Source organism: Peromyscus leucopus, chromosome 2 (genome assembly GCF_004664715.2).
Source record: "Peromyscus leucopus breed LL Stock chromosome 2, UCI_PerLeu_2.1, whole genome shotgun sequence".
In the NCBI taxonomy this organism is placed as follows: Eukaryota; Metazoa; Chordata; class Mammalia; order Rodentia; family Cricetidae; genus Peromyscus; species Peromyscus leucopus.
Window position 1 is genome coordinate 102,945,815 of NC_051064.1, and position 144,179 is coordinate 103,089,993.

At 46.3% G+C, this 144,179-nt stretch overlaps 1 protein-coding gene across 2 annotated transcripts; it reads left to right on the plus strand.

Annotated features, from left to right (window-relative positions):
* The first annotated feature begins 6,330 nt into the window (after positions 1-6,330).
* Pgm1 (phosphoglucomutase 1) lies at positions 6,331-69,041 on the plus strand. 2 transcript variants are annotated; one of them, XM_028870247.2, is made up of 11 exons: positions 6,331-6,689; positions 40,734-40,896; positions 41,353-41,499; positions 42,909-43,034; positions 44,088-44,278; positions 45,548-45,702; positions 47,833-47,948; positions 57,227-57,362; positions 61,153-61,336; positions 63,976-64,110; positions 68,360-69,041. In XM_028870247.2, exons 1-11 carry the CDS (start codon positions 6,444-6,446, stop codon positions 68,447-68,449), a joined length of 1,689 nt encoding a protein of 562 aa, XP_028726080.1. In that variant the 5' UTR covers positions 6,331-6,443; the 3' UTR covers positions 68,450-69,041. The 2 variants fall into 2 exon arrangements, with proteins under 2 accessions (XP_028726080.1, XP_028726081.1); XM_028870248.2 differs by lacking the exon at positions 6,331-6,689 and adding an exon at positions 34,178-34,820.
* The last annotated feature ends 75,138 nt before the right edge of the window (positions 69,042-144,179 follow it).

Consider the following 144,179-nt stretch of genomic DNA (forward strand, 5'->3'; position numbering starts at 1 on the left):
TCTAACTGCACTAACTGCTGGGCCCAGCTGCCCCCGCCCCCTACAGAGCAAAAAGCCCAATCTCTGGCTATGAAATCCCACCAATCTCCACCCTGGAAACTTTACACTGGAAAGTCCCACCCCCTCCCCCAAGAAACTATATAAGCTCTGCCTCCGGTTCTCTGCTGTTTCTTATCTGAGCACAGGCAGCCAGCCTCCTGGTTTTTTCCCCTCCCAATAAATACATTGTGTGAGGTTCATTGTGCTGTGTGACTTTGTGGTATTCTTTGGCTCCTGGCTCCCAGGATACCTTTCTATCAACTGTAATGCTTACAAGTTCCCCAGTTGGTTTTCCAATTACATGTGGTTAGCCCTGAAATCATACACATACAAGCAGCACTAAATGGCTCAGCATGTATACATATATGTAACAATAACAGAGGCCATAAATTTCAGAGAGATTTGGAGAGAGTACATGGATGGGTTTGGAGGGAAGGGGGGGGGTAATGTAATTATATTTAAAACTTTTAAAAGTATATATAAATTTTAAAAAGTCCTCAGATCTTATCTTAAAAAATACTCAAGTAAACTAATTTATATACAATTTTATTTTTAAACTTATTGTATTTAGGGCCATACTATAAGTAATTCTGAGTTAAAAGTTTTTTTTGTCACTTGTAGCTGAAGTTTTCTCCAGTCCTGCTGGGCCCACAGTCAGGACAAATCACTCTCACCCGCCAGTCCCACAGGCTCAGACCCAACCGAGTAAACACACAGAGACTTATATTACTTACAAACTGTATGGCCGTGGCAGGCTTCTTGCTAACTGTTCTTAAATCAACCCATTTCTATTAAAGTATAAGTTGCCAGGTGGCTTGTGGCTTACCGGTATCTTAACATCTTCTCATGGCAGCGGCTGGCAGCAGCTGTCCGACTCAGCCTTCCTGTTCCCAGAATTCTCTTCTCTCCTTGTCCTGCCTATACTTCCTGCCTGGCTACTGGCCAATCAGCATTTTATTTATACAGAGCAATATCCACAGCAGTCACTTACATCTTAGATTTTATTGGAATAAAAAATATCAAATGACAAAATATGAATCAGAAAATGGATGAGAAAGTAGTATACTGCTAACCACAATAGATACAGAAAGATGTCTTTCTCTATAATTTAATGTTTACAAACTCCATTATGTTTGAGAAGCAGAGATTCAGGTTTCTATGAGTGATACAAATCTCTCAGAAAATGGAATTTTTTCCATGTTTTAAATATTTTGGTAGGGTCTCTATGTAGCCTAGGCTGGCCTCAGACTCACTCTATAACTCATACAAGCCCCACACATGTTATCCTTCTGCCTCAATCTCTTAAGTGCATTGCTTACAGGCCTGCACCACCATGCTTATCTTCAGAGTTTACCTTTATACCTATTTTTGTTCACTTAGTCTGTGTTTCCGTGAACTATGATTCAATACTATTAGCTTGGATGTCAAAGCATGGAGTAATATCTAGGTGCTGATGGCCAATGTCTGTGTAAGCACATAATCAGCCCACTTGCTTCTTGGTCCACACTGCCAAGGATCGTCTCCTTTCTGTCTGCACGGCCCTTCCCATGCCAGGGCTTCTTTCCTTCCTCCAGGCCAGTTAGTTACATGTACATGTGTGCTGGGCTGGCCACTTGGGTGTGGGCAACCTATCAGAGCTATCCTAGAAGAAAACTGACCCTCCTGTCAGCAGCTGTCTACAGTGCCTCAACTAAGGGGTGCGATTTCATGCTCAGGGATTGGTGGGTTTGGGTCAGTTTTCAAACCCAGAAGTGGGCTTGAACCTTTTACCCAACAATCAAGCATATGCCCCTCTCCATAGTGTGTTCTACATTAACATTCCTTCTACATCAAGCAGAGCTCTGTAAGCTGCCTGGAGTTGGTAGGTTTTGTTGAGTCATGATGACAAGGATATTCCGGGCTGTTTATGACTGGAGCTAGTAGTAGAGGGTAATCAGAGTGAGTGCCGTTTGGGCTAATTGGCTGCGGGTCATTGGACTTTGAGTAGCTAAATTGTGGCGTCTACTTTTATTTACCTTCAACACTCTGCCTCCAGATAAGAGCTGGCCTGGCCATGATTTTAATCTTTGTTCATATGCTGAATGTGGAACACAGCCAAATCTGTCAGACTTCTGACCTATAGAATTTTGAGAAAATAAATGGGTGTTTTCAATCGCTGTGTATGTGGTACTTTGTTATACAGCATTAGAAAATAATACAGAGGGATTACATAAATAACTACCAGTTAATCCACAACATGACTGAGAATGGAGGTTCTGTGAAGCCATTAAGTTTTAGACCAATTTGTTATGCAGTTGAAGCTAACTGTTGCATTTTCTTGTAAGAGAAGTACTGAGCCATCCTTTTTTAAAAAAATTATTTATTTTATATCCCAGTTGCAGTTTCCCCTCCTCCTCCTCCTCCTAGTCCCTTCCCAACTCCCAATCTGGTGCCCCACCCCACCCCAATCCACTCCTCCTCTGTAGACGAATTTCTAAAATGGTCTTATTAAATAAAAAACACAGAGCCAAATATTGGGGTGAAAGCCTTAGACCAGGAAATAGGGAAAGCCACCGGCCAACCTTACCTCACCAACTCTGCAGCTTCCAAATGTGAGTTCCTTCTGTCTACCCATGCCTTTATTGTCTTGCTGTTCTGCCCTCTCATTGGCTATCTTAGCCTAGCTACCTCACTTCCTCTTCCTACACAGCTCTGCCACTGTCTGTCTGTCTGTCTGCACAGACCTCCAGTTCTCTATGGTTGGTATTGGGATTAAATGCGTGTGTCACCATGCTTGGCTCTGTTCCCTATGTAGCCTTGAACACACACACAGACCCTACCAGCTAAGGGATTAAGGGAGTGTGCTGCCTGACTTCTTGTTTACTTAAAATGGCTGGCCTTTTCCCCCTGATCTCCAGGCAAGCTTTATTTATTAACATACAAATAAAATATCACCACACGCCTCTGTTTTTATTTAGGAAAGGGCAGATCTCCCATGAGTATCAGCAAAACATGGCATATCAAGTTGCAGTAAGACTAAGACCTCCCAATGTATTAAGGCTGAGCAAGGTGACCGACCCAGTATAAAGAGAAGGGTCCCAAAGGCCAGTAAGAGTCAGAGACAGCCCCTAGTCCCACTGTTAGGAGTCCCACAAGAGGACTGCTGTGGGACGGTCTGTATGTCAAATTGCTCTGATTGGTCAATAAATAAAACACTGGTTGGCCAGTGGCCAGGCAGGAAGTAGGTGGGACAAGGAGAGAGGAGAATTCTGGGAAGCGGAAGGCTGAGGCGGAGAGACACTGCAGCCGCCGCCATGACCAGCAGCATGTGAAGTGGCACATTAAGCCACCAGCCACGTGTTCCCTCTTGTGCCGAGTCAAGGCTTGGGTCTGGCTTCCTTAAGCTCCGACCACGTGCGTTGGCTTTACAGGCAGGGCCCTGTTCGGCAGGGCAACTCTGAGTTGTTTGTAGCACCGGCTTTAAGCAAGCAGGATTTAAGCAAGCAGCTCACCGATAGTCCAGCCTGAGGTCAAGCAGAACTAAAGCCGCTGCTCGGACTAAGAAGCCGATCGCCGCCGGCCGCCGCGTGCCGCCGCCGCCGCCGCCGCCGCCGCAGGCCGCCTGCCGCCCTTGCGGGAAAGCGGACCTGCAGCCAAGCCAAGCAGTTTTTAATGGATTCTTGTCACGTTGGGTCTGTATGTCAAATTGCTCTGATTGGTCAATAAATAAAACACTGGTTGGCCAGTGGCCAGGCAGGAAGTAGGTGGGACAAGGAGAGAGGAGAATTCTGGGAAGCGGAAGGCTGAGGCGGAGAGACACTGCAGCCGCCGCCATGACCAGCAGCATGTGAAGATGCCGGTAAGCCACCAGCCACGTGGCAAGGTATAGATTTATGGAAATGGACTAATTTAAGCTATAAGCACAGTTAGCAAGAAGCCTGCCACGGCCATACAGTTTGTAAGCAATATAAGTCTCTGTGTTTACTTGGTTGGGTCTGAGCGGCTGTGGGACTGGCGGGTGACAAAGATTTGTCCTGACTGTGGGCAAGGTGGAAAACTCTAGCTACAGAGGACCAAGCTACACATCTGTAACATATATGTAGAGGGCCTAGGTGAGTCCCATGCAGCCTCCCTGGTTGTTAGTTCAAGCTCTGTGAGCCCCTATGAGCCCAGATTAGTTGGTTCTGTGGGTTTTCTGGTGGTGTCCTTGACCCTGTGGCTCCTACAATCCTTCCACCTCTTCTGCAGGGTTCCCCAAGCTCTGCCTAATGCTTGGCTGTGACTCTGCATCTGTTTCCATCAGTTGGTGGATGAAGCCTCTCTGATGACAGCAGACTAGGCTGAAGGTTCTGTGGCTGGGTTGCTTCCCCACTCGGTCCACTTGAGGTCTTGTCTGGTCACAAGAGATGGCCTGTTCATGCTCTATGTATCCGCTATTGCTATATTGCTAGGGATCTTAGCTGCGGCGGTCATCCTTGTGGATTCTTCGAAGGTTCCCTTGCATGCCAGGTGTCCAGGTTTCTACCTGACCCTGACCTCCCCCCCATACAATCCCACCTCCCACCTTCCAGTAGTCTCTTTCAGTACACACTCTCTCTCCCCACCCAACCTGATTGGGTACAGAGTCATTCTAAGTGAAAGGCTTCATCATTACTTCCACAGAAAGTGAAGAACACATGAAGGGCATGGGGTCTGAGTTTGAACCCACCACTCTACACTACTACACCACTTGTTGAGTACTTTGTGTTAGTACCATGGCAAAAGCGCTAATGCAAACTATGTGATTCTAAAGCAGATATTCCTAAGACTTGGTGGATTTTATGCTCTATTTTCATCTTTGGGTCAGGTAATCTCAATCATATTCACTATTCCACCCTCAATTTTTTTCATCTATTTAATGAGTTTGTTCACACAATTTACAAAAAACATGTGACTATAAACTGTGAACTCTTAGGAAAGTATTAGAAATTATGATCAGCAGTCTAGGATTTAGTTTCCACATTTTTGCCAAAGAAACTTATTGACAGTGATTATATCAAGCTATGCTATATGTACATTTACTTTATATCCATACATATATGTATATATATATGTATATCATATATCAACATTTGTCTGGGGCAGAACTCACATGGGTCAGCCAACCTCCCTGCTCGATCAAGACACACCTATTATCCACTATGAAAGTATGAATATAACTTATGGGTTAACAGTATGCTCTAGTCCTGGAACTGAGGAAGGAGAGCTGGTAATTTTAGGTCTAATATGTTTTAGGTACAGTCCGATGACGCTTAGCAACGGATTATAAGGGAATGGACGGTAATGAGCTGGGGCTGGGATCATTTCAAAGGTCTGAATAGGTCTGTGCATCCATGGTGTGCACATGTGCATAAGAAAGTAGCCACACTCATTACCACAGCCTCACTAATTCTTGCAGAAATCCTTTATGAAAAGTTTCATGCTTGTGTAAGATGGACACTCACAGATGTTAACTTTCTGAAGTTTTTTTTTTTTTCCCTCCGTACACCAAAATGACACATTTGTCAAGCAGAGACTCTCTACAAACCTAACGAGCTGCTGAAGCCACAAGGAAAGATTCCTACTGAAGAACCAAATCCTTCTTGGCTGCTTCAGTCCTTGCTGTTCTCACCAGCACTGGGTTGTTGTCACAGTAATCACAGGACACCTTATGTCTATACCAGTGATTATCTAGGCTGCCCGGAAGTTTCCGTTTCCTAGTTATCAAACCCGAGGGATGACTGGCAGGTAAATCTTGGTCAGAGCCTGGTTTTTTAAGACCCAATCTGAGTTGAACTTCCTCGTTGTGAAGAAGGATTTCATTATTAGAATTTCAGTTTTGGAAGCATAAGCAGGGAAAGATAAAACTCCTACTTTTGAAAGATTTAGCCACTATACACAACAAACCAGTTCTTTGGATACCCACTATCACTAATAAAGTAGTGATAAACTAGTCCATAGCAAACACGTACAAAGCAGAAAGTCTAATTTAACTTTGGCATTGATTCTGCCCTTGCAGGAAAAAAAAAAAAAAAAGTCGGATGGCATTTCTGTCCTGCAGACTGGCTTCTAGAGTTTCCATACGTGGTACTCTAGCCCAATCACGGGGAATAGCATTGAACTCCCCGTCCTTGCTCTATGACCTGTCCTTACACTAAGCTCTGCCCCTCAATTAAAGAGCTAGTTTCTTTATATAGACTATTGGCTCAGGTGTCCGTCAGGGAGACTCCGCCCCTCTCGACCCCGTGACCTGTCCCCCTTCCCAGGCTGCCGGACTTTGGCGACGTGGGCGGGCCCTGGGCGGTCGCTTCCAGGAGGAGGGCCCAGCGGACCCTGCGCCCTCGCCTGCAGCAGCCCCAACTGCAGACGCCGCCGTAGTCACGGTCGCTCGGCAGCTCACCGCCACCATGGTGAAGATCGCGACGGTGAAGACGCAGGCGTACCCGGACCAGAAGCCTGGTACGAGCGGGTTGCGGAAGCGGGTGAAAGTGTTCCAGAGCAACGCCAACTACGCGGAGAATTTCATCCAGAGCATCATCTCCACCGTGGAGCCGGCGCTGAGGCAGGAGGCCACGCTGGTGGTGGGCGGGGACGGCCGCTTCTACATGACCGAGGCCATCCAGCTTATCGTCCGCATCGCCGCCGCCAACGGGGTAAGGGACGAGCGGGCCGGGCCGGGCGTGCGCGACGTGCGGGCTCCTCCGGCCCACGCTTCCGTGCGCGCCTCTGTCCCGTCCCCGCCCCGCGCACGCTCCCTTGACCTTGGCATTACCCCGCCTCCCCGGCCCCCAAGTTTCTCAGTGGCTCTGCGGGGAAAGGTGAGCCCGTCGCGGTGCAGACCCTCCTCGGCGCCCTGCTATTCTGGTCTGGGACTGGGGCGCCTCCCGCTGGCTCCGGCCTGGCGCTGGAAGGGCGGGCGATCCGAGGGCTTACCCCCTGGAGTGTCTGGCCAGCGCTCTGGGTGGGCAGGTGCCAAGCCTCCCCCCTATCCCCTACCTCCCCACCCCCTCTTGTTGGCTTGGGGAAGGCGCTTCTGCCCCTGCTCGGCCTGCTGCCTGGGTGCAGGCTTTTGAAAAGTGCAGTCTCTGCTGGGTAGTTCACTGGACCGGTTCCACTAAGGGGGCTGGAGCTGAATTTTCATTAAAACAGAAACAATATACCCAAGGGCTCTCTTATGCAAGCTGTCCTGACAGGCCAGGAAATTAATGCAATGCAACGCCCCCGGTTCCGCCCACCCCCACCCTCGGTTAAGGGAGGTTAACTGTCTTAATTGGGAAAGTCCACTAGAGAGGTGAAGCTTAAAATTTTTTTTTTTCTGTAAATCTGATGAACAAAAATGTGGATTTGCAAAGGTGGAATTGGTTGTTTCCATAAGATATTTTCTAAGGCGCTTTGGGAACATGTTTTCTTTGTATGTTTGACTTATACTCAGCTCCTCTGGTGTTCATTCCCATCAGCAGTTACATTTATTCATTTTAGCAGTACTTTTTTTTTTTTTTTGGTTTTTCGAGACAGGGTTTCTCTGTGTAGCTTTGCGCCTTTTCCTGGAACTCACTTGGTAGTCCAGGCTGGCCTCGAACTCACAGAGATCCGCCTGGCTCTGCCTCCCGAGTGCTGGGATTAAAGGCGTGCGCCACCACCGCCCAGCCGTACTTTGTTTTTTTAATTAACATATTTTAAGCTGTCTTGCCAAGCACCATGACAAACACTTCACTGGTGTGTCTCAAGGATCCTCTTGGAGCCCTATAAGGAAGATGCTATTATGGGTACTTTCAAGTCACCAATGAGAGTACTGAAGCCTGGGCAGGTTAAAGAATTTACCAGAACTTAGCGGGAGCATTGAATCTGGCACAGACCTACCAGTCCCAAGAACTTGAGTGGCTTCTGAGAATCAATTAAATTTTAGGACCTCCTTTTCCCTGTTGTCAAGATCTAAACTGAGCTCTGTCGACTTTCCTGGAGGGGTCAGACATTTAGAAGCACAGTGAAAGAAGTCAGGGTTTCCTTTTCTCTGTCCCCGAGTTTTCAGACCACCACAACTTTCCATGAGGGGAGAGAGAACCCTCAGTAGCTATGTGCGGAATGCGGAAGCCCTCTTCTTCCCACCTGTGCTCATAAGTTCTTCCTTCAGTAGTTCCCTGGCCTGTGCCCTGCACAGAGAATGAGCTGGGGAGAGGGAGGTGCGCAGACATGAGCCCTGTGCTTAGCTTTCTGTATAGTGGGGGTTTTAGGGTTCAAGTGGATATCTGTCCCTTTGGGAGCACTGTGGGGTGGGAAGGAAAGAATCAGCGAAGACAAAACCAGTTCTTAAACGTCGTCACCTTGTACCCGCTGGCCTGTTGCTCTTCTCTCTTCAGCCAAACTTTCTGTGTCCACTGGTTCTCACCCCCTGTCCACTCAGCCGCTTGCTTCCGTCTCTCCGCTGAAATGCTCCCTCTCAGCTGCTCGAGCCTCCGGCTGCTCCTTCTGGGCAGCACCGCTGTAGGCAGGCCTTCACCTTTCCCCTGCATTTGGCATTGGCTATTTTTGCATTCAACAGTCCCATTCCTCGCCCTGAGCACTTTGCTGACTCTGCTCCAAAAGTTTGTCACCGACTGTCTGCCATACTTAGACCCTAGCGGTTCCCTAGGTTTTTGCTCTCAGCTTGCAGCTCTGACTTCATTAAGTACCTCTACTCACCAGGGGTGTACATGTGTAACTCTTCTGGTGTGATGCAGTGCAGATCGCATCTTCAAAAAGCAATGGCCCCTTTCCCGTAGATACCGCTAGAATAGATTAATCCAATTCCAGTGAAATTATGTCTGCCGTTCATATGTCCCCACTGGAGAGAAAGCTTGAGATAGGACTGTATTTTACCTATAAGTCTTCCCTAGGCATGCTCAGGAGTATTGGTCCAGGACCCCTTCACTTACCAAATCCTATAAAAGATTATGTCTTTAAGAAGTAAATTGTTATGATCCATTTTCAGTATGAGGAGCCGTTAGAGCTCATCATAGACTCACAGAGAAGCAGGGGGCACTAGGCCTCTCTCTGCTAGCTGGCAGCTGGCCCCTGCTTGTCTGAAGACTCTGGAGAGCTGGGGTGTTGCAGGCAGTCTGCCACTTGACTGAGTCCATGATCAGAAAAGGTAGTAGTCTCAAGCCCCGAATATTCACTAGATGAGGCTTTGCATTCTGAACCGGTAGGATGGGGAATTTGGGAAGGCAGCCATGCTAGAAGACTATGGAGATGGTACCTCTCTGGAGTACCAGCCTGTGGGAAAAAGAGGGCAGGAATTCCTCATGATCAGGGACTTTAGAAACCGCTGACTTGCACCAAATCAGCACACCAGCCCTTTTGGCCTCTTCTCGATGTTGGCATCTCTGTGTGCAGAATGGTGTAATAAAAACCACTTCACTATCACTAGTCTCTCGAATTTATTATTGTATAGTGAGGTTCTTGTTTGTCACAAAGTCCCTTTATAAGATGAGATGGTACTTGCTTGTAATTCATGCATTTACCTTAAATCATCTCTACATCATAAAACCAAATACAGCATAGATACTGTGCTGAGTGAGATACAATGTAGGTGTTTTTATATGTCTTACATTCATTTTTAATGTGTGTGTGTGCGTGTGTGTGTGTGTGTCACAGCAAGCATGTGGAAGTGAGGACAACTCTGTGTGTGTGTGTGTGTGTGTGTGTGTGTGTGTGTTTGTGTGTGTCACAGCAAGCATGTGGAGGTGGGAACAACTGGGACTTGAACTTAGGTACTCAAGCTTAACAGCAAATGCTCTTACCTACTAAGCTATTTCACTGGCCTCTGTATTATATTTTATTACTCCTTTGCATTACTTTTGTTCTTTCTGAATATTGTCAGTCCTTGATTGATAGGACCCATGGGTGTGGAACTTGGTGATTAGAAAATTCAGACTGCGCCTACAGTACCTGGGCCAAAGGTAGTATTTGGTGACTCCTTGTCTGGTTGCCTTGAATTGTGAATCACCAATGTAGACAACGTTGCAAGCACAGTATCACATACAAAGCAAAAACAAGAAAATGAATGTATTGTCCACAATGTGCTTTCTCAGGAAGGAGCTGTTGAAACAGGCTGGGTTAAGAACCTTTACACTGAGCAGTGGTCCCTTTCAGTGACAGGAGCAGCCTGTACCAATGGGCCTGAAATCCACTGACCAGAGTGCAGGCTCTTCCAGTCACAGGTCAGGCCACCCAGGCTTTGAGACCCTCCTGCCCCCCATTTGGGACAAATGCCTGTTTTGGCCTGTGTGTATGTGGGTGGGTGCACATGTGTGGACAGGTGCACCTGTGTGTATATGCACATGTGTATGGAGACCAGAACGCCGCTCTTCATTCACTGTATTTTCCCCGCTTGAGATAGGGGTCCCTCACCGGCCTGGAATTCTCCAAGTAAGCTAGGCTGGCTGGCCAGCAAGCCCCAGAAGTGGTGCTGTATCTTTGGGGCAGGACTGACTTAGCAGGGAGCCCTTTTGAGTCACTTTTTGATACACCACCTGTTTAAAAAGTTTAATAACGTCCTGCTTCAAAAATTCTTAATTATCAGCAACTTTTGAATAATTCCTCTCTTCAGACTTTCTGTTTTTGAGTCAGCATTAAATGCCAGGCTGAAGAAGATAATATCGTTTTCCACTTAGGATACCTTGGCTTTTGGGAGAGGTAGAACATTAGTGATGCATACACATAGAAAAAAAAAAAAAAGCAGAATTAAAAAAAGAGAACATTCTGGATTTGAAATAAGTGAGCCTGAACTGTATCTGTGCATGGGTGCATGTGTGAGTGAGTGTGTTCCTTTGTCTGGGCACATGTGTATACATGCATGTGGAGATCAGAGGGCAACCTCGGGTGTTCTTCAGGTACATCAACCATCCACCCTGTTTTCTGACATAGGTTCTCTGTTTGCCCTGGAGCTTGCCAGGCCAGCCAGGTTGGCTGGCCAGGGAGCCCCAGGGTTCTACCTGTGTCTGCCACCACTTCCCAGCACTAGGATTACAAGATACCCACCTGGCATCTTTATAGGGAGCGGCTGCAGATTGAACCCGGGTCCTGATGCTTGCAGAGTGGCGTTTTTACCAGCCAAGCCATTTCCTTAGTGTTGAACCGAGGCTGCAGCCTGCGAGCAGAGGATGTGCACCCGCCTCTCAGGAGAAGAGGGTAGCAGGAAGGGTAGGGAGGAGTCGCTGTTAGAGATTGATGCTTAGTCACAACTCATCTTTGTGGTTTTTATCCTTCAGTGCTGGGCATAGGTCTCAGGGCCTCAGCCCTGTTAGTCCAGCACTGTACCACTGAGCCGTATCTTACCCCTGCTCACATAAGACTCTGAATTAAGTTGTTTGAGAATTTCTCAGTTTCACAAATGTTCTTCCTAAAAAAAAAAAAAATGGATAGTCTTTGCTTCCTTAATCAGATCTATTGCTGGAGTATGGAAGATTAAAAAGGAGGCTGGAGAGACGGCTCGGCGGTTAAGAACGCTGTTGCTCTTGAAGAGGACCCGGATTTGTAGCACCCACACAACGGCAGTTCTAAAGGATGTGATGCCCTCTTCTGGCCTCTGTGGACACCAGGAACTCAAATGGTGCCAGTATACGTACATGCAGACAAACACTATAAACTAAAAAGGCAAAAGAGGAAAGCATTCTCCCTGCTTAAGAGTAAATTTTTTGTGTTTTTTTAAAATATGGAATCAAAATTAGATAGGGAAGAGTGACATTGTGTTAGGATGAGTGACTAATTTGATAAGTATTTATTGGCTCCTGCTATGTGCTGTTTTTCATTCTAGGGCCACAGCAGTGACTAGAAGTGTGTCTGATCTCACAGAGCCCCAGGGCTCTACTTCAGGGAAATATAAGTGTCACGTGAAGATAGATCCTTTGAAAAAAAAATACAAGTTGGTAAAGGAGAGAACATTTTAGAGACTGCAGCTCTTGGTGTGGAAGTTGGGGAAGCCTCCCTGGTCAGCCTCAATGGAGCAGAGCTCTGCATAAGCTTAACAGTGAGCCAGGCAGGTGTTTGTCAAGAGACCCCCAGGGAAAGGGGGATTATATGTAAAGGCTAGACACATTTAATCATTTAACATTAAATTTCACTCCCAACTAAGTGGTAGACTATAATTCCTCGTATGAGAGGGCAGGGTGTCGTGAATTTCACAGTCATGAGCATCTCTGTATTGCAAATTTGCCCTGGGACGGTAATGGTGTGATCAGCAGATGAAATACCCAACAGGTTTGTTCTCCAGTGGACTCACAGTAGGAAACCTTTTGTCTGCTCAACCGTTTGGGGGTCCTACAAACTGATAACAACAAAACACATTGGTGGAAAGTTCTAGAAAAATATGATGAGACTGTGACAATGTCTGGCTCATATGCCATCATAGGGGAAGAAGGACGGCACAAGGAGTCCCTGTTAGAAAACATGACTTTAGAAAAAATAAATGAGCCCTTAAGAGAACAGGATGGAGACACTGCAGTTCCGTGTAGTGCGTTTTTCGGTAGGGTGCTAAAGAGTCGGTCGTCCCTGGTTGTGAAGCTTGTGGGGAGGGGAATTTGAGCTTCACTTTTTTTCCTTTCTAGTAGAGGGACCGAGTTTCAGCTCTCATACACACAGACAGGGCGCTCTGCAGGGCAGGCCCGGCCACATGGGCAAGAAAGCGAAGCAGGCAAATTGGAACTACCCCATCCATTCTCCCCCAATTCCCTGGAATACTTGGTCATATGCCCAGCCATAGCTAGCCACTCAGGTGACTTCAGAGCTGAGTTCATAGTTGGGGAGCTCAGGGCTGGAACCTGCAGGCAGGGGCTCAGGCAGAGGCCATGGAGGAGAGCTGCTTACTGGCTTGCTGCTCCCCATGGCTTGCTCAACTGCTTTCTTATAGTTCCCAGGACCACTAGCCCAGGGGTGTACCCACCTACAATGGGCTGGGCCCTCCTCCATCAATCTCTAATTAAGAAATGCCCTGTAGGTTTGTCTATAGCCCAGTCTCATGGAGGCAATTTCTCACTCAAGGTTTGCTCCCTCAGATGACTCTAGCTTGTGTTAGTTTTACGTAAAACTATGTAGCACAACTGACCCCTTGTCAGCTTGACACACAAACACATCATTGTTAAGCCACAACCTTTCCTTTCTTGTTTATCCCCAGGATTACACATTAATATCAACATCACAACATAAAACATTTTACAAACTTGAAAAACCCAACAGTCTTTACAAATCCAAACACTTTAAAATTCAGGCCTTATAAAAATTCAAAGTCTTTTTAAAATCCAAAGTCTCTTTTTAATTCCAAGTCTCTATAAAATTCCAATATCTCTCTAAAAGTTCTAAGTCTCCCAGCTGTTGGCTTCTGTAAAATCAAAGTAAGTTTAACTTTCGTATCCCAAGAGAGAAGGACTGGGGTACAGTCCTAGTCTGAACAAAGCAAAACCAAACTCCAGCTGTAAATGGACTCAATGTCCATTGTCTGGGGTCCACTTCAGATCTTGTGGACCCTTCCAAAGAGCTAGCATCACTGCTCTGTCCCCTGATGCCGCACACACAGCTTGTCTTCTAGGTTGAGGTGGGCTCTACTTCATTCCTGCAGCTCTCCTTGGTGGTCACCCCATGAGGTGGACTCTGTTTCATGCCTGCAGCTCTCCTTGGTGGTCACCCCATGACGTCAGTGTCTCCTACTACAACTGGCCTGCACTTTATCTAATGGCCTCTCCTGGACTCTCTTTACGGTGCCAAGCCTTGACTTCTCTGCATGACACCTTTAGTCCTGGGACTTCACCTGCTACTGAGGCTGCATCTTTATCATCCCGGTCTCTCCCAGGGCCAAGCCTCAGGTGCTCTCGATGACCCCTTCATGCCTTCAAAACTAGTACCACCTGGGTGACTCTTACACATGACCAAGTTTGGCTGCCAGCACGAAGTACAACTTAGGCCATCTCTCGAACACTGCTTTTGTGTGTTGACCCTGAGGAACCACTTCTAGAAGATTTCTCCTCAGTGATTCTGGTCTCTTCTTAATCACCATCAATTCCTCAGTTGCGGCTGGCCAACATTAATTGTCCAACCAAAGCAAAGGTTCTGGTATCTTGTCACTCAGAGCCACATCTGAGTCTTCAGCACTAGCTGACCAGAACCACAGATTCTTAATTCAAAATATGCAACAGCCCCGATAGAGTTTGTAAGTGACTTTCAGACTTCCCCCTGGAATGTCACAAGCAGACCTCCATGGCCTGCATTTCTCAACACTTTTATCTTCCAAGCTCCAACAGAAAAACTCACCAAACATTCAGTGGCTTTTTAAGTTCAAAGTTCCAAAGTCCTTCCACAGTCCTAAAATCACACGGTCATGCCTGTCATGACATACCCATGATCCTGGTACCAGTTTCTGTGTTAGAGTTATTTATTTTTGCTGTGATGAAACACCCTGACTAAAGCAATTTAGAGAGAAAAGCATTTATTTGTCTTACACTTCCACAGCACTGTTCATGGAAGGAAATCAAGGAAGGAATTCAACAGGGCAGGAACCTGGAGGCAAGAGCTCACACAGAGGCCATGGCGGAGTGCTGCTTACTGGCCTCTTCCCCATGGCTTGCTTGATGTGATGGTTTGAAAGAAAATGGCCCTCAAAGGGAGTAGCACTATTAGGAGGTGTGGCCTAGTTGGGGTAGGTGTGGCCTTGTTGGAGGAAGTGTGTCACTGTTGAGGTGGGCTTTGAGGTCTCATAGCATATGCTCAAGCCACGCCCACTGAGACAGGCCACTTCCTGTTGACTGCAAGTCAAGATGTAAGAACTCTCAGCTACTTCTCTAGCACCATGTCTGCCTGCTCGCTGCCTTGCTTCCTGCCTTGATGATAATGGACTAAACCTCCGAACTGTAAGTGAGCCACCACAATTAAATGTTGCCGTGGTCATGTTATCTCTTCACAGCAATGGAAACCCTAACTAAGACACTCAGTCTGCTTTCTTATAGAACCCAGGACCACCACCCCACAGGTGATACTACCCACAGTGGGCTAGCTCCTCCTCCACCGATCACTAATTAAGAAAATGCCCTACAGGCCATAAGACTATAGCTTAGTCTCATGGAAGGAAGCATTTTATTAATTTAGGTTCTCTCCTCTCAGATGCCTTTAGCTTGTATTAAGAGACAGAAAACTAGGCAGTGCAGAAGGGCAGCCCTGTGAACTGGTCTGAATGGTGGTGAGAACTTGCTCTGACTGTCGAACTTCAAACCTGCATGCTCACTCAGTCTCTTCTCTTTGTATTATAATTAGTTTAGGCATTTCATGATAGTAACAGAAGATGGATTAGCATAATCGGTGCTCCAGTGTCTTCCTTTCTTTTATTTTTTTGAGATTACAATGTAATTACATCATCTCTCCCTTCCCTTTCCTCCCTCCAAGCCCTTCCACACCACTCTTCTTTCTCTCAAATCCATGGCCACTTTCTTCATGAGTTGCTGTTACACGCATGCATATAGATTCCTAAATACATAGATGCAACCAGCTCAGCCTGAACAACGTTACTTGTATGTTTGTGTTCAGGACTGACCATTGTTGTCGGATAACCAGTTGGTGTGCTCTCCCCTGGGGAGGACTGTTTCTCCCCGTGAACATTCCTTAGTTCTTTGTGTAGGGTTGAGTCCTGGTGAGCTTCCCCCATCCACTTTAGCATGCCCAGTGTTGTCCTTGTTCAGCTCACATTTAGGCAGCCATATTGGTGAGACTTTTGGGTGTAGCTTCAGACATTTCTAGGGGGACACAATCTCACAGCAAACTCCCTGAACCTCTGGCTCTAACAATATCTCCTTCCCCCTTCTGCCATGATCTCTGAGCCTTAGGTATCGGAGTTAAGTTGAAGATATATCCATTGGGAATGAGCTAAGCAGCTCTGCATTTGGTTTGGTTGTGTTTTTCTGTAATGGTCTCCATCTGTTGCAAAGAGAAGTTTTCTTGATGAGCAAGAACTACACTCACCAGTCTAGATCTGGAGAAGGCCGTCCCCAGTGCATTTCTTAAAAGATGAACTATGATGATGAAACGTGGTTCACTTGTCCAGCCTCTTTGGTGGGGTTCCAAAGCCCATTGGAACTGGGACTTTGGTCTTCTGATATTTCATACAGTTGATCTTTTCTATAAATAAGTGTATCTCCTGGGGCATGGCAGCACACGCCTGTAATCTCAGCAGTCAGGAGACTAAGGCAGGAGGCCTGTAAGTTCAAGGGCAGCATGGGCTGTAAAGTGGGATGCTGTCTCTTAACAATAGAAAAGTCAGATAACCAACAAAAGTGAGTGTATTTCAGAGAAAGGAGTTCCAGGGGTTGTGATAATATCCTATTAAATCTTGAGGACACTGAATTAGGCAGCATTAATGGGCTTCCAGAGTTTTGATGTACAGATGATGTGTGTGCGTCTACAAGAGGACCCCGAATAGAACAATTTTGGGGAATACCAACACCCATGACATCAGGTGTATAAGGCCATCTACAACATAGAGAACCATCTTTCCAAATTTAGATGCTTTCTTCTGTTCCACTATCTAATGTCACATGAGAAGTGAGATCTGTTTCCCTGTAAGATACTCGACACAGCTTCCTCTGGCAGGGAATGCTTGGGTTTGTGTTTGGCTGCTTTGAACAAAGTTGACTCAGCACAAGATGTATTTTCCTCCCAGGTCACCAATGGGTGGGGTCACGGAGGGAGCAACAGGAGCCCAGGACAGTGTTCTACATGCCAGGTTCCCCCTGGGGGTGGTTGAGATGCAAAGCCAGCCTAAGTGACTTTAAACAGGGAAGACGTGGGCACCCCGAGGGAGAGAAGTTCTGAGCCTTTGGGTCAAAGCCATTTTTCCCACTCCTGGGTTGAATCAAAACCAGTTTGGGAATCATAGTGTGGAAGAAAGATTAAACCACAAATAGCTTCTCCACTCAATGGTCCCTGTAAAAAAATGGAAACTCAGCGTCCCCGGTCGGTGGTGACAGTAATCGCATCCAGTGTGTATGGGAGGTTATGTGTACACCAGGGTATGTTCCAAGTTAGAGTGGAAGGTGGCACTTCAGTATATCCAAGTCACCCTTCAGTCCTTTGCACAGGTATGTAGGAAACCATGCATCCAGTCTATTCAGCTGGAGAGGAAAACAAGACCAGGGAAACACTCAGAGCTGTGTAGGGACCAGGACCGAGCGAGGGCTTATGGTCTGTGAGTGAAATGGTGGCAGAATTGCCCATGCTGTTTAAATCTTCCTCATCCTCTCTGTCTCTGTGTTAGTGTAGCTAGCTAACTTCCTGCAAGGGAAACACTTGTGCAGTGTGACTGCACTGCACACTCTTGCTGCTGCCCTGCTTGCACATGTGGGAAGCCTCTGGACTGTAATTCAGCACAGGCAAGTTGGAGCATGATGGCTTTGGGGCTTTTTGCCTGCCTTCTGTTAGAAATCTGTTAGATCATCCCAACAATGCTCCCCGCACCTCCAGTAGCTCAGTTTGGCTGCTCTGGAGGCTGACACTTTGAGGTGGCCTCCCAAGTGAACATGGTGTATACTATGCAGTCTATATGGTAATCCAGATCATTTGTATGACTATAGAGGTTGAACTATGGTAACAGAGACTTAATAGTAGCGAATTAAACAAGATAGAAGTTTTTCTTTCTTGGGATGGCTAGTGCAAGCAGGTTGGGCCCGGCCTCCTGTGGTCTTCTGACTTTGCCATCCTGCGTGTGGGGTTGTGCTTGCCCGCCTGATTGCAGATGGTTCCCTGTGCACCCCTTCTGCTCTTACCATGTTTGAGTCAGCTTTCCATTATAGCAACAAAAGCCCGAGTGCAGTCAGCTTCAAAGGGGAAGGAAGGTTCATTTGACTAGTCTTGGAGAATTTTCAGTAGATGGACCGTTGGCCCCACCACTTTGGGCCTGCAGTAGAGCAGTATGTCATAGTAGGTTCTCTGGTATGATAGAGGAAGTCCATACTGTTTATGGCCTAGTGCAAAGGAAGAGACTGGATCCCTGCCCTGGGGAGGGGAAGTAGATGAGATCTCCATGAGTAAACTGGGGATGAGGGGAGCCAATGGAGGGCAGGGGGTAGGGGATGAGAACATAAGGGAATGGGATGATTGAGCTGGAACAGGGGTGGAGTGGGAGAGCAATGAAAGAGATACCATGATAGAGGGAGACATCATTGGGATAGGGAGAAACTGGGTGCTAGGGAAGTTCCCAGGAATCCACAAGGATGACCCCAGCTTAGACTACTAGTAATAGTGGAGAGGGTGCCTGAGCTAGCTTATCCCAGTAATCAGATCAGTGAACACCCTAACTGTCATCATAGAGCCTTCATCCAGTAACTGATGGAAGCAGATGCAGAGATCCACAGCCAAGCACCAGGCTGAGCTCCAGGAGTCCTGTCAAAGAGAGAGTAGAGGGAATCTATGAGCAAAGGGCATCAGGATCATGATGGGGAAACCTACGGAGTCAACCAAACCAAACTAATGGGAGCTCATGAACTTTAGACCAACACCTGTGGAGCCTCCATGGGACTGGACTAAGCCCTCTGCATAAGCGTGACAGTTGTGTAGCTTGATCTGCTTAAGGGGCCCCCTGGCAGTGGGATCAGGATCCATCCCTGGTGCATGAGCTGGCTTTTTGGAGCCCACTGCCTATGGTGGGACACCTTGCACAGCCTTGAGGCACAGGGTTCTTCTAACTATCTGCCTGCAGTGGCAGTCCTCACTGGCCAGCGGTCTGTTCCATGCTGGCAGAAGTAACAGTCTTGCCATGACCTAAAAAATATGCAGATGCCACATATTTTAGATTCTGCTTGGGTCAGAAGTCTTAACTTCATATCAGTCAGAATATAGGTTTGGCTGTTATAACGGAGTTCCAGACCACAGCATTTAGACGTTTATAGTCATGGAGCACATCTGGGCAGTTCAGGGCTGTGTGTGGCTCTTTGTTGTAAAGGGATTCATGTGTCTTCTCTTGTTGCCCATCCTTCTCTGGTTATTTTTCTGTCTCGTCCTAGATGGCTGGCCCCCACCCCACCTTTGTTCAAGCCAATAGGGTAGAGTAAAGATTACATGGAACAAATTTGCTCATATCTGCTAACCAAAACAGTTGGGCAACCCAACGGAAGCTGGAAAATACCCATTTTATTTTGGGTCTTACATGACAGATGAAATATTGGGATTCATTGAACTAAATGAAAGGTAAAATTAATTTTGAAGATCAACCAGCAGCTCACACCACCCCTATGCATTTCTTCCAAATCTGGTGGTGAATGTCACTTAGTCGTTTTCATTGATTATCAGTCATTCACCCGTTACCTTAGGGAGGGGCCAAGGCACAAGCCTTCCTGTCATGAGACGCTTTTAAAAATTAATTGCTTTATTGGAAGATAACTCACACCCCGGACAGCTTACCCGTTTTAAGTATATCCCATTTAATATTTTGGGGTATTTTCCAGTTTGGCCTCCCAACCGCGGGGCTCAGGAGCAATCCTCATGCCTCAGCGTCTCCAGTTGTGGGGCTACAGGGACACAGCACAGTGCCTGGTAATCGTTTTTAGTTTATTCACAGAATTGTGTAACCACCATCCCAATCTAGTCTTTGACACTAAAAGAAACCCTTCCTGCCTTCTTCAGTCTGCGGCAATCACTTATATACTTTAGGCTGCTGCATGTCTGTATGTGGACCTAGTGGCTGGTTTTGGTTACCAGGCAGGGGAAGCTACATTCACCAGGTAAAGCTTCAGGAGCTTCATGAGAGGCAGAGGCAAACCGTTTGTGTCAAGAGCAGTGAACTTAGTGTCTCTATTAGTCAGCTTCTCGTTGCTGTAGCAAAATGCCAGAGACAGTAACTTACAGAGCAAAGCTGTTTGTTTTGGTTAATGGTTGTAGAGGTTCCTGTCTGCGGCCAGGCGGACTCACTGCTTACGGGTCTGTGGGAAGGCAGATAGGGCAGGCACACTTGGTACATGTGGTAGAACAAATGTCCCTTACATCACAAGCCAGGAGATGCAGAAGGAGGGTGGAGTCCCCAGGCTCCTGAGAGCATGCCCCCACTGAGAGAAAGACCTCTCCCCAGGCTCTTCCTCTTGAAGGTTCTGCTTCCTCTCCCCAGTACCACGTTGGGGACCAAGCTTTTAGCCCTTGGGCCTTTGGGACACTCAAGACCCGAACAGCAGCAGTAACCAACCACATGGTGATGTGCACTGTCCTGCACACTGGAACTGTGGAGATGTCTTCATACTCAAGGACCTTCTGATGAATGGGATAGCACGATATGCCAAAGCCATCACCAGCAGGTGTGATAAGAGGTTATGGTAAGGGAAAGAGGTGTCTGAGGGCGTGCAGGGCCAGCCTGGGCATGGTACTATCTGTGTCTGTCTGTAAGGGGAGGAAGGCTTGCTGCAGGTGAGTGAGGCATTATTCTCTGCCACTTCCTGTCCAGGGGAGACGAGGCTGTCGAGGACAGGAGGGCCAGTTTCAGTGTTGCCAGGAGACAACCTCCCCGCCCCTCCTCCCCCATTCTCATGAGCATAAGCAATCGAATTTCTTTTTTAACAAACATACTTGAGCTTCCACATCCCAGTCCGTATTGTTCCCTGGCACGTGGCCACTCTGGGACCGCGTACTCACTCCAGTCACGCGCCCAGTGCTCAGAGCGTTTTGAAATGCCTCTGTGGGAATTATTTTTCAGGCCACTGGTTTATGGGCCACCTAGGAAAAGCAGTCACATTATTTTATAGTCAGGCTTCATTTTTCACTTAAAATGATGTAATGAGATTTGAACACCTACTTTATTCATTAGACATGGCTCCAGCCAATTTTTTTTGTCTCTTTCCAAAGTTCAAATCTATTCTCAAAGGATGAAATTTGTTATGACTGAGGACTTTCAAAGAAAGTGCCACAGATAGGAAAGACAGCTTCCCCTAAGAGAGTGAGTGTCATATGAGCATCATTTGGAGACCTTGCTGCTCCCTGAGGTCACTGAAAGAGCTGGCGTTGAGATGAAGTATGTTCTGGCAGAGCCGTGGGAAGTGAGGTACCGTGTGCACCTTGCACACGCTGCCTATGAAGAGGCTTTTAGAAGACAGCTCGTGCTGAGGGGGGCCCAGCTTTCCTGTGTGTTCTGCCACAGAGACCACGCTGTTCGCTTACCACCTCGTGTGGTCTGTCCCAGAGATCTCTTCCCCTCTGGTGAGTACACAAGCATGCTTTCAGTGGGCACCTTGTAGCTGTGCACAGGTTTGCTTATAAAACACCAAACAAATGACTAAATACCAAGACCGTAATGAAGAAGAGATTCCCATGAGGTCTATGTCACAGGAACCGGAACTCCAAGCCTTAAGCCAGTGCCCACCTGGTCCACGGTAGCAAAGAGTTTGGGATATAGAACGAGGCTAGCATTCCTGGGTGAGGACAGGGAAAGGAGGCCTTTTGATTTGGTAGTAATAAAATTATTATATTCCAAGTCTCTATGAGCCCTTTCATGGCCCCATGAAATTCATTCTGTGGCTCAAGATGAAAAACAATTTAAGGAAGATTTTAAATGAAGCAAATAGGAAGTAAGTAGAGAGGACACTCAGATGGTATTGGGAGTTGTATTGGTGCCTGTCATGAAGATTGAGCTTCCTCTGTAGGTGGGGGTCACACTCTATGCTCCAGCTCTTTGTGATCAAACCCATGAGAAAACTGCTTGGCACATATATTACCCTTGCCAGCTTCCCGACGGAACATCCGAGAGAGGTGGTACATGGCTTGGGCATTAGTGTGAGGCTGCACTGGCCTTTGTGAAGCACCATAGTGATTCAAATAGCACTATACTATTTATTTAGTAAACAGAACATTCTGATAACGCCAAGGATTTTACAATGATTTCAGATACCGAGACCACTGGAGGACAGAGGAGGAGGTGACGAAGATAGGGTTTTCTATGTCTGCTGCCAGCTACTGCATAGCTGTCTCATCCTACTCCAGCCATACAGTGTGTCTTAGATTTGCCTGGCCAGGCAATGGTCCCTAGTCCCTGTGAGGCTCAGCCGTGGACCCCCACTGGATTTGAGGGCTGAGCCCATGTGAGTGATACTTGAGCTGGATCTGTGGCATGACGTGGTTCCCTGGCCCAGGTCAATGTAATACCATAGATAGGAAGCTTCCAGAATTGCATCTAACATTGCTATCAGCCTCCTGAGACACATGGATTTATTCATTTAACAAACCTGTGTGCCAGTGATTGTGTGTCTGGCAGAACACAGATGGGTAAGGCCAGGTGCTCTCGGGAGAGATGGACATATCCATGGATAGTTAAAAATATACTGTAGGTTGGTTTCCTGTGACTGCGGAGACAAATGGCAACAAGCTGAGGGCTTAAAAAAAAAAGAAATTTATTATCTCCTATGTCTGGAAACCAGAAGTCTTAAAAAAAAAAAAAAAAAAAAAAGCAGCAGAAATAGTATCGGGAGGACCTTTCTGTGATGCTTTCCACTTTGGGTGGTCCAGGTGTTCCTGGCATGTGTCTAGTCACTGCTTCTGACTTCCCGAGGCCACCTCTGTTAGCCTGTCTTCTCTCCCACCCTGCTTTCTAGGCTGGAGATTCAACTCTAGGCTCCAAGTCTGCAGTCTACCATTGTGCCACACCCTTAATCCTCTTCTTTTGTATCATAAGGACACTCGTCATTGGTTTGAGGGCCCTAGGTAATCCAAGATGCTCTCAAGATCCATCACAGGTTCTGAGGGAAGAGTAGGGGGTAGGAGAGACCACCATTTAATCAACAACTAGAATGGGATGGGAACCCCGAGAAGCTCCTCACCCCCATCACCCCTCTCCCCCCACTGCTGCTGCTCTGATGGGACCAGATCAGGATATCTTTTCACACGAGGCAAGCGCTGCCCTATTTAAGTATACCCAAGGTTTCAGGGCTCCATCCTGCACAATGCCTCTGTGGACTGCCTCCGACATAATGCCAAATAGAAGACAGACCACTGGGTGGCACTCTGCATTGAACAAAGAAGTAGTTCATGGGATGAGTTGGAATGGACTTTGGTTCGCACCTTAGTTTTCACTTAATGTGAAATGTTATGAGCTCTGCTTAGCATCTCTAAAGCTCAGAATCCCCACCTGTGAACAGGGGCCAAGTCTGATATCTGACAGAGAGTATTATGGAAACTGAACGAGTTAATAAGCACATAAATGATGGAGGAACTCTGGGTGCAACCTGAGTGCAAGTTACAACAGTTGTCATTGAAATTGCACTTTTGATTCAGGCAAGTTACCCCATGGGCGATACGGTCCTGCCCCAAACAGACCTCTCAGAGCCCACGTGATAACACCTCAGATGAGCTGAAGGGCAACTGAAACAGCACAGACTTTGGGCATCCTGAGGACCGCGGTGGGATATTTATCACAGTTACTTCTTCCAGACTGAGGAGGAGGAGGCTCACGGGCAAAGGCCTCGCCCACAAGCTGTGCGACCTGAGTTTGATTCCTGGGACTCACGGGGTGGAAGGAGAGAGCTGATTCCTGCAAGTTGTCCTCTGAGCTCCACTTGAAAGCGACATTTGCACACAAATGTATATGCAAGCACTCACACACACTAATAAAAATTTTAAAATGTAGATTTTTTTTAACTTAGTATTTTGTTGTAGCATGACTTCAGAGTCAGAAAAACCTGAGTTTGATTCCTAGAATACTATTTATTATCTGATATTACTTGAAAAATCTTTTTTTCCCCCAAAGGATTTTTTTTTCCCAAAGATTTATTTATTATACAGTGTTCTGTCTGCATGTATGCCTGCACGCCAGAAGAGGGCACCAGATATTATTATAGATGGCTGTGAGCCACTATGTGGTTGCTGGGAATTGAACTCAGGACCTTTGGAAAAGCAGCCAGTGCTCTTAACCTCTGAGCTGGAGAGATGTCTCCAGCCCCCCCAAAATCCTTTTTTTGTGTGTGAGGAAGGATGGTGCTGAGGATTGAACCCAGCGCTTTTGCATCCTAGACAAGCACACTACAACTCAACTATAGCCCTAGCCCTTTGAATTTCTTTTTACTTATTTTTGAAATTAATCTATCATAGCATGAGTTTAGGGGATAAGATGATATGTAGGCAGATTGCTTGCACAGGTTACACAGAGTCCTAAGTGGGCAGGCTCACCGGGGGTGGGGTCAGCATTCAGTAGGAAATGCAGGCGCGTTATACCCGCCAAGAGTCCCGCCGCAGTTACTGCCTTCCTGGCTTTGCACATCTTACCAGATTTGCCGGTGACCTAGCACCATGCTGCACGCTGTTAACCTTTATATTTCAGAGCACAGGTGTTTTCTCAGACAGTGCTTCGTGCACAGGCTCTCAGGGTGGGAGGGGAACCTATTCTGACTAACTAGGTTTTCAAATGTCCTTGGTCTGACACTCAGCTGTCTGGTCTCAGAAGTTCACCACAGGCGGCCCCAAAGTAAGCAGAATTGTCCCTGAGGGGCAGTGTTTGGCCTTGCATAGCAGCTCTGCACACTAGGATTTGAGGGCAGTTGTAGGACGTGCCAGATGTGTCCTCTTGTTCCTGGGCCCTTTCTTGAGCAGTGTCGGAGGGGCGTTTTCTGTCTCTTGGTTCTGCAGCACAGCCCAGTGCTTGATAACACGCTGTGCTTTAGGGACACTCAGTGCTATCCATGTTGCCATGAACAACAGAAATTTTTTCTTTTCTTTTCAATTGGCTAGTGGTCCAGTGTGTGTGTGTGTGTGTGTGTGTGTGTGTGTGTGTGTGTGTGTGTGTGTGTGTGTGTGTGAGAGAGAGAGAGAGAGAGAGAGAGAGAGACAGTCTCCCTGTAGTTCATTCACTGTGGACTCAGTTGACTCTGTGTCTTGGCTTTTGAATGGTGGCTGCAATCAACATGAGACTGGTCTCTTTTCCCTTGCATTTGTACAGCAGTGGGGTGATTGGGTCCTGCTGTTCTCCTGGCAGTGTTTGGAGGAGGAACCTCCATAGTTATTCATGATGGCTAGAGTAGTGTGCACGCCCACCTACGGAAGGTGGCACACTTTCCCCTGCTCTGCAGCCTCACCGCCTTAATTCATACCCAGGCCAACCTACAACCTAGCCCAGGAATTTCTTCATGCCTCCGAGGGGAAAGGAAGAGTTTTAAGAGTTCTGGAGACTTAGGTCAGCAAACCAAAAAGGCCGTTTCTAAGTGGTCACGGTATTTGTCCAGGGACACCGAGGCGCCAGTGGTTCCCTGTAGCTTTGTTTAACTAACAGGTTCCGTGACATGGAACAGGTCTGCATGTCAGCTGATGTCTTCAGCGGAGCAGGCCTCGGAACTTGGGTTCATGGTCCAGACTGGTATATGTAGAAGCTTGAGTACTTAGTTAAATTACATGTTGTACAGATGCGAAAGTAAACTGCAAATAGATATACATACTTACTTAAATCACATATTTTACAGATGCAAAACCACACTGCAAATAGATATACAATGTAGCTATTTTTCCTACAGCTCTCTCTGAGACATGTATATATGCATGTATATATAAATATATATGCATTTACTGTTTTTGAGACAGTCTTACTATAAGCCTTGGCTGGCCTGGAACTTGGTATGTAGTCCTTGCACTCATGACAGTCCTCCTGCCTCTAACTACCAAGTGCTGGTATTTCAGATATATACCACTATACCAGGATTTCTCTGACATTGTTGACACACCTAGTGGGACACCATGTCTGCCAGGACCCTCTTTTTCTCTAGTTTGGTTTAGGGTCCTCTGTCCAGTTCACTGTTTTTCTGCCTTACCCATGAAAGGAACCATGACGGCCCCTTGCCATTTCTGCCTGTGATCCCTGGAGCTCTGCTCAGGAGCAGGGCAGGCAGGCTTCCTGTCTGAACCACACAGACCAACCAGTTACTCTCTCCTCCCCACTACAGTTTCTCGTCGTTTCTCAGTTGTTACTATGCAAGTCCGGTTTGCTCTAGAAACCTCTTGTGTGCCACTTCTCAGGCAGGATGCCCTCTGCAGATGCCTGAGCGCTCTGTGGTAGCGGAGAAGCAGTTGCATAGTTATGGCTCTGCTGAGAAGGGGAGACTGACTCTCTAGCAAGAGGCACCCCATCATCAGCACCTCAGTCTCAGAGGGCATTTGATGCTTTCATGTCAGTAGTTCAATCACCCAGGAATTTGACTGTTCTGAGTACAGAGGTAAGACACAGTGAAGTGCCTTTCCTCTCCTTATCACTCAGTAAAAGAGGAAGCTTACTTTTATATCCTGAGCCATCATCCAGGCTGATACTTGGTGATGAGGAGCAAGCCCCTGGGGCAAAGAAAAGGTACACGGGATGGGGCTGGGGGAACCCCAGAGTGTCTTCACTCAGACTGCTCACCCTACTGCAGAGAGCTCACCTGCTCCAGAATAGGACACGTCATTTTAAATTACTGCTAACTTGTCATGTCAGTTTCCCAGGGTTTCCAGAACAAGGTGCCACACTTAGTTGCTTAAGAAAATGGACACACACTCTGGTAGTTTCAAAGGTTTGAAATTCCGAAATCAAAGTAGCGGCCCTAAGGGTCTGCTCTTTCTTCCTCCCCCACTTTTCCTCCTCCTCCTCCAAACCTAGGCCCTCACATGTGCTAGGCAGGCACTCTTCTCCTCTGGTGGCATCCCAAGCCCATGCTCTTGAGGACCTAGAGAAGACTCTGCCCTTGCTCCATCCCAGCTCCCATCACTTGGTGCTGTGGCACGACTCCCATTCTCTGTCTCTGTCCTGTGGTGTCTGTCTCTGTCTTCAAATCATCCTCTCCTTATAAATATGCCAGCCACTGATTAGATTTAGTGCCTGACCTAATGCAATAAGACTTCAATTTCCTCATCTGTAATGTGGGAGTAGTGAGAACACCCACACCATGGGATTGTTATTAAGTCTGCAAGAAAGCCTGCATGTACTATTAGTCACAGCACTAAGCACTTCACATGAGTTCTTTTGATCCCAACAGCTTGAAAGAAATAGCTGTTGGGCTGCTGTGCGATAGGTGAGGAACCAGATTGATTCCCTCAATACTCCTGAAGCTCTGAAGCCTGTGAAGAGTTAGAATTGGAGCCCTTTCCACTGCACTGAAATCCTCAAAGCAGATGGTCCTCAAAGAGGGTAGCCCCTAAGCAAGCCTTATGCTCGCTAATTATGTCCAAGAGAAGTCGTTCAAGTAAGAGTGCTGTCTTCTTCATTATTATTGTTGTTGTTGTTATTTCTATTGCTGTGATAAGACACCATGACCAAGGCAACTTCTAGAAGAAAGAGTTTATTGGGTACTTAACAGTTTCAGAGGGTAAGTCCCTGACTATCATGGTGGGGAGCTTGGCAGCAAGTAGGTAGGCATGGCACCGGAGCAGTAGTTGAAACTTACATCCTGGTCCACAAGTACTAGGCATAGACTTTTGAAACCTTAAAGCCCATCCCCAGTGACACACCTCCTCCAGTAAGGCCACACCTCCTAATCCTTCCCAAACAGTTCTGTCACCTGGGGACAACGTATTCAAACATATGAGCCCATGGGGGCCATTCTCATTCAAACCACCACAGATGCTGCCCCCTCCAGAAATTTGTTTGCTTTATTTTGAGACAATATCTCACATAGCCCATGCTGGCCTCAAACTCAGTTTGTCCAGGCTGGTCAAATTAAAGGTGATTCCTCAGTGTTAACCTGTTGAGTGCTGGTATTACAGGCATGCATCATTGTCCCTGTTTTACAAATAACATCAGAGAGATTGTACACAGCCAGAAGAAGGCAAAACCAGGGCTGGACCCAGCCTGATCCGATGCAAAGCCCTCTGGGTAGAGCAAAGGCTGGGCTTGGTTCTCTCTTCCTCTATGTTCCTTTCCCATTTGCATTTTCCTTCCTCCGTGTTTGTTCCCCCCACTCTGTGGGCTCCTCCCCCAGTGCCTGGGCACACAAAGAAGTTGAATCAGTGTTTATCCCATAAACAATTGCTTCTCTTCTACCTGGCTCATACCAGGAGATGCATTAGAAGGGTGAGGTCAGACTTTCTCCATCTCTCTTGATTTTTGTTGGTGTATGGCCAGGCAGGTGTGATAAGCACTCGTAGACTTTCCTTATTTTTGTAAACTTCCTCAGGGGAGTTTCGCTCCCTTACTTAGTAAACATCCCCACTGAAAGGCATCCTCCTTTCTTTGGAGCCACCTTGTTTCAAAGCTGGCTGTGTGTAAGCACGAGACTGTCCTCGAGTGACACTTTCTCTCTTCAGGTTACGATCCCAGGAGTTCTGCCACATCTTAATGATTTGTGGGGCCCCGTGAAAGGGACAAGGCAGCAGTACTGGAAAGGAGAAAATCCCCAGGCCCCAGGCTACTGTGAATTCTGCCTGATTTTTCTGTTTCCCACCACAAGAGGGAAACACAAAACCATGAATGATTTGAAAATAAACCATTCTGTAGCCAGACTTTTCTTTTGGTGGTGGTGGGTCTCTTCTGTTTTCAGTGGATTCATAATAATTGCATATCCTTATTGTCACAGTGTGATTTAATGCATGCACATAGTGCTCCTTAACATTTATTATTTCATGATGGGAAGCTTTGGAACTTGACCCCTTTTCATCAAGGGATTTTAATACTTAACTCCAGGTAATACCCAGAATGTGGAAAGTTCTGTTAGCTCCCATGAATACTCTTAATGTACTTAAGTGAGAATTTCCTTGAGAATAATCCAAAAAGAAAAGAAAAGATCTGTATGAAAACTTTCTGTGAGCCCTATTAGTTGCTCCATGGTTGAATATTAATTGTTTCTGATAAAAACAGACATTTTCCTCACATGTATGTTATTTAAAAAGTAAAGACCTGCCGGGCAGTGGTGGTGCACACCTTTAATCCCAATACTGGGGAGGCAGGGGCAGGTGGATCTCTGTGAGTTCAAGGCCAGCCTGGTCTATACAGAGCAAGTTACAGGACAGCCAGTAGTACACAGAGAAACCCTGTCTTGAAAAACAAAACAAACAAACAAAAAAAAAAAAAAGGAAAAAAGAAAGAAAGCAAAGACCTGGTACATCTTTTTGATGGAGAGTTTGAGTTCAGCTCCACCAACTAAGAGTGGCGTCCCTGCAGGGTGGCACTGCTGGCCATGTTCTCCCTCCTGAGCACACAGTTCTGGTGCAGGTTCCTAGTGAGCAACGTTTCCTTCAGCTTTTGACAGATGTTCTCACCTCTACCAAAGAGTTCTCAAAGGAGGAGGGGACAGAGTTGCCTCTCCTCTCTTCCTGTCTTCTTGGATTCAGAATCAGACTAGCCAACAGGTCCAGCATCACAGAGCCCCATCCACACTGGGGAGATATAGGTCGTTGTTAGTGATCAGCTAGAAATTCCACTGAGCAACCGTGATGACCACACCAGGCTGCTGCAGGCTGCTGGGAGCTGGGGCTGCTGGGCCTCGCAGTGGATGGAGGGGGATCCCGGCAACAGTTCTGTTTCCTCTCTCTCTGTATCTCAGGCCCTCTGCTTCATGATCGTCTCCCTCTGTGGATTCATTTGTCAAAAAGTCTTTGTCTGACAAACAGCACTGAAAACATTCAAGTTCTTCTACGATCTAATAAAGGCGGCAGCAGACACTGGTGGCTGCGGCACTAACCAGCTGCTTTAGAGCTCAATGCACAAGGTTAGCCTTCGACTCCGCAGGTTCTGCACTGGCCATGCAGTGTTTGGATCCTGTTTGCTAAGTAGGTTCTCTGTGGCCAAGCATTGTGATGAACATTTTATATACTTTCCTTTATTGACTTTTAGAACTTTTCTTTTTTATGAAACAGGTTCTCATGTAGTTCATCCTGGTCTATATAGTTAAGGATGGCATTAGGTTTCTGATCCTTCTGCCTCCATCTCCAACTGCAGGAATTCCAGCCTTGTGCTACCAGATCCTGCTTGTGTAGTACATGGTGCTGGAGAGGTAGCTGAGAGTTCTACATCTGGATCCATAGGCAGCAGGAGGACAGGGTGAGCCACTGGGCCTGGCTTGAGCTTCTGAGACCTCAAAGCCCACCCAGGGACACACTTCCTCCAACAAGGCCACACCCACTCCAACAAAGCCACACCTCCCAAGAGTACCACTCCCTTTGAGCCTATGGGGGCCATTCATTCATTCATTCATTCAAACCACCACAGCATCTCTGGTTAAAGAACTAACTGGCTCTGATTAGGAGACTTTAAAGTCCCAGTTCTGGAGTCCATTGCCTGAAGACATGAGTGGTTCGTTCAGCTCTGTACCCCTGGCTATCAAGGATTGGAGTCAGTGTCTTCTGGGCAGGGTAGGAGGTAGTTCTCAGAGAAGAGAGAGAATAAATAGATGGTCAGGCATGGAGAAAGGGTCAGAAGGAAAGTTGTTTAGGAAATCTCTTCTTGTTGGAGGATAGAAGTCCCTAGACGCTGGCTGGCACAGGTGTATTCAGATGGCCAGCGGGGCTCAGTGCTAGGCAGAGTATATCCACAAGGATCTTCAAAGCCACCCCAGCTAAGGAAGGAATGCTTTTACCAGCCTTGTGTGGTGGGCTAGCCTTGGTCTACCAGCTGGAATTTACCAGTCTTGGATAATCTTTGTCCGGTTTATCTTTCCGAAAGCTCTTTCATACACTATTGCTAGCTAGTCGCATATCCCCAAAACATGCTGCTTTATGTCCTTCCTACCTAAATTTCTTACAGTTCTCTGATACCTACAAAGGTAGACCTTCCGTGGCTCACATGACTCCATGTCTTGCCCCAGGTGTTTTTCTAGGCTCATGTTGGCATTGCTACTGCTCAGAGCCCCAGCTCTGTTAGTGCTTCCCCAGGACAGTATATTGGCCACCACACTACCAGTGCTTCTTCTAATGTGACTTCTTTTCAACAGAGACACACTCACCCATGTTTCTGTCCCTACCCCCACGCGGAATATGAAAAAACAGTAATTGGTATCTTTACATCATTTCCTAGTTGACAGGCTTGCCTCAACCTTCAGGAGGACGGTGATTGATCTTTGTTCTTGTGAGTGAGGCAAGAGTTAGGGTCTCACTTTAGAGGTAAACTGAGGCTTGGAGGAGGGAGGGGCTGGCCTTTTGTCACGGCTTCTTGTTATGGACAATACTGGGTGTGTTCATAATTTTGATTTGATTGAGAGCTACCTGCATTCTGCAGGCTCAGTTCAATTAAATTACCTGTTCCTGAGTGTAGTCTCGCACCTTTTAGAGTCATAGATTCGGGGCGCGGTTGTACCTGTATCCTAATCCTGTGCACTTCATGTACTGCAGTGCTGAGCCTGGGCTGGCTGGTGAAATGAATGGGCTTTTCCCACTGCTGCGCACCAACACTCCAGGCTCTTAATGGTATGCATTTGGGGCCATGGCAAGAGTAGAGCATTGTGGGCCAGTAGTTGTATACACACCCTGTTGCTTTTAGCTGAATGAGTAGTTGGCTTCCTAGGCTTTGTACCCGAATCAGGGTTAGCACTTCTGTCCCTTAGGCCCACTTCTGTGACATTTCCTAAAACTGAATTCTGTGTATGTGTTTGTATAGGGCATGGACATAGTAGTTAGCCATCCAATAAATATATGTGTTAATGAAAAGAAAGAAGAGGGCAGAGAGATGGGGAAAGAAATGAAGGTAGGGAAGGAAAGAGAGAGAGAGAGGTTTCCAGCTTGCTGATGAGAAAGGGATCCGAATCTTTGGGAGGCCAGGAGTGAAGGGGTTCATAACTCTGCCACTGTGAAATTGATGGGCCCCCGACCGGTATGAAAGTTCCTTGTCCGAAGGGAGCAATCCTTACATCCCCCACATGGTTTAAATGTAATCTGTGTCATTGTGAAGGAGTACTGGCAACGCAGGCGAATTCATTAGGCCAAATTGGGTTCGCTCTGCTCGACAGTGGCGTTTCTGAAGATGAAGTTCAACCTTTGCTGGAGAGCTGAAACAGATGAGTTTCCTAATAGTGGCTCCACTTAGTCCGGGCGGCTCAGGGAGCTTAATGTTTTTAATGCCTCTTCCTTCTACCCCACGTCACAGTCCATCTAACACTGCTGCTTCTGGTAATGTTTTTATATGAGGTTGAGTTCTATGGTGTCTGTAAAATTACGACTTGTTCTCTCTCTCTCTCTCTCTCTCTCTCTCTCTCTCTCTCTCTCTCTCTCTCTCTCTCAACGGAAGCTTTTCTACAGTAAGCATCTACCATGTGTCCTTTAGGTTTCCTTTGTGTATTGATAAATACCAGACTGGGCATATGCAGTTACCTAAACTTATACTTTTGGAATTTCAGCTTTAGAAAGCACTTCACCAGCAAGTGGCCCAGCAGGAGGAGAGAACATGCTGGATATAATGTGCTAGGTGGGCAGAGAGCCTGGGTGGGTATGCCCAAGCACCCTTAGGCCCTTGTGCTCCTGAATGTGCCCTGAGACATTGAGATCTCATTAGGAGGTCCACAGTGCCTTGGGTGGCTGCTCTGTTAGTCCAGTGAAGAGATTGCTGGAATAATATTTCATAAATCTAATTCTCTGGTTGCATATGCCAAGACACACATGTTGGTCTAATTTGCAAGGCTATAAGAAATGAAGGTGAACTTGGCACAGAACTTAAAATAGATGAATTAAAAAAATCTACTTGTAATAAGTAAAAAAGAAAGTCATGGTATATAGCCACGAATAAAATAAGCTTGCTTGTAAAATTAATTACAAAGAATTTCATTTTTTCAAACAGGAGCCCTAAATAAGCTATTAAAAAGTGGTTGGGTTTTGGCTCTCTGGTTCTCAGCCTAATACATGTGCCTCGTGAGCTTTTGCCACATCTGAAGATTTTCTTTCTTTGCTTTCAGTTGGTAAACGTTATACCTTTACCGTTTTGCCTCAAGGGTATATTAACTCTCCAGCCTTGTGTCATAACTTAGTTTAAAGGAATCCTTTTCATCCATCTTTCCCACCAAATATCACACTGGTCCACTATATTGATGACCTTATACTGATTAGATGAGGTAGCAGCCACTTTGGACTTGTTGGTAACACATAACGCGCATCAAGAGGATGGGAAATAAATCCAAACCAAAATTCACGGGCCTTCTACTCAGTGAAATCTCTAAGCATCCAGTGGTGGAGGGTATGCAGAGGTATTCCTTCTAAGGTGAAGGAATAAATGGCTACACCTGTCCCCTCCTACTACCAAGAAAGAAAGAAGCCTGTTTGGATTCTGGGGAGAGCACATGCCTCACTTGGGTGTGTTACTCTGGCCTGTACACCTAGGGACTTGGTGAGCTGCTAGCTTTGAGTGGGGCCTGGAACTGGAGAAAGCTCTTCAACAGGTCCAGGCTGCGTTACAGGCTACTCTACCATTTGGACCATACGATCCGGCAGACCCGATGGTACTCCAGGTGTCGGGCTGAGAAGTGTGGCCTCATTTGTTACATGAAGGGGATCGGGCTCACGTGCCAGAAGCTCTGCTGGTCCTGTGCTGGGTGAGCTCCATGGCAAGTTCAAGACCAGTCTGAGCTACCGATTGAGACCCTATTTAAAATAAGTAATCGTATGGTCCTCATACTTGTCTAATTACTAGTAACTGCTCCAGCCTCATTCTCTGAGGAAAATACATGTATCAACCCTTCCTTGTTCTGGATTTCTCGAGGATTTTGTAGATCCTTGGAGTTATTTTTCTCTAAATTTAAGGGGACAGTCAAACTGTTGGTCGGTGGATACTCTTACTAAATTAATTTTACCCCCAGTGCTGGAGATGACCCCTAGGCCTTGCCCATGCTGAAAAGCACATTCCCACTAAGCTGTACTCCAGGCCTCTTTAACTTCTTAGAGGCCAGTGAGCAAATCTGTTCTGTTGGACGATTATTCCCCTCCCACCTAGGATTGTCCCTAGGGAAGGCTAATCCTGTGGGTATCAGAATGACAGCGAGACGAAGAGACCAGAGGTAACTGAAAGCTACCCCTCTCTTCCATTTTAAGCTTGACCTTTAATATGCTCAGTGGTTCCAAGCAACTTTAGCTGCAGATGGCCCAGAGGCTCCAGCTCAAGGGGCAGCAGGAACAGCGAGAGCCGCACCAAGTGTCTTGTCCTCACCTGCTGTGGGGGACTGTAGTTATTCCATCCTAACCTTGGCTTCAAGAGTAGGCTGGCAGCTGTCTGCTGTCCGAAACCAGAGTCTGCTGAAGGCGGCACTCGGCAGTGCTCTGCCCTCACAGAGAAAGGAGGCAAAAGTAATCTAAGGGGGTTCCGCTTCATGAGTGTGTGGGCAGAAGGATCTTCATCAGAACGACTTTGAAGATCTGCTTTGTGTGGGGGTATAAATGGGTGTGTGGCCCATAACTTTTTCTCAAGAGACAACTACCATAAGGGAGTATAACCAGGTTTTCTCACTGAGAGTGATGATCCAGGAACAAACTGTGTTATTGACTTGTCGGACACTGTGGCACCTTCAGGTCGGATAGACAATTTGGGGGACCGTCATCTACTTTCTGGATACCCTCACCGAGCCAAGTGGTGGGTATGAAAGATGAGTGATTTTGAAGAATGGATTTCTGGGACATTCAGGAGAACAGAAGAGGGTCCTCTCCCACTGCTGACTTTTGCCACAGCTCCCTACCATGACCAGAGGCCGGGAACAAGTGGATTACGGAAGAGCACCTATTGCTTTGAGGCAAAGCCTTGCTATCTGGAGAATTTCATTCAGAGCATCTTCTTTTCCATGGACCTAAAAGATCGCCAGGGATCATCACTAGTGGTCGGTGGAGATGGGCGGTATTTTAATAACTCAGCAATAGAAACCATAGTGCAGATGGCAGCTGCCAATGGGGTTGGTATGCAATAAGTATTACTGTGTCTCTGGCCTTCCAAGTAACCTTCCAATTCTGCAGAAATAACTCAAATACGTAGAGGTGTGTATGATCTACACCTCAGTTCTAACACCCACTTAATTTCTTTTTTTAAAAAATTCATTTATTTTTATTTTATGTGCATTGGTGTTTTGCCGTGGGTGTCGGGTCTTCTGAAACTGAAGTTACAGACAGTTGTGAGCTCCCATGTGGATGCTGGGAATGGAACCTGGGTCCTCTGGAAGCACAGCCAGTGAGTGCTCTTTAACTGATGAGCTGTCTCTCCAGCTCCCCGTCTCCCCACTTAATTTCATTGTGACCTCAAAGATCGAATGTTGTGACAATATTCCAGAATTACAGCAGTGACATGGGTATCTGGGAATTCAGTTCAGCTTTGTATGTGTTGTGCTCAGTTCTGTAGCTTGGAAAGTACCTGTTGCTCTGTAGATATATAAAATGTATTCCTGGCCCTACCCTTTTGTGAGTGCTTGCTAGCTAGCTTCTAGAATTGCCCATGTCCAAGGAGAGCTGTCGTGAGTGCATGTTCAAAGGCTTCCTTGTTGAAGTTCAGTCAAACAGGAAAACTTGTCAAAGAAAATTTGGCAAAGGCAGGGCATACTGTTGTTTGTGGATCTTGGTAGTCAGGTAAAAGTACTCGATGGTGGGGTAGGGTAGGGTGGGATGGGGTGTGGTGTGGTTTGGATGTTAGGCGTGAGCCTTCAGGGAGGACCGTTACAGAAAGATCTGCTATAATGACCTCAGACACAAACAAGCCCTGTGTGCGGGTGAATTTCTGCAACAAGGTAGAGATAACAGCTCCTGTACGGCAGTAATGTAAGTAGGCTATGCCAAAGTGTTGCATCATGGGTACACGTTGGCCAGGTGAAGCTAGTGAGAAGTAAAATGGCGAACCCCCTGCTCTTGATAGTGGAACAGCTTTCTAGTCCACTCCTACAGGAAGGTGCATGTCAGGACATGGCTGGTTTTGTTCTGCAGATTCCTCTGGGGCCCCAAAACCAATGTTTGTGTGTGTGTGTTGGGGGGGGGTGCTTTAAATAATACTAAGCTAAAATTTGGAGCACACATTCCTTTACTAGCTACAAACGTTTAACATTTATTGTATTTTTTTTTTTTTTTTGAAGAAATTCTGGTCCGAAGAGCATAGTATTTAGCACGGCAGTTAAATGTGCCGGGCATTCGTTGTCAGGCAGTCTTAACAATGTGCCAAGCAGGTGTTGGCAAAGCAAACAGCAGCAAAAGGCAAGCCACCAGAGTCAACTTAGATGTGCTATAAACTATTGTCTACAGGGTGGGGTTTCCTTTGAACCTCAGGTTCAGAATCTGAATGCCTGGCATGTAAAAATTGCTGATAAAGAACTCCAATTTGAAATTATTATGAAGCATACACATTTTTAAGACAAAATGTGACATGCCGTAAATTTCATCTTTGAGGAGCGCTGCACAGGGAATGGTATTAAAGATGCTTTAATCTTTTGAGAGGGACGAATGGAACATTATTTCTCCATATATCTAGGCTGTTGAGTGGATCGGGTACACTGTCCCCTTTGCTCTGATAGATTCAGCTTCATTAAAGTTTTTTTGGTGTGGAGCTGAAGGATGTGGAAGAGGTGGTGGGGATGGGTAATTCAGGCAGACCCTACAGACTCTCTCTGATTGACTGTCTGAAGGTTTGGTAAATAATACATTTCAGAGATAATAATTGATTAAATATGGTAACTGCCTATTTGTTAAGGCTATGACAGCTTGAGCAATATTTTCAAGGGCATTCCTTATTAAAAATAGCATTGCATTGAAAGCAGTCGTGCTGGCTGGCTGAATCACTGTAAAGACATTTAGTGGACTGATAAAATGCTTTAATCTGATAAAAACCATGAAACTCTACAAACCTCGCTTAGTTTCTTCCTTTTTTAGCATAGCCCACATTCTGATGGCTTTAACATCTCCGGTTGTGGTAGGATGCAGAAAATCTAAAGGAAAGATAGTTATTACTGTGGATTTTAGCAAAGACTGTTTCTCAGCATTGTCAGTGGCCACCACCCCCTCCCTGGACTGGTTTGTGGAGGACTTTTTAGTGCACTAAACTAAAAAGAGCCTGCCATCTTTCCCTTCCTGTATACTGGTGTGTCTGTATACTTCTTTTCTGTATATGGTGTATCTGTGAAGTATAAAATATAATTAGACTTCATTAGCAGTTTCTTTTTGTTCTCATTTGCATGGAGTGGTCTACTTTTACTGGACATTTTAATGTAAAAAATGAGGTTTTGGTGGGCCCCATGTAGATTGTTGGCATCTCACTTTGTACCCAGCGCTTTGAACTTGGAAAAAGTTCGGAGGTTAAATGAAAGGACTGTGCTTGTAGCTAGCAGGACAAAGAAAATGAGGGGGTATCTTCCTCCTCCTTTTTAATGAAACATGAGCCCCCAAGCTGCATTTTCCCTTTACTAGGGAAGGTAACGTACAACATCAGGTTTATCATTTTAAGCATTTCCAGTGGCATTTATAATGCTGTGCAACCATCATTATCCGTCACCAGAACGTTTTCATCATCCCAAACAGAAGCTCCTTACCCATTAGTTGCTCCCACACCCGCTTTCCCCAGCCTCTGGTAGCTCTGATGCTACCTCCTGCCTCTGTACATTTACCTGTCCTGGATCCCTCATGTAAGTAATGTTCAGTTCTTGTCTTTTTGTGTCCAGCCTATTTCAAGTAACATAATGTTTTCAAGACCCATCATGCTGGAGCATGGGTCAGAATTTCACTCCCTTCTCCTTGAGTTTTAAAAAGATTTATAGCCAGGCATGGTTGTCAGAACCTGTAATTTCAGCATTTGGGAGGCTAAAGCAGAATGATTGTGAATTTGTGGCTAGCCTGGGATATATAGCAAGACACTGTCTCAAAATAGAAAATAAAAAATGAATATCGATCCTACAGATGATCTTCCAATCACTTCCTTGTGTGTAGATAGCAATGTCATCTTTGAGTCTAGTCACCAATTTTAAAAAGCAACTTGACTGCCCGTTAAAACATAGCACCACCCACTGGCGTAGTCATTCCAGTTGTGTGGTTCCATAGTGTCAGCTGTATTCACACTGCTGCAGCACATCTTAAGAATGCTTTCAGGGTCCATTCCCCTTTCTCTTTCTGTGGGTTGGATGCTTTAGAGACCTCATGGAAGTGGAATCGTGCATTATCTATCTGTCCCTGTGATGTCCTCAGGGTTCATCCATAATGTAACGTGTGACGGGGATTCCTTCTTTAATCTGCTTCGTCCCCACTTTTTTACTCCCCCACCCACTCATTCACTGTGCAGCACCCTTCCATCTTACTTCTTTCTACTTCAAGGCGGAGTAATACTCCATTCTGTACATGTGCGATGCATTGTGTGTCTGTCCTTTCTTCTTGCGCAGGATGTTTGGGTTCTTTTCCCCTTTGGCTCTTGTGAGTGATGCTGTTACGAACTATGGCCTGTGAGCATCTGAGTCCTGCTTCCTGGTCTCCAGGGCTATGCCGGGGGTGGGGGTGGGGGGAGGAATTTGGGATTGTGTGCAATAGGGATCTGTTTTTAGCAGAAGGACAGAGTCGTGTCTAAGGGTCAGTGGGATGAACTTCCTGGTGGGATTCCTGCTGGTGGAGCCAGGAAGGCTTGGTGGGAGGTGGAGTGAGTGGCGGTGGCGGTGGTACAGGCATCTTTAAGGATGAGGTCACAGCGCTGCCTTCCCTGGTGGGGCCGAGGTGGTCCACAGGCACCTGCTTTAGAGCCTTCAGCCCTTCAGAGAAGCAGCCCTGGGTTTCCTTGCTTCTGTTTCAGCTGTCACTCTTAGCTGTCACACAGTCCCTTCACTTGCAGTCCTGGCTGACCACAGATCTCAGCTTAAGGACTGGTGGGATGAAGGGTGATTTGCCTGGTACAGCTTACTCTTTGTCCGACCCTCTTTCCATACCAAAATACATATAAAATCCAAGTACAAGTTGGTGTGTTCAGCCATGAAAAGACAATTTCAGATGATTCAAACAATGATTCTCAAATCACCACTCCCACGTTCTTCTTAGAGAAATCCAGAACTACCCGATTCCTGGCTTTATTTCTAAAATAGTCACATAAAGAAACCCCAGGAGGGTGAGATGCTCCACCCCCCTCTCCTTCCCAGACACAGCTAACGTGCTGTGTGACACGCTCCTGTCATTAGTCCGGCTGTGGTTGTAGTTCTTTCCCATAAGTACTTACCAGAAGGAAGAGACCTTAGGATTGGGACAGCTTTGGCAATGTCACCTGGGAGGAACAAATTCACTTTCAGGGGCCAAAAGTGCCATGGGATGCAGTGGTCAACCTTCTACAGGCTCCTCTTTGTTAGAGAAAGACATGAGAATTAGGAGAAAGAAATGGCTGCTTTCTGTAAGAGTTTGGTAATGGGGAAGGGCTGTATCATAAGGGAGTCAAGTTTTGAGTGACATGTAAGCGCAGATGGGAGCTACAAAGTTAAGACTTCCCCGCATATTCTCCAACAAATCCAGGTATCTCGTGGCATTTTTCACATTAGAAATACATCTTCTGGGCTGGAGAGATGGCTCAGTGGTTAAGACTGTGTACTCTGCTGGCAGAGGACCCAAGTTAGGTTCCCAGCACCCATACTGGGTAGCTCATAGCCTCCTATAACTGCAGCTCAAGGAAATCTGACACCTCTGGGCTCTGTGTACATCTGCATTCATGTGCACATACTCTCACACAGGCACATGTACCCACACACAGGCATGGGCGCGCGCCCACACACACACACACACACACACACACACACACACACAATTAAAAATAAAAAAATAATTTTTAAAAAAGGAAATACATCCTCCACCCCCAAGTCATCTCCACTATCAAAAAACAAAAACACCTAACAGAAAAGCAAAAGCAAAAGGCATTCCTGATCCTCTCTTCTTTCAGAATAGTGAATGGAGCTGGCACAGACTCCTCATGTTCTAAGTGTTTTTAATGCAACAGTCCCACCTCTTGCAGGGATGGATGTCAGAGGAGCTGAGCTAACGTCTTTCCAACTTGCGACATGTTGAAACAGGCTTCGTTTTAGCAAGGGAAGTTTCCAGAGCTGGGCTGATAACATCTGTGGGAGATGCAGCAAAGTGAGTCAGGAACACAGCAAAAAGTCCCAGTGTCCCTTTTGTGTAGAAGGGTCTGACCAGTTTCCTCAGCAACCATTCATATTCTTGTAGGCTCAGGAGGTAATCAGTCTATACCCTAACATGATGTATCGTGAGGAATCCTACTAGAAAAAATGCCACGCGTGCCTGGAAAGATAAATTTTTAAAATTCATTTTGACATTCTTGACATCATGTACAATCCTTTTGCTTTTTAAGGGTCTTAATTGCAAAAGCCTTTTCTTAGGTTAGAATTCCTTTAACTAGTTAAGCCTGTATTCTTTATCTCATTGTTGATTGAAAATACGATGGAGTTGAATAAAAATTCAGGCTTTCTCACAATCCTTCAGTACATCCACCCTGAGATCCTGACCTAGATAGACTATTACACACATGCTTGCTTTCTTCCCATAGCCTTACAACACCCCAGCACACTACTCCAAAGCTACAAAGTTCCATATTAGAAAGAAAGGAAGGAAGGAAGGAAGGGAGGGAGGAAGGAAAAGGGAAGGGAAGGGAAAGGAAGGGAGAGAGAAAGAAAGAGAGAGAGAGAAGAAATTAAGAGAAGTGGCTTTGATTCTAGTAATGTGGTGGAGTCATCCAAAATGCCAATGTTTTCTTAAGAAAATATCTTTGCTGGTCCAACAGGGTTTCATGCTCCATTTTCTTCTTGTCCTAGAATTTCTTTGTGGTAGCTTTGGATTTATGCGTTCTGGATTTCTTCTCCTAGATTGGTCGCCTGGTTATTGGACAGAATGGCATCCTCTCCACTCCTGCTGTATCCTGCATCATCCGAAAAATCAAAGCCATTGGTGGGATCATTCTGACGGCCAGCCACAATCCAGGAGGGCCCAATGGAGATTTTGGGATTAAATTCAACATTTCTAATGGAGGTGAGTATTCTCATTTTGAGGACAGCCAGGTACATATTCAGTTGGATAAGCTAGTACCTGAAGCACTGGAAAGCCTGGGCTCTGATTCTCACCCTAAGAAGGGGCTTTGCTTCCCTTCAGAGATGGTGAAGTACTTCTTACTCTACTGTGCCTTCCCTATAAGAGGAGCCATGCATGAATTGCAACTAACATGGTATTTTCTTTTAAAAAATTCTAATTGCTATTAACTGACACATGCCTGTAATCCTAGCATTAGATTAGGCAGGAGAATTGTGATTTCAAGGCCAATATAAACTATATAGTGAGACTGTATCTCAAAAACCCCTGGAAAAAAAAATGGGTTTTGATGCTTTGTGATTTGGTGGCAGTGTGTTAGGGTAGAGGAACTGCTGGGTGACAGGTTGTGTTTTCACGTGAACTGCACATGATGACCCTTGCTTGCTGTGTGATTTGTAGGTCCTGCTCCAGAAGCAATCACTGATAAAATTTTCCAAATCAGCAAGACAATTGAAGAATATGCCATTTGCCCTGACTTGAAGGTAGACCTCAGTGTTCTGGGAAAGCAGCAGTTTGACCTGGAAAACAAGTTCAAGCCCTTCACAGGCATGTTTACCCTCCTTATCTCCTGCCCTTCCTCACAGGAATGTTGCTCTCGTCCTCTGCCTACTCACTCCTGCTTCGAACTTGAGCAGTTTTCCCTTTGAGGTTTTGGGAGAGTGAGTCTTCAGCTTTGGACAGTGGTGGTCCATCAGCTTTGCATGGGTTAATCACTCAGCAGATCTGGAGTTTGTTAGCGGAGTGTCAGGAGCTGGGCCTTCTGAATGATGGACTGTATGACTTTAGGTGATTCGTTTCCAACTCTAGGTCTCAGTTTCCACAACAGCTGTGACTAGAAGACCTGTCCGATTAACCTTGTTGGGTTCCTACTCTTTTGTTTTTGGGTAGTGCTCCATTTTATTCTCATAGGCAGACTGTGTGGCCAGCACTGTCACTACAGACTATCAGTAGAGGAAGAAGCAAAAGCAGAGAGGAGTCAAGAGACAAGCTCACACTAGTCAGTGAGCCGTAAAGCCAGCATTCAGACTCATTGTGAATGGTTCTCTACCCTGGCTTTTTAACTGTTCCCCCTCCCCTGACTTTCAGCAAATCGATCAGAACAGTTGTTTGGGTTACATGACACTCTCCAAAAGGCAGGCGTGGGCCACATTTTGTTGTTGAATGTCAAGGTATTGCAGTGATCTATGGAATAAACATTTATAAATTCATATTAAGAAGAAGACGTTGAGAGGGTTACCTCTGTGACATTCATTTGGCCTAGCTCAGCTTGTCGTTTTTTCCATTGGACAACTTTAGGGGGTACATAAAGGTCTGCAGTTGCTCTCCAGTAAACACAAACAACTTTAGGGGGTGCATCAAGGTCTGATAGTTCCACCGCAGTAAACACAAACAACTTTAGGGGTACATCCAGGGCTGACGGTTGCACCACAGACAGTAAACACAAAGTGCCACGTGTTCTTAGGGTCTGGAAGCCACCACCGGAGAGTTCCATATTCATTCATTGAAAATGTCCAGAACTCCTGAGCAAAGCTAGTTCTAGTGTTAGCCACTAGCAGTACATGCAGAAAGTGAGTCAGTGAGGGAACTTCTTTCCCCCTTTTACTGGACCTCGGAAAAGGAAATTGAAAAGTGGGCATTATCTGTTCTGTCGTCAGTGATGCCAGAGAAGAAGTGATTTGGATGTGTAGGGACAGTGAGTGGTAGCACAGCAGAGTTCATCCAGCCTCTGCTGGGAATTCAAGTGCCCCACCCTAGCTGGGCAAGTTCTGACTTTCAAACCTTGGGTTTCCTTGTCTGAAAAATCACACTGTCCAAGGAAAATTGTTAGTGTGTATAAGACGACATTTAATGGCTGTTACAGTTGCCCTTTTGAATAGTTACTGCAGGTTTATAGAAATAGAGTTTTGGAGTATAATATGTTTTGTTTTTCCTTTTACTGTCAAATATTCTCACAGTGGAGATTGTAGACTCGGTGGAGGCCTATGCCACAATGCTGAGAAACATCTTTGATTTCAATGCGCTGAAGGAGCTACTGTCCGGTTCAAACCGACTGAAGATCCGCATAGACGCCATGCATGGAGGTACAGACTCGTGGATCTGCAGAGACAGGGAGTTGCTCTCTGCTGTGTGTGCCACGATGCCTTCCCAACCCTCTTCTTAAGCCTCTGGTGGCTTAGGCAGAGTTATTTCACAGCCATTTCAGACCTATATTTATACAGTCACAAATCTCACAGTAGGTGTGTAGAACAGTAGAGATGTCCCTCGTGGTAAGCTGGCGTGAAGGTCAGTGTTTTCACATTAAGCCCTGGGCTTTGAGTCCCATGCAGCTGTTGTAGATCCTCCACTGTCCCTCAGCAGCAGGTCACTCACGTTCTTCTCATGCACCCACATATACACCGGAGGGTGCCATCGGCTTGCTTGCTAGTGCTCTGGTGGACACGTTCTTGAGCCCTACCCCCATCCACCTGCGTCCAGACACTCTTTTTCTTAGCTGAGGGCAAGGGCAAGCTGAGGATTAAGCTCAGCAGCAACAGGATGTGTATCTCCCACCCTTCTTCCTCTGTGGGCTGTTCGACCAGGCCAGGAGAGACAGCCATGTCTACGAACCGAAGCCATGAGACTCTCCTACGTACAGAACGTGAATATTCATAGCTGTTTGAGTTTTCTGCCTATTCGGCAACAATTCAAAACTGTAATGTATCTGAGTGGTAGGGCTGTGGAACCCACATACCTGTCCGTGTGGTTGGAGAAGAAAGCCCGTGCCTGAGCCACTTCGTGGGTCTGCAGGGCTTCCTGAGACACTGCAGACCACCCTGAGACAATCTTCTCCTGCTGGGCTGCAGCCTTCTATTGGGACCTTGTTGGCCCCCTGGTTTTGACAAAACACGTCTACTTCCTCTTTCCTGAGAAAGGTTGTTATCATCCTCAGCTAGCCAGCAGACGGGAGGGCCTCATCTGTACAAGTTTGGGAAAGGGCGGAGGCTCGGCGGGTGACTCCCTTCAAAGACTGTGATGTCTGGGGATATGGAGTTGCCCACACCATTCTTCCTCTCAAAGTGTGTTTACCTCACCCTTCACCTTCAAATGGTTTACTAAGTCTTACGTCTTGACTATTCATACTTACTTTGTAATAGTTGTGGGACCGTATGTAAAGAAGATCCTCTGTGAAGAACTGGGTGCCCCTGCAAATTCAGCAGTGAACTGTGTCCCCCTGGAGGACTTCGGTGGCCACCATCCCGACCCCAACCTCACCTACGCTGCTGACCTGGTGGAGACCATGAAGTCAGGGGAGCATGATTTTGGGGCTGCCTTTGATGGTGATGGGGTGAGAATAAGTCCTTTTAAATGAATTCTCATGCAAGCTGGACCTTGCGGATGGGGGGAAATGGGCTCCTGGCCACAGGAGCCTGGTGAGTGACTCTCAAGGGCCTCTTATTGCACCAGAGGCCAGGCTCAAATGATTGGAAGACCCCCTTGAGCAGAAACAAGAGTCTTTGAAAGGTAGCCAATGCATTTAATTTCAGGCACTCAAGTTTGCTGAGTGGAGGGTTTAGGTCTTAGTTAGGACTTAATGACTGTACTTCATAAGCTAGTGGAGTTCTAGATACTTATCCTAAGGTCGGTCTCAACCAGCACCTGATTAATCATTTAACCTCTAGAGAAGGTTTCCATCTTATAATATACCCATGCAGCCATTAATACTAGCTGGATAACGAAACTATTTATAGCCAATATAATGATCATGTTCAGAGAATTAACATTTTATCCTTTCTCTAAAATGAAAATTTTGTGTATAAATTGCTCCTTACGTGGGTGACCATGTGAAAACAAAGGAGATTTTTGTCTTAGGTGTGTCGTAGACAGTAAGTGCTCTGTTTATAACATTTTTTTTTTTTAATTTGGGTTGCTTTACTCTGCTAAAAGCTACTGCTTCCTGAAAACTAATTTTCCCCACGTCAAAATCTAGGAAAATTAAAGGGCTCTCAGCAGGTACTAACTACATCACAGTGCATCTTCCGTGCGTCGTGGCCTGGCGTTGCCCCGCCACATTCTCAAGTGCTCAATGGAGCTGCATGGGAGGCACCTCGGAAGCAGTGAAGGTGGCAGCCTCGTTTGTTGGGTCCAGTATCAAATGGGGGGGGGACCATGATTTAGCAGCCCTTCGTTGAAGAAGTCTGCCTTTGTTCCTCAAAGGATGCCCAGTAGACCTGTCAAACTGCGTAAACAGCCAACATTTCCTCTCTTGTACATCCTTCCCCCTCCTCTGGGAGAAACATGATTGGTTCCAGAGTTTGGAAAGGTCTAGGAGGTTAAAGTTAGTGGGCCCCTGGAGGGAGAACAGAGAGTTTAGCTCAAAGGTGGGGGTGGGGTGGGGGGTTGTGCTTACACTTTAATTGGAACCAGTTTTACCTCTGGAGCATGGAGGTGCCTTTGGTCCAACAGCCCTGTACAAATCCACTAAACATCCAGTGTTTAAAGCCCAGTGTGAGTATAGGATCCATTTTGAGTTTTCTAACACTCCACGGATGATCTTTGCTTTTGTGTACTATTGTTGGATGAAAAGGTTTTACTTTGGATCTCCCTTCTTCCAAAGGATCGGAACATGATTCTGGGCAAGCACGGGTTCTTCGTGAACCCTTCTGACTCTGTGGCCGTCATCGCTGCCAACATCTTCAGCATTCCGTATTTCCAGCAGACTGGGGTCCGTGGCTTTGCACGCAGCATGCCCACGAGTGGCGCCCTGGACCGGTAGGTCTCCGTCCTGGGGCCCACCTGTCTCAAATCTCCGTTCTTCATTATGTCCTCACTGTGCCTGGAGCGTGCGTCCTCCCCTTCCAGCATGGCCAGCTGCTGCAGCATCTCTTGAATGAGGTGTTTTCAGGGTTAGCTCTCTTCTGAGCTCCCCCAGCATCCTGCACCCCTCCTGTCCAGTATTCACCACCCTGAATTCTGAGAGGCTGTCTGTTTGTATTCCCAGCTAGACTATCACTTCTACACAGAAAACACTGTTGTTAGTTTTTTGTTTTTGTTTTTGTTTTTTTTAAAGCATCTTGATTCTGCTTAACAGTGTGCCTAAATACCATAAGGTGTACACACATTCATTGTTTTTTTTAAATGAGTTAGTGAATGCTAGTGAATAAATGAATGTGTGGTTCTCTCTTTGTACTCAAGGCATTATTCTTGATCTATGCAGGATCATTTTTGTTGAGCAGTGTGCATGTAAAACAATTAAAAATGAAAAGTAATAAATGACAAACAAGTGCTAGAACATGTTGGGTGCTTAGGAATTTTTTGCTAAATAAATGGTCAAGAGTGAATGAGTAAAAGGCCATGACCGTGAAAAAAGAAGTGTGTGTTGGTCTAGACACTTAGAGTAGTAACTGAGCTTTAGGAATGGTCCCTTGTCCAGGACAATAAATATCTCACATGTTTGATTAAGTCATTCAATCACATGCTGTTAATATTAAATGCTGTTAATAACCCCACTTTACTGGTGGGTGTCAAAAGGTCAAGGAGCTGTCCAGACTCAGCCACTTGGCAAGTGGCTAAACCAGGATTTGAACACAGAGCCTCAGCCCCCAACTGTTAGGCCAGACAGTGTTTTCATTTTGGAAATGAGGTGGTCACAGAATTACTGCTGGCTTCACTTCAGGTAATAAGGAAAGCATGATTGATGCCGGGATGGTGAGCTTCTGTGGAGTTCTTCATGCTCTCCATCTCTTCATCCTCCTGGCACCCTGACTTCAAGAGTGAGGAGCTAGGAGTCAGGAGTTGCCAGCCTTGCTGAAATGTCACAGCTGACTCACTCAGGGCAGCATCTGAAGCCCGTGTTTCTGCCTCCAGACCCGACACTGGAGCTCAGAGCTGCTTGGTAGCCATACTGTGGTGCCCCTGAATGCCTTCCGTGTCTTTTCAGAAGTACTTTAATTAGAATTTTTGGAAAAATTGATAATCCGTATAGACTCAGAACTGAAACACCGTATCTGAAAGTGCTCTCATGGTTCTCAGAATCATAGATTTGATTTTCCTTCCCGTTAGAATTCAAGCACAAGCCACTCAGCTTTGCTTGGAAGGAGGCTGGCATCCTGGAATGCAAACCTCGCTGAGACTGCATTAAAATTATCAGGCAACTTCCACTATTCAAACAGTAGGGGAATTTTTTAGAGGAGAGGGTTAAAAACCCACTCCAAATTTCTTTCCTCATTCATTTATTTATCAGTGCCGGGAATCTGTTGCAGGGCCTTGCACATGCTCAGTGTGCTCCCCACTACTGAGCCCTTCCCAGAGGTCTTCTGTAGTCTAAAGCTGTATAGGAAGGAGTAAAAGATTTGTTGGAGGAGAACAAGACTACTTATCAGCATGGTTGAGGCTGTTAGGAAAGGGAGACCCCGCAGGTGAGACGTCTGCAGATAAATAAGAAACACTGGTTGGAAGCTGAGTATGGGCTGTGGGTCACCTGCCTGTGTGACTTGCTCTGCACCTTCTCTGTGAAATGCTGACCCCTGTGACTGTTAATAAGCACATCAAAACACCATTCTGTTGCTCTTCATGAGATGATTGTAGATGTGTTTTGTACCCAGACACATGGGTTTAAATGCCTCGACCCTGCTCTTTTACCCTTGTTAACCCTCAAGTATTAAACTGTGATCTGCATTAATCCTTTCTTCTTCCTCTTCTCCACCTTCCTCTGAATCCATACAGAAGAGCCCCTTGTGCCCAAGTTTTCTTTTCTGATTTTCCACCATACGTAGAATTATGTCTACCTCTAAGAAATGTTAAATGGGACCCTTGGTTACAATGATGGCCGCTCTTCTCCATCCTCACATGACTCTGCTCACAGTCCTGCTGTGATGTGACTTTGATTTCATGCCTTTGAAGGGTAGCAAACGCCACAAAGATCGCTTTGTATGAGACCCCGACTGGCTGGAAGTTCTTTGGGAACTTGATGGATGCAAGCAAACTGTCCCTTTGTGGGGAGGAGAGCTTCGGGACTGGTAAGTTGCACTCACGCTAGCATTTTCTCTCCCACAACTGCTGCCTCGGGGGAAAGTTTAGACTGCCTAGATCTTAGAATAGCAACAGGAGCCAATGAAGCCTAAATCAAGACACGATTTATTTATGACAACCTGGTGAAGTATACACATTTGAAAAGCAGTGGGCACATTTGGACCGGAGGGCTGGCTTTATTTTCAGAGGATCACAACTACCGAGACAGGAAGTTTCAGGGCCTCCTTGGCAGCACTGGACGCTGAGTCTCTATGGATTAAACACAGCATAAACACAGTTTTCCTCCCTTAGTGGCCAAGGAAACCTTAACAAATGTTTTCATTTCTAAGGAGAAATATGGTAGAACAAGTCAGGTTTTTTGTTTTGTTTTGTTTTTATGTAAGAAAAGGTTTTGGCATGTCATTAAATTTTTCCCTTTCGTAGAGCCAAGTTTTCTGTAGCAACAAATTATGATGTATCAGGGTTAACTGAAGGAGACCTTGAGGGTGAAACTAAGTTGATGGGTGATAAAAATGTAAACATAGTAGCCTTGGCATGAGGCCTAGGTATGGACTATAGCTGGAGAGAGGGTGGCCTGGTGGCCTCGGAGCCTTCCCTCTGTGGTTCTGTTCTCATCTCTGCCGTCCGAATACTGACCTGAGCGCTGGCCTCCCCCAGGACTTTCTCTACGGTCCCAATGCACTCGTATCCGTTGTTCATCTCCAGACAGCTGAAAGGCATGTGCTCACTTCTAGCCAGCCAGGGGGCAAGGACTCAAGTAGTCCCACCTCTTACGATCTCTCTGTCCAACATTTTAAAGTAAAGAGGCTCATCTCCGTGGTCCTTTATTACTGTCTGATCATTCTTTAATAAAGAAAAGATCAAAACCAAGCATTCACCAAGCCTTGCAATTGAGTGCAGTTCACGCCGGCTCATCAGGACCGAGTATTGGTCTCCTTTCCTCCGAACCCAGAGTTTGTGGTAGGAGGTATGAGCTGGTAGACTCCAGGCAGCTTTTGTGAAGTTCTGAGCAGGTCACTGCTTCTTCATAACAAATTGGCCGCATAGACTCCAGTGCTAAGAAAGACAGGGGAGGCCGGGCGGTGGTGGTGCCCACCTTTAATCCCAGCACCTGGGAAGCAGAGGCAGGGGGATCGCTGAGTTTGAGTCTCAAGACAGTCAGGCCTACACAAAGAAACCCTGTCTCGAAAAACAAAACCAAGGGAAAAATAGAAAAGAAAGGAAGGTAAATTTGAGGGTCGAACGATATGCCCAAAGGACGCTAGATTTTCCAGAATTCCGAGTCTTTAATGAGAGAATATAAGACGACTGATTGTCCTGTCCTACTTCACTAAATGTGGGCAGTGCCACTTTCTTCTGTGAGTATGCCTGCTGCCTGTGAGATGGCCTCCTCCTGTGGAGTTCTCTGTTCTCTGGCCAGTCAAAGGGCAGCCCCAGCCAGTGCGGTCCTCGCCTCTCACTTCCATGCTGGGACTGAGCCTTGAGCACGCTAGGCAAACTCCACCACAGAGCTGCATCCCTCGGCTCAGTTACTCTTCATGGAAGAAGAGCTCTTTGGAGGCAGACCCTGTGTTTAAACTCTTAGTTTTCCATCTCTAATGGGCCACACCAGTGCTGAGCCTAGTGAAAAGAGAGGGTCTAGGGTCAGGTTTTTTAGGGTATGCATTTACGGAAGAATACTAGTTTACTGAAAACTAGTTTGGGAAACTTGAATAGTCATCATGAAATTAGCATTCGAAAGTTCTAGAATATTCTAGTATAAGAACCCTATTAGTACAGTTTTAACCAAACATTGTGTGTCCCCTTCTACACACACACACACACACACACACACACACACACACACACACACACACACGCTTGCACCTGGCAATTGAAGAGTGTGTGTGGGGGGGTGTGAGTGGTTGTATCTAGTGAGCTGGGCACTGTTCTGTCATTGGTGCAGCTCACTAATGTTAGCTTTGAGGAAGCTCTGTGATACCGTTGCATTTCCACCAGGTTGTGTGTTATTAATGTTTCTACCAGTCACATTTGTGGAGGTTTGAATAAGAGTATCAGTCTTCAGACTCTCGATCGATCAATTGATCGATCGAGTCGGTCCTTCCTTATTAACCCATTCAACCAGAGCTGGTGCCAGCCATGGTTTTCTTCCCCCCTTGATAGCTTTTATGTTCAAAAGAGAACATCTCGTTAGAGAAACCCACAGCTCTTCTTGTCCTTGAGGAAAAGAGGGAAATTGTTAAACAGTTGGTAAGAGATAAACAAATTGTTGAATTGCTAAGGGTGGGAGAAACGAGGCTGCACACTTAGGTTTCCAGTGCTGTGCTCCAGTGCAAATGAGATTGCTGGATAAACTCCCGGCCCCTCCGTTCCAGAAGCATCCTGTCCTCCTACCATACTCCTTCCTGGTAAATGTTCCCAATAGTTCTTTCACAGCCCCTCTCAGGGTGGATGAGCCTATGAGCTTTGAGATGTTTGAATTCTGTGAATTTGCTGAATGGAAGACACTGTGTTCCTGTATTCTCCCAGGTAATGACAGGCAGTTTCTCCTGAAAGCCTCCTTGACCCTCCAGTGCAAGCCTTCTCAGGCCCCATATGTTTACACTTGGTGTGCTCACCACAGTGATTTTATTTACTGCTGTTTGTATTGGCTGCGCTAGACTGTAAGTTCCATGCGGACGGGGTTTATCTGTCCCGGCTTCTGTTCTGTTCAAAGAGCCTCCGGGGGAGCCCAGAGTAGAAGAGGTGTTGAGCAAATACTGCTGAGGGAGCAAGGGTACTCCTTCCTTGGTGCCGTCCATTTAGACGGGTGAATTCCTGCTGGAAGGAAAGACCTTTAAAAGTCCTGGGATGTAATTTCCAGTATGGTTTTGGAACCATACGTGATGAGAGAGTTTTTCCTGAACATAATGGACAATCCTCACCTCACAGTGTGAAATAAACCACAGGCTTTTAAAATCCAGGCCTCACTACTGTGGATATAGTGTTACCAAGGACACACCTGTCTGTTCTTCCTGAAGAGAGCAATTTTCTCACACAGTACTATAAATACAGGGTCTAAACACACCCTCAGACATTGGGGATAAATGTGGTTTTTCTTAGGACTCAGAATGAAGGGCAGAGCTGGGCAGGATCATGGGCCTGTTGTCTTCAGTTGATCTCATGGTGCCAAACTGATTGTTCCTGGTAGTGCTGTGAGCACAGTGGCAGTGGCAGTTCTGACCCACTTTGGTCTCGTTAGGAAATTCAAAGTTAAGTCATTGAATAGTTCAAAGTCACTATTTTTGAAATCCTTCAGGAAAATGGAAGGTTTGGGGAAAAGGAGGAGGAAATGTGGTTGGAGATGAACTTGGTAACGTGGAGATTTGCCAGTCAGTTAGGCTCTTTCTACAACTGGAGACTCTCCATATGTTTTCCTTGAGTCCTACCTGTAAAAATGGCAACATATCACACAGGAGTGATAACTTGAATTAATGGGGCCTATTTCATTTTAATTTCTTAAGAAAAACCTTCCATGTTTTTATTTCTTAGCACCAACTCATTCCTCAGTTGCTCATTGAATTTGACATGTCTTGATACTAGGTTAAGCTGTGGCAAGCAAGTTGTCCTCTTGGAGAGCTTCCTGAGTTTTTACTTTTCAGAGAAGCCAGACCCTAGCTGGGTAATTAGGGTGCGGAGTGATAGGTATTGGACCAGGAGCTCAGAGCTGTCTGCTCAGAGTGTCGAATGGATTGAATGCTGTGTGGGAGGGTGTGTGTGTCACATATTCTATCTTCCTACTCGACTTGCATAGCTTAGAGTACATTTCCTGATGTACACAGAGCTTCCAGGGAAGATAGCAGCATCCCATGTCTGGAGATGTTGCAGGCGAACACCCCCAGTGGGACCAGGCTTAGACCCTCGTTATATTTAAGTCAGGTATACTGTTACCTGCTTGTCTGCCTCCTCACCTGTGTCTTTGTGCTCATCTGCAAGGCTAGGAGACATACCTTGGTACTTGGAACATGTTGGCATTAATTTCTGTTTGTTGAATATAAAGTCAAGTTCATGTTAACGTAGTCCCTGCTGTCCAGGCCCTTACTATCTCCCAACAAAGGCACTCTGTAGAAAGCAAACCCAGTTCTAGAGCAGTCATGAGGCTGTGCAGGAGACGTCCTAAATGGAGAGCTGGGAGTTTTGGGGGGACAACCCCTTGAGGGCTGGAGTGGGCTAGAGAAGGCTTGCTGTGGAGCCAGTCCTTTCCAGATGACACACAGAAACAGGACTGCATCACACAGTTAGGGAGTGGCTATTCTTGAGAACTGCCCAGAGACAACAGCGGCCAGAGCTCATAGTCAAGAGTGTGATCATGGGAGATGGTAGTAATAGCACAGAGGGGTCAAGGGTGCCGTCCTGAGTGAGGATGAGGTGAAAACATTTGTAGGAGATGTTTGCCAGGTTACTAGGGGTGCATGGAAATTTCCAAACAGAGAGCTCTGCATGTTCAGGGGAATGGGAAGAGAGAGAGAGAGGGGGAAACAGGCAGACAGACAAGACACCGATACTTCCAGAGAAGTCCACGTTGCTGTTTTCCAGTTGCCCCACCCCTGTCTTAGGCTGTCATCTGGCAAAGACACATGCCTGGGCAGCTCCTGAGATGCCCATGCTAGTAAATGTAACCAAATCCCTAAACCGTTAACTCTTGGCTCCCGCAGCCAGGGTTGACATTTTTCTTGCCTGTGACCCAGAGCATGCCCTGACGGAGCCCAGTTTGTCCTTACCACAAGGCGCTGATTAAGCTGAAGTGCAGGGACAGGTGTTACAAGATGCTGAAAGGGCAGCATTTGCCCAGGCTGGTAGGCCCTGCACTGGAGCAAGAATGAAGCCACAGAGAGAAGTCCAGCACTACCTTCCTGCCAGCTTGGGTGACAGTGGCTTCTCTTCCTTACATTTAAGTGAGCTTGGATTCTTGTTCCTTTAGGGGTAGGGGGTGTTTCCATGACCTAGAGGAGAAAAAGTGTATTGAATTATATTTTTTCCATTTTCTTCCCACTGTGTATAATGAAAGACATTATGTTTTGAAAGCTTTATATGGTGAATGGAAAACATCACTTTCCCCTAAAAATTCTGTTTTTCTCTTTATTCCTAATAGCATCTTGTATTTGCTGGTCTACAGGATGTCTCACAGCTGGGTGAGAGGGCGACCTTCTCTCCCTTTTTGCAAATGACAAAGCAGAGACTTTGGAAAAGTAAAGCAACGGATTTAGATCCAAATGTCTCCTAGAAACAGCACCTCCAGTTGAGATTTTCTGTCTCTTACTAAAAAGCACTTTCTGTTGAACCACAGCTCTGAAAGCAGGTTAGCGATGCAGACACCATGCCATTTCTCACTAGGAGTCACTACTGTTCATCAGAGAACTGAAGGAGGTCGAATTGATCCAGCCTTCCTGAGGGTTAACCAGACTACCTGGCGTTTTCTCCCATCCAAGGTTAATAGCGACAAGAGACTGAGACCCCACAATGAGACTAAAATCCATGTTGATGTCACCCAGATGGGGGCTTTGTTTATGAGAGTGAGTGTATGATTTAGTTATTTCCAAATAACTTAGCCAAAGTTGGTAAGACTTTTAGGTTTTCCATTTTCATTTCTCATAAAAGAAAAAAAAAAAAAGAAACCCTAAGTTTCTTATTTATGAGTGGAAACATATCCATGCTTTCAGTCCAGCACCTACCCACCCCCCAAAAGGAAAAAAAAGTTAATGTGCGCTTTTTATTTATTAATTTATTTTCATTTAAAAGGAGGTGCCAGGTGTGGTGGCACACACCTGCGGTCGTCGGAGCACTCGAGGGTGAAGGCAGGAGAGCTACAGGTTCCTGGCAGGGACACCCAGGGAGACCCTGTCTGTAAAGCACAGAAGGGGCCGGAGAGATGTCCAGCAGCCAAGGCACTCGCTGCTCTTGCAGAGGACCCGGGTTCAGTTCCCATCACCCAGCATGGGTAGCTCTCAACTTTCTGTAAGACCAAGTCTAGGGGTTCTGATACCCTCTTCAGCTTCCACAGGCTCCTGCATGCTTGTGGTGCACATAAACACACACATGGACTCACATACATACTCCTAAAAGTAAATAAATAAAACTTAAGAAAAACTCCCCAAAACAAGAAGGGAACCCCAGTGGAGCACAGATAAATAATTTCAAACCATCACGGATCTCCAGTATACTGGGGAAGCTGCCAGAATTCTCAGAATGAACTGTTCCAAAACATCTCATTTGTAAAAGCCGTGGGAGACAGAGAGCTTTTTATTCCTTAAAATAGCAGTAAAAGCAAAAGTTTATAGATAATGAAATTATGTAAATATTTCCAAAGTGTGTTACATATAAAGCCTTGTAATGTGCTGCCTATAGTCTCTGGTTCTGCAGCATCTGGGTTTTGAGATGTCACCTCACTTCTTGTCCTGGTTGGTTTTTGTCAACTTGACACAAACCTAGTCATATCTGGGAAGAGGGAGTCTTAATTGAGAAAATGCCTCCATTAGATTGGCCTTTAGGAATTTTCTTGATTAATGATTGATGTTGAAGGGCTGAGCCCACTGTGGGTGGTGTTACCTCTGGCAGATGGTCCTTGCTGTATACAAGAGCAGACTGAGCAAGCCATGGGATCTAGATGGTAAGCAACATTCCTCCAAGACTTCTGCTCCAGTTCCGGCCTCCGGGTTCCTGCCTTGAATTCTTGCGTTAACTTCCTTTCATGCTGGACACAGCTGAGAGCTGAAGTAAACCCCCTCGCTGCTTTCAGTCATGCTGTTTATCGCAGCACGAGAAACCCTAAAAAGATGCTGTAGAAGTGGCATCCATCAACGAGAAGAATGATTGGAAGAAAAAGTTTATTTTTTGAATAAAAAAGAGAAAGCGTTGGAGTGAATGAATGAACTCGCTCATTCATACACACATCCACAGTTAGTTCCTTGCTAAATTTCACATGCCATGCTGCTCCTCAGAATTAGTTACAAAAATAATAAGGCTCTAAGAAGCCCATGGTTAGTGGGGAAACAGATGGAGGGGGTACAAGGAGTATGGTTATCACCCTAGAGATCTTGCTTGGGTTGCTGTAGGAGAAGAGAGAAAAAGGAACTCATAACTGATCAGAGAAGTTGGAAGCTAGTGTTAAAGAGGAGAGGATGTTTGGACTGATATAGCTAGAGTTTTTCTGCCTGGCCCACAGTCAGGACAATTCTCTCTTACCTGCCAGTCTTGCAGCTGCTCAGACCCAACCAAGTAAACACACAGAGACTTATATTGCTTACAAACTGTATGGCCGTGGCAGGCTTCTTGCTAACTGTTCTTCTATCTTAAATTAACCCATTTCTATTAATCTATACCTTGCCACGTGGCTCGTGGCTCGCTGGCATCTTCACATGTTGCTTGTCATGGCGGCGGCTGGCAGTGTCTCTCTGACTCAGCCTTCCACTTCCCAGAATTCTTCTCCTCCTTGTCCTGCCTATACTTCCTGCCTGGCTACTGGCCAATCAGTGTTTTATTTATTAACCAATCAGAGCAACACATCTGACATACAGACCATCCCATAGCAGACTGGGGCCAAAAGGATGAAGACAGGTAGGAAAGACACTCCCAAACATGTGCTCACAGTGGCCAGCATCAGTACAGATACTCTGAAGCACCAAGGAAAACAAGACCAAGAGAAAGACAAGAAGACATGGGAAGAATTCACAATGTGGCAGTCTGAGAAGCATGATTCTAAAACCACATGGAGTCCTCAGAGAATAGAAAATAAATTTACTATGGTCTATACTTTGTTTTGATTTTAAAAAAAAGTTAAAATGCTTAAAGTAAAAGTTTTAGCCAATGGCATGCTTTTAAAAAAAGGTCTTTTTACACATACACACACACACACACACACACACACACACACACACACACACACAGAGAGAGAGAGAGAGAGAGAGAGTGAGTCACAGTCACAGTCACAGTCACACATGCAAAGGAGATAATTTCTTAAATTTGATGAATATTTTAGCAAGAACCTCAGCAAAAAGGATGTGTCCCTGTCACCAAACCAGGCCTTACTGGTTTAAATAAAGATGTCCTAGAACAGACTTGCTCACTAGTAGCTTCCCTTAAGAGTGTGATACTTTGTGCCAGCCTGCTTCTCAGAAGGGTGGTACCAGTGTAACAGAAGAGCACTGGAGAAGAATCTCATTTCTCTCCTGCTTCCCCAATGCCCAGGTTCTAACTTAAATCAGTGGCCGTTTGTCAAGAAGTACCAGTTGCTTGTTGTGGTTTTAATTTATCTTCTTAAAAATAGTGTCAGCCTTTCTTTACATTAATTAATTACAAAATAATCGATTCTTTTATTTAGATCTTGCTTCCCTCTTATTAATAATATTCTTTTCTATACTAAGTGTTGTAAATAGTTTTAGAGTTGTAAATAATGTAGATTCTTTAAAGTGTATCAATGACTTAATTTTATTTATTTTATAGTGCTATATAAAATAGGCATTTTTAAAGTAGATAAATATGTTAGTTTCTCTCTATGAATAATGGATTTACCTGCATTTATTATTCTCAAGAGTAAAAGGAAACTTGCATATTTTCTAGTATTTAGAGGCTTCCAGTCTCCCCCTACCTTTTCCCATTTGTTAAGACAGGACCCATATAGCTCAGGCTGGCTTTGAACTTCTAATGTTCTTTCTTCTAACTCTCCAGTGTTGGGATGACATGTGGACACCATCGTGCCCTGCAGGGTTTTAAAGTTCTGGACTTGAACTGTTTTCTTTTTAGGAAAAAAAAAAAAAAAAAACCCTAAAGTTTCTTTATAGTAATGAGCCAGTTATGTTAACATCATTAAGAGCAATCCATTGTTTTCCCATACGTTCAAAGTGAGACTATTAACTTGAGTCTCACGTGTATCTGCGTCTCTACCTGGGTGCTATGTTTTGTCCCATGGTGCTGCAGGCTGTTTTATTTACTGAAAATCTACAGCAGCCATATTTTCCTATGTTTATTTAAGATCGATATGGACTTTTCCTCCTACACTAATACTTTGTAATCAATACACCAAACTCTCCCAGACCATCCTACAGATACTTATTGATGTCTGCCTTCCTGTTTCTTCCGCTGTTTATTAATATTGTGCCACTGTACTGAACACGAGTCCCTCCCTGTCCTGGAGCCCTCAGGAGAGCCCCTTGACAGCATTAGTAGCCTCGGTACCGCTGGGCTTGCTCTCGAGGCCCCTTGAAAAGCCAAATTTCCCGTTGCCTTGCAGGTTCCGACCACATTCGTGAGAAAGATGGACTGTGGGCGGTCCTGGCCTGGCTCTCCATTCTGGCCACCCGCAAGCAGAGTGTGGAGGACATCCTTAAAGACCACTGGCAGAAGTTTGGTCGGAACTTCTTTACCAGGTAGGACACAGTCTGGATTGGGTTCAGGAATGGTGAGGAAGTGAGCAGAGAGAATTCTCAGGGACGGTGTCCATCCTGTCTGCAATGATACTGACACCCAAGTTTACCCAGCTTCTTTTATTTATTTATTTTTTATTTAAAAAATTTTTTAAAATTCATTTTACATACCAACCAGAGATCCCTGTCTCATCCCTCCTCCCACTCCCCCCACCCTCACTTAACCCCCAACCCCTACCCCTCATCTCCTCCCGAACAGTAAGTTCTCCCATGGGGGGGGACGACAGAAAAGCCTAGTACATTCAGTTGAGGCAGGACCCAGCCCCACCCCCCTGCCCCAAGGGTGAGCAAGGTGTCCCACCATAGGTAATGGGATCCAGAAAGCCAGCTCATGCACCAGGGATAGATCCTGATCACACTGCCAGGGGCCCCTCAAACAGACCCAGCTACACAACTGTCTCCCGTATGCAGGGTCTAGTCTGGTCCCATGCAGGTCCCACAGCTATTGATGTAAAGTTCATGAGTTCCTATGAGCTTGGTTCAGTTGTCTCTGTAGATTTCCTCATCATGATCTTGACCCCCCCCCCCCTTGCTCATATAATCCCTCTTCCCTCTCTTCAACTGGACTCCTGGAGCTCGGCCTGAGAACATGAGGGAACGAAATGGGATGGTCGAGCTCAGGGAGGGACAGAGTGGGAGAGCAATGAAAGAGATACCTTGATAGAGGGAGACATTATGGGGTCAGGGAGAAACTGGGTGCTAGAGAAATTCCCAGAAATCCACAAGGATGACCCTAGATTAGACTACTAGCAATAGTGGAGAGGGTGCCTGAGCTGGCTTACCCTGGTAATCAGATTGGTGAATATCCTAACTGTCATCAGAGAGCCCTCATCCAGTAACTAATGGAAGCAGATACAGAGATTCACTCAGCTTCTTAACTGGGGACTTTGAAAATGATATGATCATGGTGAAGATGAAGTCAGTTTTTAAGCCGACCATAAAGAACAAGAATATTTAAAAATTAGCTAGCCTAATCAAAAGAATAAATGCTTTATAAGCACTTTAAATGTACCTGTTGGGTAGGCAGGATAATAACATTGGATTTAGATTCACAGAAATAGATTTGAATTTTATTTCTTTTCTGAGTTAGGAGATCATTTAACCTTTGTGTTCATTTTTCTCATCTATAGAAAGAGAAATATTGGTTTGGCTAGTGAGAGGATTAAATGAAATCAGAGTCTGATGATGTTTTGTAAACTGGAGCTCAAAAAGCCTGGAAATGTTTCCCCTTAAATTCTGGAGACAGGTAATGCTCAGTTTAAATTAGCTTTCTGACTCACTAAATAGGACCCAGTGATGGTGGTCAGAATCTCATTCATTGATCCAACAAATATCTATTTACTATCTATTTTTCCTTCTCCCAGGTACTGGTAATTCTGTAGGGAAAAAGTATTTAAGAACTCTTTTAACAATTCTTCTTTACCATCTGTACTTTTATTTTTAAGAAGTATTAAAAGATGAGGAGCGGGGCTAGAGGTGTAGCTGAATAGTGCAGTGTCCATGTAGTCAGTATGTGTGAGGCTTTGGGTTCAACTCCTAGCACCCCCAAAATATATTTTTGCCAGTAGTGTTTTTTTCATTATTTCTAATGTGACTGTCCCTCAGTAAGTATAAAAATTGAAAAATTGTTTCCCTGAATCTCATTATTTTTATGAAAAGGAATATTAGATAAAGCATTTATATATAAGAAATATATGGATATAATTTCATTGGAGCTCAGCTACACTTTTTGTTTTATTTTTATTTTTTTTCAAACAGGGATTCACTCACTCTGCTGCCCTGACTGGTCCCAAACTCATAAAGATCTGCCTGCCTCTGCCTTACAAGTGCTGACATTAAAGGCATGTACCTCCATGCCTGGCTTTTTGTTTGTTTGTTTGTTTTGCTCTTGTTTTTTTTTTTCCTTAGTTGCATTTTTTATAAAATGGGTGCATTGGACTGGATGTTTTTAGAAGAAAAAAAGTATGTATATTCCAGAACTGATAGTCCATGGTCTTCAGAAAATCAGAAAAGAATTGAACCTTAAGCAACTTAAACTCATTAATCTTTTAAGAGGATTTTGATTGAATTACTCTATTGTTGAAAGCATAAGTAAAAACCTGCCATGTGTTGTCTTGAAGAAGTCATGGGAACCAATCAGGAATGTCCTCTCTAGGAGCAAGAACACCTGGTAATCCGTAGTCGCAATCATGGACCCTGTAGGTCCAGAGTTTCACAGAAACTCCATGTTTGGTTTTATGTCCCCCGAGTCATACAGACACTGTGTAAATCCTCCTTGAATAGATATATGAATGAACTGATGAATGAACAGTAACCAGAGTGAAATGAGCTTGAGTGGTATTCGGAGCTTCACTGTTGATACATAAACACAATTCCACACTGGAAATGTTTCACCATATTTTTACTACTTATCAAATACAACTGCCAATCAAGGACTACAAATCCAGTCTTCAGAACCTGTATTTATGATTTGTTCTGACTCCACTGTGTCTTCTATTCACTGAACAACAGTGCTAGTCAACTTCCACACCAGTGTCTCATGTGAGCCTCAAGACAGTGATTTGATAAGGCAACCAGCTTTCTGAGCGTCACCACAGCTGGCCCTTCTTTGCAGGTCAGCTAGCAGAAGCTGGAGGCTGAGCTTGCTCGGTCTGCTTACAAAGCCAGGATTCTTTCCATTCCAGCCTTCTGTGTTTGGGATTTAAAAATCTTCTCTTTCAAACACCCAAAGGTCACGGGCATAAAGCACAGGAGCCTGGTTGTAATTTCTTGCTCTTTATCATTTAACTGGGGGAAAGTGCCAACTTCAGGATGGAGGGGACTATTTTGTCTTGGCTTCATAGACTCTTGGAGCCAGAGTAAGTTGGCTGTGATTCTCCTGTACTCCTCGTGTCTTGGAGGTGTATCTTGCACATCTTGTACTTGTTTTGCTATAGAAAACAAATGGGCTCTGCCATCTTGCGCCTCTAACTGTTTCAAGAGGACATCTCCCAACATGTTAAAGCATGCCAAGGTCTCTAACTTCACAAGAAAAAGGCTGAGAACAAGTCTTGAAGGAAAAATAATTACATTTGTGATAGGTATTTTCTTTTCTTGACCCCTTATCATCCACTTAAGGCATCCCTCTGCCAGGCTGAATTTAAAGCAGAATACACTCCCCACTGAAGGAGGCTGGTGTTTGAAGCATAACTTGCTAGCTTTTGGCTACGTATCTGGTCTTTAATATTCTGGCCTTGCTCTAGGAAATTCCTGTGGATACTGGATTTGTGCTTAGCCACAGTCTCACAGCTTTGCACAGGCCAAGGGGCAGGCCCAGCTTTCACCTCATAAGAGTTATAGGCTTTTGGACCAGAAGGAACTGAGTCATGTGGCAGTTGACTTAGAGTTCTTTAGAGCTGGTCATGTTCCCTCCTCAAGATGTAGGGGTGCAGCAGTAGATGGTGTCTTCTCAAAGCCCTGGGAGTATCCCAGAGCCTTTCTGCAGAAAAGCTAAACCAGGAGTTCTCTGGATATTCAGGAAGTCCTGCCCCTTTCTTCTGAACCCTCCTTTCATCTAGCACATGCCCTCCCTGCTGACTGACAAGCTCCCAGGTTTTGCCAGCCTCCTGAAGTTAGAGGGCTTTACGGGGGGGGGGGGGGGGGCCAAGAGGGCAAGCAAAGAATGGTCACAGTGCTGCTTGCCTCAGATGCTCTGAAGTCAACCCAGGGGTTTCAACTACTTAACTTCTTCCAGGTATGATTATGAGGAGGTGGAAGCCGAGGGTGCGAGCAAAATGATGAAGGACCTGGAGGCCCTGATGTTGGACCGCTCCTTTGTGGGGAAGCAGTTCTCAGCAAATGATAAAGTCTACACTGTGGAGAAAGCTGATAACTTTGAATATAGTGACCCAGTAGATGGAAGCATTTCAAGAAATCAGGTAGGAACAGATTGTGAGGATGTGGGAGAGATACCCAGGGTGTCATCTCTGAAGCGTCAAGAGAAAAGGTGGAAAAGGTCCCTAGGTTGTGTTTCCCTGGCAGGCCTGTTTTTCTGGGGCAGTTGACCTCAACTGGCTTTCTGCCCAGTTACATATGACTCTCACAGGGAGATTTTTCCCCCCCATAGTTCTTTGCAGCCCCCTGTACCTCTGTTCAAGAACTCTGAGCCTATATGCCAGAGGGATTTTTGTAAACCCTAAAATTATACCCAAGATGCTATGTGGAATATATGGGAAAGTCTTAAAGATGTAGAAAAACATTACTGTGTTCTGTGTCCCTAGATATCAGTTTCTCTCTCTTCAGACATGATAGCAGTATGATGTCATGAGTGGCATTGTATGTACTCCTTTTGTGTGCTCCAGATTCACAATTAGAATATGCCTCTCTAAGGAAGGCTTCCTGCTTAGAAATTCCCACGGTTGTTATCTGTGGCCTTCTGACAAGGCAACACATAGTAGGACAACGTAGCTGAGAATCTGCCTTATCCTGGGTGGTGACAGATGGCTGGGGTTTCTCGTGATGTGTCCCTAAGGCTACAAGCTGGTCACCCTTCTTGCTCCTTCGCACAGTCATTTAGCACCCAGGATCTGCTTCGTTTTAGATCTGTTGCCTGTTGTCAAGAAATGAAGTCGTGTCTAGTAATTTGGAAGCAGAGACAATGAATGGGATGAAGGTGTTGTTGCCCCAACCTCCCTGCTTACTTTTTCCGGAGGCATGCAAAGCTTTGGCTTGCTTCCTTATACAGCATCTGCCAGGTTTGGGAGGAGATGGGTTTGGGGAGTCACTGGAAGCCCCCTGTAGAGAATAGGTGGTAGGTAGACACCGGAGTGTAGCTTGAGTTTTCCTGCCTTGCCCACAGTCAGGACAAATCTTTGTCACCCGCCAGTCCCACAGCCGCTCAGACCCAACCAAGTAAACGCAGAGACTTACATTGCATACAAACTGTATGGCCGTGGCAGGCTTCTTGCTTGTTCTTATAGCTTAAATTAGTCCATTTCCATAAATCTATACCTTGCCACGTGGCTGGTGGCTTACTGGCATCTTCACATGCTGCTGGTCATGGCGGCGGCTGCAGTGTCTCTCTGCCTCAGCCTTCTGCTTCCCAGAATTCTCCTCTCTCCTTGTCCCACCTACTTCCTGCCTGGCCACCTACTACCTGCCTGGCCACTGGCCAATCAGTGTTTTATTTATTGACCAATCAGAACAATTTGACATACAGACCGTCCCACAGCACCGGAGCCTCCCCATGGCCATCGTCAGTACCCAGTTCTAGCAAGCGGCACAGCCTCATGCCTTCACCATGAACGAGGACTCTGGCTCAGTTTGGATGATGGTGACTTGGGTCTTGCAATTAGCAGGAAGGAGGCCTATAGAGGAGAGAGCGGACCAGAGGTTGGCCAGGCTGCACAGAAGCTGTAGTGAAGCCTTGAGAGCAAGAGCCGAAGTTCAGAACACAAGGCCTGGACTCCGCAGGCCCCTCATCCACGAGAGAGGGTCAGGGCAGTGGCACTGTGGGAAGCTGGAGCTGTGCTCTGTGCCACCAGGAAGGAGACAGCAGTGCCACTTCGTAGGACTGGGAAACTAGAGCACTAAGAGGGAAGATGGGGAAGGAGAGAAAACGGCCCCAAGTAAAGCTAGGGAGGAGGTTTGAGAAGCTTCAGGTTGAAGCTTGGGGGCGAGGACAACCCTGGTACACTTGTAGACAGTAAAACATGCTGAGTGGGAGTGAATGTGTCCTCTCCATTGACTAGCTAGAGAACACACTGTGCACATCGCATCTGCTGTCCTCACAACGGATCTAAGGAGTGGCACAGTTGAGCCTGTGAAGTGGTGGCAGACACCAGGCGAGGAGTGTCGCCTTCCGGCCAGTCTCTGGCGCCATACAGATAGACTCATATAGAGTGAAGGACCCTTAGGCAAACGTCTGATGTAGCCTTTCTTCCTTACCCTGAAAAGTAGCTGTCTCCGAGTCTTCAACCTCTCCCCAAGGAAGGCATAGAGAGAGGCCCTGGAGGGAAGGAAAGGAGAAAAAGGCCCTGCACCCCACAGATCTCAGTCCGAATTGTCAGTCATCAGCTGACTGATGACTGGGTCGTGCTGGGTTAGTCTGAGCACCCGCTCCTACTGTCCAGGGCGCGTGGCCCCTTTTCTGAGATCCCCTCCCAGGGCTTTCCGCGGATCCTTTCCTCTCATCTGCCTGCAGCTCCCTCCAGAGCCTCGAGTCAAATTCCTGCATGGAGCAGCTTTCCTTATTTATGAAGCTTCACGCTGAAATGGCCAGTCCATGAATCACAGGGAAATGGGCAGGGGTGAGAGCCTTATGCCGGCCAGCATCACCAGGATTGTGTCTCCCAGACGACCCTGGGAATGCTGCTCCTCCGTTAGTTAAGCCTCTCCGTCTGGACGCAGTGAGAGGCTGATAGAAGGCAGACTCACGGGGCTTGATTGCTGCCATCTATCAAGGATCTAATCCCCCAGTGGATAAGATTGGGTCTCCAAATGGACCCCTCATGTCTGCCAGTCTTCAGGCTCCCTTTCTGCCCTTGAGGGGGAAAAAACTTTGCTTATCTTTTTCCAGGGCCTGCGGCTTATTTTTGCAGATGGTTCTCGTATCATCTTCAGACTGAGTGGCACCGGGAGTGCGGGGGCTACCATCCGACTGTACATTGATAGCTACGAGAAGGACGCTGCCAAGATCAGTCAGGACCCCCAGGTAATGTCCCAGCCCTGCCCCCTGACTCACTATTTTGGTTCAAGGGAGAGAACCAAAATATCCACTGAATCTGTGACATCATTGCCAGTTCTCAACAACCCATCGGGTCACCAGCTCTACTTGCTTTCTCCTTTGTCTGTTTTAGTATGTTAGAGCAAAAGTGACCAGTAACAGCCACAATACTGATTAGCTTTTGTCTGAACATTTGCTGTTTACTAAGCCCATTGCATAAATATACTTAGTTAACAATCTCATTCTCTCTCTGTGTCTGTCTGTCTGTCTGTGTCTCTCTCTCTGTGTGTGTGTGTGTGTGTGTGTGTATGATATATGTAGTGGTTGATGTATGCCTATGTGTTCCTGGAAGCCAGAGAAAGATGTCCAGTGCCCTGCTATCATTCCCCTCCTTATTCCTCTGAGACAGGGTCTCTCACTGAGCCTGAAGCTAGGCTGGCACCTGGCAAGTGACTCTCCTCTGTCTTTCCCTCTCACAGTGCTGGAGTTCTAAGTATGTGCACAGCCATACAGAGCTTGTTTTGTATTTGTTCCGAAGATTTAACTCATGTGGTAATGCTTATGTAGCAAGCACCCTTACCTGCCCCGGCCCCTATTCATTTAATTCTCAAATCATATAGACTATTACTCTCCCTTGTACTGATAAGGGCACTGAGGCACAGAAAGGCAGCCAGCACTTACTAGGCATGTGCTCTGTGCAGTGGCGGTTACACGAGAATGGGTCTCTGCATCCGTTCTTGTCTGATGTCTGGTCTGCCCTTGGTGCATTGCTTTGCTTGGTGGATCACCTGCTCTGACAAAGCATTTGCTGGTTTCAGCTTTGTCAGGAGTGGGGACAAGCAGGGACAGGCAATAGTGTGTGTCTTGCTGGGAAAGTCTACTGACTTGACGCCTACTGGATTGGGTACCTATGGAGCATGTAGGAATGAACAGGGGTCCTGGACTTCCAGAATAGTCACCAAAATGGAGGCGCTGAAAGGAAAAATGGTGCACAGAGGAGTCTCCCCAAGTGTCTTCCTCACAGCACTCATCTGGGCAGATGCTCTTGAGCCAGAGGTTTGTATCCACTAAGTGTGTAGGGAACAAGGCACATTTGCTCTCTGGGTGGTTCACAGCTCATATTGTGCCATAAAGGATCAAGACAGTATACTCTGAAAGATACTCATTGAATGACAGCTGCTGAAGAATTGAGCAGACATTTTCCAAAGGCATATAAATGTCCAGGAGGTATGTGAGAAGAGGGCCTTGTCACTGGTCATAAGGCCAATGCAAATGAAAGCCAGAATAAGTTACAGCCCCATCCCTACAGACGGACCACTGCAAAAGGACCCGAGATAAAGTGTCATGCTGGGGAAAGGGAGCACATTAGTGTGGCAGTTTGCAAAAATGGATGACCACCGCCACACACAACCAACAAACCAATTACAAAGAACCTCATTGCAATCAACAATCTTTGCCTGGGTGTGTGTCCAGAGAAATTGGGGGCTTCATGCTGAAGAGATGGCTGCACCTCTTAGCCATTTGCTGGGCAGCTGTGCCCACGGTTCAGCAGATGGAGAGAGAGAGGTGTGACCCAGTCACACAATGCAAAATCACTCTGTCTTGAACGTAAGAGAGTCTTGCCATTTGCAGCCATGTGGTGAACTTGGAGAACATTATACTGAGCAAAACAGGCCAGTTGCAGAGAGGCAGATGCCATAGGAGGGTATTTACTTGTGGAAGCTAAAAAAAAAAATTGAACTCAGAGAGAGAAGGGTCCTTAGCAGGGGCTGGGCAGGCTCAGATGTTAGTTCAAGGGTAGAGACTTTTAGTTAGGTAGGATGCAGGAGTTCTGGAGCGCTCAGAGCCACTTTGATGCCTGTAGTTAGTGATGCTGTATTAAGTGCTTAAATTTTCTGAGAAAATGTATTGCTAACGTCTTCACCACCACCGTGCCATAGAAGGAACTATGAAGAGATTGGCTGCGTCAGGTAGTTTGACAGTCGTAATTGTACAGCTCCTGTCGGGAGCTGGGGGCTGACCTGACAGTAGAGTGCTTGCTTAGCTTCCATAAGCCCCACCATTCTGCAAAGAACCAAATATTTAAAAATTACATGTGATACCTTAAATGTAAAGTGATTTTTATGAAAAAGAAATGAAATAATGTATGTCATGTGTACTTTTGCACAAAGCCTCTTCTCATACCTAATGAAATCTTGTAAAACTCAAGTTTGGAGACTCCTAGTAGAGTGGGTTTGAGCATATAGGCTGTCCAGTTAGTGAGATCTTATTTTTCATCCTCTTCCTGGCCCTGAAGACCTGAGTACACGGGTGAATTGTTCCATGTCTTTGTGTCTTGCTTTCTTTGTATATAAAATTGTGCAGTGCTAACTTGACATCGTTGTAGGACTGTGGGGAGACAGAGGACTTTAAATGCTTCATCACTGGGGGTGGCCCGTAAGATCAGCTTCTGAGAAAGGTCCAGTCATGGCTGGAGAGATGCACAGGTTAGGGGCACTTGCTGCTTTCGCAGAGGACACAGTTTTGGTTCCCAGCACTCACTTGGTAGCTCAGAACCATCTATCATTCCGCTTCCAGGGAATCTGACGCTTTATTCTGACCTCCATGGGCACTGGTCATATGTTGTTCAGCTACATACATCAAGGCAAAACACCCATATACATGAAAGAAAGAAATCTTTAAAACATTCAAAATGAAAAATCAAAAGCAGTCCAAGGCTGGTGAGGTGGCTCAGTGGGTGAAGGCACTTGCTACCAAGTCTTACGACCTGAGTTTGAACACATGATGGAAGGGGAAGAACTAGTTTCCCTAAGCCGTCTTTTCACCTCCACATGTGTGCTGTTGTGTGCCTCTGTGCTCATGTATGTTTGCACACACACACACACAATGTAAAAAAAGAACTATTCATTTTCAATTTTTTTATACTCGAAATTTTTAATTGTAAAAACAAAACCAAAAACAAAACCAAGTGTATCGTCCTCTTTTTCAAGTATACGGTTTAGTAATGTGGCACACGTTTGCACTGTTCCCAGCAGAGCGGCAGAACCTTGTCATTTTGCAAAGCTGTAAGTCGACCTTTAGGTGGCAGCCTGTTTTGCTGTCGGTCCTCGCAGGATCTGGTCAGATTCTGCTGTTGGAATCTGACTAGATCCTGTGCACAGATGCTTTTGTTAAAAAGGAGCTGCAGGAGGCTGCTTCTCTGTCACACTTTTTCCAGCGGCCAGGCCCCAACTTCAGTAATCTTCACATCCTTGTGTGGTTCTGGCTTCCCTAAAACTTGAACCAAGGGCCCTGGGGTCTGCACCACCGGCCCTTAGGATAATCGAGAAAGAGAAAATGAGGAAGGTGGGAGTGTTTATCTCCCTTTTTATCTTCAAGATAAAAGCCTGTCCATGCTAGACAGAAGGAATGAAAAAATATATTTCTTCTGAACCTAATTCCCAGGACGGAGGCCCATACAAAAAGCTTGGGGTTTTCTTCGTGCCTGCAGACGCCACCAGCCACCTGGGGAGTGTCTGCCCTTACTCTGTAGTTGCTCTGTTGAAGCCCCGAGGGCAGTGGCATGTGGTAGTCTCAGCAGCTGGAGCTGGCTTTCCCAGTTAACAGGATCTGATGTAGATAAAAGACAGTAACAGGAAGAAAAGGTCCTGTTCTGGGCCATTTGTGTCCCATCACTACACACCTTCGGTGTGGTATGGTGTCAGTTTCCTCCTCTGTGAAACGGGTAGTTTAACTGTATACATTTCCATTTGTCTAATATCAAAGATGATTCATTTCAACAGTGGAATCCACTCCCCCACCCCCAGTGAAAACTAGCTGTGAAGGAGGGGGCTGCATCTGAAAGATCTTTTTGGGTGCAGTGTAAGGATCAGCTCAGATGGTGCAGAAGGACCCAGCTAAGAGAACCGTGTGTTAGCAGGAGCCATGGCAGATGGTTGGAGAGAAGTGGGTACCATGTAAGAGATTTACAGAATAAGAGTCTCTTAGACTTGATGGGATGAATGTGGGGAATGTGGAGAGGAGGTATACAGAATGGTTTGGTTGCTTGCTTTGCAGGGTAGACCCTGGAGTTGGCACATTGAAGCAAGAAGTGCTGGAGGCAGGCTTGGGTTTGCTTTGTTACTTAAAAGAGCTTCAGGTAGCGTGGAGACCTTACATAGGTGGTCGGACTCGTGGACCAGGGATCTGTTTACACAGTGATGGAAAAGGGTCTTTCTTCCCTTTGTGTTTCTCCCAGGTCATGCTGGCTCCCCTGATCTCCATTGCTCTGAAGGTGTCCCAGCTCCAGGAGAGGACGGGACGCACCGCCCCCACTGTCATCACCTAGAAGATGGCCAGACATGGTCCGTCCCTCCAGCCAGGACCCACCCACGACACCTGATGGAAGAGCGTGGACAGAAAGAGTGCATTCGCCTGGGCTTTTTAGGACTTGATTTTTTTTTTTTTTTAACTTCCTACTTGATGAATAGCCATTTGTGAGGCACTGTCCCTGTGTATGGAAAGGGGAAGACAGACCTGAGGTCTGTTCCTTCTCTTGCCCTCTTGAACTGCTGCTGTGTGGGCCTTTGTCCCCTGGCATCAGGTACTGTTTACACCACAGTGTAAAGATTTGGAGGCCGGGGGTCAGCAAGAAGGCCATCTTCTGTTGGCAGTGTGTGCCCATGATGCGGCGGCAGCAACAAGGCCATCTTCTGCCGATAGGGTGTGCCCGTGACATGGTACTGAAGTTCCCGCTCCACTGTGAAAGTCTCCCCATTTACTGTTTACATGTAATCCAACAGAGTATGGTTTCTGGTGCCTTCTCTCTAATTAGTTTTCCTCCGAGTGAGACGTGCTTGTCTACAGATCTCTGGGTTGTTTTGCAGCGTGGTCCCATCTGCACAGATATTTGGGATATTAAAGCAGAATGCACTACTGTTGCCTGTTGTCTTCTTCACTCTCGACTACAAAGAAAGAAAACAGACTGTCTCCTTGTTTGAGGAAGGGGGATTGTATATTGCTTGGAGGTGGTGGTTTCTTTGATGAGGGGGGATTATTTTTTATTTTGATTTCTTAGCCAGAAAAACTTGATTTCTGGGTAAGTTGAAAATCCTTAGATTTAAGAACTCTAATGTTCAATCTCATCAGGGCAGTGACCTCTGGATACTCCCAAGGTTATGGAAGAAAGCTTGGTGCAGACAATGACTTAGGAAAGAAGATGGTTTTCAGGTCTGGTGGATCTGGTGGAGCAAAACCATATATATATGCTTTGTGGTGCTGGCTGCCCCAGGCCTGCTGAAGAGGCAGAAGAAGAACCCTCAGATCTGAGTAACCTTTACACATTTCTATCCAGCCCACAAGGATAACATAGCAGTTAGAAGGGTGGCCTTTAAGCCAAGTGACCTGGGTTTGAATCATACCTGAGACCTTGAGTGACCTTGGGATGTCATTCCCCTCATCTTCAAGATGAGATGACAGCAGTTCTAACATTCAGGGCAGGGGGTCCTTACGTGTGTGAACCTGTGAAAGGCAGCGAGCACAGTGTCTGCTCGGCAGTAAGTTGTCTGATAGTCAGGGCTGTGTTGATTCAGAGGAGCACAAACTATGATATGCATAATTCATTTTATGGTTTGCAAGGATCTTGCAACGCAAAGTTACTTTGCTATATTGACCATTCCAGAAAGGGCTCAGCTCTGCATCCCTCCACCAATGCAAGGTGAACTCTCCATTATAGATGTATTATCATTTAACAAGGGAGTCGGCCGACAGCTGAGCCTCACTGAAGATGCTGCTGCTGGTGGTGGTGATGCTGGTGGTGGTGGTGGTGGTGGTGGTGGTGGTGGTGGGTGCTACTGTGGCACTCACTCCGTGCCAGGCACTATTGGAAGTGCTTTCTGTGTGCTCTGGAACGCCCAGTGATTCCATGAGAAAGGTACTCTGAATAATTCCCATGTTGCAGGGGAGTCTCAGTTCCCTCCCAAAGTCACAACCCTTGGAAAAGGATGGATGACCCAAACAGCGCAACCTCACAGTTTCCCACCGCTTAGCGTTACCGTTTCCACTTCTAGACTGCATCTAACAGCCAGTGGGAAAGGCGTGAAAACATTATTCTACTTATTAAAGGTTGATAATGTGCATCCAGGTGTTAAGAGACTTAGTTTAACACTACTGTTTCCCCCAAGAGATCAAAACATCTGCATGTATCGGTCTGCCAGGAAATAAATACTGGCTAAGGGTCAGGGGAAAGAAACGATGTACATGTATCACTGCCCTCAAACTGCCTGTAGGACTGGCTGGGGGATCAGAGCCAGCGCAGGTAGAATACCATGAGTTGGGAAGGCAAATACCTGCTGTTAGGGTTCATATTTTCCTAGCATCTATTCTGTTTTAAATATTGAGACGCGTGCCATCGAGAAACCCTCCAGCCAAGAAGTTATCTCCGTTAGTCAGCTCAGCTGAAACCTAGCAGATGTTTCAGCACCTTGCCTTGGGTCCTCAGCTACCGTAAGCAGGGGCTCTTTTCTGACAATGTGTTTTATTTACTCTTCACAACTCCCTGTCTCTAGAAGGAGCTGCAGACACTCCCAATATTGCAGACCCGAGGGTGGCTTTTAAAATGTCCTGCTTGCCCCAGCCACCAATCAGCAGCTTTTCCTGACTCCACATGGAAGCTAAAAGCTGAGCAGAGCAGGAGGAAGATGGCTGAAGCCATAGGTGGGTGGGGCAAGGTCACCTTCTGTGGCTGCCGGCCGGAGGGTGGGGCGGGGCCAACAGTGAACCTGGAGGAGGAGTTTGAGAGGCTGGCCTGCAGCAGCAGCCAATACTCCACCTCCCCCAACGATGTGGTTGTTGAGTCATGCTTGTTTTCCTTGGGGTGTGGTGAGGATTGCTGAGAGAAAATTGGGTCAGAATTGCTTGGGGCTCAGCTTGCACACTTCACTTATCCCTCGTCTTGATTTCCTGCTCTCCCTGGAGAAGCAGTTTCCTGCTCAGATGTTCCCCAGCACCCCAACTAGACCAGGCTTCCTACCCTGGGCCCCCCTCAAGGAGAAGGAGGGCAGAGGCCAAGTTCACAGCAGCACTGTTTTCCTTCGGTTCCTCTGCCTCCTCTGTTCCGGGTTCCACCCAGCTGGTCCCTGCTGCATTGCGTGACTGTTGAGACGGAAGCTAGCCTCCAGAAAACATGTTCCCATGTACCGGGAACACCCCTCACCATGATCTGACCCCCAAGCAAAGTGGGTGGGATGAGGGAGAGCTCACTAATGGTCTCCATGCACATCTTCCCGGCCTGGCAGAGATTCCTCGCCTCCTGGCTTCACTCTCATGTTAACTCTGGTCGGGTTCTACTTGAGCTCTTGAATGCTGAAGTTCAAAGGCCCCTTGACCTGCCTGCCTGCTTACCCTGCTGGCGTCTTTCCCCTTTCCGCCTTTGGAGACACTTGCAGTTTCTTCTCAATGCCGCTCCTGCCTCCAGATCCTCCTGTCTGCTCTCCTCTGCCTCTCCCCAACCATGTCCTCCATACTGTTCTTCCTTGTGTTCCTAATTATACGTGATTTCCCTGCAAAGTTGTTTCCCAAGCCCACATTGTGGCTAACTGATGTTCTTTCCCACTTCAGCCTGGAGCTCCATGGTGGGCAGACTGAGTTCCGTACCTTCCTTCTCCCATGGTCTAAGTTCATGCCTGGTTCTTTTTTTTTTTCTCCTCGAGACAGGGTTTCTCCATGTAGTTTTGGTGCCTCTCCTGGATCTTGCTCTGTAGACCAGGCTGGACTCAAATTCACAGAGATCTGCCTGGCTCTGCCTCCCAAGTGCTGGGGTTAAAGGCATGTGCCACCCGCCACCCGCCTTCATGCCTGGTTCTTAAAAAACTGTTAGTGTGTTTGCACTGAGTTAGTGAAACCACTTTTCACTCATGGCAATTTCATTATGTTCTGACTTATCTGACTTAAGAGGTAGGAATGTCTTAACTTAGAAGTGAAGTGACCAACTGTCCTGGCTAACCAAGAACTCTTGAGAACCTTTCAAGGTTGAACGTGGGAAAACATCCCGGGGAGGGGATCCTGGTAACAGATCAGAAATATACATCAGGGTCCCTTAGAGTAAGACTTAATTTGATGAATGCAGTGATCGGCATCTGTAGTCCCAGGTACTCAGGAGGCTGAGGCAGAAAGATCTCTGAGTATAAGAGTTCAGGACCAGCCTGGACAAGACAGCAAGATCTCCATTGAGAGAACAGGAGTTGGGGTTCAGGGTGGGAAAGAATGAAAGAAGAGGAGGAAGAGAAGCAGGGGAGAGGAATGTAGAGGGGGTGGGAAAGGGAGGTGAAGTGATTATTAAATATTACAAGTAGCCTCACCATTTACTGCTGCGAAAATTGGGGGTCAGTTTGTAGAAGAGTTCTTTCTAGTGCTTATGGAATATCTTCCTTCAAGGAATTACCAAAGCAGGTCCAAATCCAAAAGCATTCTTTGAAACCACTTGAGAGGGAGAAACCCAGGCTGGAATAAGACAGGTGCCTGGCCCTGGGCCTCACATTTCAGGCCCTCCTGGGAGGCTGGAGGCTTGGCCTTCTTGGGTCTTAGGACCAGAATGAGATGCTGACGTGGAGTGAGGTCAGTGTTTGCTGCAGAGCCTCGTGATGGCCGCCAGCCCACCGCCCTGGCTTTGGTTTTCATCCAGTGCGAAGGCTCCACCTAGATCCACTGAGTTGGATTGGAGGGTGTGGCTAATAACTTTTCCACATCTCCGCGAGTCACTTCTGCTCTCCAGCTGACAGGAAAGCCCATCAGAGGAGCTCTTCCGGTGATGTTTAAGAAAACGCCTGTCTCCTCTGCTTTCTGACTGACTATCTATCCCACACCATGGTCAGGGAGCCGCTCCTAGACCAGCGGAAGAAATGGAAACATTGAGAGCCCCATGGTGTCAGTGAAGATGGCCAGCCTGCCTCCTTCACCCATCCTTGGGCTGTGGGAACTTTGTGCAGGATTAACTATTGTTATATAGAAAAAGACCCCCACATCTAGTGATGTTAAACACATGTATGGTTTTATTGTGCTCACGGAGTCTACGGGACTGGAAATAAGACAGGGCACAGTAGAGATGGTTTGTATTTGCCTCCATGTCCGAAACCTCACTTGAGAACCCTGGAGTAGCTGAGACACCTAAATGGACAGAATCCTCACCTACTCCCATGTCTTCAGAGACAGGAAGCTCAATTGGGACCATGGAATCTTGTGCCTTCATCTGACGTCTTCATGTAGCAGGATGTTGGCTGCAGGAAGAAGGTGGGGAGCAGGTTGGAATTCTATAGAATGGCTTTGACCAAAACCAGTTGGTTCTACCAAGCCCTTCAGGCCAGCTCATGTTCAAGGGTAGGAGAGGTGCATGCTACCTCTTCTTAAAGGATTCTCAAGGACATACTGGAGGAGAATGTGCTTAATGAGAGTCATTGTGTCCATCTTTGGAAAGTATCACATTCTTAAATTATACCTCCCCACTAATAAATCTTCCATTCTAGGCAGTGTGGGTATGAGAATGGCTGTAATTTAGAAATTGTTTTTCCTGAGACCATCTTTTGCCAATCATCTAGCTATGGACATGTACTATAATATGCCCATAATAGATATAGCAAATCAATGGCAATGCTACTTCTGATAACCTCAGGTTGTACTCCAGAAGCTTCAATATGAGGTACTGAACCAAAAAATCAGTTTTAAGTGTATCGTAGGTGTGAACAAAACAACCATTTGCTGGGCAGGGGATGCAGCTCAGTTGATAGAATGCTTGGCTGGCATGAACAAAGCCTTATGTTCAGTCTCAAGCACTGCACACAGCAGGTGTGGTCCCTTACCTGACAGCATTGTTTCTGGAACTCTAGCAGCACCTTTGAAAGCACTTCAACATGTGGTCTTTCATTAAGCCTCATAACTATGCTGTGAAATAGACGTCCAATGAACATGGGCTCTAGCCATCATATGATTTGTCCCAAATTATATGTCATTAATACTAATGATTTTAAATCTTAATATAAGGCCTAAAACTCTGAATCTGTTAGAAGATTAAGGATACAGGCCTAGACAAGAACTTTAAAAACTGTTTTTATTATTTACTTTTTTAAAAATTGTGTTTGTGTGCGTGCGTGCGTGCGTGCGTGCGTGCGTGCGTGTGTGTGTGTGTGTGTGTGTGTCTGTCTGTCTGTCTGTCCATCCCTTGGAAGCCAGAGAAACCAGATTCCTTGAGGCTAGAATCACAAGTGGTTGTGAACCCACTGTGGGTGCTGGGAACTAAGTTCAGGTCCTATGGAGAAGTAATACACACTCTGGAGTACCGAACCACCTTTCCGGTCATTGGCAGGACTTTTAAGATGGTACTATGCCAACAATCAACTGACACTAAATTAAAAAGCTTTATAGGCGAGTGAAATGGCCCAGGGAGTGGTTGAAGTATTTGCTACATAAGCCTGAGTTCAATTCACAGAACCTATATAAAGGTAAAAGAAGAAAAACAAGGTTATCATCTATTGTAGAATATTATTTTAAGACATGTTACATTAGTTTATGCTATGGAACATTTGTTTAATGATGCAAAGATGTGTTGCATTCTTTTATGTTGCATTTGTTTAACTTTGTGAAGCTGTGTTACTGTGCCTGTTTAAAACACCTGATTGGTCTAATAAAGAGCTGAACAGCCAATAGCAAGGCAAGAGAAAGGATTGGTAGGACTCGCAGGCAGGGAGAATAAGTAGAAGGCAAAATCTGGGAAGAAAAGATCTTGGAACAAAAGAAGGACTCCAAGGGTCAGCCACCCAGCTACACAGCAAGCCACAGAGTAAAAAAGTAAAGAAAGGTACATAGGATAGAGATAAAAGCCCCGAGGCAAAAATTAGATGGGATAATTTAAGTTAAGAAAAGCTTGGGGTTGGGGATTTAGCTCAGTGGTAGAGTGCTTGCCTAGCAAGTGCAAGGCTCGGTCTTCAGCTCTGAAAAAAAAAAAAAAGAAGAAGAAGAAGAAGAAAAGCTGGCAAGAAACAAGCCAAGCTAAGGCCGGGCATTTATAAGTAAGAATCAACCTCCATGTGTGATTTATTTGGGAGCTGGGTGGCAGGCCCCCAAAGAAAAAAGAGTAAAAACAAACAACTACAGTTATCTGACCTCCACATGTGTACTATGATACACATGCTCCCCCATCATAAATAATAATAAAATAAAATAAAATACTTCTTTGTTAGCCATCCATCTAACAGGATTACTATCTAGACTATACAAAGAACTCAAAAACTAAGCAAGAAATAGGCTAATTAGATGAACAAGCAGTTCCCCAAAGAAAAAATATAAATGGCCAGTAAATGCATGAAAGTGTTCAGTTTCATCAGATCAATGCAAATCAAAACTACATTAATGTTCCTTCACCCCAGGCAGAATGGCTGTCATTAAGAAGACAAATGACACCAAATGCCAGCAGGGATTCAAACAAAAAAGACCCTTGTATACTGCTGGTGGGGTGTAAACTAGTCCAGCACTGTGGGGATCAGTCTGGAGGATTCTAAAAAAATAAAATAAAAGTAGATTGTCGTAGCTGGGAGCATGACAGCCTGCAGGCAGACAGGATGCTGGAGAGGTAGCTGAGAGTTCAGGAGCTACAGGCAGCAGCAAGAGAGAGACACTGGGCATGGCTTGAGCACTTGAAACCCCAAGGCACCCCCTGTGACACACTTTCTCTAACAAGGCTAGTGACCAAGCATTCAAATCTATAGGGGCCATTCTTTTTTTTTTTTTCCATTTTTATTAAGAAATTTTCTACTCATTTTGCATACCACCCACAGATCCCACCTCCTCCCTCCTCCCATCTCCCAGCCTTCCCTCCCAAGCCACCCCATATCTCCACATTCCCCAAATCAAGGTCTCCCATGGGGAGTCAGCAGAGTCCAGCACACTGAGCCTCAGCAGGTCCAAGCCCCTTCCCAATGCACCAAGGCTGCGCAAGGCACCACACCACAGGCACCGGATTCCCAAAAGCCTGCCCAAGCACCAGGGATGGATCCCGATCCTTCTGCCTGGGCGTTCCCTAAACAGTTTGAGCCAAACAACCGTCTTCCGTATTCAGAGGACCTAGTCCAGTCCCGTGGGGTCTTCACAGCCACCAGTCCACAGTTCATGGGCCTCCAATACGACGTTCACTGCCTGCAGAATCCCTCCTCTCTCTCAATTGGATTCCCAGAGCTCAGCCTAGTGCCTGGCCGTGGTTCTCTGCATCTGCCTCCATCAGTCACTGGACAAAGGCTCTATGATGATAGTTAGGGTATTCGCTAGACAGGTCACCAGAGTAGACCAGTCCAGGCACCCTCTGGACCACTGCCAGCAGTCCAAGGTGGGGTCATCCTTGTGGGTTCCTGAGAGCCTCCCCAGCACCCTGCCTCTTCCTTTTCCCATGATGTCCTCATCTATCATGGTATCTCCCTCCCTGCCCTCCCACTCTGTCCCTGTTTCAGCTCAACCCTCCCATTTCCCTATGTTCTCATTCCCCACTCCTTACCCTCTGCCACTCCCCCACCCACACAGTCCACTCATGTAGATCTCATCCAGTTCTCCTTCACTTGGTCATCCATGTGTCCCTCCTAGGGTCTTTCCCTGTTAGCTAGCCTCTCTGGAGCTGTGGGTTGCAGTCTGGCCATCTATAGGGGCCGTTCTTATTCAAACCACCACACCAAACAAACAGATAATCTTATCTGTGAATTAAATAAGTTAAACCAGTACATTTGTTTCAGAAAGATTAGTATATGTTTTCTCTCATGTGTGGCTCCTAGGTTTCATATAGATACATAAGTCCTGTATGTATATAAGACACGAAAGTAGGAATGAACTTCTCAGGGTAACAAAGGGGCCTGAGAGGGGGAGGGGCAGGAAAAGAGAGGGAATGGAGCATGGGGCAGTGTGCTTACTGAGCAGTGCACACTTGTGTAAAGATGATGATGGTGACTTTCAGGAGTCTTTCAGTCAGTGTGTACCCTTTAGTCCTTACAGCCCTGAAGGTAAGTATCGTCAGCCCATGGCACAGATGAAACAATAAAGGCCTTGGGTAGATTACAGGAAACAACCCAGATATTTCCACCAGATGATAGAAGCGGGGCTGGAAACCAGGTCAGCAAAACTCTCACTTCCAGAGCTTTGTTCTTTCCTTTGGGAAGTAAGATTTCATTCCGAACCAGCTGCTCCCCGCTGCCTTCCAGGGCACATTAGACTAGAGCTGGTCTTGCACTGTATTTAGTTACCGTATGTGTGAGTGTTTTCTCAGCACGTATGTATGTGCACCATGTGCATGCCTGGTGCCTGCAGAGGTCATACAAAGGGCATCAGACCCCTTGTTGTGAGTCACCATGTGGGTGCTGGGAACTGAACCTGAGTCCTCTGCCAGAGCAGCCAGTGCTCTTAACCACTGAACCATCTCTCCAGCCCCATGATCCTTTTTTTTTAAACTGATGATTTGAATGCCTGGGTGGAACGGCCAGGAGAGATTTACATGACTGGTACCGGGGGAGAAGTCAAAGGCTAGTTTACTGAAGGCCGAGTTCAAGGACCCCAGGTCTCCAGCGGATAACTTGCAATGTGGCTGATTCACAGATAGGAGGAAAGCCTTGGCTGTCTGCTGTTTGCACAGGCTTCCTGAACCAACACTGTCCCAGATGCAATCCCAGGCAACCTACCAACCAGTTCATCTCAGGGCCCCTGAGTTCATGATTTTATTCCCACATCTTTAGTACAGGCAGGGTCTCTTCTTGTCATATGAAGACTTTGTACTTGAGTGATAGATCAAGGAGTAAACACCGCACAAGTTCAGGTCCCTAGAACCTGTGGAAAGGCCTGCACAGCAGTGTGTGCCTAGAATTCCCAGGCTCCTTTGATAAGATGGGGCCTAGTTATATGTCAACTTGACACAAGCTAGAGTTGTTTGAAAGGAGGGCACCTCAACTGAGAAAATGCAGCCCAAATATCCGGCTGCATTCATTTTATTTTTATAATTATTTTATTTTATTTTATTTTCAAGACAGGGTTTCTTCATGTAGTTTTTTGTTTTTATTTATTTATTTATTTATTTATTTATTTATTTATTTATTTATTTATTTATTTATTTATTATGTAGAAGAGGGCACCAGATCTCATTACAGATGGTTGTGAGCCACCATGTGGTTGCTGGGAATTGAACTCAGGACCTCTGGAAGAACAGTCAGTGCTCTTAACCTCTGAGCCATCTCTCTGGCCCTGCATTCATTTTTTAAATTAGTGGTTGATGGGGAGGGCTCAGTCCATTGTGGGTGGTGCCACCCTTGGGCTGGTGGTCTTGGGTTCTATACGAAAGCAGGCTGAGCAAGCCATGGGGAACAAGCCAGTAAGCAGCACCCCTCCATGGCCTCTGCATCAGCTCCTGCCTCTAGGTTTCTGCCCTGCTTGGGTTCCTGTCCTGACTTCTTTCAGGGATGGACAATGATGTGGAAGTGTAAGCCAAATAAACCCTTTCCTCCCCAACTTGCTTTTGGTCATGATGTTTCATCATAGCAATTGTAACCCTAATGAGGACAGAAATGAGCCACGAGAATCCCCAGAAGGTCATGGGTTGTTGAATATTATTTCAAGGTGTGTTACTTTTGTGTATGCCCTGGAACATTTGTTTAATGATGCAAAGATGTGTTTGACTAAGTAAAATTCACCTGCTGTCAGGAGGCTGAGTCAGCAACTGGCTGGCAGGAAGTGGTGGGGAGGAGCCAGGTGGAGAAGGGTTTGTAAGGAGGGGCGAGGAGAAGCATGACAGCTTTTTGGAGGACGAGAGCAAGAGGAGGAAGTGAGCTACTTGCTATTCAGCCTCTGTGAGGAGCAGAATTCCACCTTCACCTTTGGATCTTGAGTTCGTTAGTGGAGAGAGGTTTAGGCAAGTTCCCTCCTTGGCTTTGTGAGGGCTGGTGGCGGCAGAGTTGCGGTTGCTGATTCAGACAGCTGTGGCTTAAAAGGCAGCAACCGTTTAAATCAAGGACCACAGTCATAGGTCAGCTAGCGTGGCATACACAGTGGCAAACAACGAGACATCCCATCTCAAGCAAAGAGGAAGATAAACATTGTCACCTGAGGTAGTCTCATCTCCGCATACATGATGTGACATGTGCACACTCACATTCACACATGTGAACACACATATACAGAAAGGGAATAAAAAATACTTCGGAACAATGAAGGACCATCTCAAATGTCTTTGGGGTGACACAATCATGGCCTCTGATGACAATGATCAGGAACTCTCAGTCTAATGTCCAATATAATCCCCAATCCAGATCCAGCCATGGTGATCGTCTTAAAAAATGACCCCATCACCATCACCCCCATCCTGCAAGGAAAGGAAGTCCTGATTTCCAGAAAGAGGCAGAAGGCAACTGTAGTCAGCCTTGGCCACGTTCCTTTCCATCATGGTCATTCTTTACAATGCTGTCTCCTCTCACAGCTGCCGAATCCCCTTCCATTTTCCACGGTGGCCTGATGTGGTAAATGCTGTTCTGTCTGCTCAAAAAATTTCCCTCTGACAGAAGAATGTCTTGGGATCTTCCACCTCTCTTCCTTCTAAGGCAACTGGCTTCTGCTGGAGGGACCACAGCCAGAGCTGCTACCCGGAACTACCATCATCTCGTTTCCTGGTCACAGGGAATTGGGATAAAGGGGAGCAGCTGACTGGAGTTCTCTGGCCAGCCTACAGCCTGTGACCTAGGACCAGCTCTCCTCGGGAAGATCAGACTCTCAGGAGCTCCAGGTCAAGCAAGAACAAATTTGCTTCATTTCTTTAGCTGTCTATGAGACATGTCCTCTGAATGGCCACAGCCCTTGTTCTTACTCAGAGATGGTCTCTGGAGAGGGAAAAGGTGTCCTGGATTATATTCTCAGGCTCTTCATCCCCAAGAAGGGGCTCCATGGATCTGCAGCTAGTTCACAGGTTCAGATAGGCAAAACATTTACGTTTTTCTATCTTAAGGGAGTTGAAACCTGGCTGTGACCTCCATTCCATTAGATTTCGGGAGTGGCTCTTCTTAATTGAACACTGGATGGCTTTGATCTAAAGCTCACAGCAAGAAAGCTGGTATGATTTTTATTCTCATTTTAAATGAAAAGGCGGAGGCCCGGATGTTTAGACAACCTGCTCAAGATTACATTGAGCATATGTGGTTGTGCCCTGCTCCTGTTTTGAATCTGGGTCTCATGTAGCACAGGCTGGCGTGGAACTCACTGTGTAGTTAATGATGACCTTGGCTCCCAGGTGCTGGGATTTCAGGTGTTCACCACCCTACCTGGTTTAATACGCTGCTGTGGATCAAATCCAGGGCTTCCTGCATGTTAAGCAAGCAGTCCATCAGCTGAGCTACATCCTCAGCCCATCATGTCCCTGCTCCAATGCTTAGACTTTTCGGTCATTAGTTGAAGCATGAATGAATAAGTGATCGAGATCCCTTTCTGACCCCCTAATCTATTTCCTCATCCATGTTTCACCATCGCTTACTCCATTCATATTTAATTTACCCACACTTTTTTCAAAGAACTTCACGTGCTGTAATAATTAGTTCTAATGCCAGGTGCCATTCTAGGGATGTAGAGAAAACTCAGTTAAATATGGCTGAAAATGATATATTTTGAAATATTACTTCAAGTTGTTCTTGGGTCACAAAGCTTTCTTTTTCTATGCTGGGGCATTTTTCTCTTGTAAAATTTAACTCATGAACAAAATGTTCCAAATGCTTTAGTTAAGTCCTGGCTTGCTTTCCCTTGGAAGGTAGAGCTTGAGTCACAGAATGGGACAAATCCCAATTAATCTGGATGTTTTCTGTGAGTTCTGTGATGTGTGTGCTGTGACCAAACCTAAGCATGTATCTCATGTGTTTCAAGTGGGTCTTATTCTTAAAGATTTGGGTTGATTTTACAAGTGTGGGTGTCTACTATATGTGTGCCTGATGTGCATGGAGGCCAGCAGAGGACACTAGATCCTGTAGAACTTTGGATCCTCTAGAACTGGACTTACAGGAGGTTGTGAGCTGCCACAGAGGTGCTGGGAACTGAACCCAGGTCCTCCGAAGAAGCGGCAAGTGCTCTTAACCTCTGAGCCATCTCTGCAGCTGCACAGCAGGTCTTATCCTAGTGAGGGCTTGCTCAGGGTTTGGAGCAGACTTGTGACACTGTCGGTTAGAACCACACGGGTGAAGGTACCTTGCTGGCTGTGTGAGTTTGCGCATGCTCTCTAACTCTCCAGCCTTGTACCCTTATTTTCCCCCCGGAAAGGAAACGGAAGCACTGAGAGGCTGTGTGACTTGTACGGCGGCTCTAACTGGCAGGCAGGCAGGCAAACTCGAGAGCTCCTTTTCAGAAACAGAGATACGGAGAGGACTTCGGGATGTGTGTACAGAAAGCCCAACCAGAGCCACACTGCCAAGGCTCAGAGGCTGGCAGTGGTTGAAGACAGTCTCTGGAGTAGAGAGACTAGAACACCCCAAGGCCCAGGAACCACATCTTCACCCCAGGGAAACCACAGACAGCTGCCGAGGCTCCTTGGCCTGATGGTGCACATCTGCTGGAGTGGGTGTTAGCACAGACAGATGTCTCAGGTGTGTGTAGATGGGAAATGAAGAGAGGGCAGGTGCTCGGAGGTCAAAATGTGAACGAACGTGGGGTTGGATGGGGAGAGTAATACCAGTCCATGGGTAGGTTCCTGTGCCAGGCCCTGCCATCCTATCCTTGCTGGTGACTGTCCCTTCCACCCATCCTCAACAGCCTCGTGTCATCCCTTAGCTACTGGCTGTGTTCCACGGCTTGACCTGGGTGGTTATGAGTGGAATTCCACACAGTTCCAAGCCTCTTCCCAGGTTCCTCCTGCCCTTGCTGTGGCCCTGGGCTTTTATCTTCAATTCCCTTCCTACCATGCTCCATTTTTTTTTTTTAAATTTACTTATTTTGCTATGGTGGAGGGGACTATTAAACGAACAAGATCACTTTTTTTTTTTTTTTTTTTTGAGACAGGGTTTCTCTGTGTAGCTTTGCGCCTTTCCTGGAACTCACTTTGGAGACCAGGCTGGCCTCGAACTCACAAAGATCCACCTGGCTCTGCCTCCCGAGTGCTGGGATTAAAGGCGTGCGCCACCACCGCCCGGCAAAGATCACTTTTAAATGGTAGGGTTTTTTTTAATGTAAGATCTTATAAACTTTTATCTTTTTACCATTAAAGTGCAGTGTATGTTCCTTCATGATATATTTAAATAAAAAGAGCGATGCTTCTCTACATTCCAAAAAACAAAAACAGAGATACAACCACATACCATAAAATTCACTTCCTTAAAGTGCGGAGTTCATTGATGTGTGCTATATATTCACAAGGCTGTCAAGGTAGGCATGTGTAACATGAATCTTAAAAGTTCTTATTAATAGAAACAAACCTGGAGCCAGGTATTGGGGTGAATGCTGGAAGATCAGAGAGACAGCTAACCTCACCTCACCAATTCCTCAGCTGATTCTGTTTCTTCAGACTGGAAGCTTCTGAGTTCATATCCAGATGGATCTCAGTTGAACTGCTGCTCAAAAGCCTGAAAAGCTTAACCAGCTCTAGTTCCTGGTCCTCATGCCTTATATTCATTTCTGTTTCCTACCATTACTTCCTGGGATTAAAGACATGTGTCACCATGCCTGGCTGTTTCCAGTGTGGCTTTGAACTCACAGAGATCCAGATGGATCTCTGCCTCTGGAATGCTAGGATTAAAGGTGTGAATGCCACCATTTTCTAGCCTCTATGTATGTCTAGTGGCTGTTCTGTTCTCTGACCCCAGATAAGTTTATTAGGATGCACAAATTTTGGGGGTACACAATGTCACCACAGGCATGCATCACTCTTATCCAACTCAGGACCACTTTCTTCACCACCACAATACACATGGTGTCCCTCAGCAGTCACCCTCCACATCACCCAGCTCCTGGTGTCCACAGATCTACCTCTATCTCTGTGGGTTTGTCTATGCTGGACATCTCATACAATTAACGTTGTAGACATCTGACTTCTGTGCCTGAACAGCTCTTATTTTAGTAAAGCAAGAACCCTAGACTTCGGGGCCCTTCAACATGAAGCGGGTCGTTGGCCTTGGTCAACAGCGCCTCCTTCATGGCGCATTGTGAAGCAAATGCTTGTTGGGATTAATGGGTGGTGGAGTCAGCATGGAATTCCTATCTATGGCGGCTGAGCCTGCATTTCCAAGCTGGGTGCCATGGAGAGGCAGAGGTTGCTCTGTCTTCAGCGAGCAATGGAAGCTTTTAATGTGCTCATCTATGCATCTCATTGTGCCCCCAGAGATGACAGGCCAGTGACAAAATGAGAGAAACTTGACCCATAATAGAATTCCCTGTGCAAGGCACTGGGTGAGGTCTGATGAACTTGGATGTGCAGGCCAAGGCCTGAGCCATCTCTGTGCAAGGCATACCGGTGTGTGAGCTCTTGTGCTCATAGAAACCTTTCTTACGCCCTCGGGGACCAGATGGGAAAGACACCTGGTTCTTATGCTCCTGGCCTTCAAGGTCCAAGGAGAGCATCCCATCCTAGCACTGGCTGCCAAGGCCCTGCCTTTGTCTGACAGGAAAGCATGCTTAGTGGCTTCCTCCTCGCTGCAGGGCAGGGCGCGGCTGCCAACCTGGCTACTTTGGATCTTGGGGCCTGCTCAGGGATTTCCGCTCCTCAAAAACACTGCTGTGTTGGATCTGTTTTTTGCGAAGTCAGATAACTGTTAGATTTTTTTTCCTCAGAACTCCATGCCAGCATTCCATATTACCAGTCTTGCCATCACAGGCCATGGTATGAAGTGGAATTGGGGCTCCGGGGAGCAGTGTGATCATGGAACACACCCCTCATTTCAGGGGGACAGGGCCAGGACAGGCTTCCACAGGTCCAAGTGGTTCCATGGTCAACATTTGCCACACCCAGCCTGGTCAGCAGTGGACTAGCGTTGGGAGGAGGCAGGGTTCTTCAAAGCTGTGCTACATAAGGTATCACTCATTGGAATGAAGACTAGCTTAGCCTACTCCTAATTCTCTGTTCCCCTGTCTGGGCCAACTGGGAGAGATATTACCTATATCGGTTCATGGCAAGATGTAGGATCCCAGGGCTAGGCAGGACCCAGTGGAGGAGACCAGCTGTTAGTGGGGAAGCCAGAGTCCTCATAACTGAAGGGGAACTCGAACTAGATTAAGTGGAAGGCAGAAGTTCTGAGCTCAAGAAATTATGTAAACAAAAGGCTTGATCAGGGACAAGCAGGAAGAGGCTTCTCAAAAACCCACACAGGTTGGAAGGGGCCACAAGGGTTGGTGGCCAGTAAAAGTCCAAGTGGTATTAAAGGGGACAAGGGATGGTGGAAGGCACTCAGGGAATGCTTCTGTGGGAATTTTTAGGATCTCTAGGACTTTTGTGCTAGTTTCTCCAGGGACCTGTGGGACATGGGTAGTACAGGTCTGTTGCTAGAGTTAATTGCAAGTAAAGTGAATTTAAACCCAACCCATGGATATATCCATGTTTATAAAGACATTCCCCCACCAAAAAAGCCCGGGCCAAGGGCTCATCCCCACAACCTTTTCTTGGCAAAGGATGCATCCTTTTATCCTGATTCGTTGTCTCACTGTTGATGAAGTGCACTGTGGTATGTGGACTTGAAGTAGCAGGAGGAAGATTCTCAGATACATTATGGGACAAGACCTTGTCGCCCTTTCTCCCATGTGACTGTTAACAATTTAAGCATCTTGGCTATCTAAGGTTGGAAGAATTTGCAAAGGGAGCTAGCTGCAGCATCAGCCACACATTGAACCCTCCATTTTTCTGTTTCTTCCTCGTCTTTGGTCTATGAAGATGTCTCATATTTTCTTACAAGTTCTACTGTGTATAAAATGGCTTTCCTATGGCTTACTGTATGTGTGTGGTGCTGGGTTCTTGCAGATGCTCGACAAGTGCTATTTCTGTAGTTTTTTTGAGCATTTCTAAGTAATCCCTAGGCAGTTGGGAGATGGTTCATTTTACCTAGAATCTGAAGTCCTCTCTGCTGCCATGCTGACTCCCCCTATTCCAGCCTTGTAACAGCCTGTGTGATCTTTTGTTTTGAGACAGAGTCTCAATATGAATTTGTAGTGCTGCATGGCCTGAAACTCACTATGTAGATCATGCTGGCCTCAAACTCAAAGCAATCTGCCTGCCTCTGCCTCCTGAATGCTGGGTATAAAGGTGTGCACCACCACATCCATGTGGGTTTTTTTTTTATTTAAATAAAACGTCTTTGTTTTCTCCTTGCATAACCCTTCAAACAGTGCCCCAGCATTCTATTTGTCGGTGCTGTTTTCTCTCTCAGGGGCCTTGTATAGCTCATAGTTCCCAATTTCTCTCTTGTTTTTTCTTGGTAGAAGCCCCTCCCTGAGTCTTACAATCCTAAGGCTATCATCCATAGCAACCACTTGTTCCTTTCTTCACTCTCAATTCTGCTCAGTGATAGGGAGAGGAACATAGCCCAGGTTAGAACACATCCCTTTTGAACCACCACAAATACTGGTTCATCAGGTATGTACATGAACCAAACTGCCCTTCCCATTTTGGAAGATAGCAGGATACATTTCTTTTCTTTTTGGGTCATACTTAGAATATAAAGATAGAGGCTTGGTGACTCTCCGTGACTGTTTTCTTACCAGATTGACAGAAACTGTTGATGCTAGAGAGAATAAGTCCATCTAAGAGAAACAGGGATGGAGGGATGGCTCAGTAGTTCAGATTACTTGCTGCTCTTGCAGGGGACCTGAGTTCTGTTCCTAGCACCCACACAGGGCAACTTACAGCAACCTGTTGTAGGCAGAAGTTTCTGTCCCACAAGCAGCTCCCAAATAAACACACTGAGGCTTATATTAATTACAGATGCTCGGCCTTGTTACTAGCTAACTCAGTCTTGTTACTAGCTAACTCTTACATTTTAATTAATCCATATTTCTTATCTATGCTTTGCCACATGGCTTGGTACCTTTTTCAAGTATGGCATGCTCATCTTGCTTCTCTCTGCGTGTGCTGGAAACTCCAGACTCTACCCTTTTTCCTTCCAGCATTCTCGATTTGGCTTTCCCACCTAATCTTATCCTGTTCAGCTATTGGCCAGTCAGCTTCTGTATTAAACCAATCACAACGACATATATTCTCACAGTGTAAAGGAATATTCCATAACCTATAACTCCAGATCCAGGGAATCTGATGCCTTCTGGTCTCTGAGGGTATCTGTTCACCCATCCACATGCATTTACATAATTTTAAAAAAGAAATGCAGAAACAAAGACAATTAGTAGAAAAAGAGAATCTTGGTGACACTATCTCAGCTCCTGGATCCAGCCTTGCTTGAAGATTTAATACCAGAATTTATAGTCATATAAATCAGTAAATTGGTTTTTCAACTAAAACTAGTTCATAGTAAGTTTTTATCACATGTAAAAAAGACGACTTGATCAAGATAGGGCCAAGTCCTTCCCATGTTGAGGCCCTCTGAGATCTGGTTATCGTCAACCTCTTTTCCTGTTTTTCAGTGATCATCCATACAAATCTTCCTTCAGTTCCTACTCTGTGCCAGGCTCCCTGTGTCAGAGGCTTCACAGGATCTGCTCGTCCACTCACCTCTGTGGCCATGTGTCTGCATACAAGTCATGTTCTTAGGGAAGGCTTCCTAAGCTGTCTGACTAGCCAGGGTCTCCCCCTCCTTCATGGTGTGATGAACCAAGCCCTTCACCATGAGACTGGTTCGTGTTTACAGCCCATCTTTTCCACTCAGTTATCAGCTTCATGAATTTAAAAGCCGTTTATCTGGGAAAGGGTAGGTAAGATGGTCCCACGTTCTAGTCCAGGCTGTCCTGGAACTCACTACATAGCCTAGGTTGGCCGTGATCTCAAAGCATCCCCTGCCTCAGCGTCCTGAGTACTAGAATTATATGGGAACCACTTATCTTACCGCCAGAGTGTGTTTAGCATGGAGCAGTGTATCACAGAAAATAGGTGTCCCATTAATATGTCAGTTGAAAGCAAAAAGAATGAACGTTTGACTTGGAAGTTTTTGATTTCTGTGGGGCAGTGGATAAACACTGGTAGTCCTGAGTCACAATGCCACCATAGAAATCTTCCTAAAGAAGACGACAGTCTCCTGCTGAATCTAGTCCTAGGCTTTATGCTGATTTCTGTCTGCATACCAGGGTGGCCCATGCTCCCAGGAGATGGCAGTGTTGTACAGGCTCTGGTTTACCTAGGCTCTTAAACACTTCTCATGTCCCAGGAGCTATCAGGCTGGACTTTGTCCTCCAGAGCCCTGGACCGCAAGTGAGGGCTCTCTGGAAGAACTGTGTGTGTCCAAAAGAGCGGGGGCCTTTGTCCCCAGAATGGATGCATGCAAATCGAAGACAAGCCCCCGAGTGATCCACCTGCTTTTCTGTGTGGTTTGAGAACTCTGTTCATCTGAGGGTAGCTCAAAAGTGTGCTGGTCCATCCTCCCTGCAAACCCCCCCCCCCAGCCTCTCTCAGAAGACAAGAGTCAGGCCATAGAGTTGCTACTTCTAGGGGCTGTGGAAGATTCTCCCTACTCGTAATTTCTCTCTTGAACCCCTGAGGTTGCTACTGTAAGGATAGACTGATCTAACTACCCCCACAGACCCACATGTGACCCTGCATCAGTCACTTACTATGTGACCCAGGATAAGCCCCTCACTTCCCCCCCACCCAACAAGACAGTAGCAATGCCTGGTTCCCAGGCCTGTGATTAAGGCAACCATGCGAGTGTGGCTGGAACACAGTAAGTATCGCCCTCCCTTGCTCTCTGTCACCATCCTCACCCCACTACCACATGCACAAGGATGAACGTGCAGGGAAAACTCCACAAGGTGGTTGGATGTAAAACCATCCTTCTTCCTACCCACCTCTTTGATCCCCAGGGTGACTGTAAAGCCAGATTACCCAGAGCCTGTGGTCATTGGACTACATCCCAGGCAGGTAATCCATGCCACCAGCCCGTCCCACAGGGCAGCTCCTGCTGCTCCCCAGGGTGGAAACCAGGTGCGTCTGGGATCCCGGCTTCACCACGGCCCAGAGGCCTTGGCTCCTTTTCAGTTCGTTTCTGTCTTCTGAGGCACGGCATCTGGGCTGGAGTGCTGGCAGCGTTTTGGCCTCTCGTTGGGCCCTTATCTCAGAGCTGTGAGAGCGCCATTCCTGCCATGTCAGGACCCATTAGAGCGCCTTCTGCTGAGGCTTTTGAAGGAATAATCTGCCTGTAGAGGGAAGGGACTGTGCCAAGCCAGGCCAGATGGAGTCAGTAATGAAGGCCCCAGATTAATCTTGCTTGTCTCTTCTTCCCACACGAAGGCTCAACCCGAGCGCTTGGCAGTCTCAAGACAAATTACACTTGTCAGCTTCAAAGCCGAAGCTCCCTTCCAAGCCAGATTGTTTGTGCCTTTTCTTTCTCTCTCCTTGTCTCCTTCTCCCTCTCTCCCGAAGCAAGCACCGGAGTTAAAAAAAAAAAAGTGAGGTGCGTAGGAAATATGATATTTTCCCACGGTTATAAGAAAGTCTTCCATTGGGTATTTACTATGTGCTGGACACTGAGGGAGGCCTGTACATACATTCCACTTATTTCTCACGATATCCCTAACATGCTTTGGATGCAATGGCCCCATTTTACAGACTAGGAAAGTGGGGTTCAGATATCAAGGACATACAGCTAGTGAGTTGCAGGATGAAAACACAAGCCTAAGTGTACAATTCCACCTACAGCAGGAACACATTCTTCTGTCTTTGCAGTCAATCTCTCTGAGAGCTTGACCTCCAGGGAAACCTTGACCTTATTCTGAAGCCAGGCATGCAGTCCCTATCCTCCTCATTGTTAAAAACTCTCCTGGAATCATGGACTGAGAGTAATGGGTAAGTAACAGTTAGGTTCCCAGACACACATGCTAAAGAGCACTCTAAAAACAACCCTTTGGTCATTGAGCTATTCAGGAAGAAAGATCCCAGGACTAACTATGTATATTACCCCATACACTCACAAGTCACGTTAGCAGCAGACAGGTCCTCAAAGTACAGCCAGGTATGGTGGCATGTGGTATAACCCCAGCACCGAGGAGGCTGGGGTGGGAAGTTCATGAGTTTGAGTTTAGCCTGGGCCGTACCGTGAGACACTTTCAGAACATCCACTAAGGCCAGAAGCACTCAAAGAAACTATGAACTCTGTCATGTTCACTGGTTCCCCCAAAAACTTTGGCCCAATTCTATTTCTCTGGGCGACCCAGGAGCATCCACTGAAGGAGCCCTCATTACCGGTCTGAGAGCCTTGCTGGGCGCAGTCCTGTGTTTGGATTAACACAGCAGCAGTGCTCGAGAGTCAGTAAAATGCCGTCTGTGTGTCTGAGGCCACACCCCAGGCCCTGCACTCCTAAGTGACTAGGAGGAGCCTGGCTCTCCTCTAGAGCATAAATAAACTAAGATCAGGAGAGGTGAGCACCTCAGGTAGACAGGCATCGTTCAGTTCCTGAATGGCGTCAATGTGGGTATTGTGCATTTGGTGGGCTAATTGAGAAGGGCAGGCCATGCTTTCCCTTTGCTCAAACAGCTCTGGTCCCAGAAGTACAGACATTGCAGAGAACAGAATGCCATGGTGAACCTGTACACATGTCTACCTACATGGTTTCTGGTGATTCTTCATAAGAAAGGATTTACTTCTGGGAACTATTGTTCGCACTTTGATTTTGTACGTGCTGTGCCCCACTGAGTTTCTGCTCTGTAGCCTAACAGTGTTCAGGCATTTGCACTGAACCAGACCAAGCAGCCACACTCCTTACCTTCCTCTCTGGTCCTGTTTTCCATTTCCCACTGGTGTCTGAGTCCAGGCAGAATCAGTGGACAGAGGAGCCCAAGGAGCGTCTGTGAAGATGGCCCCGGGATGTGGAGCCCATCAGAAATGGAGAAAGTGGGCCTCAGTCTGTACAGGCAGAGGATGGCCCACAGACTGGACCTTGTGAACGAGGGAACAGACAGTGTTCTTCCCAGAAAGAGCAGGAGATGGAGGTGAAGGCTGGAAGCTCTAGGCCCCAAACACTGGCCTTTACATGATTCTAGCGTGTCAAGTTAATGTGTCACAGCAGCACACGTGAGCCTAGTTATGGGCAGACCCCAGTGCCTAGCAAGGTCCCCACCCCCATACACACATAGATACCATCTCCCCGTTACTTGTTCTTTTCCTGGAGTTCTCACTCAAATGGTTCCAAAGACCTTAATTTCTTTGATAATAAAAGGTAAAAGATTTATATGAACTCTCGAGAGAGCCAAGCATAACCTTAATCCCTTATAACCACTCCAGGATCCTCTCTTTAAGGGGACCTGGGCCCCTCTTGTTTGGTTTTGGCCCAGGGCCTCTCCTGGTTCCAGAGTTTTTCATTACTCATTTCCCCGGAGGCTGGTGCAGGATACTGCCAAAAGGAGGATCAAAGTCCAAGTGGGAAGATCTACAGGACTTTTTTTTTTTTTTGCGGGGCATTTTAAGTCTTGGTCTCCTGTGGAGACCCAGGCGATCTAATTATTCCAACTGGCAGGGTGAAGCAATGAGCAGTTACTGAACTGCTGCTGGGTGCGGGTGGTTCTCTTCAGAGTTGCGTGGGATGCACCAGGTCACTGGGCAGCGGCTTGCCCCTCCCTTTTTCTAGGCAAGCCTTTCTCAGAGACCACGGAGATGTTTCCTTCCTCGCTTGCTTGCTTCCTTCTGCAGATGTTCACGTGCCAGCTGGGCATGCAGCGGTGACCAGGGGAGGGTACAGTCTCTGCCCTTAAGGAGCCTCAGTTTGGAAAGTGTGTTAGTCTGTTTTGTGTTGCTGTGACAGAATATTATAGATGGAATGCCATTTTGAAAATAAAGACTGGAAAATCATTTTGTATACTTTGGTATTTGTGAAGGCCTTCATTATGTGTCAAGACACGACAGAGGATGTCACAAGGCAAAAGATTACGTGGGAGAGGGCAGGCGATTCACCTCAGAGCACAAAATCCTAGGCTCACTAGGCTGGCCGGCCAGTGAATTCCAGGGATCTGCCTGTCTCTGCCCCCCAACATCGGGGTTACCACTATGCACAGCTAAGCCTGCTTTTTATGTGAATGTGGGGGTTTTGAGTTTAGGTTTTTATGCTTGCAGAGCAAGAATTCTTACAGAACAAGGCATCTCCCTGGCCCCCCAGGGTCAGTATTTTATTATTACAGGTGGCTAGAGCTGGAGTAGTCTTTGCATTGTAAAAGATAAGTCAAGAGCAGTTCAAGAAGGGGAAGTGGAGAGTTAGTTGCAGCATGAGCCTGAGAACTCTGATGGGTGACTCCAGTTGGGGTCCTTTTTCTGCACTGCCCCCCCTCCTTTCCTAAATCTCCCCTTTATCTATTCTGTGCACATCTTCATTAAAGCCTCGTCTCAGAAGTCAACTAGACACCCAACCCTCACTCTCAGTGATTCTGGTTTTCCATCCTGCTGACTGAGGATGAATTCAGTGTGTTGGCGCTTCAACACCATGCTGTTCTCAGCAGGAACTTGCAAAGCCTGGTGGGTCCAGGGAGCATCAAGTTCTGGGTCCCAGGAGTCAGCATTAGTTTTCGAGGAATCAATCTGCAGAAACTCTTTTATGGGTACCCAGAAGAGGAATGAGCAGGCTCAGGATCGGGGCAGAAATGGGATGGAACTGGTATAAATCCAGAACAGAGATGAATCCAAAACACCCAGGACCTTGGAATCTGAAAATGTGATCCTTTTTACAAGTAATTAAGTTTTTTTTTTTTTAAGGTTCATTTGGATTCAGTATGACTGGTGTCCTTATAAAATGGGAGATATTTAGGCATAGTTTGGAAGCTTTGAAAACCGTACCTAACAGGTGGGGCATATTGGAGTGCCCCAGGATTCTGCAATGGACCCTTGTTTCTCTCTAGCTAGGTCCATTGTCCACTTTCTTTATTTCAAAGACATCCTTTGATCAATAAATTTTAAGTTTTGGTCTCCAGCCATGGGCTCTCCCCAGAGCTTCAACTTTCCAAATTCTGCTGCCAATTTGTTATTGACTGACATGCCTTTTAAGACATCTTAAATTCATGTGCCTTAAACAGAAGTCCCCAGCCTCTGAACTACCATGATCATTTTAATTTTCTTTTTCACTAGACTGGCAGTTAATTTTATGTCTCAATTTGAATGGTTCATGGAGTGCCCGGATATTTGGTGAAACATTTCTTTGTGTGCATTTATGAAGATGTCTGCATGAGATGCACATTTGAGTCTGTGGGCTGAGGAAAGCAAATTGCCTTTCCAAAGGCATGGTGGATATCATCCAAGCTGTTGGACGTCCTAATAAAATGGAGGGAAAAAAAAAGCTCAGAAAGAATTTTCTGTCCATGCCTGACTGTGTTTGCTCCAGGCCTTGGCCTGCAGCTACAGCCTACACTCTCCTCACTCTGCAGACGTATACTAGGACCATGCCATTGACTACCCTCAGTCTTTAGCTTGCTGCCCTGAGTTAGTTCTGGTGTCACTTTACCCTGGCCACAGTCTAGAGCAATTCTAGTGCAATGATCATAGGCTGGGTAGCCCCCTCGGAGAGGAGCAGAGTGTGTTTGTATTTCAAAATGATTCCATCTTCTAATCTCTAGAGATGAAGTCCTTGCATTGCTTATCTATCCTTTAGATCTTAGAATTCTTCTTTCTGGCCCATTCTGTGTTCATTTAGAAGCTTTAATGAACATATTTTAGTCTCAATCATTGTTGTCTCCCTGAAGTTAGTCTTAACACACAGTAGATCATGCTTGTTAAATAGACTCTTGGCTACAAAAAGGCCTTGGATGAATCAACTCCAGTGTCTGCTCATTCTTAAAGTTACTACTTATTGTGTGACAGGCACTGAGTTAAAAGGTTCACGTGTTCATCCACCCTTCTGGAGAATGTTGAAAAGTGTTATCCACATTATACAGATGAAGAAACCAAGGCCCGGAGAGGTGAAGAAACATGTTCCAATCATACCACTAGGAAATAGAGATGTCAGGGTCAAGTCAAACCTTTGATCCCAAGTACTACACAATTTTACCTTTAAAGGCAAAGAAAACCCTCCTGGCAAAAAATATCTTCAGATTATTGTAGAAGATACATGTGAAACAAAACGTGTTTACAAAATGAAATTGACACACTAAAAGTTTTTACTACTTTTTATTAATGTTATGTGACTATCATACCATACATATATGGGCATCATCCATCTATCCATTTCTCCATTCACCATCCATCCACTTACCCATCTACTTGTCCATCCACTTATTTACCTGTGCATTCATATGTCCATCCATCCATTTATTCCTCTATTAAGCTATCCATTTGTCCACCCACCCATCCACCCACCCGTCCATCTATCACATCCATCCTACAGTCCTCCATGGATAGGCCCTAATCTGGTATTTGATCTTCACAACCCATTCCCATGACTTAGGGCTTTTCTTACCATTTCTCACACTCAGAACAACTTCCCTCCTCTTCTCTGTTCATACAGATTCTATTTTTTTCCCCCACACTGAGCTCAAATTGCTCATTTTCTTTGAAGTTTTGTTTCTTATTGTATCATCCTAAATAAACGCAACCTAACTCTAGACTGGATGTTACATTCAGAATACAAGAATACTCAGAGGCCGAGGGAGGGGCTTGGTTGGTAAAGTGTTTGCCACTCAAGTATGAGGACCTGAGTTTGCGCCTCCAGAACACACAGGAAATCTGGTGGCAGTACACACTCGTAATCTCAGTGCTTTAGAAATAGACAAGAGAATTTCTGGGATTCACTGCCAGCGACTCTAGCAGAACTGATGAGCTCCAGGATTAAGTGGGAAACCCTGTCTCAAAAATGAGGGAAAAAAATCAGAAACTTACTACTCTGAGTGTCCTGAAGTATATACACATATAAAAAGAATTTAAATGGAGTTACCATATTAACGGGGGAGAATTATTAATTGTTTAATGAGTTTAGAAGCCATGTAAATCCTCAAATGAATAGTTATATCTTAGGCACTTTTCTATGTGCATTGGAATGCGCATGATCCCAGAGACCCACTGGATTCCTGTTTAATCGTTGTCGGATCAAGCATCTTCAGTGGTTTACCTCCTTCTCTCAGTTGTCAAGAAACAAAGGAGTCAGGAAGCTCTTTGGGAAATCTCTGAGGGCTCCATAGAGTCTGGGGCTTGACGTGCTGGCTTAGGCTAAGGCTCCAGCAAGACTCTGCCTCTGGGTCCTGGGATTCTCTGCATCGTTGGGGCTCTTGCCAGGTCATTTTGGCAGCAAAGCTCTTCCACCCAACATCTGGAGAAGGCAGTTGCAGAAATGACTGATAACGGAGTCATCTGGGCCTAGATCTCTATCGGGGTCTCTCTTTCTGGAGGACATGGAGGCTGATGATCAAATCCAGGATCCCAAGTATGTTAGGAGAGTACACTCTATAACACTGAGCTTCACTGGGCTCATATAACATATAACATATAACATCTGGGCCCCACTGGGATCTCTTGAAGTCAGAACTAAGGATACTGAAGGATGGCTCACCAGAATGAGCACCAAGCAAGCAGGTGAGGGGCATGCAGGAAGTGGCCAAGCAGGAAGCTGAGCTAGGTAGGCATGGGGCTCAGACATCAATGAGTGCAAAAATGGCAAAATATGTAGTAGTCCTGCTGCTGCTGTGGGAGATGGCATGCACAGCTTGACAACCTGCCTGGGGAGTGAGGAAGTTACCATGAGAGCGGCCACTGGACTCTCAATGATAGGACTTCTGTATTACTTACTATTCTATGTGCAGGCATGCTTCCCTCCATTAGAAAAGAGGTAAGAAGCCTGGGCTCTTTGTACATGCCTGTGATCCCAGCCACTTGGGAGGCTAAGGCAGGAAGATCAGTGTCTCTCAAGGCCTGTGTGGGTCTCACAGTGTGTGAGGCTAGCTCGGTAACTTAGTAAGACCCTGTATCAGATTAAAGCAAAACAAAACAAAATACTGGGGATGTAACTCAGTGGTAAAGCTCTTGCCTGGGATGCATGTGAGGCCCTGCACTCAATCTGCATGACCATAGAAGGGAGATGGGGGTGGTGGAGGTGGAGACAGAAGAGAAAATGGAAATGGAAAAGAAGAATTGACCACAAAGAGATATGCTGCTGATGCTGAAAGGCCGTGAGTCCTCAGGACAAGTTCCCCTGCAGTGGAGAGGAAGACCTGACATGAGTGTGGGTGCAGGGGGTGGGGGTGAGGTGGGGTGGGAGGGGTGGGGGGGGGGGCGGGGATACAACAGTCTCTGCTACCATGCAGGGTTGCCAGCCCTAACAAAGTTCTCAACTACAGCAGGCACTCAGTATTTTTCCATTAAATGAATGAGTCTACAGCTGCACCCATTTGGGAATGGCCACAGGAAGGATGGGTAGGAAACTAGAAAATTCCAGAACAAGTTGAAACTAGATAGGTAATAGAGGTCCATAATTTATTTTTATAGTCATCCAGAAGATGCTAACAAGATGCTTTATATGTTAACCCAAATAAAAAGCAGTCCTTTCTTTTCAAACAAGTCCATTTGTTGTGTGAAGCACTTGTTTACCAAATTAGAGTTTGATGTCAGAAGAAGTAAGGAGGGGATAAGGCAAGAAAAGAGTGCAACAGTTGAAAAAAATAAAGAAGCAAGTTCCGTGGGCTTCATACGCCATGTTAATATACTGTATCAGTTGACCACAGTGGTTGGGTAACCTTGACTGGATTCTACATCTAATTTCATCATTTACCTCCTAGTCTTGGATATTTGCTAAATTTTCACCCTTAGTTCTCTTATTTCCATAGGGAACTAAATCCCTTCTTAAGGCTTTGTAAGAATAAATGAGATGAAAAAAAAATGGACATAATGACTTCTCATGCTGTCTGCTAGCAGCAAGGCCAAATACATGGCCAACTACATTCTCCATCAAGGACTCCAGTCTGGGGACTCAGAATCTTCAGGATCTTGTACAATAAATGACACAAACAAGATTCAAAGGAAACAATGTAGAATTGAATGGAATCACTCATTGACTTCTCCCTTTCTACCCAAGGAATACTGATGGTTACTTCCAGAGTTTTGAACGTGTAGAACTTGAAAACAAATGAACCGGAAGCTAGACTCAGGACTTTTTTACTCATCTTACCCTCATTCCAGCTATGGACAATTTTATGTAATGGCAAAAAACCAAACTAAACTACAACAAAAGCTAGTTTGAATCATGTGGAAATGCTACTTCTATAAGTTGAAATGGTGACATATTAGTAATAATTTTGCAGGTTTGTATCATATGCTTGTTGGCTTTACTTTCTTCATTGTGTGGACAGAACTTGAGGTTTAGGAGGGTAAGATAGTGTGGGTCTTAGAGCCTTCTCACTCTGGGTTGTGTTCAGGAACCTGTGGGGGCCTTGATAAATGCAGATAGTGGATCTGAGGAGGAGCAGATAATTACTTTTTCTGGAGCTCCCATGTAGTTCTTGATGGTTAATGGACCAAACACTCTGAGTGGTTAATTTAGACTTGGTTGACCCTAAAAGAGATGCTGGGGTTGCCATAGAAGTCAGATAAGGAGATGACCAAACAAGTATTCTGTGTTTTATTAAAAATGGGACTTTGGGCTGGACATGGTGGCTCACATCTGTAATCCTCCAGAAGCTAAGGCAACCCAACAAACCACCACCCACCCACCCACCCAACCAACCAACCCCAAACTAACCAACCAACCAATGAACCAACCACCCACCCAACCCACCAACCCCAAACCAACCAACCAACCAACCAAACTGAAACCAAGACAAAATGACCCAAACAATAAATAATAAAAACAGATTTTCCTCTCGTCTGACTTTTTTGGATGCCTACCAAGTACTCACTGAGCATGTGCAAGGCCCTGTCTGTCAACCAGAAGACAGCTCTAGTTTCTTTTCCTTTTGTCCCCTCTCTCCCCACTGACCCTCCTTTCTTCTCTACCCTTTCACAGTCCCTCCTCTTTCTCTTTTGTAGTGGGCAGCCATTCCAGCTTTGGTCTGGAAGTTCCAACCCCACTGAGGCTTCGGTAACTATCATATCTACAAGACAGGGCCAAAAGAGGACCCTGAAGACCCAAGATCTGAATGCGCCAAGCTCTCTTCCTGCTTGGACCCTGGACGCTAGAGGTGGACTGAGGAGAGTTCTCCAGAGAACACTGCTGGACTGCGCTGCGTCTTTCCCAGAACCCGCCACCTACCTTTCCCTTTATTTCTAAGTTTCGCCATTAAATAAATCTCCCTTTTAACTACGTGGAGTGGCCTTAATAATTTCATCAATACTCTTTCTTTTTTGACTTCTCTTTCTTTTGGTCAATATTACATTTGTTGTTGTTATTACTATTAAAGTACAGAAATAGACTCTGGTTTCATTAAGGCAAAGGGAGAATTAACTAGAAGTCACAGACATCCAGAAAATCTGACAGACAATGCTTAGGATAGAGGTGAGAACCAACATGGTTCCACCAGATTCTGAAGATGGCACACTTCAGACACATGGTAGCTCGTAGGAGTTGTGGCTGGAATACCTCCTAGTTGTCTCCCATGGTGCTGAGGATGTCATCGGGGCTGGGGGGGTCCCCACATGCTAAACTAGCACTCTACCACTGAGCTACACCCCCAGTTCAGGACACTTCCTCTTGATAGAGATTTGACTACTCCAGCCAAGCCTTCCCTCTGCCCTGCTCTATAACCGCTGCCATAAAAACATTTAATACTTCTCCATTCCCACAGGAGCACTAAGTCCATGGCAAGGGTTTCAGGTGACTGATCTTGGGTTTCATACTCAGTCTGTAGCTGCCAGGAGGCCAGGAGAAGGAGGCAAGACTACCCAGGGCAGGTTTCCCCCGGTAGAACGTGGATTACTGCTGGATAGCCACAACTATGCACAGCTTAGTTTCCTTTCTTCAGCTTTCTAGAAAAAAGAAAAGAAAAGAAAAGAATTCTACTACCCCTCAATTACTGAGAACCTCAAAGAAAGAAATGAAAAGTATAGCCATTAGTTTGAAAGTCTAATGACCCGAATCTAAACAGTGCCAGGCATTTTAATTCACTCAGTTATAGGAGAAAGGCGTCTCGTTGATTTTAAAATCTGTTATCAAAAGCACTGAAGTATGTTCTGTCCCTCCCACCCTTCATTCTATAGAGGGAAAACGTGACACTCTCTTCCTTCATCTCATCCTCTATTTACAGATGCCTGTGTTTGATGACCATTAATTGGTCACCTGTATAATTCAAGACCTGTGACCCGTGACAGCAAACAAGTATAAACCGCTCTGACCGAGTGCTATTGTAGGGTGTGATTATGACCTAAGTGAAAGTAAGTGCTACAGCAGAGTTAATCTGAAGGGCTCTGAAATGGAGGAGAGCCTCTTTCTTCAGTGAGAAAGTTGTAGCTGCCTCTGGTGGTCAAATTTATTCTTACAAACAAAATGTTTTTAGACTCAAATCTTTGATGTTTTCTTTTGTTTGGGGGTGGAGAGGAAAGAGCTTCTTTGGCTTACATTTCCACCTTACTGTTCGTCATTGAGGGAAGTCAGGGCAGAAACTCAAACAGGGCAGGAACCTGGACACTGGAGCTGATGCAGAAGCCATGGAGGGTGCTGCTTATTGGCTTGCTCCTCAGGGTTTGCTCAGCCTGCTTTCTTTTCTTTTTAATTAAGGAAATTATTATTCGTTCCACATAACAACCACAGATCCCCCCTCCCTCCTCCCACTCCCTTCCTAACCTTGCTCCACAGCCTACCCCCATCTCCTCCTCTGGAGTCCAAGCTGGCACATTCAGCTGAGGCAGGTCCAAACCCCTCCCCCTGAACCAAGGCTGTGCAAGGTGTCCCACCATAGGCAATGAGCTCCAAAAAGCCAGCTCATGCACCAGGGATGGCAAGAGACTTATTCTCTAAAGTTAAGGGTGGATTTTTTGGCTTTGAAAACATCAGAGCTTGAGGACCATCCCTGACGTTTTCAAAGCAAATAAAAAAAAAAAAAAAAAAAAAATAAAAAAAAAAAAAAATCCACCCTTTAGAGAATAAGTCTCCTTGCCATTGCTACCAGTAGAGGGCAACAACAGGATGGCTCAAAAAGAGAGGGAAGCCCACAGGAAGTATGCTTAACTTCCCTTATTTATGCAGGAGCTGGAAAAATAAAGACAGGCAGTAAAAATCCTTTTCCTTTTCTCCGGTAGAAACCTGTTCCAAAGCTTTGTGGTCTGTTCTCAAGTCCTTATACTTTATACTAAAAAGAAATCAGGTCTGATGTGAAATCAGTGGGATTTCAGCAACAAAAACAAAAAATAAATGAAAACTAAACCAAACAAACCACCACCAACAACAACAACTAAACATTCATCAGTGTTAAGATCATGTCTTTGTAGAGCAATTGATCTGCAGAATTTGTAAGACAACTACTTGGTGGTGGTCTAGGAAATCAGGAGCGTTCAAAGAAAACAACCCATAGTCAAGTGAAACAGAAATGTCTTGGTCGCTTCGAGCCGTTGGTCATGCTCTTCTTAGTGCTTTAGTTAAGGGACGTACTTATAAGACGTGAAAAAGTAAATGAACTCCACTCTGTGATTTGAGGCTGCTGACCTCTACAGACCTCTCCATCCTCAAAGTATGAGAGTATCTTCAGAGTTGAGTTGTGTAGTTGATCCTTCAACTAGTTGATATCCATAGGTGCCTGCATGTCTGTGGCTCTTTGAGATCTTCAAAGCATAGTCTCTGTCTGGAGGAATTTATGAAAATAACTAACACAGAGAGAAGTTCATTCAATTGGCTGTGTTTAATCAACTCAACAAAAGCAAAGCTGACAACCGAGTGTGCATGCTCAGGATGGATAGCCTTGTGATGGAATATTGTCCAGTGCTGGCATGAAGTAAGGGTTTTCAGATTGGCTGGCACCCTGGCGTTCCTATACTGTAGGGTAAGCCCAGGCAAATCCTCCTCCTCTCTGGGAGGTGCAAGCAACAGAATGCTGGGTTTGATCCTGGGAGCAATTTCTGATCCCCATGGGAAATGGACACGTTCACTGCTTTGAGCCTCAGCTTTCCTATCAGTGGTGTGGGACTCAGCACTATCATTCAGTGGATCGTGGAAGATACTCTGTGCAGCCTTCGAAAAGTATTTAGTTGCTGTGATTAGGCTCTTTGGCGACAGGGTTTCTCTACATAGCAGAGGTTAGTCTTAAACTCCTGATCCTTTTGGGATTATAGAGTTAAGCCACATGGCCTGCAAGCTTCCTCTTTTGAATGCTGGGAATAGGAAAGGTTTTTATTTTATATAGTTGCTGTAAGGACTCCGTGTAAGGAAAACAATGTAAATTGCTGAGCATGGCATTGCTAGTACAAGAGAAGATTGGATTGTTTCTTGCTAGAATAGGCAGGGGAGGCTTCCTGGAGCAAAGAGCCCTGAAGGATGTACAATTTGCAGGAAGAACCCAGACACAGGCATTTTCTTAGGCATGGGATATACAAGAAAGGTGTGGAGCTTCAGCTCCAGTCAGATACTTATAATGGCCACTAGACTCAGGGACGGTCGCACTGCTACAACCCCACCCCAGAGGTTGTGAGGGCAATGGTTTCCCCAGCCTCTTGTTTCTCTGGGCCTTAGCTTTTGTGTCAATTGTGGACGACAGGAATAGTTCCTCACCAGGGACTCCTTTAGTGCTATCATTCTTCATCTCAGTCCACACTTCTTCCACATCTGTGTTCACGTGACTCCAGAGGCTTTTTCAATTGACACATGACCCTCTCAGGGCTAACACAGGAGATAGTGTCCATTCTTCCATCCATAGATTCATCCATAAAGTGTTCACTAAGCACTTTTTATGTGTAAAGTGTTGTTCTAGGTGCCAGAATTTGCTTCCTGTTTACATTCCAGTCTGATTACCTGATTTCAGTGGCTTTTCATAGCCAAGTGTTAACTCCAGGCCACATACACCATGCCCTTGCCTGGCTCTCTGTTTAGTTCATGTTGTTACCCATCTCTGTACTGTCCTTCCCAGAGACCCAGGCTGACCAACATCTAATGATTCCCATGATTTTAGAAAACATTCTTTCTCTAAGTCTGCTGCCAACCCTACCTTGGGCTCCATCCCTCCTGAGGCTAGGACATGATGCCTTCCTCTGAGCTCACATAGCTCTGACTCTAGCTGTTCCTGTATTTTAGTTCAACATTTCCGCAGCTTTCTCTCCTGTTGGGTTTGCAGTTTGGTGAGGCAGGTGGTGAACTTTAATCATCTTTGCAACCCAGTACCTAGCAAACTGCTTGGCACACAAGAGCCAATTAAGTATCTGATGAATGAGTCTGCTGAAGCTTTGGAAGTGGGTCAGAACGGTGATGTGAATAATAATGACAATAACAGTGACCACCTTAGATCATGTACTTCTTACACGTCAGACTCTGAGCCAAGCTCTATACATCTGTGATCTGTTTAGTTAAAACCTCACAGCAGACTGTGAGGACGAGGAATTGAGGTTGCTGAGAGAGCATCCCTGGGGTCAGAGGCCAGGACTGGAATTCTAGCTACTTGAGTCCACGGTGGACTCCCGCATTCTGTTCCTGCAAGAAGGGACACGACTGAAGTACAGGTGGTGATAAATGCTTCCTCTTCTTGCCATGCCAAGCACTCTGCAACTGGACTGTATCCACCTGGGAAAGAGGGGGTACCTTTTCCAGTGTGAAAAGGGCACCCTATGGGCAAACACTGGCCCTGTCTAGCTCCACTCCTTGCACAAACTGCCCAGCCCTACTTCTGCCTTGACTTCCTATATGTAGTGTGGGGTTAGGGTGTTCAGCTTCACGGGGCTCTTCTGAAGGAAAGCAGGGTGATGCCAGGGGTATTCTTGGGACTTGTTACATGTGTGGATTTAAAGTAGTAGTAATGGTCCTACGGACCAAAGACGAAGATTTAGAGTGGAATGAATTGGCTGAGGCACGAGGATCAAGATTTCAGAAGCAAGCAAGCAGAGATGACTGAGAATAGACTATGGGGGCATGCTTCTATTGAGGTGACAGAAAGATCTCAGAGTCAGAAGACCTGAAAACATTGAGCAAAGATGAATGAGAGCAGAAGTTGGCCACATGCTGGGTGTTTCTGGACATTAAATTGGAAGATGACTTTTGGATTTGACAGAGATCACTGGGGACCTTGGAAAGAAAACAATGACGGCCTCTTGAGAGAGGAAATAGACACTGTAGGTCAGGAGTCTATGAGCACTATGACTGTCATCTTTGTAGTACATTAGGTGGTGAGGCGCTGTGGTCTGAATGTTTTGTCCACTCAAATCCATACACTGCTATCCTAATCATCAAGATGATGATGGTATTTGAAAGTGGAACCTTTAAGAGCTAACTGGGCCATGGGCATGGGATTAGTGTCCTTATACAAGCAGCCAGAGAGACACTTCTTTGTCCCTGTACGATGTGAGAACACAGTAAGAAGACATTGTCAGTGGAAGAGTTTAGGCCCTTGTTGTTACCAAATCTGGACTTCCCAGTCTCCAAATACATGAAAAACAAATTTCTGTTGCCGACAATCTATTCGGTTTATGGTATTTTCTTATAGCAACCTGAATCTACTAAGACACAGAGTGTCACTAACATCAGTTGCCTTAGAGGGATCAAGATTGGCAAACCTTCCCAAGTACATTATTTAAGGTGAGAAGCCTTCCATTCCAAATGCCAGACCAATGGAGCTCTAGGGAAACACAGACCCCTCGCCATCTGAATCCTGTATCTTTCTGGAGACTCTTGAGATAACAGGAAAGATGGCTTGCCTCAGCTATTCAATTCATGGAGGAGACTCTTATTTAAGGACAGAAGAGTTAAATGCATGATTTTAGGTGCAAGAAAGTCAGCAGAAAGCAGATGCAAAAACGTATTAGGGGCAATGTGTTCAAGTTCCCAAGTGGGAGTCATGCTGGTGGGTGGTGGGTTGGATAAAGCAAGGGTGGAGATGCACAAACAAGCCAGAGGTGTTGCAGAGGGAAGCTGAAGGCCCTGTGGATGGCCTGCCTGTCTTAGAACAGAGACTGCTAACCACACCTTGAGGAATGGTGGAAAGCAGTGCATCTCTCATGCGCCATTGGCCAAACTTCAGCCACAGAATCATCCCTGGGGACTGGAAAGTATCATCAACTTATATACAGCATCTTTCTGCATCCTTGGTACATAGCATGATGTCTAGAGTACAGTATATGCTTGGTAAACTGTTGAGTAAATTATCTTTACTTGTACACTGCTTGAGGTTCAAAGATGCCTGAGACCTAATGTCCTAGAGGTGAGCTAACGACTGAGCTTATGCTTAGAGCTGTTCTTACAAATGCTGATGTGCTACAGGGATCTCTTCATTTTCTCTGCACATCTACATTTGCTACCTGGGTTAAGTCGAAAGCCTGTCGTTAGTGAGCCTGGTAGAGTGATGCTGACTTGCTTTCAGTGAGATAAAGATCAGGGTCTTTCTTCCAAAGCTCGGGGCTATAGGAAGTTGAGCTTATCAGCCAAAGAGTACATTAACCAACTACCATTTCCAATCAAATATGAGATTTACCCAGCCCTGCGTTCTGTGAACCAGACCTCGACCTGAGTTCTTTAGCTAACTAGTACCAAGATGAACAGGCAAGTTACTGACTGAGCTAACCAGTCTCCGGATAATTTAAGTAGTTCCCTGTCTAATTAGCCACAAAGCACCACAAATTCAAGTGTGCCCTACACAGTTTAAAGCTCAGGAGTAGGATTCATCTGTGTGATTTTTTTTTATAATGGCTTTTAATGAATAATGTGAGCTTGGGAAGGAGAGCAGGTGGGGTGGGTCAGAAATTCCCTGAAGGGCAGATAAAGTGCTTCTTATCGAACTGGCAAAACTAGCCAAGATGCAGAGCATGACGGGGACTATGTCGGGCAGGGAATGCTAGGGATATTTTTATAAACAGCTCCAGGGCTATCAACAACGCAGGGCCAGGGCAGAGATTGCCATATATGCAGATGATATTTCTTGAAGAACAGTGCTTGTGAGAGGGGGTGGGTGCCAAGGAGCCCAAGAAGGAAGAGGAAAGCCGAGGCTGGCAGTTGTAAAATAAGTCAGCGCTGTGGCCAATGTCTCTGACTCATTCAGGTTGCCTTGGGGAAGCAGGCAGGGTGGCAGGGTGCTGGTTAGATGTGAAGAGGGTGATATATCTTGGTGCTGAGAGCCCTGGCTGAGCATTAGAAGGCAGCTGGACCTGTAAGGATGAGCGCTTGGCTAAAGCAGAGATGCACCTCATTTTAAAGAACCAGGTCACTGGTACTCTCAGGAATAAACCATGCCCCTACCTGAACCAAAAATCTATCTGGTGAATTTGGCTATCCCACAGAGGATAATTTGCCTTGACTTCTGAACTCCAGAACAGTATCCTATCTCATGAGAAAATGACCCATTTCAAGACAATATTCCTACTATCCAGAGAGAAGCCAAGCCATGGAGTCAGTAAGTTCTAATCCTCCAATGATTTCTTAATAGCTATGGTGGCATAGGCAAGTCTCTCAACCTCTCCGGGTTGTAGTTCCCTCTTCTACATGATAGAACTCTGTTTTGAGGATCGATGAGGACTGCTTAAAACATGTCACAGCAAGCAGCAGGAACTTGGTGGGAATGGTGTCTTCCACCTTCCACTGTGGGAATCAGATGAAGTCCTACTTGAACGTGTACTATTGACGTGAGCATGGCTATGTTAGGACCCCAGTGCCTCAGACCTACAGGAATGGCATGTCTTACCCTGGTCCAGTATAGATATTGAGTGTGTGTAGAAAGTATCAGCCACACCTTCCTCCTTCCAGATGTTGACCTTATAGGCAGAAGCTGCCAACCACAGTTCCATCTTCCTGGGTGACTACAACCTGAGACTGCTCCCCTACAAAGACCTGCTACCAAGATTAGATAATGGCCTCCTTATAGCTCTTCATGTAACATTGGTGCTGAGTTTCTGGGCTGTGGTTGGTGTGTCTTTATCAGATCCCACAGCCCACCTGATCCCAGCTTTTCTGTACATTTGTATCATTCCTTCATTCCCTGTGGCCCAAGTCAAGTCAATCCCGACACTATGTGTATCTTTGCTATCCACCCTACTCGGTGATCTTTGGAAAGAGGTCACTCGTTCCACCTCAAGCCTACTCTTCCCTCTCTGCCAGGCCACACTACTCACCTGCCCACTGGCTGCCCTGGCTCGAGTGGACCTCTACTGGCTGTAGCCTGCTTAGTGAAAGTTCCTTTTACTACTAGTCTATGATTAATGCCCAGGTAAGATAAGCTTATTCTTCTATGGCTCTTGGAAAGTCCAGGCAGACAAGGTAGTAGTATTAGATAAAGGCTGAGTTCCCTAGCTAGGCTTTATATAAGGAACCAAAAGCTGCTGGTAAATAAGGCAGTTCTGGCCAAGTTGTCCTCCGTCTCTCATGTCCACAAAGAACAATGTGCAGGTTAGTGCCCAGTTCTGTAGATGAAATAGTCCAAAACAGTAATCTGACCTAAAGATGGGATACAATGCAGGGCCAGATTATACTTACAGAATCTACGTGAACTGAGCTAGTGTGGATCGGGTGTGTGTTCATGGTCAAACAGGCAACATCTCTCGCTCTTGAGTCAAACTGGGATGGGGTTTATTTTGGGAGGTCTCAGCACATGCAAGGGTCCAGGTTTGAGTTTGTTACAAGGAAGACGCTTTAGCACGCCCTCCCCCACTTCCCACCATGGCTATGCACTCTGCTCAGCCACTCTGGCCTTCTACTCACCACGCTTCCAGGATTCCATGGTCCCACTCTTCCCCCTGCTCCCTCCCCTCAATGCCTTCAAGATCCACCGTGTCAGAGGGGCTCTTTTTATAAAACAACAACACATTCCAGCACCCTCTAGTTCCTTTTCATGGTGACTTTTCTTTTTACAAGTTATCATGAGACTTGCTGCATATTTTTTGTTTATCATCTGGCTGGCCCCACTGGAAGACAGGCTCTAAGAAGAGGGGATTTCAATGTGCCGGTTGCGTCTATCCACTCCACGGAACAGCTCCTAGAAAGCTTTAGCAAATACTTGGCGGGCAGACATTAGACTCGGGCTCTCGTTTGGTCTCTTGTTAATAGAGAGAGAGAATCGCTTAGGAAGTGATCATCAATCACACTCCACAGAGGAGGAAACTGAAGTTCAGAGAGGTCAAGTGGCTCACCCAGGTCACCAACTGGCTAGAGACAAGGTCATAAGCACAACCCAGATCACTCGGCTAGCAGTATGAAGCATGTGCAGGGAGCTGCTTATGTCTCCTTATTTCTCCAGCCATTTCCCAAAGGACAGCCTGCTGTATTGCCTGAGAGACAGCCCTTAAAATGGAACTCTGACTCCATTTAACTTGATTGATTTTGTTCCTGGACTTGTCAGAAATTGGAATTTAGAGGTAATGGGCAGAGACCAGGGGGTTTTAAGTACAGACTGCTTTTCAACTCAATCAGCCTCTATTCTGAACTTTGTTTATTCCAGGCCTAATGCAGAAAATATATGCACTAAAAAACAAATTAAAAATAAACGATAAATGAGTTAGAAACTGCCTGGGGATATCAGGAACTTATGCACCATGCTATGCGGCTTTTGAGTAAATATTTGCTTTGCAAGCCAAGGAGCAATCCATATTTACCTCGGCCGTCTCTGGCTGAAGGGCACATATGCTACTTCTGGGTCTGCATAGTCTCCAGGAAGTGTACACACAGGTCTGAGTACTCCAGATACTCTGAAAGGAGGAGGGGACGTGGGACTAAATGGCGGGGACTTTGCTTGGGTTCCGCTCCTTGGTTGTTGGGCGGAGTTGACAACTTCCTGCTCTCTCTGAACATCCTCAGATGCCCTCAGCATCCTCTGACATCAAGCCTGCGAGTGTGCCAACCGTTTTGCCGTGAACAAATGGCTTGGATACGGGATGGGATGGGTTGAGGAAGGGGCCAGCATTTTAGCCATCTCTCCCTTCTCTCTGTCCCGTTGAGCCAACCCCCTTGCTGTCTTTGCCCGCCCCTTAAGTGGTTCTCTCCCAAGATTGTAATGTCTGGAAGCTTTCCTTTTGTTCTTTAGTGAACAGCACCAGGGCTTGCAGAATGGTCAGCTACGTGGGGTGTTATGATGAGGGGAGGGCTCAGGGGCTTCTCTGTCGGAGAACATGACTTAGAAAACCAGAGGATGGGAAAAACATTCACTGAGTAGGTTCATTGACTTGTTAAGGTTCTTCAAGAGGGACTCAGCAGTACACAACGCTCAGCCTGACCCTCCTAAAACTTATGGGCTGGTAATGGAGAGATGGCCATGGGGTCACCCATAGGTTACGCTTTCTTGACACAGCTGTAGGGAGGCATGTCCACAGGAGAGGCAACTCAGTCTTGAGGCAAATGCCAACCTTAGTTATTGTCTAATATTTGTATGTGAATAAGTGTTTTTTCTGTCTGTCTGTCCACTCCATATGTACAGTGCCTGTGGAGGCCAGAATAGGACATCTGCAGTTACAGACCATGGAAGGTTGTGAGCTGCCATGTTGATGTTGGGCACCAGATTCTGATATTCTTGCAAGGGGGAGCGGGAGTGGGGGGACGGGAGAATGGAGGGATGGATGTGTATGACGGTGGGGGGCCAGGGAGAGAGTACAGCCATGGGGCGGGGAGAGCTAAGACTGCCATAGGTCTCGGTAAGAACTTTGTGAGCCACTTGAATGGGTTCTGTTCCCAGGGCAGTGGTGCCCACCTGAACTTGAGAGTCCTTGGGTTCTGTTCCCAGGGCAGTGGGATTCACCTGAACTGGGAGACCTTGGGTTCTTTTCCCAGGGCAGTGGGACTCACCTGAACTGAGAGACCTTGGGTTCTGTTCTCAAGACTGGTACTCAACCAAACTGGGAGACCTTGGGTTCTGTTCCCAGGGCAGTGGTGCCCACCTGAACTGAGAGACCTTGGGTTCTGTTCCCAGGGCAGTGGTGCCCACCTGAACTTGAGAGACCTTGGGTTCTGTTCCCAGGGCAGTGGTGCCCACCTGAACTTGAGAGACCTTGGGTTCTGTTCCCAGGGCATTGGTGCCCACCTGAACTGAGAGACCTTGGGTTCTGTTCTCAAGACTGGTACTCAACCAAACTGGGAGACCTTGGGTTCTGTTCCCAGGGCAGTGGTGCCCACCTGAACTGAGAGACCCTGGGTTCTGTTCCCAGGGCAGTGGTGCCCACATGAACTGAGGCAATGCCATTCACCTCTGTGTCTTAGAAGGTTTATTCCCAGTGCAGTGTGCAGCCCACTCTGGAAAGAGACAAGGCTGAGAACCCAGAACCACGGCAATGGTTCAGAGAAAGAATAATGCAGAAGAACTGTTTCAATTTAAATGGCAGGCCTGGCTGTTGAAAGATCTAGAATACGTTTTGCCTCCCATCTTCCTTTTCTCCAGGGACTCCACGCATTCTCAGACAGGATCCCAGGAAGTTCTGGAGTTGTGCCACCCTACAACAATGGGATCCATCCTTCGTTAAGGGCAAACCTCCCATCGCAGGGCTTTGCCAGTCTCTGACACGACTGCTATAACATATGAGGCCCAGAAGCATCGGAAAGAAGGAACTCTGCATCGCCCCCCTCGAGGGTTTGGGAACTGCTGCCCTGGACCGTGTGTGTTGAGAAGCCACAGAGACATCTGTCCCCGGAGTGCAGTGCCTGGCTGCCTGCTCTGTAAACCGTGGGCTGCTCCAACTCAGCTGCTTCTAATTGCACAGGGCATGCCATATTGTTGCCCGATGTAATGTCAATTTTTATTTATTTGTGTTTGTGAAAAGCGGGCTGATTAGACCACTTAAAACTCCACAGGCTGGTTAGAGGCAGGCTGGCGTTAGTGAGTTCAGCTGCCCTCCCCAAAGTCATCAGTGCTTCCAGCTCGGCCTCCCTCTGAGAATGTAAACTTGGGGCCTTATGCTATCATGATTTCTATTTCATCCTCACTCTTATAAACTACCATATAAAAAGCAGCCGCCAAGGGTTCTTTCTTTCTTTCTTTCTTCTTCTTCTTTTTCTTTTTTTTTTTCCAATTTCATTTTGAGGCTTGGAAAATCACAAAATAAAAATAGCCCTGAGAGTGGAAAGTTTGGGGGAGTTTGTTTAGCTTTCTTTGAAATGTACTTTGTGAAGGAATAAGCAAGTCCTCAGATCCTCCTTTGCATAGTATTTTACTGCTTGCTTAATTTTTATGGCTTTTTCTCCTGTTTGATGCTCATGGAGTCCCTGTGGGGTGTGAATGACTATGATCTTCATCTCACTATCTCAACAGAAGGTCGGAGAGAGGAATAGACAGGCTTGGGCTAAGACCATATGAGCAGCTATTGCCAAGAGAGTCCCTATAAATCCTGAGCCTCATCCTGGAGTCTCCCTCCACCCTTCTGTCTCCCCCAGAGTCTCCCTGCAGGCCAAGGTTCTCTTTCTCTTGTTATGCCATTCGCAGGAAGGAAAGATGTCAGGCTGTGTCTAGACAAAGGCAGGCTCAGGATGGTCACTCAGTGTACCTTTCCCTCTCAGGAACATGCTACTTCTTATAATAGTTGCTCCCAGGCACTCTGAACCCCGCCACAGCCCATCAGCTCCCTGGGGACAGAGCTTTTGTCCATCGCCTATGTCCTTAGATCTTGGAACAGAATTTACTACATACTGGCTGCGACTTGGTGCCTGTTTCCCAATAGAAACAATACTGAGTAAGAAAACTGTTTTTAAAAAGAATCCTACTGTTCATTCAATTTTCTAATTTTAATATGGAATCCACCACCAATGTCCTGGTTAAAAACTGGCTGTTCAGAGAATGACGAAAGCCAAGATCATTACTTAGCTCATGGTTTTCCAAACTGTGTTTTGCAGAATGTCCTGAAGCACATCCATGGGCGTTCCAGAAATGTCACAAGTTCGGTGGCCACATAAGCTTGGGAAATATTGATTCAATAAGTTCAACAACAACATCAACAACAAACAGCTTTTAATTGCAAATGTCTTCAAAGTAGAGATTCTCCTCCAGGTCTGGTTCCCTTCAAGATCTGGTTCCTTTCAAGATCTCCCCATCTGCAGGAGTTGCAGGCAAACTATACCATTCTCAATTGTTTAATGAGGAGCTTTTTACACACACACACACACACACACAACACACACACACACACACCCTGCACTCAGAACAGTACTTTCCCTGAATGGTTCCTGGCTTCACTTCTCTCTGTGTGTTGCTGTTCTCAGCAGAGACAGGGGAGTGAGCATGCCCTTGTTTTAGTGTACCCCCCACCCCCACCCGGCACAGCATCTCAGCCCGTGCTAAACCCTAAGCTCCTGATGGCTGAGACTCTCTTTCCTCTACTACTGTCCTTTAGGCGGGGCAGTGCTAAAGCCCCTTCATTAAAAAGAGATCCCGTCTATACCACATTCTCAGACTGAGGCTTCATTTCCCCTCCTTTGCTTCAACTTCAAAGGTTTTTGAGGAGCTGAGCATACCTTCTTCTGAAGCTGATGAGTCATAAATACACTGGAACCTAGCCAGCCTCCACCTCCCACCTCAGGATCACTCTGTAGTTCACCCAAACTCCCGAGTGCCACCTGGGATTTGCCTTGGCTTCGGCACGCTGGTCTCTTTCGTCACCTGGTCCTGTTCTTTTGTGTCTTATGGTCTCAGTGGCTCAAATACACCAGTGACCATTTTGAGTCTGCCCCCCAGGAAATCTGACCCCTGAAACAGAGGTTCTTCAAGTATCTGAGGACATGGACAGTAACAGGAAAATTTGGAGCTGAATTTTCAGCTGGCAACAAGAATGCCATAGCTGGTGGTAGGTGGCGTGCGGATGATGCCTGGCACGAGGTCGATGTGTGGGGCAGTGTAGGGGCCTACGGAGTTATAAGAGAATGGGATTGAGTGGGTATGCCTGAGAGCAATTGCTCTTTAGAAAAAAGTGACGGCAGACAGAGGCACCATGTTTAGCAGCAAGTACTACAGTCTCATCTCCTAAGGTCTCAAGTGGGAAGAACCTGAGAATAATTCCTAGAACCAATCCTCAGAGTAGCACAGGGCTCCTGAACCCATGCAGAGCTATTTCACTAATGTTGACTGCTATTGGGTAGGAATGGAACCCTCAGCTGTGGTAGGAGGACATCCTGGTGGATGTTCTTGGCAATCTTTGGATTCTTCTGGGCTGCATGTGTAGTTTACCACATCTAGTTAAAGTCCAAGGCTTCCTATTCAGTTGCAGGCAATGCAGAGACCTTTACCTTAGAGAACAGCACATGATCTTTCTGTTTCCTTATCCACCAGACAAGAAAACAAGAGGATGAAATTACAACACGCCTCAGCCGTCAAAGTGTTCGGCCTGTTGGAGGAGGAAAAAGCGCTATATCCCAGAGAAACTATAGAACCTAAGCAACATAGGTCAACAGAGACAGGGAAAAGAATGTGAAACAGGATCCTGAGATTACTCTATTAAGTAGGTGGGAAGGAGAGGATCAGACCTTAAAATTTGTTGCTAGGACATTGTCCCTGACGAGGCCTCTGACCCTCAGAAGGTCGGAAAGGGCCATAATCCACAGCAACTGAAATTTAAGGACCACAGTTGGCATGGAGCCTGCTGGAAAGAGTTAGCAAATGGCTGTTAGAAGTGTGACTACTAGAATGTATAGCTATGGAAGGCTGATAAATCTACCAGAAGATGATAAACCCACGGGGCAATCTCAGATGGCATTGCATTTGCTGGAATACTAGAAGATGCCTTGCCAGAAGGAAAACCACCATCCCTTGGAAGCTCAGGGTTGGCTGTCCTCTGTAGACTAGAGCCTGTGCTGGGAGACTGGGGCAGCTAATGCCACCAGCAGTGATGGGATGTCACCTGTGAGAAGCACCAAGAGGACAACGATCACAGTCAGTGACAACGTAGGAAAAGCCCAATCTGCAGGATGCTGTGGCAATGGTATGGTGTCTCTAGCATGTTGGGCATGGCAGAGGAGAACGTCTTTATCATTCTCCAGTATTCATCTAGAGAACTGGGACTGCATCGCCACACCTCTGGAGTCTGTATGTTCAGGAGCCCCCTCACAGAGCTCACAGAGCCCGCTCACAGAGGGTAACACCCCATATCTTGCCGTCTACTCACTGCCAGCACCCGGTTTTTATCAGGAAGAGATATTTTACATGACACAATGGGGAGAGAAACAGACATATTTGCCGCCCAAATGACCCTTTTCAGCGTTTGCTTTTTAGGTCCAGTTTTAGAGGTAAATAGCTAAATGTAGCAGTTGTTCCTTGAGAAGGGCAGAATGATCCAGTGTTCTGTTCCCTCTGAGATTAGAGACTGAATCACTCAATCAGGCAAGTCGTCCAGCCCACAACTGCACTGGCTCTGGCTGAGGGGACTGGGCTGTACAGGAAGGGAATGCCAGGCATTTGTTCTACCCCGAGACAAGGCACAGCAGGCACTGTGGTAGTTTAAACTGCTATCCTTCATATTTTAAATTCCTGCAGAAGATATAGTCCGCTGGAATCCAGAAACCCCTGCTTTCAGGACATTCCCCTAAGAAGTGGATCTGAGCCGTGTGAGCAGTAAAGGCTACCAGACCCTGTGACTCATCAGCCAGTGTTTCCTCTGGTTGCCTCAGGACCAAAGCTCTCATTCCCCCCACTACTGAGAATATTGCTAACGGACAATGTGTTGCTGGGACTACTCACAGAAGTTGCTCAGCTACCCTTGGAGAGGCACCTTGGCCAGTGTCATGCACATTTCTGTAGGGCAGCCCTCCTGAGTCCTTGCTTGAGAGTTCTGAAGGCTCATCCCATTGTCCCAGTTCAGGGCAACGCTTCGGAGCTATTCAAATACTGGAACTCCCCGGGTATTATTAAATCACTATAAAACAAAATCAACATCAAAGATAACTTAAAAAGATAAAAAGAATCCTTACATATTGCTAAGAGGTTCAATGTATTAGGATGATAACATTTGAAAACTCATCTTCTCCTAATAGCACAGTTTCAACATATTAACAAAAAGTAACCTATAAAAAGGTCATTAAAAGCCTTTACTATTTTAATACAGCCTTCTTGATTATTGGTACCCTGAGAAGAAAGCATTATTGGCAGGAATGGTCAAGTTTAGGGGCTGGAGAGATGGCTCCGTGGCTTGAGAGCACGTGTTCTTGCTCAGGACCCGGGTTTGATTCCCAGTACCACATGGCGACTTAAAACCATCTGTAACTCCAGATCCATGGGATCTGATGCCCTCTTCTGTCTTCTTCAGGCATTGGCCATGAACAGAATTACCATATGATCTGGCTGTACTACTCTAGGCTTATACTGAAAGTATTCCACATCCTGCCACAGAAATACTTGCACATCCTTGTTCACGTCTGCTCTGTTCACAATTGCAAGGAAATGGACTATACAGAGAGGTCCATCAACACATGAATGTATAGTGAAATATGGTACACATACACAGTGGAACTGTGTGTGAGTGTACATGTTTATCTCCATCCATGCGTGTGGAAGCCAGATATCAAATTTGAGTGTCTTTCTTGATTTCTCTTCAGCTTATCTTTTGAGACATGGTTTCCCACTAAACCCAATGTTTACTTATTGGCCAGAGTGCCTGGCTAGCAAACTTCAGAGATCCCCCATGTCCTTGCACCTTGCACTAGGGTCACAGATGTATACAACCATGCCTGGCTTTTTTTTTTTTTTTTTAACATGGGTGCTGGGGATCTGAATTCAGGCTGTCGCACTTGTGTGGTAGGCTCTTTACCTACTGAGTCAATTCCCTAGTCCCCACAACAGAGTTTTATTCAGCCATCAAGAGAAATGGAAATATAAAACCTGCAGAAAAATGAATCAAACAGGAAAATATGATATTAAACAAGGTAAGCCAGGCTCAGAAAGATAAATATCACATACTCTTTTTCACATGTGGGTCCTAGTGTCTAATTTTTATAAATGTATAATTATGCGGAAGTGAGTGTGGGTAGAGGTCAGGAAACTAGGAAGAAGCTCATGGGGGGTCCTGTTTAAAGTAGAAGTAGAAGTAGAGGTGGAAAGGGTCATATAAAAGTAGAAAGGAGATCCCAGCACTCGGGAGGTAAAGGCAGGAGGATCTCTGTGAGTTCGAGGCCAGCCTGGTCTATAGAGCGAGATCCAGGACAGTGACCAAAACTACACAGAAAAACTGTCTCGAAACCGTCCCCCCACCCCCAAAAAAAAGAGAGTGGAAAGGAGAACACCAGAGTTCTACAAATGGGGAGGGTAGGCAAGAAGAAGAGAGGAGCAGGCAGTGGAAAATGGACAGACATATGAAAATGAGAGAAGGAAACCTGTTACTTTGTACATTAATTAAAATAAATTTTAAAAAAAGGAAGAAAGAAAAAGCAAAAGGTACTCATAAAGAATAAAAGGCAGGCAACAAGCATTAACTTACTGAAGTTATTTTCTGGCATTGTTTACTTTTAGACCAAAGGCTAAGTCACAAAAGAAGGTACCCTGAACACAGAGTTCCAGCCCCCTGCCCTCCCCCAGCATTGCATCCTTGCACATAGTAGGTCTTCATTGCCCGTCTCTGTTTAATCCCTGTTTCCCTCCACTTAGAGCCAGCTGCTGGAGGAGAGGGCTGAGGATGGGCTTTGCTGTGGGGCTTGGGGCAGAAACAGCGGTGAACGGTTGCCTGTGACGTCTATTCCATGTGCCTCTCTCCCGGCTCACAGCTTTCTTACAAAATGCGATTTCATCCAGCAGTAAATAACAAAGGCTACAAAACTGTTCCGCCTCCTTGACCAGCAAGTCCAATTCTTGGAAACGCTCTGTGAAATAACACTCAGAGAGGCAGGGTTCCCGCGGAAGACTCTCCAAATCGTGAAAGGCAGCAGAAATATCCGGTCCTAAGGGCCAGCGAGGAACCAGAGGCTTAAAGGGTTTCCTGCCCTGCTGGGAAGCCAGTGCTCTCCATGTCCATGTCCCCTGCATGTGTAGCTCACAGCTGTGCCTCATAGAAAAAGACCAGAGAGTGGAGCAAAGAGAGAGTTTATTCCTAATTGTTTGACTAATGATAAACAGTTTAAATTTGATAGGAAAAAAAAAAAAAGTAAAACAGGGAGAAGGAGAGATACCTCGGCCGGAATGAGTGCATACTGCTCCCTGGAGGACCTGCATTGGGTTCTCAGCAGCCACAGGAGGAGTCTCTTCTAGCTTTTTTTGGCACACACACACACACACACACACACACACACACACACACACACAAATAAAAATAAACTCTTTAAAAGACGAAGGAAGAAAATCCTGTTCGTGGAAGGTCAGCCCCGATCTCACATTGATACGAGGATCTCTGCCGTGTAGATGACCGCACTAATTATCTCCCTGTTCATCATCTAAAGCACCCGAGGGCTTATTTAGCCTGGGCCTGCCCTCTTCCCTCCCTGTCTGCCTTGCATGGACGCTGCCTGTGACACAGTAAGCCGCTGCTCCTGCCAAAAACATGAATATTTGTTTTTGGTTTGTTTGTAGACAAAAACAAAGACTGAGGATCAGTGTGTCTGTGGTTTGGAGACAGTTGACAAATATGTCTTCCAAAGGCTCCTGTACTGGAAGCCTGGTCACCGCTGTGACAAAATGAAGAGATGAGCAGAGTGTTAAAGGGTCTGGCCTACTGGGAGGCACTGGAGCGCCCCTGTGAGGAGACAATGTTGAAGAGTGTGTTAGGTCTTCCTGGCGGACTAGTTTCTGAAGAAGAATGGTTTGTTAGAAAATAGCGAGCCCTGTCCTCCCTCACCTCCTGCTTTCCTTCTTACCAAATGAGTTCCCGCACACCTCCACCTTCCCTGTGATGTCGTCCGCCACAGGATCATCTAGTTCCTTACACCTACACATGCTGTGATGTCAGGATGATCTGGTGAGCAGCTCTGGTCAGACTTGATGCCAATCATTGCAGGCACCAAATCAAAAATCAAGTACATGTCTTTCCTTTTTGTACTATCGAGCACTACATTATTTTGCATTATTACAGCTACACAAGAGTAGACTAACACACCTGGCTGAAGTGCTTTTCAGGGGATCTCTGGGAAAGCCCAGCAGCCTGTGCCACAGCCAAAGAGAGAATATTCTTTTCACCATGTCAAGCAACAGGGAGGATACATGGGTATGGGAATAAGGGTGATTTGGTTTCAAGTCCTGGATCACTGTAATTGTAGGTAAGACCTATTTTTAAAGAAACACCACACACACATACACACACACACACACACACACACACACACACACACACACACACACACGACTATTCTCAGAAGCTCTTAGATGGCCAACTGACTTTGTCTATAGACCAGAGATATTTTGGATATTTTGCCATCAACACAGTGGCTTCCGGGTTGTCCTTTCTGGCTGCTCCTAGGATGAGGATTTTTTTTTCCCTTCATGACTTTAAAAGTAGCAGGATGAGGATGGTAGGGGACCGGAAGTGATGGGGGTTTCTGAGACTCCTGCAATCAGTTGATCTCTCTGCCTTGACTGATTCTCACCGCCATAACTGCATTCTTATTAAATGACAGGTGGAGCCCTGGAGGAAGGGAGGAACAACGTGAAGGATAGGAGCAGGCATGGTCATTTAGGTATTAAAGGCACAACCTGAGTACAGAGTAGAGATTAGAAGGGGATGCCCCTGTGTCCAGACCTCTGAGGCATCAGTAAACACAAGACCTTACTTTGGGCCAGGTTATTGACCTCTCTGATTGTGAACGTGCCTCATCTGAAGAATGGGGCCAGTTCTTACTGGGATGCAGAGGCATAAAGTTTAGGCTGTGTCTGACGTGTCTGGATTGGTTGTCCTGCCATTGTTGTGTGTGTGTGGGGGTATTGTATGTTTCCCTCTCTCCCGTCTGCTTGCAAAGGTAAGCTGCCCGCAAATTGGGGGAAGACAGGGCAAGGCAATGTCAAGGCTCTGGTTTTCGATGACAGTCCTAAGTGAGGACCTGCAGAGTCAGGTAATGACTGCCATCTTGGGAAAGGGGAACCAGTATGCATGTGCCCACCAAGGAAGGACAGCATCTCTTCTCTATGTGCCCACTTTCTCCACCACCTGCCTCGCCTGACCTAATTGCACCCCTCTGCCTACTCCAGGAGTGCCTGCTCCATTCAGACTAACCTTACACGGGAGACAGGCATCCTACTCTGTGTGCCTGATCTCTGGGTGTCAGGAGTAGCCATAACCATGTGACACCACATCACATTTTGGTAGCACACTGTCTTTCACTGGGCTGTTAGACTGAGTCATACTCATCCTGTTCCCTCAGGCCCTCGCCTGGTACTGTGCCAGGCTCAGGTGAGACAATTTTGCACTTTGAAACGATAAGCTGGGGATTTGGGTGGGGGGAGGGCTTCACACTCCCCTTCTCTCTGCATTTTCCTTTTCTGTTTCAACCAAATAGGCTTTCCTGGATCCGGATGGGTTAGGCTGTTTCATAACAGCCCACTCTAAAATCTCAGTGGCTTAACTTAACAAAAGTTTATTTCTGACTCATGCAATGTCCCCTGTGGTTATGGGCAGCTCTCCAGGACAGCTGTTCTGCATACAGTGGCCTAGCGATCCAAGACTCCTTTGATTTGGTGGCTCCATCATCTCAGCACAGGGCCGGGCAAGAGCCAGCAGGAGGGACAGGCTCTTCGCTCAGCCCAGAAGTGCATCCAGTCGCTTCCTCTCTGGGCCCAGCCCAGATCGAGGCATATGATCCTTCCCTACCTCAAGACTGTTAGGCAGATTCCTTTGCAGTGTGCCCAGGAAGGAGGGGGAAGGCTGCACATATCTGTGGACAAATCATGTATATTAATCACAATTCAGGACCCAAATGGAAAGGCAAGGAAGGGCCCGAGTTAAAAGTGACAATTTACCACCACCCCACCCACCCCTGCCATCAATGCCTGAGGCAGAAGGGAGAGCTGGCCCTAAGGTCATAAGAGCAGGAGAGCTGCCCTGCTTCTCCTCAGCTGCTGCACTCAGGAGAGTGGCCCTATCTACACCTTGCCTGGGCATCACAGTAGAGCTGGCCCTGAAGGTGCAGATATGGGAGAACTGAGCCCAAGGACTTGACAGCTGAAGAACTGGTCCCACTCCTTGCTCATTACTGCAAAGGGTGAATTAGCAAAGGTGATGCTGGAGAGCCCACCCTGGAGAGGTCACCCTGGAGAGCCCACCCTGGACAGGGGAAAGCTGGTGGACTGACCAACCCTGCAACTACCCAGGCAGAGAATTAGCGTGATGTGTTAGCCCGCCCCAGCATCCACCCCATCTGTGATCTGCTGGAGCATGAGGGGGTACTGGGGAGGGTGGGAGGACTGAGCGGGTGGTATCAGTCCTGTGGACCCAGGGCTGCAGGATTCCCACAACACAGGGCAGCCATGGGATGTCCAGAAAGAGTCCCAGTGTCGATGGTGCAGCAGAAACCAAGGGGGCCTCGAACCAGACCAATGACTTTTCAATAAATGCCTACATATAAAAATATAAGGATAAAGGGACTTACTGCATGAAAAAAAAAGTGAGAATACCAATATCCAATTCCTGTTCTCCCACTAAATGCAAGACATTGGACATTTGTGAGACACGTACCAGGTGCCAAGCCTGGCTCTCGGGACTGAAACACAGTAGAGGATTTATTTATTTATTTATTTATTTATTTATTTATTTATTTGGTTTTTTTTTTTTTTTTTTTTTTTTTTTTTTTTTTTTTTTTTGAGACAGGGTTTCTCTGTGTAGCTTTGGTGCCTTTCCTGGATCTCGCTCTGTAGACCAGGCTGGCCTCGAACTCACAGAGATCCACCTGCCTCTGCCTCCCAAGTGCTGGCATTCAAGGCGTGCGCCACCACCGCTGGTGTCACAGTAGGGAATTTAAAACAGTCACAGGCAGCAAAAGTTTCTATCCTCCTGAGAGACAGGCCATAAATAGATATGCAAAGTGTCAAACGTTCCATGAAAGAAAATAAAGGGAGAAAAATAGAAAGACAGCATGTGAGAGCCACTGTTTTGTGTATGGAGGGGAGAAAGACCTTGTTTCTAAGCAACTTGAAGTTAGAGATATGTGCTTCTCCATCGGGTCAGGGGGTGGGAGCACTGTGAGCACAGGGAGGCCTCAGAGCAATGGCTGGGTTGATTGGCTCATTGAACACTCCTTGTGGAGTTGGGGATACCAACATGAACAAAAACCAAACAGGAGCCTCCAGCTGTCTCCAGTGCATCAGAGGAGAGAGATGTACAAACAGATACGTTCAATGAAAAGTAGTCAAAGGATACGAGAGAGAGAGAGAGAGAGAGAGAGAGAGAGAGAGAGAGAGAGAGAGAGAGAGAGAGAGAGAGAGAGAGAGAGAGAGCTGCTGTTTCTACCTTCATGGAAGAAATTCAGGGGTGGTGTGAGACAGAGGCGAACTGACGAATTCGAGACAGTGTAGAACTCACTTGTAGCCCATATCCCGAGTGCTGATGGTAGGAAGTGGAAGTTTTAAGGCATGTTGTGTATATTGTCTGTTGCTATGCAACGAAAGAAGCATGACTTAAAGTATGTCTGTCTTCTCCTGATTCCCAAGGAGTAGCCGGGCTCTGCCAACAGTCCTGAAACATTTATGTTGACCAGGTCCTTCATGTAATAGATTTAGTATGTAGTCTGGCATGGGGGTAATACCTAGGCTGGCCATCTCCCATGCCTGGTTCCTCACTGGTGTGACAGGGACATCTGGGCCTGTTTGGAACTGCCCCTTTCTCCAGGAGAACTGTCTAGCCGAACTCAAATTTTCTTACATGGTATCTGGATCTCATGGGAGTGAGAAAAGCTTCACAGCCATAGAAGGCCTGGAAGTCACCACGCTATTGTTCTTAGTGTATTCCACAACCCAGAGGGAATTGAAAAACAGCCAAGATTCAGAGGAGAGGGACCTGTATTCCTGTCCAAGGAGGGGGACTCTGGGAGCCCATGTTTGCAGACAATCTATGGCAAGCAGAAGCAGCAGAACACAGCAGATGTGTCTGTCTGTTCCCACACTCCTTCCTCCTCACAATGTGCACAGATCCCTGACTGCTTACAGTCCACCTCTCTGACTCATTCCGAAGCCTCAGGAGTATTGTTAGCATTGGGGCGAGAGACGAGACACACTTGCTATCTACCAGAAAAGAAAAGTAACTGCCGATGTTGTCTGTGGCATGGCAGTGCTGACCCCACAGCTCTGTGTCTGCCTGTGAACAAGCTGAGGGGGACGGTAGGATTGTGGCTGGCGCTGTCTGCTGTATTTTTGTGATAAGTTGGCTGTTTTAAATGCTGGAAGAAAAAGTGGGACAGGAAAGTTGGCTTACCAGTTAAGAGCCCTTACTGCATTGTTGTTGTTATTATTATTATTATCATTATTTTGAGACAAAGCTTCTCTGTGTAACAGCCCTGGCTGCCCTGGAACTCACTTGTAGACCAGGCTGGCCTCGAACTCACAGAGATCCTCCTGCCTCTGCCCTCTGAGTGCTGGGATTAAAGGCATCTGCCACTACACCGGGCAAAGCCTTACAGTTCTTATTGAAGATCTGAGTTCAGTTCCCAGTACCTACATAAGATAGCTCATAAGTACCTGTAACTCTAGTCCCAGGGCATCTGAGGGCCTTGTCTGGCCTCTGTAGTCTCCTGCCTGCATATGGTTCACATGTAGAAAAGCAGGCATACACAAATATACCTAAATGATTTGTTTTGAAGTTAACTAGAAAATCACACTACACAGAAACATGTTTTTAAAAGTTCTTGAGAGGGAGACTGGGGGAAAGCAAGCAGAGCTGTCCTAGAAAGAGGAATTCCTAGGGCCCTAGAGGGGGAAGCAGGTGACACAGGCCTGTCAAGGGTCCTGAAACAAACAACTTGAGTCTGAACTCAGGAAATCACACTTGGTCTCCAGCCAGAATGAACTTGGCACTCACGAGCACCCGGGCCTGGGGAAATAGTCTAGCTGGGCTTAGAGGTACAGCAGGTTGGAATGCACAGGCCATGTTATGTATTCGGCTCTGGGAGCTGAATTCCCCAACAAAGCCCAGTGCTGGCAGCTGACCTGCTTCCATGGGGTTTGAATCCCCAAATGTGCCATAATACGTGCAGATCAATTTTGTGCTAGAAACTGCCAAGAGTGCAACTTGAGGGACCGTGTGGTAAATGAGGGCTGCAAAATAGTTAGGAGTGTGCTCCCAAGAACAGAGGCAAAGTAGAAGGCGTCTGTGCTGCCACTTCTGGTGATGTGGGGCAGGCCTGGAGGCTTCCTCTGAGCTAATGCATACACTGGCTTCTGGTCCTTTAAAATGCTCGGTTTTTTCTGCTTCAGCAAAGCGCAGTCCTGACGCAGTGACAACAGTGTAATTATCTTTCTCTTTCTCCAGGATAGCCGTGACAAAGTGAGACACACACTGCATCCAGAGGTTTGGGGTTTGGGTGGTACCCATGGTACACAGTGAGTGGCTGTCAACATCATCTGGGCTTCGACTTGAAACCAAATTCTGCATTTCCAGGTTGGGTGACTTGCATGCCTCAAATCCGTAAAGCACCATAATGCCGCCTGCTCTTCAGAGTTGTAAAGATAAATAGTTTTGAAGTGCTACTGGTAAATGAATAGGCAGAACTCCTGGAGTCTGCCGTGGGCTCTTTCTTCCTAGACGTTTATCAGTGTGAGCCTGTGAATGTCTCTTAGCTGCAGGATTTGAATCCTGCTACAACTCAGTCCAGCTGCTCAGTGACTTCAGAGGTCCGGGCCAGATTCCTGTGCCTAATACTGATAAAGAGATGCTTTGTGCTGTGGCTTCATAACAGAGTGTCTGCCTGGTCAAGTCACTGTGCATGCTCTTTGGAACTCAGGGAAAGACTTTCCCTGGATAGCATAGAAGATTGCATTATCTGGCATCTCAGCCACTCTCTAGGCTTCTTTCCTCTGGTGTGATCTTTTGACCACTGGAGCCTGATAACTATTGCCATACACTCTCCCTCAGGGTATTTCAACCTCTTCTCATAAAACTTTTAACCAGAACAAGCCCTTGGGAACACAAGGGATGGTCACGGATTAGAGGGTAGCTCCAAGCACTCCGATTCATCACAGAAGAAGCCTTCCCAGGTGGGGACTCCAAAGGGTATTTCATCAGGAGAGTCAGCTTTTATTTGAACTATAATGATGTTTTAAGTCTGAAATAGGTCTGTGCCTCCATCTGTGGTGTTTGTCTAGTTTCTAGTTGGAGAAAACTCAAGCTTCCTTCAGATTCTCTGCGAAACATTTTAGAAATGGCCCCTGTGTTCCTAGTGACTGGATATTTGCAGCAAATTCCAACCTTGCGAGCCACTCACTCACCAGTGGCAGGCAAATCCAGGGAGATGGATGGGGTTTCAAGCACAGAGTGACTCTTGCAAGCCAGGCACAGCACAAGTGCAGGAAAGAGACGGGCCTCAGCCCTGGCGGTACCAGTGTCCAGGGGATGCCACAGCTCCGACCCTGGGCCTTTCCTGTCCTCAGGCATGCTCCTTCGCTTTTGTGTGTATGGTTGGCTCCTTGGTTTTCTGGGAGGCAGCAAGCCTGAGCTGGCTGGCTCAGGTGCCAACTCGAACGGCGGCAATTCTGGATGTTTGTCACAAACGTTTATCCCTTGCGGGGGTGTAAATGGTCAAGCAGAGTTGCTCACGTCTTGTTCGTCAAGTCCGTTTGTGTTTGTGTTTGTGTTTGCCAAGCTGCTCTTTTCCAAGCAGGGAAGAAGCCTAGGCCCCCATGCTCAAAAGACCCTCTGCTTTCTGCTAGCTGCTGGGGAAAGTTTAAGTGGGAAAGAAACATGTCAGCTCTGGCCCAGAAGCGGTACCCACGCGCCTATGCACAGTCCATTAGCGACGAGAAGTTGCCTACCCACACCAATAGGCAAGTGGAGGGCACTTTCCACAAATACCTCTCTACCATGGAAGCGGAATGTGTAAAATAAAGGCAATAATAATTGCCATATAGAAGTTGTTAGGAAAAGTAGATGCGTGTCTCCTCCCCAATGCCTAATCCAGTGTTTCACCAAGGAGAGAAACTTACCGTGTGCTTAACTGAGAGAATGATGAGAGGCTCTTGCCAGTTGTTTCCCCACCAGCTCCCACTGGTTGCTATGGTTACATTTCTGGGTGCTTTTTAGATATGAGCATGGGCAGGGGTGGTGGGAGGGACCGACGTTTTCCCAGTGACCCAATAAAATAACTGAATGCAGGAGTGTGTGCGGTTCTGGTGTATGCAGTGCCCTGGGTGAGCACAGGAGGGGAGCATATTAAACCAACACCGGGCCAATGAGTCTTGGTGAATGGCAGATGGGTGATTACACCATTACCTCCAAGGAGCTATGGCTGCAGGTTGGGCCAGAGACCAGAGCTGGGTTCTCCTAAGCTCCCAGAATCACAGGAGTCTGTTTTCCTGGTTGCAAGGTGGGAAGGTCAGTGCAGGGCCCCTCTGACGGCAAGTGTGACAGGACTCTTCTGTGGAGCGGGCAGATGGCTTTTGGCTCATGGGCTGACCTCAGGCGTCAAATTGCCCACGTGGGTATTCAAAGCAATAAGTCTTCGTAGCAAAACATGGGCCACTGTGGTTGGGCTCAAGTTGGAAGTTAGAAGATGTGATTTCCAAGCTCGAATGTGCCACTGATCCAACGGAGCTAACTAGAAGAGAAAGAGTATGGGTCGTGTAGCTCAACAGCTCTGCCTTCAATGACGGAACCGGAAAGAAGTCTTAAGCAATGTATTCAATCAACCCAAGGCTCAGTTTCCTCTTCTACAAAATGGGAAATCATAACATCACCTTCCCCTCCTTTCTCTCTGCTCAGATTTCAAAGGTGAATTGACACTGTAACTTAAGTTTCTGTGTTTCAGTAACCCCCATATGTAAAATAGAGATTTCTAGCCATCATAGGGAGGATCAACTGAACTATTTATCTGAAAAGTTTAAAATGCTGCCTAGCACAAGACAAACAATTGCATGTAATAAGTAATAATAGGTACGATTACAATTATCATTGCTACTAAGGTAACTGAGTGTGTGTGGGGCTGTCTCACACTTCTACAACTAAGATAACCGAGTGTGTGTGGGACTGTCTGTCTCACAGATCTACAACTACGACAACCGAGTGTGGACGACAGACAACGAACCGAGTGTGGGACTGTCTCACGGCTCTAAAGCCACAAATCATAGGCTCCACTACAGGAGCATCAGGTCTTCCCTTGTCCCAGCTGGTGACGCTCCTCTAGCTCTATTTCCTGTAAGTATGGGGCACTTCTCAGAGAGGAGCGCTTACTGAACTTGAGGCGACTGGTTCCTGTGGCCAAGAACTCAAGGCTCCCTTCTCATCAAGGTCTGTGCCCTGGTGTTTCTCCCCACCTTGTTTGAGATCTGTTTTCTCTGGGAAACTAATCATGCTCCCAGAGCACTTCCTGCCACGTGCTAACGCTGTCCCTGCTGGGTGGGGGCGGAGGCTGAAGGACGCGCTGTGCAAGTGTGCAGACTGGAGTTGGGGTCACTGGAACCCACACCTATGCTGTGGCAGTTTGAATGTAACTGGCTCCCACAATCCAATAATCTCGTAGAGAGTGGCATTATTAGGAAGTGTGGCCTTGTTGGAGTAGGTATGGCCTTGTTGGAAGATGTGTGTCACTGTGGGGTCAGGCTTTGAGGTTTCCTATACTCAGGGCACCACCCAGGGAGTCAGTTGACTTCCTGTTGCCTGCAAGATGTAGGACACTCAACTCTTTCTCCAGCACCATGCTCGCCTTCATGCCGCCATGCTCCCTGCCATGATGGACTGAACCTCCGAAACTGTGAGTGAGTCATCCTCCATTAAATGTTTTCTTTATAAGGGTTGCTGTGGTCATGGTGTCTCTTCACAGCAATAGAAACCTCAACTAAGGCAAATGCCGAGTGGGCCTGTAATCTCAGCCTTGGTAGACAGAGACAGAACAAGCTGGCTAGTGAGACTAGCCATATGTGCAAGCTTTGGGTTTGATCGACTCTGCCTCAATGAAAACAGTGACAGAATGATTGAGGACGATTGATTTCTGACATCAACCTTAGGCCTCCACATGCATATGAGCACACATATGTACCTCCACACATGCAAGACATGTGTAGACACAAATGCACAGCACATACACACTGGCAGTGTTATGGTCAACAATAACAGCTCAGCTTTTTTTATATTATTATTATTATCAAGGTCCACAATGTTCTGTGTCTCTGGAGCTATCTAGAGTTGTCAAATGGCTTTCATGTTCATTATTTTATTTGATTCTCACAACTGCACCAGCAGTTTAGTGTTATTTTTCCCTTTAACACAAATAGGGATACTTAGATTCAGAGAAATCAGTTGACTTATTCACAAAGAAAGAGTTAGTCAATAAGGAGACTGAGTTTCAGAGGCAGGTTGGCTGATGCCAGGCTGTATCTTAGGGTTTGGTTGCTGTGAAGAAACACCATGACCACGGCAACTATTATAAAGGAAAGCATTTCACTGAGGCTGGCTTACACTCAGAGCTTTAGTCCATTATTGTCAATGGTGGGAAGCGTGGCGGCATGCAGGCAGACACGGTGCTGGAGAAGGAGCTGAGAGTTCTACATCCAGATCCATAGGTAGCGGGAAGAGAGAAAGACACTGAACCTGACTTGAGCATTTGAAACCTCAAAGCCCACTCCCAGTGACACACGTAGCCTCCAAAAAGGAGGTTACACCTACGCCAACAAGGCCACACCTCCTAATAGTGCTACTCCCTACGAGCCTATGGAGGCCATTTTCATTCAAACCACCACAGCTCTCAGCCTTCCTTGGTTGTAACGCCTCCTGCTCTGTCTCTAATCTTATCAATTCGGGTCTTCTGTTTCATTTGACTAGTATGGGTAAGGGTTTGCCAATCTCTCTTAGTTTTTCAAAGAACTGTTCATCTTATCAATTATTCTTATGTTTCTATTGAATTGATCTCAGCTCTGATCTTCTTTTTAACCTGTCAGTTAATTTTTTTCACATTTATTTAGTGTATGCAAACATGTGTATGCATGTGTGTGGAGGTCAGAGGACAACTTGTGGGAGTCAGTTCTCTCTAAGGCAGTGTCTGTCTTTAGTTGGAAGTATATTTCTTAGAGGCAAGACAGAGAGGAATCTCATTTTATGACCCAACCTGTTAGTTTGTCTTTTCATTGAGAAAAATTATCCATTTATCTTCAGAGTTATTGTTGAAAGACATGTATGTCCCCCAAAAAAAAAATAAAAAATAAAATAAAAAAATAGCCGGGCGGTGGTGGCGCACGCCTTGAATCCCAGCACTCGGAAGGCAGAGGCAGGTGGATCTCTGTGAGTTCGAGGCCAGCCTGGTCTCCAAAGTGAGTTCCAGGAAAGGCGCAAAGCTACACAGAGAAACCCTGTCTCGAAAAACCAAAAAAAACAAAAACAAAACAAAAAAAAAAGACATGTATGTCACTGTTCCCGAACTATTTAGAGCAGCCCACATCCCAGAACACAAATGACAAGGAACAACTCATTGTGAGACCCCTCATTACTTCTGACATCAAGGATGTCCCAAGGGGCTTCTGGGATATCGCAAAGAATTTAACATGAGGGCCTTTTCTGCTGTCTTTGTGTTTCTAACGTTAGAAACACAAGACGTTTACACTATTCAGTGAAAGATGAGGGAAAATCTTATATTCACCACAGTGATTGCTGCATCAGAAAAGAACAGTGTTCAACATGTAGTGGTTGCTCAGTAAACAGTCCTTGAAAGGGTATGCCAAGTCATGCAAAGACTTGGAGGTGGGAGAACCCTCCGCTGTGTTATTGTTAGATGATTAGTGGTGATTTTCTATTTTATCTACTCTCTACACTCTTGCATTGTAGTAATGATAGAGTTATAGTAATAGGTAATTATGACCAAAAAGAAATTAGACTCAGAATTAGGTGGTCATTTCCATGTATGACAGAGGCCCAGCTACCAGATCAGCATTCCAGTCCAGCTGAGGAAAACTTTTTACATCTATTTATGGGCCATCTATTTCTATCTTTACTCTTTCTTGTCAAAAGTTTAAATCTCTCTCTACCCTTCGAGATATACGACCTCCTTGCTCCCTGGATTAATTAGTGCTTCATCTAACTTGTGCTGAGACCCCAGAGTAGACATGTTCTGTAGTTCAGATGAGAGCTTTAGATAGCTAATCCTCGGAATGCCTCAGCGTTAACTGTTAATGCAGAATTATTTTTATGCGATGTATATTTTCCAAAGGAGTATTTTCTCTTGATTTTTAATACCATACTGAAGACCAGATAAGCTGGCTGTAAACAGCCTTTTTACTGTGAACTGGCACCATCTTCAAACCTGACCAGTGTCCAACCAGCAACAGCTTAGACTGGAGAAACTTTCTCCCAGGCCACCCTGTTCTTTCATGAGGAGTTGGTACTAAAATATTTACTCATTATCCTCTAACCTCATAACCCTCCAGGCTAAAATAAAGCCTGTCTGCCAGACTGTGGCCATTTGAGGATTAGGTCAGAAGAACTGGTCCTTGCACGATCAGGTGACAGGATCCAGAGATGAGATAGATACAGTCTCCATCACCCGCCGCGCGAGAGGGAAGGTACAGATGCTGTGCAGACAGCAAAAGCATCTTTTAAAAAGAACGCCGCCCCTTTCTCAGTCACTTGGAAACCCCCTCCATTTGCAGGGTCGGGTTGAAGCTCTTGAATTTCTGAGTAAGGATCAGGCCTGCGAATTCTTACTACAGGAAGCTTCTGGAACTCATCCACACCAGCGGACTCCTAGCTGAGCAGCTGCCGCGGGGTACTGGATTTTATTTCTGGTTCTGACGCTGACTTATGGACGACTCCCATTCCAGTCACTTTGCTTCTCAGAGACCTCGGTGTCTACATGAGAGCAATAACCCTCGACTCACAGGGCTCTTGTGCAAAATGGAGGAGACTGGGCAGGGAGAAGGCCCGTCTGTGCGGGCATTCCGTCCATCATTCGAATTCCCTTCCACCACAAAACACTGGAGGGGTTGGTATCTCACAGTGATGTTCTCAGACGTCACTGAGTCACCAGCCTGGGCACATTGAGTCACTGTACACTGACCACCTCCGGCGGCGGGTGAGCTCCAGCTTGACTCTGCCTGTCCTGGAGTTCACTGTCCCACTCCTCAAGGGTTCCTGCAGGACACTTGGGAAGAGAAGGACACTGTGCTGCTCCCAGCAGCCTCGGCCACACCCTGTCGCTGTTGGTGATGGTGGTTGCATTTTGTTGTTTGGCTGTTTGTTTTAAGACATCCGCCTCCTGCTACGCAGCTGGGGCATAAAATCAGGCTTAAGTTGTGGGACTTTTTGTTTACTTTGCTCACTAGCGGGGGTGCTCAGGAGTTTAACCGAGGTCAAGGCCTTGGAGCCTGTAAGGAGAATTCTAGCAGTTTCTAGCTACTAAATCTGCTGGTGTATAAAGGAATTAAAAACAACAACAACAACAACAACAGCAACATTGACCCACACAGTCTGCTTGTGTTCAGGATAAATTCATTTTTGTTTTGCATTAAAAATAATAACAAGTGTCTAAATGTTTATGTTTTCATTTTGCACAAGCAGCCTTGACAATGAGAGTTTTTTTTGGTAGGAAAAAAGTAATTAAAGAAATAAACATGGCAGCTTTCACAGCTGCAGATCATTGATTTGGCTTCTCAAGAAAGAGAGAGAGAGGAAAAAAAGGAGCAAAGAGTGGTGATTTTTTTTTTTTTTTTTTTTTTGCTAGAGGATGGTTTCCTGTCAGTTTTCCTAAAACCTTCCTCTGGTTGCTGCTCCAAGTGGTTCAGAGATTTGGGACATATGTGATTTGTAAATAGTGAAAAAATGAGTTTCTACAGGGGAAAAAAACCTCCCCACAGTTATTAACACCTTGTACTGTTCGTGTGGTGCACACAAAACAACGAAGGAGAAGATGCTGATGAGGAGAAACGGGGTTCCTCAGCTCCGATGATGCAACTCTCTTCCACACTCCAGCACATTTCTTGGGGTCTTTGTTCTGTGTGTATGTTCCCTCGCTGTGTTTTGTAGAGATAATGATGGGTATGCTTTGAACCCTGATCTTTCACAAAACAGATGACAGCATTGACTGAGGCTTTGCCTGATGCCGGGTACTGTCTGCCGGTACTCGGCCTCTCTGCCAGCCTGACATTCCCATAAGTCCACGGTCTCATTTCTCCACCATTATCAGCTACATAAACACCAGTCTGTCCCTTTCTGCTTCTTTGGCACCACATCGTGTGAAAACAGCTGGATGAGTTTTCAGCCAGTATGAAGGGTATTTGAGGATGGCCTCATTTCAAATAAATGCTACATGACGCTGAAATGCCATTGTGGGAAGGTTGGGGGGAAAGGGAGTGCTTTTACTGTCTTGCAGAGACGCCACAATCTAAGGATCCCATTAGGGTCAGACATTTCTGTTTTTAAAAGTTTGCAGTAATTCTTCAGATGACGAAGCTCCTTGGGTTTATTCTGTTTCAAAATATCCATTGTTTTCCTCCTTAATGAATATGCATAAGTTATAGAGGATTGACTGCCCCTTTAAGGCATTAATCCAAGGCCAGGAAAGGTTCTTTCAAAGGAAAAAAATGTAAAATGTCAGTGATAATGGGAAAGACACCCGAGGCTCTGAGAAGAGATGCACAAAGAGATGTCTTATGCCAAACAGGACAACTGTCATCCACAGATTGACACATGGAATATGCTTATGTTCCAACCAGCAGGACAAGAATTGTGCATATGATGACTTTTCCAAAGCAAAATTTAAGATCATTGGGGTCTGATTAGATTATTATAATGTGAAACACTTATTTTTTTTTTTTAAAGTTTCTGTTATACCTTTTGATCCTTTGAGTCTTGATAGCTCAACATGATAGCAGCAATACTTACTAAGTTAAAACAACCAGGAATAATCAAGAGGATGGTAGATGCCATGCTTAGCATTGTGTACTCTTTATTTTCAATAATCCTCGCAGCATTTCCATGAAGCCTTGCCTTGTTATCCCTGTCTCAGGAATCTGGGCAAACCCATGCCTGAGTGTGTTCCTTGCTATGTTTTCATTCTGCTGCTTTTGAAGATGAAGAAACTAAGACCCCGCAGAGTTAAATAACTTATCCGGAGCCCTCCACTAATAATCGACAGAGTAGGGACTCAAGCCAGGTCCCTACATGCTGCTTAGTTTTCCATTTGCTCACCATTCCCATGATGGCCACCATGGACATGTCTACTCTTATGGAGCTGTACATGCTTGCCTACATGGGGTGGGGCACAGACACTTCCATGCATAAAGGATGAGCATTATCTTCATGGCAGATAGCAACCACATCTTCCTAGAGAAGGGAAAGCAAGTCTGTTTGCCAGAACGTCTTGATAAGCAACTGGTGGGTAAAGCTACCCTCTGGAGTTGGTAGAAGAACAAATGAAGTGGTTAAGTTGCTCCTGAGAAAATGAGAAAGACAGATGATGAAAAAAGGGAGAGAAAACAGAAGACAGGGAGAAAGGAGACGAGAGGTGGAGATGGAGAGAATGGGAGAGGGAAGGAACAGAGGCAGGAAGAGTGGGAGGGGGCAGTCCATGTGGATAATGAAGAACTAAGACATGGTTCCTGTGGTGGGGAGGAGAGCAAAGACGTCTGAACAGCCATGCCATCCCGGATTTCAATGACGTCTGTATCACGGAAGCTTGCTAGGGCAGTTTGTACTAGAAATGTCGCGGAGCACACAGGAGCGCAGCTAGGTCATGCTAGCAACCTGGCAACGACTCCCTGTGACTGGATGCAGAGTGAGCGTTGACGGGCTGAGCTGTCAAGACCTTCTGGTCCTCTTGGCTGAGTACACCTGAGCACTGCACAGGCCACATACCCCTTACAGGACATTCTTGACTACACCTGGGTGGGCATTGTGCACACTAATGTGGGAAGGCAGAAGCAAGAGGTGCAGATGAGGGAACCAGGAAAACACAGAGCCCTGGGAATTCACAGTAGCTTTGGGGAGGATTTTGGACTTTCACTGGCCACCAAAGGGATGCAGTGGGTCTTACGGAGCTGGGTCAGACTGCAAACACACCTGTATAAACACACCATCAAACCCATCACAAGAGTGTGCTGTCAGCAAGTACAAAGTGTAACAACTAACCTTCCTTGGGAGAGCTAGGGAGACTTCCTGGAGGAGGCAGAGGTTATTAGTATGCCATATAAAGCCGAGCTCATAGAGAAAGGAGGCGGGGAGAAGAGATTTCATGGGAGATGTAGTAGATTGGGGGACAGAGAAAGACCCAAGTTGGAGCAAGACTTAAATATGGAGAAGTGATGAGGCTTGGGATGGAAGAGAACCCCTGCTGAAATTTAAAACTGTAAGCTTTCAACGAAAAGGGCTGGTAGACCACTGAGAAACAGCTACGTGATTAGTGCCCTTTTTTTGGAATGAAGGAAGAGGATGAAGCTGAGAGGAAATGCTTCCTATGTCCAGGTGAGGACTTGATCTGCATGCCCGAGGCGGTAGCCATGCCGTGGAGAAGAGCATTGTAACTGAGCAAACGCTAGTTAATTCAGGCTGCCAAGACTTGGCTAACCATGCCAAGAAGCACACTGTTGCTCTTTTGTCTCCACATGTTGCTGTGTTTACATGGCCTTGTGCCCTTCCTTTTAGCCAGGAGAGAAATTGTTCCTCATCCCTTGGCTGCACCGGCTCCAGGCAGAAAAAGGGGGAGCATGGGAGAGTAGGAAGCCATGCCTATGTGCCAAACAGTAGAGTGACTACAGGTCAGTGCGGCGGCTCTCTGCCTTTTCAGAAGGTGGCTGATGGAGCAGGGAACAGGCGGGAAGGGAGAAACAGCAGTCCTCTGCACCTCTGCCTCCCGAGGCAGCATGTCCGCTGAGCAGAATGACTGTATTCCCCAGAAGAGTGAGTACTGCGTCAATGAGCTGGGTAAGGATGAGAAAGAACGTTGTAGAAAAGTGGCTGGAGGGTTGGGGATTTAGCTCAGTGGTAGAGTGCTTGCCTAGCAAGCGCAAGGCCCTGGGTTCGATCCTCAGCTCAGGAGAAAAAGAAAAAGAAAAGAAAAGAAAAGTGGCTGGAGTTCTCTCTTCACTCCCCGTGGATTGGAAGCTCCTAGTTAGCTTGAGCAAAGGCTTCATATCAACTGCATTGGGGCGGGGGCAGGGAGGGCAGGAAAGTCCCTCTGAGATCTGCAGTTGAGGATCTGGTAACATGGACACAGTAAGAGTGAAGAGAAATAGCGTTCCCATTTTACAGATGTCAGTATTTGACACGAGGGATGTTAAGAATTTTGCTCAAGGCTCCCCAGGCAGCAAGAGTAGGCGCCGGTAACGACAGGCACCACACAGGTGGGACGTACTTGGTTCAGCTCTGTTCTCAGCATTTCATGGGGATTATGGCGCATCAGTGAAATAAGCACTTCTGTGACCCTACTTTATTGGTGGAGGAATTGAGACACAGAGAGGCTAAATAACCTGCCAAATCGCATAGCACACGCGACGGAGCCAGAACACAAGGCCAGGCAGTCCGGCCTCAGAGCGCAGGTCTGACCACAGAGCTCTTTGGCTTCTGCATCAGCCAATTCTGACGTCCACGCCACTGCTCCCTCCAAGACACTGAAGCCCTCCTCAGCTCTTGGCCCAAACATGTCAAGTAACCTTCCAGCAACCTGATAGGCCAGGGGTCTCAAAGGCACACCTCTGGGGAGTCTGTGATCTCAGTGGTACCGTAGGAAATACACATTGCAGGGATTCTGTGTCTTAAATTCAGATGGCCAACAGTACTAGTGGGGTAGAAATCCTAGTAAAACTTCGTCTAATTAAAGAACATCTGTTTCCCGGAATTTGACAACATTCTCGGAGAAGAACGGCTAGGCTGGACAGCGGCTCACTGAGATCGTGTACTTTCTCACGAAGCTGTGTTAGTTGTAAAAACTATAGAGATGAAGTAAATGGGTAAACAGTCTGGATTTTACTACCTCTGAGAGAAGGAAGGCAGATACACTCTCTCTCTACCCAACTCTAAGTCATTACATCTCTCCCTTCCCAGCCTAGTGCTAATAAGACCCAAAGACGGCCAGGCCAAGGAGAGGGTATTCCGTGGACAAAAGGGTTTTGGCAGGGAAGTCAGCATAGTGCAGCACGCTGGGAGGGGCCACTGCCCTTCCCCTACTTATGGAATTGGGTTGAGCACCATGGCAGAACAGTTGCAAGATGTGGGTGCATCCTTGAAGCATTTTTGCAGTGTGGCTTTGCCAGCAACTCCGCTCTGAGGTAGATGGAGCCTCATTCTCACCTCTTGCATCCGGGCTGTCTTGTGACCTTAGTTTGCAGGACATTGTGGCAGAAGGGATGGGACATCAATAGCAAGCTTAAGGATTTGAGTCAAGACCAGTAGGTCAGCTCTAAGATGGAGTTCTGCAAGACTGCCACTCTCTCCGGAGGTGGGGGTGGGGTGGGGGTGGGGTGGGGGTGGGGCTGCCTGAGTGATAGCAGAATGACCAGCTAGCCTGCTGGGAGCTGAGACACCATGTAGAGCCTGGTGAAACACTCCCAGCAAGGGCCTTTCAAATCAGATATCTCCAGCAGACACCCTAGCTCTGGGTAGACACAAGCTCTGAGGACACTCTCTAAATCCCTCTTAGATTAGTGTGGCTGGCTGTTCAGGCAGCCTCTCGAGTAACAATAAATATTTGTATGGTTTTTTGTTTGTTTGTTTGTTTCAACTTCTAAATGTATTTGATCAGATTTCCATTAGCTCCCAAACTTGGCTCCACTTCCTACATAGAGGAACTATCAGCTGAGGGGTTCGGAGTCAAGAATCTAGTTGCACAGGTCTGAATTCAACCTCTGTCCTGGCCACACCCTAGCTGTGTGCTCTCGGAAAAGTTGCTTAACTCACTGTGTCTCTGTTTGGCTGTGTGAAGTGGGCATGCCTGGCATGCATGTGGTGGTGCCGTGAGGATTAAGTGGAGTGTGTGTTTGGAATGCACTGCTGACTAACCGCTGGATTATCTAGCCTGTTCTCTCCAGTTCTGAAACGGGGCTCCCTCTCCGAACCCTATTTGGGATTCGTATTGCCTACTCTACTGGCATGTGGCTTGCTTGGAATCTTGTCTCTTTGGCTCCTGGTCCAGTTTCTAGTCTTGTGTGCCCTCAGACTGACGTACTAGGTGCCCCTTGGTGCCTGCTATCGCCCGAACAGAACAATGTCAAAGCCATGTTGGGCCAGTGGGTGAGTATGCTTCCCTAAGTCCCTGCTCAGCGGCCCTGTGATAACTTTCCCATCATGCACCGGGCCCCTCCTCTCCAGAGAAGGGGTAAGCTTTCTTCCATTCCCATGCGCTTTGCAGACTCGGCCCCTCTCACATTTCCACACCGACTCCCTCTCTCTTGCACTTTCTCCCCCCCTCCCCCGTGCTTGTCTGGAGACCTGCCTAGGAAGCTCAGACAGCAGTGACTAATGTCCCCCCAGGAATGGCATGGCGAGACCTGGGCTGTCAGATGACTCGTGGGGAGCCGCTTGTCCGAAGCCTAGACACGAAGCTGGGCGAGAGCAAGCCTGGTGACTTCACCGCCTTTTGTCAGATCAGAAATTCCTCGCTCCAAAGGGAAAGGCAATTACATGGGGAGATGGGGTGGAGAGCACATGTGATGTAGAAAATGAAGCGAGATTTCCAAAAACAACACCACGCTGGATCGTAACTACTCACACTTGGGGAGCCCTCTGCACCTCGGTGCTGGCTTTTCACAGGCGGCGTCTCATTGAACTCTCCAGCAGCTCTGGGAAGCAGCGTCCCTGGTCGGCATCCAGGCAAGGGCTGAGGTCACGCAGTGAATGACAGAGACTGGGCCCATGTACAGCTCTCTGGGCCCTGTCCTCAGCACCCTGTATCATGCTGTTGTAGCTGGTAAATTTCCCACCGTGATTTAGGCCTGATGTTTCTGAAACTTTCCCATGGAGGCTTCCCTGCAAGGAGGCGGGAATGAACGTCCATCAGTACAAAAGACTGCCAGGACCCATGTTTTATGTAAACAATTCATTCATACTGTGAATTGGCCTTCATTGTTTACATTATATTTACATTAAATATATTTTGTATTTTCAGTGTAAAAGTAAGGCTTTGTTTTATGTTTTCCTAAAGCCCAGTGTTTCAGAAGGCTGTTTCTTCTTCACTCCTGGCAACCTCAGGGGCCTAGAACACCAGGTTCCATCTAGAAGTTTCCAGGTATCATGAAAAGCAAGCGTGCAACACACGTGCCTCTTCTGAAGGCTGCATGAGCCATTACCTCAACAAAGATTTGTTGTTGTTCTGTTTTTTAAAAAACAGGTTTATTTTATTTTTAACTGTTTACATTTGGGTGTGTGTGTCTATGAACATGCGCATATGAAGACAGATGCCCGTGGAGGTCAGAAAAGGGTGACAGAGCCCTTGGGGATGGACTTACAAGCAGTTGTGAGCCACCTGATATGAGTGCTGGAAAGCGAACTCAGGTCTTCTGCAAGAGCAACAGGTGCTGAGCCGTCTCTCTAGCCCTTTATTTGGTTTTCAAGACAGTGCCACATTATGTGGACCAGGCTGGCTTAGAACTCAGGATCCTCCGACCCCAGTGTTTTGAATACTGGTATTATAGCTGTGTGTCACCATGTCTAGCAAGTACGAGACTTTTTAGTTAGAATCGTTGATGGAGGCTTCTTTAACTCATGGCCCAAATATTCTCCTCTGTGCTCGTAACAATGGAAGGACATGCTTGCCAGGATTGCTCAGTGACTCAAGGTCTAACAGAACAAGCTTTTGCATGGCTGTAGTTACAGTGAGCGCATTTGTAGAGCAGAAAACATGCTTTGTAAATGGAAGCAGAAATGTGGGTGCAAGCAGAAGCAAAGGACTCTTTGTGTGGGAAGCCCAGCTACAGGGTCTAAAGATGAGACTGAGGGTCTCGGAGTTAACTGTACTGTTGTGCATCACCTAATATTGTCTGCTTCGCTGTGCCACTGGGACCCTTGAGGGGGGCCCCACTGTCACTCACAGGATACCTCCCTCACTACTCCTCTCGTCATGACTAACTTCCCAGGGGCCGGAAGCTCAAGCTTCTCCAGGCTCTGCTTACCTTGCCAATCCTATTGTTCATAACAGACCTCACTAGGCAAGTGGGCTATTCACTCCCGTGCGGACTCGGCACCAGCACCAGCGGACTTCAGGGATAGTAGAGACGATGGCAGCATGCTCGAAACAGGATCTAAACCGCAGTCAGAGGTAAGGAGACCACCACAGGAACCCACCTCTTTGCTGCAAGTTTAAAGTTCATGGGAATGTATTCCAAGTAATCTTACAGTTGTTTGCAAACATGAGCATGAGATCTGCTGAAGGAGAGAGAGGGTGGGGGCAGGAGCTGGGGACAGATGGTTTCCATAGCCATGCGTCACAAGGGCTTCTTCCATGCCAGATGCTAATCTAAACATCTTAGGAGCTCAGTTAGTTTACTATCTATCTATCTATCTATCTATCTATCTATCTATCTATCTACCTATCTATTTAATCTATCATCTATCTATCAATCATCTATCTATATCAGTCATCCATTTATCAATTATCTATCTACGTGTGTGTGTGTGTGTGTGTGTGTGTGTGTGTGTGTGTATGTGTGTGTGTGTGTGTAGCAGGGCACTGCGGGGTGGAGGTGCTGTGTTGCTGGGAATTGGATCCAGACTTCACAAATCACAGGTAAGCTGAGTCCCAGCCCTAGTTACCAGATTTTTCAACTGCCATCAATATTTACTGTTTGTACAATGTCCCTGAAAATGCTAGTATCTGAACCTTCTTGGGGCTTCTTTGATGGTAGGCAGTATGCTGAATGCCCAGCAGGCAGGTCTCCCACAATCCTTACAACATTCCTAGAGATAAGGTGCTATCGTGAAAGTCACTTTCTGAATGACTTCCCCTTTGAATGAGAAAATGGAGGCTTGGGGCTGTGAACTTGCCCAAGGTTATGTAGCCACAAATGACTCTGAAGCCAGGCTCTCAGTCATTCCCCGTCGCTGCTCCCACGTAGACTACATCAACTATTAAGAGTCCAGAACTGGGGAAACAGTTTTGTGCAGAGAGTACCCTGTGCTTCCCAGACTCCAAATAAACACAGATCCCACCAGAGGCAAATTTTATAGGATTTGCTATCTGGAAGGTAGAGAGCATGGAGAAAAACAAGGAAACCTGCACTTGTGGCCAGAAAGTCTATGCTCCAGGGTCATGACTGGCACCCATTCCCCAGCCTCAGCCTCCCAATTTTCTCACTTGTAAACTGATAGAAACAGCAAAAGGTAGCCGGGCGGTGGTGGCGCACGCCTTTAATCCCAGCACTCGGAGCAGAGCCAGATCTCTGTGTTCGAGCCAGCCTGGACTACAAGTGAGTTCAGGAAAGCGCAAAGCTACGCAGAGAAACTGTTCGAAAAACAAAAAAAAAAAAAAAAAAAAAAAAAAAAAAAAAAAAAAAGAAAGAAACAGCAAAAGGTATACATGGTGCTGCTGTTATTTCATGTATGGAAGAGTTTTTGTATCTTTTCTTCCCTTGTAGCCCAACTCCCTTCATTTTGTATTCAAGAAAGATGAATCTTAATCAGATCAACAATTTGTTCAAACCCAAGCCTTTGTCTGGCTAGTGACAGGGCTGGGTCTTGGAAACAGGTCTCACTGGTCAGAGTGGCACATGCTTATAATTCTAGCACTCTAGAGGCTGAAGTACAAGAATAAAGAGTGAGAAAAAACTCCCTTCAAGGGGGAAAGAAATCAAGCAAGCCTTCTAAGTTCCAGTCCAGTGCGTCTGCTGCTTTTCTGGGCTGCTTCCCTGACATTCCCCAGAGCTCGAGATGTTGGCTTTCTCTTTCAACGTGGATTCATCAGCTAGACTGTTCTTACGAATCTGGGAAGTTGGAGGCTGGGAAGCTTTGGATAAGGCAAATGACCTTCCTTCCAGCCACTGGCTGGGTTTACCAGCTCCACACCCTCCTCAAGGAAGGGTTTTTTAAAGAATGGCTCAAAAGCAGCAAAACTGGCAGATAAATTCCTGCCTCCTCGATCTGCTGTTCATCTGTTGGAGAATGTCACAGAAGATGATCCCATGACTATAGAAGAAGCCTTGTAGGGTTCCTTAGGCTAGTGCTGTCTAAGTCTGAGGGCAGGCATAGTGTAGTGGGAGGGGAAATTGGTTACCAGGAGTAGATAGGGTGTTCAGTATGGGTTTGATATTTAACACACCCACACAATTATACACATGTACACACACACATGTACACACACACACACACACACACACACACACACACACACACACACGTTCTCAGGGATTTCATCACCACTCACTGAATCCTACCACCAGCTTTCTTGGTCCCTCATCTTGCAGGTGGGATTTTGGAATTTTGTAGTTTCCAGGAGAAGACCCAGAGAATCCCTGCTCAGATGCACAGAAGGACCATTTCGGGATAGTTCATGCCTGGCAGGCGCTGTCTGCATTGGAAGGGAGCTTGGTATTGTGAGGTCCAATGCGCTGCACACTGGGCTCAGTTCATCTTTAAAAGGCTTTTATTGTCCCCTTCTTTAGGTAAGAGAAGAAACTTACTAAGATTATTCCTCTTAAAGGTGGCAAAAGCTGGCTGCTTCTAAACTCATGTTCCTCTGTCCTGCTCTTGGGACAGCAAAAGATCTGAAACTCCTGTCTGTGGAAACTGGGCTCCGTCACAGTTATCCAAAGTATATCTGAAGCGTTTTTATTCATCCCTCCAGCCCTGAGAAGCCAGCTCCTGAAGTGAGCATTATACCGAAATGGATGGATTTGATGTGCAGGAGCCATTAAGGGGACTCAGGTGAGGTCCAGCCGCCATGCCTTACCCTGGGGCCTCCTTACCTGAGCAGATGCGATCCATGTCAGCTGGTGTTCCTCAGCTTGCGCACTGGTGAGCAAGCCAGCCCAAGATGCAGTTGCCACACCCTGTGGACCATTCCCTAAGGCCATGTGGTCACCAGAGCCTCTCCTGCATGCTTGCTGGACAGATGGGGAGCTTCTGATCCCTGAGCAGCTGGGGAACACGCAATGGCTGATGGGATAAATACCTTGACCATTTGTCCCACTGAATAAGGTAACTCTAGGTTACACGTCTTTATTAGTCTCCAGGTACCGTATCAAAATGCCCGAGGCTGATAAAGAAAAGAGGCTGATTGGGGCTCACAGTTCTGGTCCAAGGTCAAGAGGTGAGTATGCTTTGCTGACAGAGTTCCAAGGTGGTGCACTGTATCACAGGGCACGAAATGGAGCATACATGTGAGTCTTCTTGTCTCTCCTCATAACGCCATACTAGTCAATCGTGGGCCCTCCCCCCTTGTGAACTTGGGCAATCCTACTCATTTCTCTGAAGTCTCACTGCTAGACATAATAATTGGATTGAATGATCTAATTTACCTCCTTCATATATCACCATAGGAGTAAAATTTCAACACCGGAACCTCAAGGCACGCATGTGGCCAGATACAAGCCATAATAGTTCGTGATCTGTGCTGCTCTCCCGGGATTTCCAGCTGCTGGCAATTGGCTTGATTTGTCTCCTCCTCTTGTCTACTTTCCCACTGCACAGCGATAATAAATTAACCCTCTGTACCCAGGTCTCTAAAACGAGAAAACCTTTATGATTCATAAGCTTTGAACTATGAACCAGAGGATTTATCTTTCTTCTAAGACAGCAGTTCTCAACCTGGGGGTCACAACCCCTTTGGGGGTTGTACTGACCCCTTCACAAGAGTCCCCTTAGACCATTGAAGAACACAAGTATTTACATTATGATTAATAACAGTAGCAAAATTATAGTTATGAAGTACCATTGAAAATAATTTATGGTGTGTGTGTATGGGGTCACCAAAACATGAGGAAGTATATTAAAGGGATGTTGAGCATTAGAAAGGTTGATAACCACTGTTCTAGACTGTGTGCTCTTGGGCAAGTCATTATCCATTTCACTCTTCATTTGCTCATTTTAAAAGTAGAAACATTGGGTTTGATGGAATGTATATGTGTGGTTCCCATTCATGTCCATAACTGTATTTATCAGTTAAATTTTTAGGAATTTTTACCTGCTTTTGAAACGCTTGCCCACCCATGTTTTATTTGATTCCCAATATGCTTCTTTGATTTAGACAGGGTCTGAACAATTTTTCCAGTGTAAGAAAGGAGATCATTGAGTCATAAAGAATCAGTTGTCTGTTCTCTTCCTCTAAATATCTTAACCACTTTATGTCATCCCCACACTTGAGAAATTCCCTTACCATAGTCTTCTAATCTTTACCTCCAACCTTGATGCACAGTGTTACCTGTTTCCTGATTACTAAAACAGGAAGCGCTACTGAGATGTTAGAATATAAAGCTCCATCTTTAACAGCCTATATCAAGTTGGGTGTTTGGGCAATAAGGATGCAGGAGCAAAGTTGCTCCTTATGTCAGACGCAGGTGGCTTGGGAATTGTGGACATGGACTTGAACAAAGAGGCAGCATGAGACACATTTCACAGTGATAGAAAGTCTGGGCTCTTTGAGAGCTGTACTGCATGGATGGGATCCCTTTATGAATGGTTTCTAAAACTGGAAGTGACATAGAGCAGGCATTAAGTAAATATATGCTAGTGTTAATATAAGAATGCTCATGTGAAAAATAGCACATTGGGAGTTCTGGGGAAATACCATGTTCTGTTGGAGTGCTGAGGGCAGCCTTCCAGAGACTTGAGGCGGGCCTTGAGAGGCTGCCCAAGAGTCAGTTGGTCAGAAGGCATGGCTCATAGCAGAGGTGAAGATATTTAAAGTGTGTTCATTAGGATGCCTAAGGACTTGTGATTAATTCACAATGTTCCCATAGGAACATCCCATGTGATGATCCCAAATAACTCTCTAGGGCCTGGAATCACCTAGGAGACACACATGGAGTCTCTGGGATGGTTAATATTCATTGTTAACTGGAGAGGACCTAAAATTGAGACAAAGCTCTGGCTATGTATGTGACAGAAATCCTACTTTGGGTCAACTGAGGTGGGAAAACCTCCCTTAAATGTAGTTAGTATCATCAACAGCGTGGGGTTCCTAATGGAATTAACAGGAGAAAGGGATGTGAGCACCAGCATCCACCTCTCTGCTTCCTGACTGCAGATACGGTATGATGAGCTGCCTCAGGGTCCATGTCTTCCTTTCTCAATGGACTGTGATCTTTTAGAACTATGATCCAAAACAAACCTTCCCTTCCTCATGTTGCCTTTGTTGGGTATTTTGTTATAGCAACAACAAAAAAAAAAAAAAAAAAAAAAAGCAATGAAAACAGCCCCTCGGGAGCCAGTTCAGAAGAGGCCTTGATAGGCAGATGGAGTTCAAAGGAGGCTTTGAAACTGTTGAGGGTTGACTGACAAGACACACGGCTATGACTTGGAAGGGATTGTAGTCAGCTATAAGGGCATCATGTAGATGGAAGGAAGGAAAGAGAGGAGTCGAAATGGAAGAGAAAGGGATGCAGCCATTCTGGTGCTGTTTCAGTGCTTTGAATGAAGTGGAACTCAGAGAGGGAAGAATGGACCAAGCTCAGTAGAGGAGATTACTAAATTGCCATGGTTACTATGATTATGATTATTTTTACCAGGGCTGGAAGTGTGCTGTCTTGGCTTCCTAACTAATCCTCTTTCTATCTCTCTCTGTTGCTTCCATCCAGCAGGACCAGTAAGTCACCAGTGTAGGGGTTTCTCAATAGGAAAGAGATTTCCATATTGTTACTGAAAATTTTGTAAGTGTAGATGATCAAGAAGCATAGTTTCTCCTCCTCCTCTTCCTTTTTCTCCTTCTCCTCCTCCTTCTCTTTCTTCTCCTTCCTTTTCTTCTTCTTCTCTTTTCTCCTCCTCCTCCTCATTTTGTTGAACAAAAAGCTTTTGTGGTCTCTGATCTGCTGCACCCAGATGACTTCTTCTTCTACTGAGAGAGCAAACTGCTGTGAAACATAAGAGGATTTCCTGTGTTTGGCACCAAGGGCTTAACTAGCGTCTGTGTCAAAAGAAAAAAAAAGATTCTTCTATCACATTCATTTATGTATAATAAAGACAATTTTTGACATAATTTAGCATCGATCACTTTTTTCCTGTTCTCACTGTGCCTGCCATACAAATCTGCCCTATTACATTGAGATAATAACCAACAAGCTCTAGCATTTCATGCTAGATTTAGAAGCCTGCCTGTTCCCTAGTGGAGTGCTCTGAGTGGGTGTTTGGACTCTGAAACCAGAGAACTGAGCCCCTCACACAGACTCTTTCTGTAACTCAGTGGGAAGCGCTGCCTCTCTCCTTCAGTTTCTTCAGCTATAAACAGGCTAACTCCCTCTAGCCTAGGGTTCTTTGAGCAAGCGTAAAAAAAAATGTTACAGAGAGATGAAAAACCCCGTAGTAACAATACACGTGTAATACTGTTATGAATCTAGAGCTTAGAGTTCAGGGAGCATTAACATAAAATAGGATAGCATGGAGGAGGAAAAGAGCAGTGTGCTCTCTGCTCCAACTGTGCTCTACTCTGCATCGTGCTGATAGTTTCTGTCTAGTCCCCTGGGAGGTGATCCTGCAAATGTTTTTGTACTCATCCCCTCTAAAGGAAACCCTCAGCCTCATGGTTTTTAAAGGACCCCCTTCCCCACCTCCCCCTTACCTCCCCTTGAAAAGCTGTAGTGAAGAAAAAGACAATTGCCTGCAGCTTGCTTGCTGATGGCGAAGGAATCTATCTCTTTGGAAGCGAAGCCTGCTGATCAAAGGCTGTGTCGTCTGTGCAGAGCAGGAGGCAGAGTAATCAAGATGCTTCTCTGCGGAGAGGGGGACCGACGCTCCGAGTGTAATGGGTCTGTTTTGGAAAACGAAGCCAAGAATAGGAACTGCGCTGCACACGGGTGGAGGTACTAGAGGCTGCAGAAGACACCCCGCAGTCCAGAGTTTTGGGTGTCTCTGTCAAGAAGCTGATTAAATGTGTCAATAAAATCTGGTGTTTGTTAGAGAGATAAGGAAGTCTAGGATAGGTGGTGGCTCTGAGTAAGACGGAAAAGGAGAACAGAAATTCTTGTGGGCCCTGATGTCTCAGGTCTAGCTGTACTTGTGTTTATTTAGAAATTTATAAAATGTTCTCTTAAAATGATCATGAGCTTTTTTCCCCTCCTTTTTTTTAAAGGGCTCCCTCTTGACTCAACAGTATTTATAAATTATACCAGACAATAGATCGTTAACTGTGTCGCTTAACAAATAGCTATAGAAAATGGGCCTTATGTCACACATTTCTCCAGGGAAATGAAATCCATAAAAATATTAACCACAAGAATCTCACTGTTTATAAAAACAAAAGAAAGCAAAACAAACTGCGGGCACAGGGAGTGGGCTGCCCTGTTCCACAGAGGCTCTCTCATGGCCGCACGTAACTGTCGAGGGTAATTATTCTCAGAGTGACCTCTGTCTTCTGGTGGCAAAATCCAGGATAATCAGAATACCTAAGACTTCAAGTTCTTCTTTATGCTCTGAATTTGTAGTTAGGAGGCCAGACAAATGAGACGACGCATCTGCTCCTAGATTCTGGCCTTGAAGCATGTTTTGAAATGGGATGGTTTCCTTGCAGGCTTCCTGATTTACTGTTTAGGTTAAAAGAGTGAAAATATTTTGTATTGACAGCAGATCAAGAGCAGATGGACTCCAAGGTCTGAAAGCATACGTTTTAACTTACCTTTGTGTGCTGTCAGGAACTGCCTCGGAGCCAGAATGTGATCTATAAGCATTAATGGTAGGCCGTGAAGGGTTTCTGCAGAGGAAATGGTGTTTTTACTGTCCGTTTCCTCGTCTCTCAGCCTAACCATGCACAGCACCCTCACTAAA

Excerpts from the sequence above, each read along its gene's own strand:
- Pgm1 (XM_028870248.2), top strand. The coding sequence starts at position 34,521 with ATGAGTGATTTTGAAGAATGGATTTCTGGGACATTCAGGAGAACAGAA. Across the intron at positions 43,035-44,087 it reads CATAGACGCCATGCATGGAG|TTGTGGGACCGTATGTAAAG; the intron begins GTACAGACTCGT and ends ACTTTGTAATAG. Across the intron at positions 45,703-47,832 it reads ACGAGTGGCGCCCTGGACCG|GGTAGCAAACGCCACAAAGA; the intron begins GTAGGTCTCCGT and ends ATGCCTTTGAAG.